Source organism: Sorex araneus, chromosome 3 (assembly GCF_027595985.1).
Source record: "Sorex araneus isolate mSorAra2 chromosome 3, mSorAra2.pri, whole genome shotgun sequence".
NCBI lineage: Eukaryota > Metazoa > Chordata > Mammalia > Eulipotyphla > Soricidae > Sorex > Sorex araneus.
Genome location: NC_073304.1, coordinates 219,358,108 through 219,464,690, shown reverse-complemented (window position 1 = coordinate 219,464,690; position 106,583 = coordinate 219,358,108). Strand labels below are relative to the sequence as shown.

The window sequence follows — 106,583 nt, the reverse complement described above, 5'->3', positions numbered from 1 at the left end:
TGCTACATAACCCTTCTGCTTTCCATTTCTATTCCTAGAGAATAGGGTTTGTTCCTCAAATATTTATTGGCTGTCTGCTCTGGGCTGGGCATAGTGCCAGGGGGTACTTGAAGGTGAATGGGCTGTTGGGGGTAAAGGAATCTAGTAAACAAGAAATTGTTCTTCTACACTATTTTTGTTTGTGAGTTGGGGCCACATTGGGCGATGCTCAGGGCTTATTCCTGGCTCTGTACTCAGGTATTACTCCTGGTGGTGCTCTGGGGACCTTATGGGATGTTGGGGATTGAACCCAGGTCAGTTGCATGCAAAGCAAGTACTATTTCTCTGGCCACTGTTCTTCAGTACTTTTGAGAGGTACCTGAACTATGTGTGGTGGAAAATGAGGAGGGTGAGGTTTGGGCTGCCTACGGGGCTGGAGAGATAGCACAGCAAGGAAGATGTTTGCATCCCAAATGGTCCCTCAAGCACCATCAGGGGTAATCGTAAGTGCAGGACCATTCCTGTCAGAGAGTAACACGGTCACAGAAAACACGGCCTGTGCAAGCATCCACTCTCAGAAACAGTAATTGTCCAGGAGGTGCACATGCTCAGGGCTCATGCTCCGGGTCTGCTTCCTGCTCCAGCCTGTCCTCCTGCTCTGACCTCTGAGGCCCTCTGCACTTGTGCTGTGCACAGCACTGTGCCAGGTGTTGGCCCAGAGTATGGAATCCAAACTGTGACCTGGGTTGAGGAGGACTTTGTGATCAGTTTCCAGATATCAAGATTTTTGTAGTAGTCGCTATTCAGGGAGTGAAGGGGAGGAGAAAAAGCTGCTGGAGAGATCGCCTAAGGAAGGGGTTCAGGAAGAAACCTTAAAGATCTTGGTCCTCTCTTTGTTTTGTTTTCGGGTCACACCCAGCGATGCTCAGGGGTTAATCCTGGCTTGGTACTCAGGAATTAATCTGGTTGTGCTCAGGGACCATACAGGATGGTGGGATGGAACCCGGGTGGGCTTCGAACAAGGCAACCTCTACCCACTGTTCCGGCCCCTTGGTCCTCTGTGGGCAGAATAATTTTCAGAGTGGTGGGAGGGGACGTTTGTGTGTGTGTGAAATGCTCTCCCCATTTCGTGACATAGGGACCCCCCCCAAACCCCTTTTCCCCAGCATCCTAGGGGGTGATTCTATAATGATGCTTCCTTTTCTGGGATTGCGAGGTCAGTCGCTCCGAAACTGTGACTGGCGGGAGGCAGTGGGACTCCCGACGGCGGCGGGGCGGGGTGGGGGGGAATAAAATGCGGCCCGGACGAAGGTCCACTCCCGTGGCCACCATTCCGGCCTCCAGACTGTCGGGCTAGGAGGTGGCCAGAGCCTGGCCGGAGAGCCTTCGGGGGAGCAAGTCCGAGATAATAATTGACGGCGCGGCGGCGGACTCTGGACCCCGGCCTGGGAGGGACAGACGCCCGCACGAGGGCCTCGGCCCGGGGGCAGGGAGGTGGGCGGGCCGCCGAGGGGGCCAATCACCACGGTCGCCCCGGCGCGCCCGAGCCCCGCTAGTGGTGGTCTCCCGACCCAAACAAAGCAGCACGTGCTCCCGGCAGGGACGCTCGTCGGGGGGCGGGGGGCAGGCGCGGCCCCGCGGGGTCGCCTCGGCCCACAGCGCCGCGGCGCACAGCCCGCTCCCCGGTGGGCGCACGCGCGGGGCCCCGGATCCCGGCGGGGCGTGCGTGGGGCCCGGGCCGAGCGCGCGGGGCGGAACCAGGAAGCGGCGCGCCGGCGCGGGGGCGCGCCCCGGGGGCTGCGGGCGGCGCGCGCGACCGAGACTGTGCGCGCGAGCAGCGCGCGCGCCCCCGCGGGCCCCGGCGGCGGGAGGAGAGAGTCGGCGGCCGCCCGAGCCGGCACCCCGGGCGGGGACCCAGCGCAGGCGACGACGCGCCGCGGCCCGGCTGAGCGAGCGAGCGAGCGAGCGAGCAAGGGGCGGCCGGGAGCGGCGGGCGCCGCGCAGGGCCGGGCGAGGTAGGCGCGCGGGCGGCGGGGCCGCGGAGTCCGTCCGGGCTGGGCGCGCCCGCCGAGCAGGGCCGGGCCGCCGCCGCCGCCATCGCTCCCGGGCCGGGCGGCCGCGCCGGGGGGCGCCTTGCGGGGGCGGCGGCGGCGGCGGGCCGCGGGGCGGGGCGTGCGCCGAGCGAGCGTGCGCGGGGGGCGGCGGCGAGCGACCCCCGCGCCCGAGCCGACCGCGCAGGGGGGCCGCCGCTGGCTAGTCGTCTCCACCGCCGGCTGCCGGCTCCTGCTGTCGTCCCCCACCCCGCCGCGGAGAGGTATCTGCGGCGTGCGGGGGGTCGGGGGTGCGGCGACTGCGAGGCGCAGGGCAGTGTCGGGGAGGGGGGCAGCCAAGCTTCCAGGCGCGGGGCCTTATAAGGAGCCTAGACGGCGAATGGGAGCCGTAAGGGACCGAGCGGGGGTGGGGGTGCGGGACGCCCCATCGGGACCCCTCACCCTGCCCCCCAGTCTGCAGGCCCGGACTGCTGCGTGCGGTGGTGAGCTGCGGCGTAGGGGGCGGGGGGAGGGGTGCAAAAGTGTCCCCGCGATGGGGTGGGAGGGCAGTTGTGTGTCTCCCAGAGCTGGCCCGAGCCGACGGGAGTCCGGCTCCAGGGTGCATCCGGGTCCGCGGGGAGAGAAGTTGCGGGGCGCCGCGGACACTTGTGGCCGCCGTGATGGAAGATGGGGCTGGCGTTGAGAGCCCACGGCGTCCGGAGCCGGCGCGGACGGCTGACCCCGCGGCCCCCCGCCCCGCGCCGCGCCCGCCTGTGCCCGCGTCCGGCCCCGGGCCCCCGGGAGCCCGTCGTGCCGTGGTCACCCATCAGTCTTGGGCAGCGTGGCGTTCGCGCTGGGAAAAGGCCTCCCAGATGGGGATGGAACAGCCTTGAGTACAAGCGGGGAAAGTGAGGCCCGGATAGGTGGAGTCTGTGGCCTGCTCGGTTCGGTCCAGATATGTGCTCCCTACCCAGCGCTGTCAAGTTTTATTGGCCCAAATATCGTTTGGGCCTCAGGGAAGGCCCCTTGAAAGGCCCACTGTGTCGCCAAATAATTAAACTAAGCTTATGTCGTGTGTGACACCCCCCCTCCCCCATCTGCAAATGGTGTTTATCATCTGCTTGTATCTTAGGTTTTCAAAGCGGTTGGGCAGGCGCCTGGACCATAAGCAGTTTTCTTTCAGCTGTTCAGTATATTATCTCAAATAATCTTGATATTGTTCAATTAAGATAACAGACTTTACATCTTTCCTCAACGTTCTTGTGTTATTGTTTGGTTGTTTATAGTCAAAGACTAAAGACTTAACTTTCATCACTAACACCCCCCCCCAACACACACACATATCAAGAGGATGTATTTAATTTAGTGTGCCTTTCAGGTTTTCTAACTTCATTTTGTAATTAGAAATTAGACAGGGTCTCATCATTTCAAATGGAGGAATCCTGTTGATGGACATGGAGACTTGCCTTTCTGTTCTCTTGTTTTGGGAGCAATTTCTGTCTGAAGGAAGATCATTGTTAGAATTGAGAATATAAATGAGACATGCGACTCCTGATCCTAGGGAAAATTCGCTGACCTTAAGACAATTTATAATGCCTATCATTTGATTAATACAGGACCACACCTCTGCTTAGCTATGCATTGCTTAGTACAGACCTTCTCAACCTTTTCCTGACTGGGGCCCTGTTTCGACCTCGTTTCCTTCCTTTGCCCTTTCTGTCCCATTCATGGACTCCCTTGTCTCCTGCTGTGGCCCCCCCCTTTTGAGTGATTTTACCTGTGCCTCCTACAGGAATATCCTGGGGACCCACAGCAGGCAGTGTGGCCCCTTTTCAAGAAATGTTAGTTTAATAGATGAATGGTTTCCCGTAGACCCTGGATGGTGAAAATTTCAAGCCCCTGGTTGAGACACAGGGAAGGAATTATCTTTTTTAAAAAAGCATAACATGAGAGGAAAGTAGATTTTTATCACCAGCAGTTTGGTTATTGCCTAATTCAGAGCAAGTTGTGCAAAATCTTCGTTGTACACCCAGTGCAATGCTTGATCCCACAACTCACTACCCTTCTCTCCAGTATTTAAGGTTTTTGCTAATAGGATATTAACATGTATGGTTTTAAGAGATTTAAGGTGGTAACGTTTCTTAAAAATAGTGCATGATATATATCCTGGAAGGTGAAAAACACAGTCAGTGTGGAGTGTTACAACATAAATATTTTGGTCTACACTTCCTATACTGTGCGTGCCCCAACTTCTCATTTCATCTTTGTTTTCTTACTCTCAGTTGATTGTTAAAAAATTTACTTAGAACTGAAACTTAATGATGAACAACTTTGTAACTGTGTATCTCACAATAATTCAATTAAGAATTTTTAAAATGTGGGTTAAATATGACTGAGTTAAGTTTTAATATTTGACTTAAATATTAAATATTATAAATATTATAATATTTAATAATATTAAATTATGTCGTGTGTGACACCCCCCCATCTGCAAATGGTGTTTATCATCTGCTTGTATCTTAGGTTTTCAAAGCAGTTGGGCAGGCGCCTGGACCTTAAGCAGTTTTCTTTTAGCTGGTTCTCAATTAAACTAATTAATAGTTCATAATTAATTATGAACTCATTTTTACCTCTCAAAAACACTATCAAATCTAGTTACAAGTTATAATTTAATGCTCTAGATAGTCAAATTTCTGAATTTTGTTAGGGCTACATTCAAATGGATCCGAGTGACTTGAATATATCAATGTGCTAGTGATGGCTTCCTTGATCTGTTTGTGGGGAGGGAGACTCTGCAGGTCACTTATCTTATAGAAGGAAGATGTTATAAGTGGATAAGAAACATGCTGGAGATTAGATTGCAGATGGAAGGTAGAATCAAAGGGATCCTAACTAGTGTAATGCCCTGTCAACATAAATCCCAAAGGCAGCCTCCTGTTTCTGGAAATTCTAACAGTAACACTTTTTCCCTCCTCTTCTTTAGAGTGTAGATTGCTACATTATTCCTACAGAAAGAAAGCAAACGTTTAATTTGTTTTGAGCATTTGGAAATTCTTTACTGAGCTCTTCAAAAGCATATTCTTTCAGGTAGAATAGCACTTAGCTACACTTTAACTCTGGAACTTCTTTTTTTGGGGGGAGGGGGCTCACACCCAGCGATGCACAGGGGTTACTCCTGGCTCTGCACTCAGGAATTACTCCTGGAGGTGCTGGGGTGGCCATATGGGATGCCAGGGATAGAACCCAGGTCGGCCGGGTGCAAGGCAAACGCCCTACCCGCTGTACTATTGCTCTGGCCCCTCTGGAACTTCTTAATAGAAATGTTGTTTGAAAGTTAGCTCTTAATGATATCATTGTCCCCAAATTTGTGTGGTTTTTAAGGGGAAAAAAAACCCAATTCTTTAAATCTGAGCTTTGTTGATAGAACAGTTCTAAAATCAGAAGTATTTTTCCCCTACAATGTTGGAAATACCACCGTCGTAGGCTTATTTCTGGGAATCAGAAAGTCATATTTAACCCATCTAGTTTCCATTAGACAGTTTTTGGTATGTTTAAATCGAATCACAATGATGGAGGGTTTTTTGGGGGGAGGGGTGTATTAAAAATTGCATTTTCTCTGAATTATTGTATGCGTATGTTAAGTGGAATGGATTTAATAACTATATGTTTTCTACTGCTGGAAACCCTAACCGGGTGTGGAGAGTTCACCTGAGTTTACACGTTTTTTTCCTTATCAAAAGGGCCTAGTGCTCTACAGGTGTTGGGTTTGAGTTGGGTGAGACCCTCAGGTTTGGTGGTTTCTGGTTTTAGATAACGTTTCATTACTTTTGTTAGTTTTGGTCACACCCATGACTTCCTTGCAGGGTGCCTTTGAGGTTTAGTTTCCTTTTTTTTTTAATGGTAATATTGGGGTGGGGGGTGCTTCCTGTTTGTATTGTCAAAATTAGGTCCACATGCATGTTAACCACCTTGTGTCACATTTCTCCCCAAATACTGAAGCCGAGTATCAGGCCCCATGTGGTTTGTCTTTTGCCCAGTATACGACTCGGGTCAGCTGACCCCAACTAATTCCCCAGTGTCCAGTTAAGATGTTCTGTATCTCCTCCCAGTCTCGTCATGGTTTTGCAGTCTGGGAAGGAATCCTTAAAGCAGCAACAACGAAGGCACAATTAACAGAGAAGCCTGGTGTTCCCGGGAGGAACCAGGAACCAGAATTCATCTGATTTCTCCCAGGAACCTAGAAACTATCCAGCACTAGGAGGTGAAACTTCCACAGAGCCTCCCCTGTCAGAGATTGCCACAGGCCCATCAGATTGAGAACTCAGTTGCCAGAGGCAGTCGCCACAGGCCCATCAGATTGAGAACCTGCTACAGTGGTGACCTTACCTACGCACTCTGCACAAGTGGTGGTGGCGTTAAGCGAGAGCAAGGAGAAAGTTGGGCTGTGGAACTCCAAACTCTGGAGGAATCCTCCTCCTTAGCCAGAAAACCCTTTCTTGACACCCCCCCCAGACCCCCCCCAACAACTTTTGCCTGGGAGGTCACTTTTACCGTAATTGATCCCGCCCCCAAGGCAGAGCCTGGCAGGATACCTATGGCGTACTCAATATGCCAAAAACAGTAACAGGTCTCACAATGAAGACGTTACTGGTGCTCGCTTGAGAAAAAAATCAATGAACAACTGGATGACAGTGCTACAGTGCTACAGTTTTGCTTTTGGGGTCACACCCAGTGATGCTCAGGGTTACTCCTGTACTCTGGAATTATGCATGGTAGTGCTCGGGGGACATTATGGGGTGCCAGGAATTGAACCCGGGTCAGCTGTGTGCAAGGCTGTACTATCGCTTTGGCCCCAATACAGAGCTTTGAGGAGCTGTATACCTCCTTGAAAAATGGAGGCTCGGAGGCTCGGGGCTGGAGCAATAGCACAGTGGGTAGGGTATTTGCCTTGCATGTGGCCCAGGCCGGTTTGATTCCCAGCATTCCAAATGGTCCTCCGAGCACTGCCAGGAATTGTTCCTGAGTGCATGAGCCAGGAGTAACCCCTGTGCAGCATCACTGGGTGTGACCCAAAAAGAAAAAAAAAAAAAAGAGGCTCCATGGGGCCAGAGAGATAGTACAGTGGTTAGATCAATTTCCTTGCACTTGGCTCTATCCCCTGCTGGTTCCCCCAGTATCTCCAGGAATGATTCCTGAGTATAGAGAGCCCCGGGTGACCCCTGAGCATCAACGGGTGTGGCCTGGTAAACAAAAACAAAATGGAGTAAACGCAGTATTGTTTCTGTGGTTGGAACAAGTTGCCTGCTAACTCCAAGTGTAAAGACTAAACAGAGTCCTAATTCAATTAACATTCAAGTAAGTTTCAGTTAAGACTGAGTGAGGGTTTCCCCACTCTGCAGTCTTCTCTGGATCTTGCTTTTCACAGGGTCCTGCGTTGGGTCAGCTTTGTATAGTGCAGGCTATGAAATACCTGGGCTTTGGGAAAGAGAAATTCATATGTCACAAGCTGATTATTTTCTTCTTTGGGTTTATTCATAATATCACATCCTTCTATGTATCATAACACTGTTAAAGAAGAAAAATAACATAAATTGGTCAATAAAGAATTTATCTTTCGGAAACTAACTTGCAGAATCCATTCCAATATGGACTTTCCGTTTAGTCTTTTCTTAAAGATACCTATTCTGAAGAGAAAAATCTCCAAGCTGAGCAAAGAGTGAAAAAGAGAGAATCTTCTATGCACTGCTAGTCTTTTGAGGTCCTTGTGCTGACTCATTTTTAAAATTATACTAAGATAGAGAGTATGGTTTGAGAGCAGTAATGAGATTCTCAGAAAATAAGAAAACTTTCCTTTCTGACTACTTAGAGAAAGGTTGGGGAAGACATGGGGAAATACAGCAGTGAGCCAATAAATTATTGCTATTTGTTAGGATTAATTCAGTGACTAATATTTTCAGTGCCCACCAGGCTAGTAAAAGTGAATTGGACTTTACTCTGGAATGATACCATGACATACCCAAGTGTTTTCTATCGTGCTTGCTTCTCCCCCCAGCCTCTGGCCCACTCCCCCAACCTCTTAGAGGAATTTTTATTTTATTTTTTTTGCATATGGGAAATTAAGTCAAACTTAACCAGTAACAACCACATCTGTAATTTGTATTTAAAACAACTACTGACCACGCTGGACTATTGCCTGCTTACCGTGGGCTCATCTGGGAACACCTAATTATTATGCCAAATTTCAGAAAATGACTAGAAAATTCATGTAAAAGTACTTCAGATGATGTCCGCAGCCTAAGAATAGAAAGATAATGAAAATATTCCCTGGCGCTGTTGGCTTGCAGCTCGCCTAGCAGACCTTGGTAGAAGTTCTAGCCCTGTTTCAACTCATGCTCCTCTGAGAGGGGTGTTATTCTCATACAAAAAGGGGCAGAAATGGCCATGGAGATACTGGGTTAAAGTACCCAAGCTCACATCACTGGAGATGGCCTGTTTGGAACCTGACCCCCACCCAGCCAGTTCCCTAACTGTGTGTTTCTCCCCACCACTATAGCTGCAGCTTAGCGACAAGAACTTTGATTTCAACAAGGCTTTTCTCCTTTTTCATTTTTGGGCCACACCCAGTGATGCTCAGGGGTTACTCCTGGCTCTGTACTCAGGAGTTAATCCTGGAGGTACCGGTGCTGGGGGTGGGGGTTGGGGAGACCGTGTAGGATGCCAGGGATCCAACCAGATCGGTCTGCTGAGTGCCAGGCAGATACCCCACACACTGAACTATCACTATCGTCTTAGGCTTTTTTTTTTTCTTTCTTTGGGGTCTAAAAGGGGCTCCTGCTTTTTTAATTTTTCCCCCATGAGACCCTTTTACAGACTTAGGAAGGTAAGTCTTTTTCCAGGTAACATTTTCTGGTGGAAATGACATTCCGCTGAGAAAGCCACGCATAGCGGCCTCCTGGGCCTCTGTTTACAAATGAAAGGGCCATCACCCTTCCCCAGCTGGCCTGTCACTTACTCTGGGGTGTGCTGACTGTGAATAAAAATGTCCGGCTCATTTTATTTACTATTTTATTTTGAAGGATCCTATGCTTGTTTTATTGATGCTGTTTTACAGTCACTCGTTGATTTCTGAGTTAGAGAAGAATTTTCATATGGGGAACAATTTTATTAGTGTTTAGTTGTCTTTGAGAAAGGATACTTTTTTTTTTTTTTGCCTTTTGGGTCACACCCGGCTATGCTCAGGGGTTACTCCTGGCTCTGCACTCAGGAATTACTCCTGGCGGTGCTTGGGGGACCATATGGAATGCTGGGAATTGAATCCTGGTCGGCCACGTGCAAGGCAAACACCCTACCCCACTGCTATCACTCCAGCCCCAAGGAGGGATACGTTTTTAAAGAAAGCTGAACTGATTGTTCTGGACCAGTAGCTCTTGCACCTGTGCGGGCCACGCTCTCCCCTGGAGGTGGAGTGTGAGGTTAAACCCTGGAGACCCGAGTCTTCACAGTCCTGAAGCAGAGCAACTTGAATTTGAGAGATCAAGTCAGGGAAACGAAAACTTGAATTCCCCTGAGCAGGCAGTGGGGACTTGTTCAAATAAACAGAGGATGTTAGCTTCCAGGATTGTCAAACTGTCACCTTTGACCGGGGTTGAATTTTCTTTGACTGTTGACAGAAGTTACAGTGTCAGTGGAAAAAACTTCATGTGAAGTATCTATAACTCAGAATTTCCTTGTGTTTGTGTCAGTGAGATCCTACAATTAAAACTGGTCTGCTATGTGAGTGTGTGCGCGTGTTGTTTTTAAGTTGAAAAAGTCTTCAGTGGGGTTTTCCAGCCTACAGATGAGAATAAATTACAAAGTTTGTAAAAAAAAAAAAAAACACCTCGTTTCTGATGTCTGAAATTGTCCTATAACAACTGGTGGCAAATCACTCAGTTTTTGTAAAGAATGAAATTTTAGATTTAGCTTGTAGGGCAATCTTTCTATATTTTATTCTTGGGGGAGGGGATATTTTAAATAAGCTATATGTACAAATGCCACTGAAGCTCATATAAAAAGAAAACTTGAGTATTTAATTTGTTAAATACTAAAATTTGGAATTTATTAACTTTACAATGTAGCAGTCTATACGATACTCTATTCATAGTTTTAAAACATGGAATTTATTAGCTTTACAATATAGCTGTCTACAAGATAGTCTGTTCATAGCTTTAAATAGGTAAGCTATTATCCCAGAAATAATGGCAACTCTGTTCTGTTTTTTCATTGGTGTCTGTGTGTTTCTAAAAGTATTTTGGGGGACGGGAGCGATAGCACAGTGGGTAGGGCGTTTGCCTTGCACGTTTGCCTTGCACCCGGGTTCTAATCCCAGCATCCCATATGGTCCCCTGAGCACCGCCAGGAGTAATTCCTGAGTGCAGAGCCAGGAGTAACCCCTGTGCATCGCCGGGTGTGACCCAAGAACAACAACAACAACAAAAACCTATTAAAAGTATTTTGGTCAACTTTTGGTTGGTCATCTTTTAAATCTGAGAAAAGCAGCAAACTGGAGTGCTACATAAATACACAACTCTTTGTAAAGCAGTCCAGTCCCTTCTCTCTATGGGTTCATGGCTAGGATTTGTGATGGGTGGAAAGAAAGGCAGAAGCAGACAATAGAACATTGCAAGTAAACCTTTTGCCTGAGGCTTGGAAGGTTTAATTTCTAGCACCACATTGCAAGATTTCCCTTTTTTGTTGTCAGTGTTTCAATTATGTGACTGTTTCAATGATATGAAACCCCAAGTGTAGCCTATTTTAAAGGTGAGTTTATATTGCAGTGAGTTTAAGTATCAAGTAAGAATAGTAACTTCATACAGTGTGTATAGAGGTCAACTTTATCTCTGAATTTTTTTGTTTGGGGGCCACAGTGATGATGCTCAGGGGTTACCCCTGGCTTTGCGTTCAGAGATCATTACTGGCAGTGCTGGGGGGGGGGGACCATTTGGGATGCGGGGAATCAAACCCTGGTCAGCCACATGCAAGGCAGACTGACTCCCTGCTCTCTCTGCTATACTATTTCTTTGGCCCCAATATTCTTTTTTTTTTTTTTTTGCTTTTTGGGTCACACCCAGTGATGCTCAGGGGTTATTCCTGGCTTTGCACTCAGGAATTACTCCTGGCAGTGCTTGGGGGACCATATGGGATGCCAGGGATTGAACCCGGGTTGGCCTCGTGCAAGGCAAACGCCCTACCTGCTGTGCTATCACTCCGGCCCCAGTCTGGCCCCAGTATTCTTAGATAAAAAAATATGTGTGCCAGGAAATAGCTCAATGAACTGAGCATGCTTGCATATGGGAGGCCCTAATAAGATCCCCAGCATCTCACCTGGTCCCCCAGCATGGCAGAACCATTCTCCAGCACAGAGCTAGGAGACACCCCTGTGCACCCCCCCCCCCACAGCAGAGGTCTGGATCCCGGCCCATGTGGCCCCAAGACAGAAACAAACAAAACAATGACATCTTTTTTTTTTTTTTTTTAGTTAAAATATTGAGCAAATGAAAACAGTGCTGCTTAGGAATTCTGGTGCCACTTGCCACTTTCCTGCTTGTTGACTGAAATGTCATTGGCACCTTTTTCTGAAGACCTGTTTGATGTATTGATAGTCTTAAAAGTGTGCATATTCTTTGTCCTGACAGTTTCATTTAAGTGATCTGAAATCAGTTAAAATAAATATATATTTTTTCTTCTACATTAAAAAAACCCGCATGGCAGAGCCTGGCAAGCTACCCGTAGTGTATTCAATATGCCAAAAACAGTAACAACAGGTCTCACAATGGAGAGAGACGTTACTGGTGCCCGCTTGAGCAAATCAATGAGCAACGTGATGACAGTGATACATTAAAAACACTTATTTTCTGCTTTTTGGGTCACACCTGGCAGTGCTCAGGGTTACTCCTGGCTCTGCACTCAGAAATCACTCCTGGAGGTGCTTGGGGAACTATATGGGATGCTGGGATTTGAACCCAGGGTGTCTGCAAGGCAAATGACCAGCCTGCTCTACTATCACTCTGGCCCTAATTAAAATATTTTTATACAAGGTAGTTTCTATAGTATTGTTTAAATCACAGTGACTTAGAAACACCTTCAGTTTATAATAATACTTTGGAGCATAATTGAATATTACATATAGTTATTAGAGAACTGTCGGTATTGTGAAAAACTAGTCAGCCATTTCAAATCATATTATGATACAGTACTTGATGACTTCAGTAAAGGTAACCATGTATCACTAAATGAAAAGCAAATCATGAAACAATCCCAAAGTTGTCCTTGTAAAGAGAGAATGAAGCATTGAAAAACATTTTTTTCTGAGTTAGGAGATTCTAGGTATGTGTACATATAGCTTCTGAACTGGATCGATAGCACAGTGGGTAGGGCATTTGCCTTACACGTGGCCGACCTGGGTTCGATTCCTTCGTCCCTCTCAGAGAGCCTGGCAAGCTACCGAGAGTATCCCGCCTGCATGGCAGAGCCTGTCAAGTGTGTGTATTCGATATACCAAAAAGAGTAACAAGTCTCACAGTGGAGACATTACTGGTGCCTGCTTGAGCAAATCAGTGAACAACAGGATGACAGTGCTACAGTGTTACAGTGTACATATAGCTTCTAGTATTTTTGCTGTTCTTCTGGGATAATAATGAGCAGAGAATACTTTTATAATCATGATAAAACATTTCTAACAAATGGATAAAGAAAGTGAAATACAGAACTGGGGGGAGATGACAAAGGGCTGGAGTGTGTGCATTGCATGCGCAAGCCTTGGGTTCAGCTCCTAGCATTGTGTAGTGTCCCGCACCCCCCCACCCCAGTGCATCATGGTCTCCCCCCCCATAATCTTAGTTCTGTAAGACTAGTTCTATTGCCTTTGGCTATTCCCTACTATGCTTTTTATATCCCTATAGATAAAAATATATTCCTATACCCTTTTATATTGCCATAGAGAAATCATTATATCTGTCTCTCGGCTTTTGATTTCACTCAACATGTTACTCTCCAGATCCATCCACATAGCAGCAGATTGCATGATTTCAGGCTTTCTTAGAGCTGAGTAGCATTCTGTTGTGTAGATGAACCATAGCATCTTTTCCCAGTAATCTGTTATTGGATCTTGGCTATTGTGAATGGTGCTACAGTGAACATCGGACTGCAAGTTTCCTCCTAAATAGAATTTTGGGGTCTTTAGGGCAGAAGGCCAAGAAGTGGAATTGCTGGATCATATGATCTTAGTTCTGAGATCTTAGTTCTGAGATGTGTCCACATTGTTTTCCCAAAAGGTTGAACCAGTTGCTGTTCCCACCAGCAGTGGATGATGGTCCCTGTTTCCCCCAAGTGTAAGCCAGCAGTGATGGGTCTTTATTCTTTTGTTGTGTCCCAATCTCACTGGCTTGAAGGGACATCCCATTGTTGTTTTGATTTGCATTTCCCTGATAATAAGGGATGAAGAACATTTTTTCATATGCCTGTTAGGCATCTGTATGTCTTCTTTGAAGAAGTTTCTGTTTATCTATTCTCCCCATTTTTTGATAGTTGTTTTCTTTTTTTCTTGTTGTTTTACAAGTGCTTTCTATATCTTGCATATTAACCCTTGTCAGATGAGTAGTGGGCAAATATTTTCTTCTAATTTGTGCGGAGTCTTTTTCTTGTGTTTCTTTTGCAGTGCAGAAGCTTCTTAATTTTTTTTTTTTTTTTTGCTTTTTGGGTCACACCTGGCGATGCTCAGGGGTTACTCCTGGCTTTGCACTCAGGAATTACTCCTGGCAGTGCTTGCGGGACCATATGGGATGCCGGGGATCGAACCCGGGTCGACCACGTGCAAAGCAAACGCCCTACCCGCTGTGCTATCGCTCCGGCCCCAGAAGCTTCTTAATTTAATGTAGACCCATTCATCCATGCTTCCATTTATATGGCCAAAGGGATTATTTTAAAATGAATTTTGTGTGTGTTATTTTAAATGAACAAATCTGTTTTTGTTTATTTTGGGGGCTTTGGGCCTCACAGGTAGTGTTCAAGGGCTACTACTAGCTTTTGTGCCCAGGGGTCACCCCTGAAGGTATTCAGAGGACTCTGTGGTTCTGGAGATACAATCTGAAACGCCTGAAGATGCAAAGCATAGGCTTCAGCCCATTGAGCTCTCTGACCCTGTAAAACCTGTTTCTGTTTTCGATCTTAGTAGTACAAAAACATAATTTGGAGTAGTTTATGATATTTAAAATATTTGGCATGGCATACTTATTGGGTAGGTTATATAGCATCTTTTGTTGATAAACTATACTAAAAAGCATTCTACTTATATTTCGCTTTTTAGAGTTAAAGGCGTTGTAATTTAAAGACTGAGTTATTTCCCATACTTGGTGGGGTGCTCAATATCTTCTTATATTAGCTAATGGAGAACTGCGTTGTTTTTGTCAATATAATTAAGAAGCTTGAGGGGCTGGAGTGATAGTGTAAGGTGCTTGTCTTGCATGTGGCTGACCCAGGTTTAATCCCCAGCTCTGCTAGGAGTGACCCCTGAGCACCAGTGGATGTGGCCCCAAAACCAAGAGGGTCTGAGTGGTAGTACAATAGGTAGGGCATTTACCTTGCTCGCACTGACCCGGGTTCGATTTCAGGCATCCCATATGCCACCCTGCCACCCCCTACCAGCCCACCAGGAGTGAATTTAGGAGTAAGCCTTGAGCATGGGTGTGTGTGTGAGAAGAATCAATTGTTTTACTTGTGTTTGTGCTCTTTATAAGTTACCATTCTTTCTGTATTAAAAATAGTTGTTTTTCAATTACTAGGTCTAATGGATTGTATTATTTCAGTATGTTTTGTGCATTTGCTTTTGTACTGCTTTTTCTCATCCATGATGATACTTACAAAGGCTGCTAGTTAATAGTATTTTTTTTTTAGTTTTTATCTGTTTTGGGGGGCCACACCCAGTTTGGTTGGGGGTCACTCCTGTTGAGACATTCCTAGCTCAGGGGGAACATAGAGGCTGCCGAGATCAAACCCCGTCTTCCTCTCAAACCCCGTCTGCTTTGTGCATGACAGGCACCTCACCTGCTGGACTGTCTTTCCAGTTCCAAGATTGAAGTATTTCTTTTTTCTTTTAATTCCATTAGTTATACTTAACGACTTCTCTAGATATTTATTATGGTATTCATTTGGGAGTATTGCTAAAGAAACTCTCTAGTGAAGGTACTTCCTCTTGGGTATTCATTGTTGCTAGTATCAGTGGTTTATTTTTTGTCTTAAATTCACATTAGTTTCTCTAACAGATTTAGTGTTTAAAAGTAACATCTTGGGACTGGAGCAATAGCACAGCGGGTAGGGCATTTGCCTTGCATGCGGCCGACCCGGGTTCGAATCCCAGCATCCCATATGGTCCCCTGAGCATGGCCAGGGGTAATTCCTGAGTGCAAAGCCAGGAGTAACCCCTGTTCATCGCCAGGTGTGACCCAAAAAGCAAAAAATAAAATCAGATAAAAAAAATAAAATAAAAGTAACATCTTAAGGAATTTTAAGGGGAAAAAAAGTTTAAAGTAATTTGCTGGTAGGATTAGCAGAGCTAGAGTAAGCCCTGAGCACAGCTGGGTGTGGCCTAAGCCTTCCCACCTCCCCCCATCCCAATCACCCAACCTGACTGCCAAAGGAAAATAAAAGTAAGGAAATCTGGGGCCAGAGCGATAGTACAGCGGGTAGGGCTTTTGCCTTGCACGCAGCCAATCTGAGTTCAATCCCTGGCATCCCATATGGTCTCCTGAGCCACTACCAGGGGTAATTCCTGAGTGTAAAACCAGGATTAACCCACGAGCATCACTGGGTGTTATCCAAAAAGCCACCCCCCAAAAAAAAAGAAAAGAAAAGAAATTTATTCCAAAATTTTATGGCAGTTGGTTTGTTAATCAAGGCAAGACTTAGTAAGTACTAAGTCCGTACTGTCCAGCAAGCAAATGAGTGGCATAATCATGTAATACTTTTTAAGGCAAAGTTAATTGACAGTTTTACCTATGACACTGCATAGTGCTTCTTAACCTTCGAGGTCTAAGGGCAATTAGCCTTTGGAGACTGTCACCAAATGATTGACTGTCTTCTCAGTGAAATACACATATCCTGTATCACTGTCATCCCGTTGCTCATTGATTTGCTCAAGCGGGCACCAGTAACGTCTCCATTGTGAGACTTGTTACTGTTTTTGACATATCAAATACAGGACGGGTAGCTTGCCAGGCTCTGCCCTGTGGGCGGGATACTCTCAGTAGCTTGCCTGGCTCTGTGAGAGGGATGGAGGAATCGAACCAGCGTCTGCCATGTGCAAGGCAAACACCCTACCCACTGTGCTATCACTCTACCTGAAATATATACAAAAGTTAAGTCGACTGTTTCCATTTCAAGAGGTTATGAACTCAGATGACAAACTCCCCAAGTACAGGGCCATGGCAGCAAAAGGACATGGGCTACAGGACAGAAGAGAGGTGACAGATGGACTGTGAAGAGAAGTAAAGTGGAAACAAACCTCTTACCTGTCTTGTTATCTGGGGGTCCCTGGAGTTTGATAAATACAACGGTCCGTGTGGATTGCTGTGAGGGACTATATCCCATTGTCGGGAGCACCCTGCTATAATCTCATCATTAGGCTATTACAGGATGCTCCAGTAGTTTCATTAACAGCCCAGATTCACAGGCTGAGGAGTATTTCATATTATCGGGCCATGTCCTGAATGGAAGTTCTCAAAGTGGAGTTGCTGAGTCATTGGCAGAGATAATGCCAAACTGCCATCCAGTACTCTCCTGGCCCGAGGTGCCCACCAGACAGCAGGGAGCAGGCAAGGCATGGCCCTTCCCCACATGTCAGGAGCTTGAGCGCTGACTGCCATTGCGCGGCTAGTCCCATGTTCTCGGGATCCGGCAAGAGTGGACCTTGTTTCCCATGTCTAGCGACCTGTTTTGATTCTTTGTGACTAGTCTTTTCATGTAACTTAGCCAGTTTTCCTACTATTTGTGTTTGAGGTTTCCCAAGGATGTTTTTTGTCTTATACTGTTAGGAATAATCTCCAGTTTCTCCCCACCATGGGTGGGGTATAGCTTTTGACTTTATGTAATACGTTTTGTGCACACAACTGCTGTGTTCACATGCCGTCTAACCATTCTCTCTGATCTGCCTATCAAGACATGCTTCAAAAAGCCATTCTGGGGCTGGAACGATAGCACAGCGGGGAGGGCGTTTGCCTTGCACGCGGCTGACCCAGGTTTGGTTCCCAGCATCTCATATGGTCTCCCGAGCACTGCCAGGAGTAATTCCTGAGTGCATGATACAGGAGTAACCTATGTGCATCGCCAGATGTGACCCAAAAAAGCCCCCCCTCCAAAAAGAATCACCATTCTTACCCAAAGATTGTAAAATTTTTATTCATACTTTTCTTAATAATATTTTATGTTGGGGAGCTGGAGTGATAGCACAGCAGGTAGGGCATTTGCCTTGCACGCAGCCGACCCAGGTTCGATTCCCAGCATCCCATATAGTCCCCTAGCACCGCCAGGAGTAATTCCTGAGTGCAGAGCCAGGAGTAACCCCTGTGCAATGCTCGGTGTGACCCAAAAAGCAAAGATATATATATATCTGATTTTGTTAAGTTGGGGGGTCACACCCGACAGTTCGTTCCTGGCTCTGTTCTCAGGATCACTCCTTGAAATGCTGGGCGGTCATCCAGGAGCAGACCTGGGGAGGCCCTTTCTGGGCAGCTGCCTTGACCGGCTTTCGAGGGTCTTGGTCTCTCAGGCCTCAACCAAGTGGAGGATGCAGGCAAAGAAAATGTAAAGAATAAAATGATTGCTGTTTTGTTTTGGGGCCCCACCTGGCAGTGTTCAAGGTTGCCTCAGGCTCTGCACTCAGGAATCACTCCTGACAGTGCTTGAGGGAACCTTCTGGCATCCGGGGAGCAAGCTGGGGTTGGCTACTTGCGAAGCTGTTCTGCCTCTCCAGCCTGCCTGCTCCTGCCCCCAAAATGTAAACATTTTTTAAAATTCTAAAAGTGAGGTGAAAATATAGTTTTGTTTTTCAGAAAATAGCATTCTTTATTTGTTACCCACTTCTTGCTCTTTATTTACCCACTTGTATGCCAGGCACTGGGCTAAATGTTTTGCTCTGGGCTTGCTTCTGGCTCTGTGCTCAGGGCTCACTCCTAGCAGGATGTTGGCGGGGGAGTGCCAGAAATCCAACCCAGGTTGGTTGCGTGCAAAGCAAGTGCCTTGCCTGCTGTGCTATTGCTCTGGCTGGTAAAACAGGTTTAATATATTTTCTTTTAACTCATTATACCCAAAGTATTTTCATTTCAGCATTAGTCACTATACCTTGGGGGTCTGGAGAGACAGTACAGAAATTAAGGCATTTTTGTTTTGCATTTGGCTGATTCCAGTTCAACCCTGACATTGCATATTGTCCCTTGAGCACCCCCAGGAGTGACCCTTGAGCACAAAGCTAGGAGTAGCCCCTGAGCACCACCAGCTATTGCCCAAAACCAAACAAAAAATTATTAAAGAGATAGCTGCATTGTGTTTGTGAGTGTGTCTGCGTGTGTGTGTTTGCACACACGCTAAGTTTTGACTTTGGTATCTTTTAAATCATACCTATTTAGATGAAAACCCATGACACTCTTGGTTGACTAGGTCGATTCACATACCCAAGGTGTTTCGAAGTGACTTAAAAGCCTTCCAGGGGATTAGGGGTAGCCCAGTGGCACCTGCTGGCCAGTGAAAGACCGAGAGTCGCACTGGTACTGCCCTGTACCAGAACTTCGTCCCAGCCCCTGTGCTCTCTGGCGTCCCTCAGCCCTGCAGCCCCACACATGATCTCTAGCGTGCCACAGCTACAGCTGAAGAACGTGCGACCCTCAGCGAGCAACTACAGCCGGAATGTTTCCCAGCATCTCAGCTTCAGACCCCAGCTGCTGCCGCGAAAGGCTCAGCGGCCAAGTGCGTGAGCACTGCAGCAAGATGTGTGACCCTCGCCTGCGGCAGCAGCCGCAACAAGAGAGGAAGGCCGGGGGCAAGATGAAGCGCCATTTGGTTTTTAAGTTTACATCGAAGTTAACCAAGTGAGGGACTTCAGTTCCTCAGTCACACTCGTGCCCAACTATCGGTTGCCCTGGTGTGCGGTATTGTTCAGGCCGTCCAGGCAAATAGGACAGCTCCTGTTTCGAAGATGTAACTACGAACGATGCAAATGCGCAAATGGAAATCAGGTGTCCTGCCCACTGGGCAGTGAAGCCACAGTTTTGTTTCTTGGGTGGTGGTGTTTTTTGTGTGTGGCGGGGAAGCTTTGGGCCACCTCTAGTGGTGCTCGGGTATTGTTGCAGGCAGGGACTGCTCCCCAGAAGGCTCGGGGGATTGTGATTGTTTAGTGCTGGGAGTAGAACCTAGGATTGCCCTCTGCAAAGCTGTCTTTGAGCTCTCTCACCAGCCCCCAAGCCACTGTTCCAGAGGGAGCAGAGATTGCAGAGGGTGGTCCTCTGAAGCTTCCCATCAGCAACTGGAGCAGTAGCACAGAGAGTGGGGCATTTGCTTTGCACGCAGCCGACCTGGATTTGACCCCCAGTACCCCATATGGTCCCCTGAGCCTAGCCAGAAGTGATCCCTGAGCACCACCAGGAGTGGCCCAAACCCTCTTCCTCCACAAACGCTCCCTAAACTTCCCATCAACCCCAGCCCAGACATACAAAGTTGAGCTTGCATACCCCCTTTTTGGAAAACTGCTGCCCTGAAGTGTGCTTGCAGCCTTGACCCCACATATGTGGAGCTCCTGCTCCCCAAGAGTAGAACATGGGCCAGGCAGACGCCCACCCAGGGGATTGTTGGTTCCTGCGGTATCTGCGTGAACACTCCCCAGAAAAATGATAAAAAGCTTTGTAGGATTGTTGACTAAATTTTGGGACTCACCTAGGGAATTTCCATCTCTTTACAGCTTTGTTTCTCTGGGGAAATGTTCTCTATTCCAGAAATGCACAATACATTTTGGAGTATTGTTTTGTTTATAAGGTGATCAGGAAGGGATACGGGCAAGAGTTCAGGGGTTGCCTGTTGTTTTAACTAACAGAAGGTGCAGGGTCCTAGTATTTATGCATCAGCTTAAAATGTGTCTTATCACCTCCATGGTCATGAATGAAAACAACCCTTCCTATGTTATGTTTAGCTCATCTTGCAAATCACTTTTAGACAGGAGTTTTAATTTTGTTTTGCCTTGGAATGTGTGTGTGGGGGGTGTGTGTGGTGTGTGGTGTGTGTGTGTGTGTGTGTGTGTGTGTGTGTGTGTGTAGGGTAGAGTTTGAAAGTTAATTTGTCTAGAATAGAATCATAGTCATCTTTTGGTTTTAGCTACTATTCATATTTATCGTATTCTTATTTTTGGTGGCACTTGGAGAAGAAAATTATACCTACTGGTGCTCAGAGCTTATTCCTAGTTGTCTCACGAGTCACTCCTAGTGGTGCTTGAGGGACCATATGCAGTGCTCAAGATTGAGCCAGGGTTGCCTGTATACAAGGCAGGTGCTTTCACCCATTATCTCTCTGACCATATGGGATGCTTAAAGTTAATGCATGAAACTAGAATCTTTTAGTTTACTCTCAGATGAATTTTTCCTTTTTTTTTTTTTTTTTTGCATGTTTGTTTTTGGGCCACACCTAGAGGTGCTCAGGAATTACTCCTGGCAATGCTCAGGGGACTAGATATGATTTTAGGGATAGAACTTGGGCAAATGTGTGCAAGGCCAGCATCTTAACTGATGTATAATATGTCTGATGTTCTACATACCATTTTGTTTGCTTGTATATAGCTTATACTTAGCTGTGCTTAGGGATCACTCCTGGCTCTGTACTCGGGGATCGTTTCTGTCAGGGCTCTGGGGAACATAAGGGGTTTTGGGGAACTGTGTCAGCCGCATTTGAGACAAGTGTCTTGCCTGCTATACTATATCACGGACTAGATAGATTCTGGACCCTGGCCATGGCCTTAAGCTCCTCTCCCCTTCAGTCTTCAACCTGTCTGCTTAGTTTATCATTAAACTTAGTTTATCATTTTTTTTGGCAAGGAGCGGGGAGGTGTTGGCAAATCCAGAACTGCTCGGGGCTTATTCATGACTCTGTGCTCAGGGATCACTTCTGGAGGGGTTCAGGTGACTGTGTGGGTCTGCTGGAGATCCAGGTTGGCCACTGGCAAAGCAAGCACCTCACTGTGGTTTCTGCTCAATCAGATTTAAGAAGGAACTTTCGGTGCCAGGGAGACAGCTCAAAGAGCTGGAGCACTTACTTTGCATGTGGGAGCCCTGGGTTTGCTCTCCAGCACCATGTGGTCCTCAAAAGAATAAAACACCAAGTATGATGTCAAAATACACAGAATCTAAAAAGAAGGAACCTTTAAAGAAACAGAATTTCTCTGTTAGGTCTATGTAATGATAGATTGTGACCTCTAAGCCGAATTAGTTGACTTTTTATTACTAAAACACTCAGTAGCTTATACTACTACATGCACTTTTAAACCCTTAATTTTAATACGGTGCTAAAAAAAAAAGAGGCTAATCCAACATGTACAGATCATGCTTGTACAGTTTATCGAATGTAAATTATTACTCAATAAGTTTCCTTTATGGAAAAATTCCTTTTTCTCTCTCTATGATAGAGCAGTTTATCTTAGAATATTTAAACTATTTAAAGGTGAAAGTACACAAGAGAAGTTGTTATGCTCCAAGGAATTGTGTACCCTTTCTTTTGAAGGTGAGGCACACCTGTCAGTGCTCAGGTTTTATTCCTGGCTCTGCAGTCAGGAGTTACTTCTGGTGGGACTCAGGGGACCAGATAGAGTGCCAGGGATTGAACTCGGCTGGCTGCAAGCATACCCTGCCTGCTGTACTATCACTTTAGTCCCAGAAATCTGATACTTTTAAAAGTCATGACATTGATTTTATAAAAGATGGTTTTGTTGAATTGAGAAACAGGTGGGGCATCTTCAAGTATTCAGATATAGTTTTTGTTATACTTAGGTTTTCATTCTGATTGTATTTGTTGCTTTAATATAATTCAGCCTGTATTTTATTCTATTGGAGAAAGAACCTAAGGATTCTCTCACTCCCTACCTTAAAATCGTCGTGCATTGGTTTGTAGAAGGGTTTAGTCCCATGTGAATTCTTGACCCCAGACTATTTTTAAGAGCCTCCAGACTGTGTGGATCCTGAATCTGTAAATCATCTTTAAAAGGTCAGGTTTGATTTGTTGTGGCAAGCATGAAATTTGTCCTCCAAATAAAACTGTATTTTAGAGAAAAGCTGAACTAATACATACAGAAAGAATCTTTAACAGAATCCTTGATTAGAACTCACTGGCTTTGCATGCACTACAGCTTAATGAAGATGATCCGCTTTCAACAGGGAGAACAGCTGTCCTGGTTTATCTTAAACCGCTTCCACTTTGCCGGGCCTGTCACAGAAGTCATTCATCACGCTCAGGAGTCTGATTATGTTGAAATGCTTTTTATTATTTTGGATGCAACATACTGCTCTGCTGTTTACCTGTGAGAACCTGTACTAGTCAGGGGATCCTCTAACAGAAATAAAAAGGAAATGAACAAGAAGAAGCACTGGTTGAATAAGCTAAGCTGCATGCAAGGTTCACACCTTACCTGCTGTATTCTCTCCAGCTCCTAAACTCTTAAGTACCAGAACCTAAATTTCAATGTTTTTTTTTAATTAAGGTTTTTGGTGTCACATCCAGCGATGCTTAGGGGTTACTTCTGGCTCTGCACTCAGGAATCACTCCTGGAAGTGCTCGGGGGACCATATGGATATCAGGGATTGAACCTGGCTCAGCCACGTGCAAGGCCAACGCCTTTCCTGCTGTACTATCACTCTGGCCTCCCGAACCTAAATTTCATAAAGGACATCTGTTTTGTTTCCTAGTTATATTCTCAGTGCCTGGAACAGCACCTGCATGCAATGGATGTTCAATGAATATTTAATAAAAACCATTGTCTCTAAGAGCGGGTTGATTCCTTGATATTTATCGTAGCCCAATAATCTCTGACAGTCACCATCAGATATTGTTGAAGATGGTTATTCCTTTTTATCCCCTTACATCTCAGTATACAGAGGAGTACCCAGAGACTGCGTCAGTCCTTGGAGGGGCCAAAAGTATTCGTTTCATGGCAGAAGAAGAAAGGGAAAAAGGAGGGAAAAGCAAATTTCCTTTGTTTCTTGGGATTTCAGAGTTAAAGATAGAAGAAATGTGAGCTCACTAGGCAAAAAGTAGCTTTTTTCCCAGTTAAAAAAAAATGAGGGGACTGGCTCAATAGCACAGTGGGTAGAGAGCATTTGCTTTGCACACGGCTGACCCGGCTTCAGTTCTCGGCATTCCATATGGTCCCCCAAGCACTGCCAGGAGTGATTCCTGAGTGCAGAGCCAGGAGTAACCCCTGAGCATCATCGGGTGTGACCCAAAAAGAAAAACAAATCAAAACAACAAAAAAGTTTCTTTCCCTTTAGGCTTGAGAGAAAACTGAAAGGAGCTAAAACACATGCTTTGCCTGTGGGTGGTAAGGCTCAGGTCTCAGAACTACATGGTACGGCCCTAAAACCAAAAAGGTCTTTGTGTATGTGTGTGTGTGTGCGCGCGCGTGTGCGTGCATACACGTGTCTGCATCTGTGTGTGTATATGGTGTGTTTGTGATGTGTATGTGTATAAAACTTTTTCATTTCAGCTATGTTTAAGTATCAGGTTGAATACCACCGTGTGCTTTGACATTGTCGTGGGTACCCCATCATCCATCTGTGAACCTTTTGGTCATCTCTCATAGAAGCTGCCCATTGGACACTGACACCCCTTCCCCCCTCCACTGCCCACAGCAGCCATCCCACCATTCTCGCACCTCATAGAGTCAGAATTTTTGTCTCTGTATAGGTTTCTTCTTCTAAGATTTAATATGGTCGCTTTGCTTGGAGGATTCCTCCTCTAAAATTTTTTTTTCTTAGCTTTGAGGGGCCAAGGATTTAGCTCAAAGGGCTGGGGCACAAGCCCCAGGGCAAGGCCCTGGTCAGATCCCCAGCATGGCATGGCCTCACACCCCTGAGTGTAGTACCACTTGGGGAGCTCCCCCCACGCACTACAAAAACAAACAAAAAAGCAACCTAAGAAACAAAAGAAGAAAAAATGTTTCATCACACCCGGCAGTGCTCAGGGCTTCCTTTTGGCTTTGCATTCAGGGGTCATTTCTGATGACTTTTTTTTTTTGGGGGGGGCCGCATCTGAGGTGCAAGGAATCAAACCTGGTTTGGCCAGGTGGGAAGCAAGCGAGCGCCCTACCTGCTGTATTGTTTCTCCAGTCCCGGGAGTGAAATTAAAAAAAACAAAAGTTGCTGTGCCTTGGCAATGCTGCTTAATAAACATTCAAAGACAGACCAACCCAGCAGAGCCCTTTACAGCATGCCACAGGAGGTTATTAAGGCCTGGACAATGAGATTCCTGATCTCTATGTCTGTCAGCTTGTTTCCTCCAGGCCTCGCTGATAAACCTGCACTGGCACTAATAGCAGAGATTAGACTTTTTCCACGTTTCACCAGGCAAATTGTTCTCCTTCTAGCCTGATTATAAAGAGAATGATCAGTGCAGCGCTGTGGTTGCATACACAGGCATTAGGACAGACTGCATACAGGCCAGTGACAAGAGGCTGTGGATAGCAGCTTCATTAAGAAATTTTCTGCTGATCTTTGTTTCTTTTCCTATTTCTTCTTTATTTCATCCTTTCTTCCTCCTTTTCTTCCCTCCCTCGTTTCCTCCCCATATTTTCCTTTCTTCCTCCTCCCTTTTTCTAGTGGGTTTTACAGACAGTCTGATCCTAGTGCTCCTAACAGAGGCTGACCCCAGCAGTGTATTGGCAGGAGATGGGGGAAGAGAGGAAGCATGCTTTTCATTAGACAAAAATGGACTTGTTGAGGAAAGACATATAGCATGACTGCTAAAGAAACAGAAACTGCGGGGCTGGAGAGATAGCACAGCGGGTAGGGCATTTGCCTTGCATGAGGCCTACCTGGGTTCAATTCCCAGCATCACATATGGTCCCCCAAGCACCGCCAGGAGTAATTCCTGAGTGCAGAGCCAGAAGTAACCCCTGAGCATCGCCGGGTGTGACCCAAAAAGGAAAAAAAAAAAAGGAAAAGAAACAGAAAGAGAGCCTTTGAGTAATTCTTTTTCTTTGAAAAAGAAAACCCGTGGAATTCAGATTTCCAGCAGGATCTTAGTCTGTGGGCAGTTTTGGTTTGGGGTCACATCCTGCAGTGCTCAGCCACGCTATTCCTGGGTCTGTGCTCAGGGTCACGTCTGGACATGATGCCGGGACCATGTGGTGCCAGAGACCAAACCTGGGCCTCCTATATACAAAGCATGAGCTCAGGTGAACAAGAACATTGGGCATAAGCTCATCAGGTGAGTTCCTCCCCACCCACATACTCAGGTAGGTCTTGTCCACTCTGTCTCCTTTTCTTTCCTATAGAATGGGGGATGGTCACCAGTTAGATTGAGAACCCCAGGTGGTTTAGGCCAAGGCTATGGAATACATGAAAGGTGTATTTGCAGTTTACTAGTTATGGTGTCTGCCAAAGCAGGGAGGTTGTATACCACAGACAGAATTACTAACGATGAACAGCGACCCCAAACCAGGATCAACTCCAATTTGAAAGGGGAACTGGGCCTGGTAGAATTCAATAATTCCAGCGACTTGGGAGTTCTTTGATTTTTAAGTACATTAGGGAGATGCTTTCTTTCCTTCCTGTTGGAATACGAATAGACGTATCTTGCCATTATTGCCTTGTCCCTGCTTGTCCCCAATTAAGATCGTCGGTGTTTATAAAGCTTGCTTGTCCCAAACTGAAGCTTGCGTTTTTCTAGTCCCATCACTGGACCCTCCCTCAGTTCAATATGCTTTCATTGGCACCAGCTCTAGGTTTTCTTTACAGGAGCAGCTGCTGATTAGTGACAGCTTCTGTGCAAGCAGCCTGTCATTTTTGGCAGGGGAAGGGGACATCCATAGCAAGGCAAGACTGTATTTTCATTTGCTGAATTTACTTTGCCTCATGGAAATATGTCTCGGATGAAAACCAGTCTGCAGTCAAAGGCGGTGGGGTTCACAGAGCTGTCTTCCCAAGCTGGCTTTCCAGCTTGTAGCTGGAGAACTCTCAGCAGATGAACCCAAACCAGACAGATTTGGTGTCTGTCAGGCGGCTGTCAGGCGGTTGCCAGGAGGCGAGCATCATCCTGACGTCCTGTGCTTTCTGCATCCTCTTGTCTTGGCACCGGATAGTCAGCCTTGCTCTGTTGCATTTGGGAGTAATGAAATTCTGGGGGTTTGGTTATTTTTTTGGGTTTGGGGCCATCCTTGATGGTGCTCAGGGGTCACACCTGGCAGTGCTCTGGGGCCCATATGCAGAGTCAGGTTTTGAACCAGGGCTTCATGCCAGGCGAGCGCCTTAACCTTTGTACGATCTCTCTCCAGCCCCAGAAGGGGATTGTTGATGAATGCTTTTCTTTCGTATTCAACTTCCTTGAGATGTGATTAAAGGAAAGAAAACATAGTGTGCATAAAGAAAAGGTCCTTTCTCTTTAGAATCCCAGCTTGCCTTACGCCGCCTCATTTCACGCGCTTCTCGATGAAATCGCAGCAGCGGGTATTCAAGCACTTACAACACCTGGCATGATGTTTACGGAATAGTACAGCTTTGCAATTATATTTCCTTTGATTAGCACCCGTGATGAGTCAAAAACCTCCGTCACCATATCTCTATGATTCAGGCTCATTATTCCTGTACTGAGGATTCAAGTTAATGATCTCCACAGTGTCAAAAATAACATCTTGAAGGAAATGACTGACCTCCCATCCATTTCCCTTTACAAAAAAGGATCTTTGGGTAACATGAAGGTCTTATCAAGTTGTATTTATTTATTTTTTTTTTAACCCAGAATCTTTACTGCATGAGCAGCTGTTGATATCCTTAGATTAGATGTTGTGGAGGCAGAGAGGTGGTCCGGGGGTAAAGGTGCACGCCTTGTATGTGTCTCGCTCTGGCACCATATGCCCCCCCCCCACGCCCCTCACCAGACACCGAGGTGCAGTCCTGGGGCCCGAGGAGAGCCACACCTCCCGCCCCTTGAACCATCCATCCAGCAGTTCGGCTAAAAATCTTGTAAGGGGCTCCCAGATCTCCTGAGCACCATGTGGGTGCCCCTTCCCCTAAAAAGTGGAGGCTGTATCAGTCGCCACCTGGGGTTCAGGTGGGCTCCCTCCCCCCAGGAATCCATGGTGAGCTCGCCGTGTTCAACTTGGAGGGGCCTCGTTGGGCTGGTTCCGGTGGTGCTTTGTGGTGAGCCGCGGACCTCCAGTTACTTCTCCTGCGCTGGGCCAGCTGTCTGCCCTGACACAGGTGGGCCTCAGCAGGCCGCGCCCGGCACCAGCTCCCCGTGTTCGTTCCGTGCAGATGTTTCCCAAGCAGTGATGCTCCGCTCCTCTCGTTTCTGAGTCGTGTTGCAGTGGGACTTGCTCAACTCCACAGTGCGCTGAAGCTTTCAAAATGAGTGTGAGCCGGTTGCGGCCCTTTGATAGCTTACTTTTTGGTGGTTGAGCAACAGAGAAAACTCAGTGTTGTCCTTGTTCGTTTTTCTAAAGAGGTCAAACATCCCATGTGTTAAAGCATATATCCACTTCAGATGGGATGATCAAAGCGGTAAGAGACATAAGATACAAATATTGTGCTCATACTTTTTTTGTCTTCCTCATAGAGTAACTATTTTAATTACATTTTTTGAGGGGGTTGGGGGGGCACATCAGGTGGTCTCCTCCTGGCTCTGTGCTCAGGGATCAGTCCTGACGGGGCTCTGGGGACCAGAGGAGGACTGGGGATCCCTGTCTGTCCAGCCCCAGGGAAACTACTCCTTAGTGTCAGGACAGGGTGAACCAGATGACCTAGCTGATGTGAAATGAAACTGCGCATAGTTGCATAGTGTCATCTGTCATGATTGTGCTTGTCATTTCTCATGGTTATTTATTGTTTACACCTTACCCCTCACTTTATGTGGCCACCAGCCTTAGGAAAGCTGGTTTTTCATCTTGGTATAATGTAAACGGTTTTCCAGGGACTGACTGAAGCCTCCTTTACTGTCCACATCTTGTCCCCTGGAATCTTTCACTAGTCGTCTTCTCACGGGAGTTGTCCCTTCTGTGAGAGACGATGTTTCTGCAGGAACCCTGAGGGATTTGGAAGCGGCTGTCAGCCGGGGAAGCGCCCTGCTGCCTCTTATAGGAAATGTCTCAGTGCGCATTCTGACCGCCGTGGTCAGGACCAGGCCCTGGCCTTGTTGGAAGGTTGCCCACCCTCAGAGCAGTTCTCGTCATTCTCCTCCCATTCTCTTTTACGATCCGCAGCTGTTTGCTGATTTCTGATTGATTTAGAGCAGCGAAGAGGAACCGCCAAACCTCAGAGATGGCTTCCTCAGCTTGTGTGCACGTTTGTCGTCATGGTGGTGTTGCTGCTGGTCTCTGACCCCGTCGGGAGCTGTGTCCCATTTAAAGCGGTTTGGGATTTTCAAACGCGTGTTTTCCTGTATCTCTGAGCCAGCGTTGGTGTTAGTTCACTGGAAGCTTTGACCACCGAGCAGCCTACTTTTCCTCCCCTCCCCTCCCTACAGCTGCTGCTGTTGTGACTTCTGGGGGGTCGCACTGTGGGGCTCCCACTCCTGACCACAGTCGCCGTGCTTCGCCACCCGCCGAGCTCCCAAGGGGGCCCAGCACCCTGTGCTCAGGCAGTACCAAGGGTCGAACTCGTAGCCTCCCACTTGCAAAGAAGCCGCGGCCCTCCCGGGGCAGGCCTGACCCACGAGTATCATGGTCAGGAACGACCCGGTTAACTAAGGGGTTCCAGGAAGGAAATGCTGGGCACGAGGAAGGTGAAGGTAGCCGCGCAGGGCTGACAGGGCTGTTCTCAGCTTCCTCTCCTCGCTGCGGGGCTCTGGGAGCTTCCTAGTTCTGAAGCCCATTTGCCCCCTCGAGCAGGGCTGTTCCAGCGTCTGCCGTTCCTGACCCTTTCCACCAGAGGCGTGCAGCCACACCGCACCCTGGGCACGGCTGGTTTTGAATTCATCTTCAGCTGTTGCCAGTGTTTCACCGTCCCCGCGCTCAGCTGTGGCTGGAGAGCGCGGGGCTGGGTTTCTCCCTCCCGGCCTCTCCCTTGCCATCCTTGCAAGGGCTTGAGGTGCGTCCGTGAGCCCTGCGGATGTTTCTTAGCACCTTCGTTCCTGTCACCCTCCCCACGCCCGCGTCCACTCTTTCTTCTCCTCCCCCAGGCTGGTCCTTGCTGGTCTTGAAGCTTTCATGATTCAGAGTCGGAAAGGCTGCGCTATCTAGTAGCGTGTTTTATTTCCGACACGAAACAGTTGCCAGTGCGGGTAGCAGAAGCTGATTAGCATATTTAACAAAGTGGCACGATTTCCCCTCCACCCCAGACTATCTGCCTTTCACACAAGGCTGCTCCCCCCACACTCGGGGTTGCACACTCCCTGTCATCAAAGCCAGAAGTTTTTGACGATGGGAGTGTGTGAGAGTGAGCGAGAGCTTGTCTCTCTCGGAGCCCTGTCTCTGGCCGCCACACCCTGAAAAGGAGGAGAAGCCGCACGCACGGGGCCTCCAGAGACTTCCCAAAGGCCCCGCCTCGCCTTGTCTCGGCTGTGTGTCAGTCAGAAGGCGATGGGGTTAAGAGAGCAAGTCTTCATTCTCCTCCTCCTCCTCCTCCTCTTCCTCCTCCTGCCCCTCCCCCCAAGACTGTGTGGACACTTAGTTTAAAGGAGCGCTGTGTGCCAGTGCTCTGTTTCCATGCCAGAGCTGCAAAGGGTGACTCCCTGCACGAGGTTTGAAAGGATGGTTTCTCTCCTTTTTCCTTTCTTCTTGTTTGTAGTAGTCTTTTCTGCACGTCTCACCTAGGAAGTGAGCTCCCGGAGCCTAGGTGGACACCTGCCTTGCAGGTGTAGGGCCGGCCCGGGTTTGATTCCCCAGCACTCCTGTGGTCCCCCGAGCACTGCCAGGAGTGATCTCTGAGCACCACTGAGTGTGCTCCCCCACAGGAAAAAAAAATGTACATATAAGAAATTAGCTCCGTGACGTATGTTCTTTGATAGTACTGTCAGCCGTGAACCTTTCTAGTGCCTTTGCATGTTGGAAAACTGATTTGACTTTGATTGGAGAAGAGAAAAGCTTGTATGTTTTCACACTTACTGTAGCCAAAATGCCATTTTCTTTTCAGGTGGAGACTTTGGAACATTTGAAGTCTCGGATGGTTCTAGTCTTGTCCTTTCCCTCATATCGAGGGCCCCAGTAAGTCCAGTGGTCCTCAAAAAACAGTTGCCCTCCCGTGCGCCTGTTGTCTTAAACCCAGCCAAGTGAGACGCCGCCAGTGCCGCTTCTGCTGCGTCGGCTCTGAGTCTCACAGTCACTTTGTTTTTCTTTGGAGCTTTTACTGGAAACCAGGCGCTGTTGCGCATTAGCGGCTGAGGCAGGAGGGGAAGTTGGCAGACCCGGGCTGCTCTCTGTTTGGTCTGTCTGAAACAGCTGACCTTTTGGAAGGAAATCGCTGCTCTCGGCTTCTTCCTGTAACATGCAGCCTGTGAGTGAGCACACGCACGCGCACACACACGCTCGCACACACACACACACACACACACACACACACACATGCATGAGAATGGACGGCGCTGCCACGCTCCTGCTGAGGAGTCGGGGGGCAGATGCGTTGTTAAGAGGCGAACGTCTTTCAGTGCATCTGCCGCATGCTGCAGGAACAAACCCTCAAGTTGATGCTGTGTGTGGATGTCCCAGAGGGTAGATGGCGAGAGAGACTCTGTTTCTAGGAAAAGTTATTTGTGCAGACAGAAAGTCCTGGTATTTTATTGCAAAGCTCCGCCGTTAATGCGGCAGTAAAAAAGGAGACCTGGGCCATGACCTCGCCCGCAGTGCTGCTTCATCCTAATTGGAGCATTCTGTTGTCTTGCTGCTGCTGCTTTCTCTTTGCCACCTACCCCCGGGGGTGCTCAGGACTTACTGCACCTGATGCTCAGGGTGCTCAGGGATCGCTCAAGGCGGGACCTGAGTACCATCTGTGGTGCCAGGGATTGAGTCAGGTAAGCCTCGTGCAAAGCGAGCACCTCACCTTCTGTACCATGGCCCGGGCCCAGGATCAGCCTCTTGACCCCGCTGCTGCCTCATGGTGGACTTGCCATTTCTGTAAGACCTGTGTACTCAAATCTAAGGAGTCTTAGACAGTTGGCATCATCCTCAGAAAGTGGCAGTCAGTTGGGCATCGCAGATGCAGCGTCGGCCTGTAAGCAGGCTGAAGAACTGGGAGCAGAGGCTTCTCCCTCAGAACAGAGATTTCACTTTTCCATTTTAGATTGCCTTTTGAAAGGATCCAATTTAAGTAAACTCATCTATGCACAGAAATGAATTTGGTTATTGGCAAATGCAGAGGATGCAGCTGCCTGCAAAGAGGGGGTTAAATTCCATTATCTTCTGAGTTTATTTTACTTTGGGGCCACAACCAGTGGTGTACAGGGCATACCCCCGGCTCTGTGCTCAGGGATCACTCCTGGCAATGCACAGGGGACACTACACAGTGCTGGGGTTAGAACTTGGGTCAGTGGTGTGCAAGGCCTTGCTGAACTATCTCTCTGACCCCTAGTCTTTTGCATTTAGTTTGGCTTCAGTAGCTCGGAAGACACTTTCTATGTATTGTTGGTCTCTTTCCTGGATTTTATAGGTATTATATTTCACTGTGTAATAATCACAATTGTGTTTTTTAAAAAGTAATACTGGTACAAAATCTTTTAGCACTTCACAAAATGGTCACATCACTTTTTTTTTGCCCCCCCCCCAAAAAAAAATAACTGATAAAACCTGAAGATTATATAGTAAAATATGGTAGTAGAGATGGTTGTAGTTATTCTGGGGTAATTGTCAACAGGCTTCCTGATAAACAAGATCACCTGCATTGCTGAATTTCTGTCTTGGAAACTGGTCAGGTCTGTTCAGCCATTTTGCCATAGTAGAACATTCAAGAGATAAGACGGATCTAACTGTGGGTACATTTTCTTCTCATGAAACAAGTTGCTATCAATAAAACAGAAGTTTTCTTCTCAGTTCTGTTGTCCTTTGGATAGGCACTAAGTTTGGGACCCTAGTAAAGCATTCTGAACTATTCAGCCTTAAATGGTTGCCCTGGGACTAACCATCTAGGGCCTTTATACCTGCTGGGCACAGGTGTGTTCCTGGGGCTGAGAAGAGTTTCTAAAAACTCCAGTTTCTTATAGTTTTTTTTTTTTTCAATTCTTGCACATCAGTATTTTTCTGTGTATTCATCCGTTTTAACAATTGGTACAAGGAGGCTGGAGAGATAGTACAGCCGGGAGAGCATTTTCATTGCATACCACTGACCCAGGTTTGATCCCTGATATCCCATATGATCCTCTGAGAACCACCAGGAGTAATTCCTGAGTGCAGAGCCCTGAGCATCATCGGGTGTGGCCCCAAAGCCAAAAAACAAATTGGTGCAAGGAGAGTATAGTTCCTGAAAACTACATTTTTGTGTAGTTTGTGAATTCTTGCACATCTGCGAATATTTTTCTGTGTATTTCATTCTTTCCTAATAATTGGGACAAGTTTTTGTGGACAGTTGCTTATTCCTATAAAGGATGAAGAAAGAGACAAACATGAACCTAATTATATTTCTCATGTTGAAATACGAGCTTTCCACATATTTTTTCCCTTTCTTATTTTCCACACTCCTTTCCGAAATCACAATAAAACCATAATTCAAACTCCACTACCTCTGAGATCACTAATCTCTGACCTGATTGAAGTACCAGTTTCTCTTTTTATTATTTTCTCTTTTGGTGTGAACATTTTCAAGCATATGTAGATTAAGAAATGATGGGGGAGGGGAGTAAATGATAGTGCGTAATGAGTTGTCATGGATCCATCACTGAGGTTAAAAGTTTCATTTATCTTGGGGCTGGGGCGATCATACAACAGGTAGGTCATTTGCATGCAGCTGACTCGGATTCGATCCACAGCATCACCAGGAGTAATTCCTGAGTGCAGAGCCAGGAGTAAGTCCTGAGCATTGTTGGGCATGGGCCAAAAACCAAAATCATCATCATCGTCTTTTTCCATCTAGTCTTCACATGCACACTTTGTTTCTGCTGGACTTCAAAAAATACTTGGAAAATATTTTTTGTGCTATGTGTACTACATTTATTTATTTGGGGGTCACCCACACCTGATAGTGTTTTGGGCTTACTCCTGGTTCTGTGCTCTGGGATCACTCCGGGTGGTACCTGAGGGAACTATATGGTGTGGGGGGGGTTGAACTCCAGTTGGCTGTGTGCAAGGCAAGTGTCATACCCACTGTACTATCTGGCTCTATAATACTTTTAAAAGTGTATTAAACAGAATAAAATTAAGGGTTATTTTAAAGCATTTTTAGGATTTGTTTTCTTAGATTCTTCCAAATGGTGCTTGGGGGATCCTCCGGGCAGCTCCTGGAGGTGGTCAGCCAGGTCAGCAGTTCAGTGTGAGGCCATAACTGGCAATGCTTGGGGGCCTGCAGGGCCCCACCCAGTGGAGGTGGGGAGTGCCTGGTGGGGCCAGGCTGAAGCCAAGGCCGGGTGCATGCAAGGCATGAGCCCTAATGCTTGTACTACCTCCCTGGGCCCTGTTTTAAGGCATATTAAAGAACTCACTTAAAATATTATATAAATGGGGCTAGAGCGATAGTACAGTGGGTAGGGCATTTGCCTTGCATGCGGCCGACCCGGGTTCAATTCCCAGCATCCCATATGGTCCCCCAAGCACTGCCAGGAGTAATCTAGGCATTGCCGGGTGTGACCCAAAAAGCAATACATATATACATATATATATATGTATACGTATGTATGTATACACTGTCGTCCCAGTGTTCATTGATTTGTTCGAGTAGGCACCAGTAACGTCTCCATTGTGAGACTTGTTACTGTTTTTGGCATATCAAATATACCACGTGTAGCTTGCCAGGCTCTGCTGTGTGGGCAGGATATTCTCAGTAACTTACTGGGCTCTCCAAAAGGGACAGAGGAATCAAACCCAGGTCAAGGCAAATGCTCTACAGGAGATAAATGCTTACCTTGGATGTGGCTGACCCGGGTTTAGTCCCTGAGAATCCCAGTGTAGCCAGAAAAAAACAAGAAACAATATTACAAATTAATTTAGCTCTTACTAGCCTTGAACTTCTACTTAAGACACATTACATAGCTATATATTTGAAAGTGATAGACTTTCTGTTTCTTGTTATTTTTTTAATTATTATTTAATCTGGAGCTACATTAGACAGTGCTCCAGCCCCCAGGAATTGCATTTATTTATTTATTTATTTTTAAGAATTGCATTAAAAAAAAAATCTTGTCCCGAGGCTGGAGCAATAATACAGTAGATAGCGTGCTTGCCTTAATTGCAGCTGGCCTGGGTTCAATCCCTGGCACTCCATATGGTCTCCCTAAGACTACCAGAAGTAATTCCTGAGCACAGAACCAGGCATAAGTCCTGCATACCACACCAGGTATGGCCCACAAACAAAATTCTCCATCGTGTCGGAGAGATAGTGTAGTGGGTAGGGTCCTTGCCTTGCACACATCTGATCCACATTCAGTCCAGCACCCCATAAGGTGCACGGAACCACCAGGAGTGATCCCTGAGTGCGGAGCCAGGAGCAAGCCCTGAGTACAGCTGACTGTGGCCCTCAAACAAAAGTATCTTCTTATTTTATTCGTTCTCTCCTTTTCTCTGTGTTGTTGAGTTTGCCAACATCAGCAAACTTGGTCAGCCGTGCTGACCAAGGTTGGCATAAGTCTGGCAATGGTGCCCTCCTCAGGGGCCACACGCTCCTCAGTCTTTTTTTTTTGTGTGTGTGTGTGTTTTGGGGGCTTTTTTTTCTTTTTTTTGGGTCACACCTGGCTCTGCACAGGGGTTACTCCTGGCTCTGCACTCAGGAATTATCCCTGGCGGTGCTCAGGGGACCATATGGGATGCTGGGAATCGAACCCAGGTTGGCTGCGTGCAAGGCAAACACCCTACCCGCTGTGCTATCACTCCAGCCCCACGCTCCTCAGTCAGGTGATGTGTGTGGCATTCACAGAGGGGCACTGGCAGCGCTCACGCACCTGTTCACCAGGGGTCACAGTTCCTGGCCCTGGGGCCCACACACACCTGGCTGCAGCGCCTCCGGGAAGGCTGGTGTTGTCAGTGATCACGGGCTGCAGAGTCCACTGGGCACATGCGGGACACCAGAGATTACCCTGACCATGTGCTTGCCAGGCAGGTGCTTTCATTCACTTGGGGATTTCTCCAGACCAGAATTGCATTTCTGGGGCCGGAACGATAGCACCACGGGTAGAGTGTTTGCCTTGCACGCAGCCCACCCGGGTTCATTCCCCGGCATCCCATAGGGTACCCACTGCCAGGAGTAATTCCTGAGTGAAGAGTTACAAGTAACCCCTGAGCATTGCTGGGTGAGACCCCCCCCAAAAAAAAACAAAACAAAACAAAACAGAATTCAGAATTGCATTTCTTAGAGAAAGAAAATTCAGAGAAAGAAAATTAATGGGAGATAGAGTGCGGATAAGGGAAGGACTTCTATTAGACCCAGTACTGTGTAGTTGCCTGAGCAGTTCCAAGTATATCCAGCCTTGGAGACCCCAGGGCATCCCCTGCGTGAAGCTGGTGGTCGATGGCACTGCAGGCCCATGCAGTAGCATCTCTGGATGCTCCAACCCCGTTGGTCGAGGATTGCTGGCAGTGGCCCTGAGCCCCTGGGTACTGCGCGGGAGCCCCAGCCTCGATGTATGATTCTGGATTTTACTATTTCATTCCTTTAATCAAGATGACCTAATTTCTAAGAAACTGCTTTAGTCTAGATACAGTTAAATGTATTTAGTCTAAATACATTCGAAAAATTTTTTTTCAGTATTTTGCATATCTTTTTATACTTGATTCCTGTTGGTTAATAAGTAATACCAGTTGTCCATGATTATTAAGTTTTAAAAGTTTTTTGTTAAGTTTATTAAAATTTATTAGTTTATTAGTTATTAGTTTAATTTATTTTAAGTTTATTAAAATTTACATTATAAGAAAGTCCAATTATTTTTTTTAAATTGTACTGAAATGTTTACCTGAATATAACAGCTGCTTATAGTTCTTTGACCTTAGTGTAATAGCAGACACTCGAACATATGTAGTAGATATATTTCTCTGGTTGGGGGACAAATCAAACAGTGCTCAGAACTTAATCCTGGCTCTGTGCTCAGGGATCGTTCCTGGTGGTCCTGGAGAGTCAAACAGGACCAGCTGCATGCAAGGCAAGAGTCTTGTATTCACTCTTGTATTCACTCTCTGAACCTATTGTGGGCACTTTTAATTTCACATTATTTTATTTATGCTTTTACACTCTACATAGCTTGATATTTCAATATAGCCTTATTAAGTCACTAAAGTCAGTACACCATATTCTGTCATATTAAGTATTATATTTAACTGTTCTATCTTGAACATTCTGGTTTTGTTCATTTCTTATTATTGTACATTACGCTGTCTACTTATTTTCTGACTGATTTTGTTTTGTTTTAATTTATTTTTTAATTAGTGAATCACCATGAGGGTACAGTTACAGATTTATACATTTTCGTGCTTGTGTTTCCCTCATACAATGTTCGAGAACCCATCCCTTCACCAGCGCCCATTCTCCACCACCAAGAAACCCAGCATCCCTCCCACCTCCCAATCCCATCTCCCCCCACCCCACCCTGCCTCTATGGCAGGGTATTCCCTTTTGTTCTCTCTCTCCAATTGGGTGTTGTGGTTTGCAATAGGGGTGTTGAGTGGCCATTGTGTTCAGTCTCTAGTCTACTTTCAGCACGCATCACCCTTTCCCCTTCCCCCATGTGGCCTCCAACCACATTTTACTTGGTGTTCCCTTCTCTATATGAGCTGCCTTTTCCCCAGAATGTGAGGCCAGCTTCCAAGCCATGGAGTCAACGTCCTGGTACTTATTTTTACTATTCTTGGGTGTTAGTCTCCTACTCTGTTATTTTATGTTCCACAGATGAGTGCAATCTTTCTATGTCTGTCTCTCTCTTTCTGACTCATTTCACTTAGCATGATACTTTCCATGTTGATCCACTTATATGCAAAGTTCATGACTTCATCTTTTCTAACAGCTGCATAGTATTCCATTGTATAGATGTACCAAAGTTTCTTTAACCAGTCATCTGTTCTAGGGCACTCAGGTTTTTTCCAGATTCTGGCTATTGTAAACAGTGCTTCGAAGAACATATAAGTGCAGATGTGATTGACTTTTTTTTTAATTGAGGCATCCTATTATACTATTTAATGGTTGCCCCTCAGAGCAGACCTAGTACAAGGTGCCCTCCAAAGCAGATTTTGTTTTCTTTTTATTATATGTGTATTTTGCAGTGCTAGCAGTTGAACCATGGCCTCACACAGGCGAAGCAAGTGCACTGTCACTGAGCTTCCTCTCTCCAAAGCAGTAATTCTCAGTGGAAAGAGGGAGGCAGTGCACTTTCATAGTGGAAATATTGGGAACATATAATTTTGTTGGTGGTGGTGATGGCTCTAGGATCATGCCAGCAATACTCAGGGCTTGCTCCTAGCTCTGTGCTCAGGAATCAATCCTGGTGGTGCTTGGGGGACCTTATGCAGCTCCCAGAAGCAAACCTACAGGTACATTATGGAAAGTAAGGAATGACTTGTAGCTTTAGGTTAAGACCTAGAATTTTTTTTTTCCTTTTTAGATTACACCCAGTGATGTTCAAGGGTTACTTGTAGCTCTGCACTCAGAACTCAGGAGGCAGAGCTTTGGGGACCATATGGGATGCTGGAGATCAAACCCAGGTCCACTGCATGCAAGACAAGCTCCCTATCTACTATACTCCAGCCTCAAGTTGAAAACTGAATTGGCCGGGTCAGCTACTCACCCTACACTGTATGTCAGCACACATGCACAGCAGGACTGGAGGTGTGAAAGAGTAGGACAGAAATAGACACACTTTGCCTAGATTCACTGATTACTAACAGTTGTTATCTTTGCTTGGGACTCTCCCATCACCACCTCCCGCTCTGTCTTTTGGGAAGTTAAGTTGGGGATGCCATGACCTTTTATCCTTAAATACATACTGAGTTTGATCTACCAAGAACAAAGGTGTTCTCCTATATAACCTCAGGGCCGTTATCCCTCTCAAGAAATTACTTTGATACTTTAATACCCAATATGAAGGCCATATGTAAATTTCAATTTCATTAATGTTTTTAATTGTCCCAGTGATAGCCTCGTTGTGTGTGGGTTTTTTTAATTAATATATATGTGTGTCTCTGTTGTCTCCTTTAACCTAGAGCTTTGCTTATTAAGTGTGAGTCACAGTTCTATCCACCATTGCATCACTGAATGTGGGGGGTTATGAAGATTTCTTTCTTTTTTTTTTTTGCTTTTTGGGTCACACCCGGCAATGCCTAGGAGTTACTCCTGGCTCTGCCCCTGGCGGTGCTCAGGGGACCATATGGGATACTGGGAATTGAACCTGGGTTGGCCGAGTGCAAGGCAAACGCCCTACCCGCTGTGATATTGCTCCAGCCCCTTAAATCAGATTTATGATTGATTATCAGTAAACAGTTTGATATAAGACCTGCTTTGTATCCTTATATTGTGTGAGATTTCCCTGGTGAATGGGGGACCAAGAGTGGAGAGGGTTGAAGCAACGCGCTCTGTTGCAGTCCCTGTGGGCCTGTCCTCATAAGAGTCACGCTTTGGATTTGTCTGTTTCTTCCTAGAGGTTAGAAGGGAAAAAAAAAAAAACCAACATTCCATTGGTGTAGTAGCTTTACTGCATCCTGGGTGTCCTTTGGGAAGCATTTAATGTCTGACCTGTGATTGGGGGATTTTTTGCCCCTTGGTTGAGGTGTCCACCGACAATGCACTTCTCGCCCCATGTGAATAAGCAGTGATATGTCAGAAATGCTTCTGAGACTGGCGATCTAGTCCCCCCACAACTATCACAGAAAGATGTAAGTAGCTGTGCTGATTTTGTCTGAGTCTACCCTTGAGTTCTGAGCTTGGATGAAAACATTGCTTTTCCACCCAAGACTTAAATACATGGAAAGGGCAAGGGAGCTGGCTTAGCGATAGAGCTGGCTTGCATGTGTGAGGCCTTGGGTTCAGTTCACGGCACAGTACACACACACACACACACACACACACACACACACACACACAGTACGTACACACAGTCTGCACTGAAATAGTTCTCCTCTACTTTCTCCTCCCCCTCCTGTCCCTCCCCCACTGTTCCTAAAGTAATATGCTGTGATTTGGCCTTGACATCAAGATTTGTAACTGATTGTCTTCCTAGAATATTATCTCTGTGTTGCCTAGACACAATTTTCCTTGTTTGTTTCTTTGTGAGCCAGATACTTTTACTCTCTCTGTTCCCTTCCCATCTGTTTAATAATCTGATTTTGGTAGAGAATTACCTTCCTACTTGCTTATAAAGTCATCTTTAGAAGTTTTTTTTTTTTACCCCCAAGAGCAGAAGACTCTGCTATTGGCCCACTTCTAGATGGGACAGTTTTACTCTTACTTGATGTCACACAGTTTACTAAGGACAAAGTTTTAGTCCTTTATTACTATATTTAATATTTGTCTATTCCTCCAAGCCCTGCTACTAAGCAGCACTGCGTACTTGATGATGTTGGTGTTGACAGTGAAACAGGGAACCCAACCAGGGCACTTGCCCCTTCGAGTCTGCCGGAAGTCCTTCAGTCATCCCATGGTGCCCAGAGGGCTGACCGTTTGGAATCCCTTGCTTTAGACTTTCCACATCAGAAGCAGTGTTCTTGCCCTACGCGTTTCATCTGTCGACTGCCTCAAATAAGAGCCTCTCAATATTAAGGTTCTTACTCCGATCCCTCCCCCTTAAGGTATTTTGGCATATAACATACAGAGAAGTACAAGAAATAAGGAGCCACGACAGAGTCCTGGGGGCTGAGGCATCAGGGTGAGCTGGGAAGAGACGCCAGCCTCTAGCCCGAGGGGCCGCCTGGGTTGGCCCACTGGGGCCCCCAGCAGAGAGGGCCTGGGGCTAGCGTTTCGAGTGGAGAAGCTGGGCCCCACCCCCAGCAAGCCAGCTCCCGAGCTCCGGCAGCTGCCAGTCGGCTTTGTCTCCGGGGGTTTGCCAGTGCAGCACAGTTCCTCCCAGGGCCATTAAGGGTACCGGCTCCTCCCAGTACCCTTTATGTCTGGCAGCTTTTGCTCGGCATAATGATTCCATAATGGTTCGCCGAGTAGCGTGTATTCAGCACCCAATTCCTGTTTGTGTCAGAATAATGTTTTGTTTATCCAGTCATGTCTGTATTTATCCATTTTTCTGTTGAAAGACATTTGGGTTGTTTCCACGCTGGCTTTTGTGCATAATTTTGCTATAAACGTTTGTGTACACATTTTTGTGGATACTAAATGTTTTTAGTTCTTTGATATATACGAGGAATGGATAATTGACGGGATCATGTAGTAATTTTATGTTTAATCTTTTGAAGATCTGCCAGTTTGCTTTCCAAAGTTGTTGTGTTTTTTTTTTTTTAATCCTATTTAATCTTGCTAAGCCTCAATTTCCTCATCTATAAAGTGGGGATAAATAGTAACTACCTCCTAGGGTTTTTGTGATGGTTAAGTGAGTAGATTCATGAATGATGAATGCACTTTTATAGATAATAAGTACATTAAATGATAGTGAATGATAATGATAAAATAACTAATGTTTCCATTCATTTCTCAATCTTCTGAAAATTCATTCTTATTAGTTGAACCAAACTGTTGCTAATACTCCACTTGTCCTTCAGTAGATGTCAGACATGTACTTGGAAGAAAACACTTCTATTAAGTTTAAGGTTGATGGGCTGGAGAGATAATGCAGAATACAGGAGGGAGATAAGGCACTTGCCTTGCAGGTGACTGTAGCACGGGTGACGCTGTGTGGTGGCTGGAGGTTCAGATCTCTGCCACCACATAGAATTCCCTGAGCACTGCCAGGTATGACCCAAAACCTCAATAATAATAATAATAAGGTTCAAGACCAAGAACGGTAATGAGCACTTACCAAGAGCCAGTTGCTGGCTTCAGCATTCACACTCATTATTATAAAAATGTTTTACAGATGAAGAAACAGAGGCACCAAGAGGTGTGAGTCTTTTATAGTACCTCCCAGCAGTGGTCTGGCTTTAAAACTCTTAACTTCACTTTAGAGATGTTGGCCTTAGGATGGGGTTGGATGGCGAGGCCGTGGTGGGAATGGAGACCAGGAATCATAAAATGCTTTTAATTGTGCAGGTGAATCCAGCAGAGCGGATCTCGGCCCACGGGGAGCCGAGTTCCTTTGCCCGGCAGGCGGGTGCGTGGGGAGACTGCTGCCCTGTGCTCTGTTCCTCTCTTGCCCACAGTTTGGACCTGGCATGTGGCCACTGTTCTACAAGACTTGAGAGTGACTTTCTCCTTATGAAGGTTTAGATTTATTTATTTTATTTTTGGGCCATACCTGATGGTGCTCAGGGTTGACTCCTGGCTCTGTGCTTGTGCCTTACCCATGGTCCTGTTTTTTTTTTGTTTTTTTTTTTAAAGGAAAGCATCTTTTAACAAACGAGAGCCTGCAGGCTGAGCACATGCTTTACACACACATGTGCACCACCAACAACTGCAAAATAACAAAAAGCAATTATTGTTGAAACAAAATCACACCTTAGTACAATTGGCTTGTATCGTTCATTCACATTTCTTTTGTTTGTTTGAGTTTTGTTTTTATTTTGGGGCCACTCTCAGAAGTACTTAGGGCTCTCCACTCAGGGATCACTTCTGGTGGTCTCTGAGGACCATATGGGGTGCTAAGGATTCAGTCCGGTCAGCAAATGCCCTATCTGCTGTACTGTCTGTCCAGCCCCAGAGAACATTTTTTTTTTCTTTTTGGGTCACACCCAGCATTGCACAGGGGTTACTCCTGGCTCTGCACTCAGGAATTACTCCTGGCAGTGCTCAGGGGACCATATGGGATGCTGGGAATCGAACCCGGGTCGGCCGCGTGCAAGGCAAACGCCCTCCCCGCTGTGCTATCACTCCGGCCCCAAACATTATTATATTTTTAAAATTGGGGGCCATACTTGCCAGTGCCTGGGGACTGTGCCCCGTGCAGTGCTCAGCCGTGCTGAGGGACCTCGCAGGGCTGGCTTGACCCAGGATCTTCTGCACGCAGACAGACCTTGTGCGCTCCAGTCGTGCGCCATCTCGGAGACCTTTTAGACATGCAACCTGAGGGTGCACCTTCTTTGGGACTCCTAGAATCTATCCAGATATTTAAGGTCGCTGTGGCCACCTTGTGCTTTCGGAGGAGCAGATGCTGTTCACCTGAGGCCGCGTCAGGTTGTCTGCAGCACCCGGGCGAAGCTGGGCAGAGCTCAACGTTCCGCGCTCTGAGCTCAGAGATGGTGCGTCCATCTGCTCTCCCGTGTCTTCCAGTAAGCTCTCCGGTGATCCTGGCCTGAATACCGAGAAACCCGAAATGAAGTTGCACACCACCCGAATGTGTTACAGTATTGCACAAGTCGAAAATAGCTAACTGGCACCTACCCCGCACCTCCCCGCTGGCTAACTGACATAGTCCATAAATAGCTCCGTGTCACCTGACCAGGCAACTACAGCTAACAGAAAAGTGATTTTGGTTTCCTCACACGTGGTGGTTTTTGGTCTTCAGCAAATTTGAGTTCTGATTCACTGAGCCCTAACAGTAACCCGGCTCTTAGGAGAGGCGTGCGAGGCAGGGACCAGGGGGTTCTAGGTGGGCTTCGGGAGCACCCCGCCACACCCCACCTTGGGGAGGAGTGTCGGAGCCGGCGTCCATGCTGGGCCCTGTGTACGGGAGCGCAGTGCTGATTACGCTGCTGTCACACTCGTGTTAGTCTGAGACTTTCTGCCGAGTTCAGATGTCTCAGGTGTGTCTAAGAAGGCATCAGGGTTGTTTCATGGAACCGTGTTCCTGAAACAAGCCAAACAACCAGAACCATTATTGGAATCCAACAGTTCTCATTTCTAACACTTCGGTGGAATTTATTATTATTATTATTATTATTATTATTATTATTATTATTGCTTTTTGGGTCACACCTGGCGACGCACAGGGGTTACTCCTGGCAGTGCTCAGGGGATCATATGAGATGCTGGGATTCGAACCCGGGTTGGCCGCATGCAAGGCAAACACCGTACCTGCTGTGCTATCGCTCCAGCCCCGGAATTTATTTTTCATCTTAAAAAAAATTTTTTTTGGAAATATTCTTAAATGTGACAGGAAATCTTTTTTTTTTTTCTTTTTGGGTCACACCCGGCATACACTCAGGAATTACTCCTGGCAGTGCTCAGGGGAACATATGGGATGATGGGAATCGAACCCTGGTTGGCCGCATGCAAGGCAAACGCCCTACCCGCTGTGCTATATTGCTCCAGCCCCGTGACGGGAAATCTTTAATAAATTTCTCAGCAGTCACTCAGAAGATGGACCTTGGGATATTTTCCAACCAAATCTGTGCTTTCGTGTGCAGAGCTTTGCTGCTTAGGTCACTGGTGATAAATACATTACTTTGAACCCAAGCGTCAGATGTTTTTATTTTTCTTCTGGGCCATCTTTTTTTGGGTTTTGTTTTGAGCCACAACTAGTGGCAATGGTCAGGGCTTACTCCTGGCTCTGCACTCAGGAGTCACTCCTGGCAATGCGTAGGGGACTTTTGGGGGTGCCAGGGATCAAACCCAGGTCAGCCATGTGCAAGGCAATCACCCTACCCGCTGTACTGTAGCTCTGGCTCTGTTTGTTGTTGTTGTTCTTTTTTTAAAGATTAGTAGGACCCAAGGCTAAAAAGGGCTTTTGCCTTGCACTCAGCTGACCCAGGTTCCGCAACTGGGATCCATATGGTCCCCTGAACTCTGCCATGAATGATCCCTGAGCTCAAAGCAGGGAGCCAGCCCTGAGCACAGCTGGGTGTGGCCCCAAAACAAAAAAACAAAGGCAAAAAAATATCAATCTGCCTGCCAAAAATGATGTAAAAACAGTTTCTCTCTAGTTTGAGTGACAGTGTGGTACTTACTGTAGGGACTCTGAGAGGGGCCGGGGAGAGCCCCACCAAAGCTCTGACTGTTGTTGCACAGACCGTGGACCATGGCCATGTGGATCCAGACGCAGCAGCTGACGGGCGATGCGCTCCTCCAGATGCAGGCGCTCTACGGCCAGCACTTCCCCATCGAGGTGCGCCACTACTTATCCCAGTGGATCGAGAGCCAGGCATGGTAAGTGAGCATTTCTCTGCAGCCTCTTCTGGAAAGCACAAAAACACCGAGACGTGGTTGGAAAGATGCCATGATAGCCCTTAAAAAGTTGTGTGCTGGGAAAAGTGACATGGCCCAGAACGATCATTACACCCATCTCTCAGGTTTTAGGAAGGTGAGGTGGGATAAACACTTGAGATAGTTCAGAATAAGATCTGTTCCCTTGAATAGTTAATTCTAGCTAAAAGCACTCAAGTGTTCCTGCTACTAAAAAACAGGGCCGGAGAGATAGAACAGCAGGCAGGGTGCTTGCCTTGCACACTGCCAACCCAGGTTTGATCCCTGGCACCCCGTATAGTCCCCGAGCCTGCCAGGAGGGTTCCCTGAGTACAGACCGATTAAACTCTAAGCAACTACTCGGTGTGACTCAAAAACAAAGCAAGCAAAAAGACATTGTGAGTGCCTGTGGGGTGCCTAAGCTGGCACAGAAGTTGTGGGATTCATATGGAAAATTACAGTGCTTCTTCCCAAAGAATCCCATGGGACGGATATGGCCTGCTTGAACAGTGGGAACGCTGGTGGTCTTTAATTTCTGTGTATTTTATATACACACACCTAAACAACAAAAGTGTACCAACCCACCGGATATTAACAATGATTATGACTTGGCAGCAGAGTTAACGAGCATGTTTACATCTCTTATTTTCCAGATGCCCGTGTATATACTTGGGGGGGGTGCGGGGAACCATGTTTCAACTTATTTTAGTCCACATGCAGCGCTGCAGACTGGTAGCAAAGCTTTGTAATCAACAGTTGAATGCCCGGGAGGGGCAGGCTGCAGGCTGGCCTGCGAGTGCTCTGGGTGGTTGGCCGCTCACTCAGGGAGGGGGGTCTCCCGCTCAACACCCCTCATACACACACCCTCCCCCACAAGCCATGCCGCCCTGGGATAATTGAGCCATGTGTTAGCAGATTTCTGTGGGGAAATCAGAGAGCACCAAAAGGCAGGCAATTTTCTAGGCAATTAAAAAAAAAATCTCAAGTCGCGTATAATTAAGGGAAGGAGAAAATAAAAAGCTAAATAAGACCCCATTCAGCTGTACCTCGGAGCCTTTTCATTTCTTTCTCATTTTCTTTTCTGCCGTAGTGATTGGGAGCCTCAGAAAAACATGCGTAGGATGCGTCTGCTGATTTCAGATTCCAATTAGATTTCTCGTGTTATTCTCCTGAACAAGTGTTTTAAAGACTGTGGTATTAAGGAAGACCTGGATTTTGTTTTGATTTTGAGAATAGAAAGAGCTTAATAAAAGCCCCCAGCCCCCCTGTCTAGGCTAAGAAAACGGGGGGGGGGGGGAGAAGGGGGAGGAACATTGGGTTTGTTTATTTGATTTAGCAGAGAATTAAGTTTTCAGCACAAGAGCTGGTTCTTGATTTGCATCTGTTTTGCTCAGAGATCCTGTCAAAGCAGTCTGCAGAGCTGCCTGCATGTCTCTGGGCTTTCATGTAGCACAGATTTTGTTTACTACAGAGCAGAGCACACATAAATTTAAAATTTGGCTTTCTCGGCTGTCCTCTCAGCTTTAAGCGTCTGACTAAAGTGTGCCGTCAGGGTTTTGGTCCACCTGTTTGTAGCTCTGAAAATAGTTGCTCCCGGACTTCCAGGGCCCGCAGCTGACCCAGCCCTCTGAGCTCCCACCCCATCTCTCACTTAGCTGAATTCAGGCTGGGGCAGCAGTGATCGATTGTTACTTCCACGGGACAGCTGTTTGGTGTCCCCGGGGAGCAGAGTCAAGTGCCTTCCTAGCGCCCAAGCAGCAGTTGTCACCGAGTTGCCTAAGGAAAAAAGAGTCAGGGAAGAGGGCAGAGAGCGGAGGGAGGGAGGGAAAGAGGGAAGAACGGGAGGAGGGAGAGCAGATAGGAGACTGGCCCATTCCTGACACCAGCTCTGTGGCTCTGAATTAATAGCAGGCCTGCCACGTGGTTGCTCTGATTCATAGGACAAACCGCAGCTGTGTGTTATGAGTGTCTGGTTTATGTAAATACTCTTGTTTCCAGAGCTGCTTAGAGCTAGCAGTAGAAGGGGCCGGAGCGATTGTACAGCAGGTAGGGCACTTGCCTTGCTCGTGGCCAGCCCAGATTTGATCTCCAACACTCCAGGTGCTTGGTCCTCCAGGCTCAGCCAGGAGTCATTCCTGAGCACCGAACCAGGAGTAACCCGAGCACCGCCAGGTGTGCCCCAAAACTGAACAAGAAGTAGCAATGAAGGTGTTCTCATGAGTTTGAGAAATACTCAGTGCAGGGACCAGGGGGTGCATAGCTCAGTGTTGGAACGTTTACCTTTGCATGTGTGAGGCCCTGGGTTCAATTTCCAACACCTCCAAAACACAAACAAAAACCAAAGCTCTGGGGCCGGAGCGATAGCACAGCGGGTAGGGCGTTTGCCTTGCATGCGACAGACCTGGGTTCGATCCCCGGCATCCCATATGGTCCCCCAAGCACTGCCAGGAGCAATTCCTGAGTGCAAAGCCAGGAGTAACCCCTGAGCATTGCCGGGTGTGACCCAAAAAGCAAAAAAATAAAAAAATTAAAAAAAAAAAAAAGCTCTGTGAAATAAGTAAAATAAGCAACACAGGGAACTTGTTGGGGCTGGAAGGTACAGGTAGAACATTGTTGTTGTTGTTTTGTCCTTCATTTTTGCTTTTATTTTGGGGTCACACTCAGTAATGCTCAGGGCTTACTCCTGGCTCTGCACTCAGGAATCACTCCTGGCGGGCTCCATCCCTGTCGTACCCTCCTTGTTGTACCATTGCTCTGGCCACACTTTTTATTGCCACATTTTTTAGTCTTTTTTTTTTTAACTCTTTAAGGGGTTGCCCCCAACTGCAGTGAATGTCAGGGGGCTCTGTGGGCACAGCGGGCACCCCAACCCTGCCAGCCGCCCTGCCAACCGTGTGGAACACTCTTGACCTTGTGCCCCCCGACAGTCCCATGTGGCTGTGAGCAGGAAGCTGTCCGGGTGCCTACTTCCTTCAGCGCACAAAGCACTTTCCCTTCTTTCCTAGAAACAGCAGGGGCTCCGAGCAAGTCGGCAGGAGGAAAGAGAGAGGGAAGTACACGGGGCAGAGGCATTCAAGTGAACAAATGCCTTGTGTAAGGGTGCGTAATAGGAAGGTGGATAGCTCATAGGTTTGTGGTGTGGCGTCCAGTTAGTGCAGTGTTTGGATTAGGGCTGGACCCCCGCAGGCAGAGTCCACGGAAACTGGACAGTTCCCTAAAGTTCGCAGGGAGCATGTCCAGGAAACCGCCATAGCCGAGGAGAGGCGTGCTGTGTTGAGGCTGCATTTGTACAGGCTCATGTGCATGTATGTATACATATGTTATGTAATTTTTTTCCCCTAGGGACTCAATAGATCTTGATAATCCACAGGAGAACATTAAGGCCACCCAGCTCCTGGAGGGCCTGGTGCAGGAGCTGCAGAAGAAGGCGGAGCATCAGGTGGGGGAAGATGGGTTCCTGCTGAAGATCAAGCTGGGCCACTATGCCACGCAGATGCAGGTGGGTGGGGGCTGGGGTGGGCGGGGGTGTCCTTCCCTGGGAAGGGGCGGTGCTCTGCCGTCCGGTGCTTCCTGCAGAGCTGTTCTCTCACACACCGTTGGCTGATGTGTATGAAGTTCACACCGTTTGCATGTGTGGCTCTCACCTTCTTCTGTCACCATTTTAGTTACAAAGAATTTCACACACACACACACACACACACACACACACACAATTGCACGACTCCCCACAGAGGCCCGGACCCTGCATCTCTCTGAGGCAGGCGAGGGCACAGAGTCTCCTCCTGGGCTCATTTCCCACCGCCCCTGAGGACACTGTGCCCTGCATGCCTTTGTCCCCGCCGGGCGCTGCAGAGAGCGTTTCCTACGACCGCGAACTCTCCAGTGTCCTCTCAGCAAGTCCAGTCAGATGGGACCCACATCCCCAGAGACATTTTCCCTTTAGTCCGGGGTCACGCACTGTCATCACTCTATATAATCTCACTCTGGAGCCATTTCTCGGCCAAGGGGTTAAGGTGCTGGCCTCGCACACCGCCAGCTCCAGCTTGAATTCTGGGACTCAGTAGTAGACTGAAGAATTAGGGGCCTTGAGCACTGCCAGGACCGAGCCCGGACACATCCCGGTATGGCCCAGACAGCCCTTTGTCAACCTTTGTCTTCCAGTAGGATTAATAATTTAAAATACTCCCTCCAAATCAAACAGGAAAACTTGAGTGCCGCATTTTTTTGTTGTGGTTTTATTTTGGGGGGCATGGGGGTGAGTTTTGAACCATGCCTGGTGGTGTTTCAGGGCTCTCCCACTCTGCCTGGGACCCCCGACGGTGCGGGGGACAGGACCCCAGCCTCCTGCATACAGAGCAGGCACTGAGCCCAGCAAGCTCTTGCTCTGGCCCAGCTCGTGTTATTTTATTTTTTAATCTTTATTATCTGTATTCTTACTTGGGGTTTGGGGCCACACTCGTTGGTGCTCAGGACTTAACTCCTGACTCTGTGCTCAGGCATCACTCCTGGCAGTGCTTGGGGGACCACGTGGTGCTAGAAATAGAACCAGAGTCAGCCACACAAAAGCAAGCACCTTAACCCCTGTACTGTGGCGGCACCGGACTCATTATTTTAAGAGATGAGTTTTACCTCATTTGGGGTTTGCATGAGGTTTCCTTAGAAGCAGGTTGGGGGGGGTGGCTGGAGTGATAGCACAGCGGGTAGGGCATTTGCCTTGCACGTGGCTGACCCAGGTTCGATTTCCAACATCCCATATGGTCCCCTGAGCACGGCCAGGGGTAATTCCTGAGTGCAGAGCCAGGAGTGACCCCTGAGCATTGCTGGGTGTGACCCAAAAAGCAAAAAAAAAAAAAAAAAGAAGAAGCAGGTTGAGGATATACATCTTTGGATTCGGCAGGGGGTTATGGGGGAGGCTTTTTTTGGTAGCGCTGGGAATTGAACCCTAGGCCCACACATAACATATTCAAGGCCAGAGCTCCACTGCTGAGCCTCATCCGTGGCCCTTGAATGTCTCTGATAAGTCTAAAGAGGAAGTGTTCTGTCCCCAGGATATCACGCCTGAGGATGTGCCTGGTCTTTCTGGTCTTTCTGTTTCTTGCCTCCTCGTGGCAGCAGTGACTGGTGGCCAGTCAGGGTGGGGTTCTGTTTCTTGGAGGATGTGGTCTTACTCCTTTTTTTATGACTGATGCTATAGTACTGTGTACATGTTGATGTTCAAAAGATTCAGTACCGGGGCTGGAGCGATAGCACAGCGGGTAGGGCATTTGCCTTGCACGCGGCCAACCTGGGTTCGATTCCAAGCATCCCATATGGTCCCCCAGGCACAGCCAGGAGTAATTCCTGAGTGCAAAGCCAGGAGTAACCCCTGTGCATTGCTGGACGTGACCCAAAAAGCATTGTAGCTCTGTCATCCCGTTGTTCATTGATTTGCTCGAGCAGGCAACAGTAACGTCTCCATTGTGAGACTTATTACTGTTTTTGGCATATTGAATACGCCACCAGTAGCTTGCCAGGCTCTGCCGTGCAGGCAGATGGTCTCGGTAGCTTGCCGGGCTCTCCGAGAGGGATGGAGGAATCGAACCCGGATCAGCCATGTGCAAGGCAAATGCCCTACCCGCTGTGCTATTGCTCCAGTCCACCCCCCAAAAAAAAAAAAAGATGATGCAGGCCTTCTGCCTCTGCTGCCTGTGGGCATTCTGCAGTGTGCTTCCCTTGTCCCCAGTGGCAGTGGAGAATGTCTCCTGTTATGCCCCGTACCCACAGGAGTCACCTCCATCAAAATATCTTGTCCATGATCGTGCTTGTTTGTAAGATGTATTTTTTTAAAAACAAAACATAGTATGAGAATAATACCCAAAAACAGTACAGATGAAGGCCAGGAAGACCAGGATATGGTAGGAAGCTTACCACAAGTTGTGGGGGAGGGCAGTTAGGACAGAGAAGGGACCACTATGACAAAGAGAGTTGGAAAAAATGATCACTCTGGACAAGGACTGCGTGCTGAAAGGAGCTAAATGATAGACACAATGCACTTTCAGAAACAGTACTGCAAACCATAGTGCCTTAAAGGAGACAGAAGCAGAGAGAACAAAAGTGTTGACCATAGAGGCTGGCTGGCGTGGCGACTGGGGTGAGAGGGAAACGGGACATTGGTGGCGGGAAACATACACCGGAGAAGGAACAAGTTTTGGAACATTATATGACTGGAACCCAGTCATTTACAACTTTGAAACTGTATGTCATCGTGATTCGATAATATATGTGTGTGTGTATTTGTGTATGTGTGTGAATTTTTCCGCCCCCCTGAGGTGGAAGAGACAGCACATTAGGTTCCATCCCCAGCATCCCATATGGTCCCCTGAACACCACCAGGTGTGGCCCAACAAAACCAAACAATCTGGTCCCCTGTGTTGGTGGAGCCAGGTCACCCAACGTGGAGGGAAGCAGAGTGACTGATCGCTGCTCTTGGATTCTTCCAGAACACATACGACCGCTGCCCCATGGAGCTGGTGCGCTGCATCCGCCACATCCTCTACAATGAGCAGAGGCTCATCCGAGAAGCCAACAATGTGAGTGTCCACGGTGCGGGCGCGGGAGGGGGACACCGGTTCCTGGCTGCCTCTCCTTGTGACTCGGTGCACCCAGAGCAGCCACAGTTTCCCAGACACGGGCCACATGCCGCAGGGTATTCCAGGGAAGGTACAGATGAAAATCATTGTACACGTGGGGTGGGGGGGCTAGGCATGAGAGTAGGGGACCAGCTGATAGGAGGGCGGGGAGGTCACAGGAAGGAAACAGGATTTAAAGGAGCCACAGTAGGGAAGTGTTGAGAAACACTACAGAACAATGCCAAAAAGAAATTGCCAGAGGTGCCAAAAAGAAATAGGAAGCTGGTCACATCTTACATGATTTATAGTCATAAGATTGCGACCATGAGACAGCAAGAGCCAATGCAAGTAATTGATTCTCACTGATCTTCCCGACTCCCTGGTGCCGAAGGAAAGGCCAGACTCAGGCAGGCCTCGGCGGTGCCTCCCTGGCACTGCCCATTGGTGTCCCCGACACCACCTGTGAGAGGGGTCCCTTCTTCCTGTGGTCACAAAAGCATCCAGAGCACGGACACGGATGACATGGGTTCACGTGCCCTCGTCCCCCTGCATCCCAGCATCTCCGTGACCTTGGGTGGGAGAATGGCGGTGAAATGGGGAAGGGAAGTCATAAGCAAGAAAGCCAGGGGTGTCCGGGCCACGGGCGGAGGCAGTTTCAGCAGAGCACACGGGGATGGGCCTGTCTGGGAGACGCCGTGGACTGGAAGTTCCTACCATGCCGGGTGAAGTGCCCGCCTGCCCCTGCCTGTTCCCCGTCTGCTGATTCTCACCAGAGGTGCTCTCGGTCCCCCGACCCTGAGTGAGAGTGAGCACCGGGAGCCGCTCAACAGGCTGGGGCACAAACTGTGCACACGGGAGCCCTGGGCTCCATCCCTGGCATCACATGGTGCCCCGAGCACCGTGCCCCAAGCACTGCTAGGGGCAGTCCCTGAGCACCGCCGGGTGTGGCCACAAAAGAAACAGAGAATATGTTTGCATCCCTCTGACCGGAAACGCAGCTCTGGGGAGGTCCTCGGCCCCGGCCCCGTGCCCGAGTTGGCCTTTCCTCGGGAGGAGGGCCTGCGTACCCCCGTCCTCACTGCCCTGCCCCTGCCTGCAGGGCACCTCGCCAGCCAGCAGCCTCGCCGATGCCATGTCCCAGAAACACCTGCAGATCAACCAGACGTTCGAGGAGCTGCGGCTGGTGACGCAGGACACGGAGAATGAGCTGAAGAAGCTGCAGCAGACGCAGGAGTATTTCATCATCCAGTACCAGGAGAGCCTGAGGGTCCAGGGTGAGCCCGGGGGGTCCTGCGGTTGGGATTGAGGACTAGAAAGGCGCTCAGGTCAGGTGGGGAAAGAACCGTCTTTCCATTCAGACACTCCCACCTTTCACCCAGTGGCAGGAATCCATTGGCTTGGAACACGGTGCTGGGCGGATGGGCTAAGCGAGGGAGAAGACAGGCGTGGCTTTCGGGGAATGTGGGGTGCTTAGGTTCTCCATCCCCAGGGGGCACCTGCTTCCCCTGAGGACGTGCTCATGGTCAAAGGTGACGGACAGAGCTCCATCGTCCAGTCATCAGTTGGCTCTGTTGCATATGGAACTTTCTAAGCAGTGACTGTTGGGGCCAGGGGGCAGAGATTGTGGTGGACCTTTGGGCTGTGTGTGGTTGTTCAGACCACCTCCCTGCGGGGGAACACCAAGCGACGACACAAAGGCTCCCCTTCCACCTGTTGTCTGCCAGCTCTTGGGGACAGAGAACAAGACAGTGTCTGTCTTGAGGTCAGCAGCGCCCCCTATCGGCCGTGCAGGACTCTGGCGATGTGACTGAACTGCAGGACCCTGTCCCCAGAGCCGCTGCTCGGGTCCTGCGCCCCACCGACAGCAGCCCATGTCCTCCACACCAGGCTCAGGGCTTGTTTGTAGAGTTGCGCTTATGTTACTCAGGGACTGTCACTCCACGCGGGGAGGAAGTGCCTGCAGGGGCCTGTGTCCTTGATCTCCGCCCTCCATTGCCCACAGGCTGCCTGAGCAGCTGAATGGTCGGGTGGGAGGATGGCGTGTGTCAGCGCCCTGGACGGGCCTGGGAAGGTGGGCCCAGGCCTGAAGCTGACATATTGTGGCCCCTGTGGTCCCCTGAGCACAGAGCCAAGAGTAGCTCATGAGTATGGCCCCAAACAAAACAAAAAAACTTGTTTTAATGTAACATGGAGCAGTGTTAAATTGTCTCTAACCTTCCACTGCCACCACTGACTTCCTGCGGTCGGCTGACTGGTCGGGAGGGAAGACGGCGCTTGTCGGCTCCCTCGGGCCCACCCTGGGTGGGCCGGGGAAAGGTGGCCCCTGTTTGGTGAGGGGGCAGGAGTGTCCAGTCTGTCAGTGCTGTCATGGCCTCTGGTTGGCCGGAGTGATGACCCCCGTCTTGGGTTTTCTGTTTCCGGTGTCCGGGTTGGGGTCCATGAGGTGGGCACCCACACATCCTGAGAGCGTGGCTGACGCTCACCCCTCGAGAACACCCTGCGGGGGGCTGTTTGTGAGGGGCCTGAGGGGCCAGGAGGTCACAGTGCGGGGTGCTGTGGTGCCTCCTCAGCTCAGAGAGCCCAGCCGGGGCCGCTGAACCCGCAGGAGCGCCTGAGCCGGGACACGGCGCTGCAGCAGAAGCAGGTGTCCCTGGAGGCCTGGCTGCAGCGCGAGGCGCAGACGCTGCAGCAGTACCGCGTGGTGAGTGGCCGGGCCGGGGGCCGCCTTCTGAGGGCCGCCCTGCGGTGTTCTGGGGGTCATCGGGGCCGCTCTCCCCGCCGCAGGAGCTGGCCGAGAAGCACCAGAAAACGCTGCAGCTGCTGCGCAAGCAACAGACCATCATCCTGGACGACGAGCTGATCCAGTGGAAGCGGCGGCAGCAGCTGGCGGGGAACGGGGGGCCCCCCGAGGGCAGCCTGGACGTGCTGCAGTCCTGGTCAGTGGGCACCGAGGGGCGGGCGGGCCTCGGGGTGGACTGAGGGAGCACAGGCTTCTGGGTGAGGTGGAGCCAGGTGCTGGGTTCTCAACGGGTGGGGACCCCGCACCCGGGGCCGGGGAGGGCGAGGCCGTGACCCGGGGCCTGGGGGCTCTCGCAGGTGTGAGAAGCTGGCGGAGATCATCTGGCAGAACCGGCAGCAGATCCGCAGGGCCGAGCACCTGTGCCAGCAGCTGCCCATCGCGGGGCCGGTGGAGGAGATGCTGGCAGAGGTCAACGCCACCATCACGGACATCATCTCGGCCCTGGTCACCAGGTGAGGCCACCCCCGGGCGCCTGGCGTGGGGACGGCTCAGCTCACACTGGGTCTCTCTCTGCCCGTCCCTTCGGCCCTCCTGTCCCCGCCTCTGACTGCCTGGGCTGTCCTTGTCCCCCGTATCTGCTGGCTGCTCCCCCCTACCCCCGTGCTCCCTCGGGGCATTGGGTCCGTGCCGGGCGGCCTCTGCCCCCGGGCCCGGGAGCCCCATCCGTGGCAGCATCATGGCAGCGCCCGCGGCGCCCCGTGTCCCCGCAGCACCTTCATCATCGAGAAGCAGCCCCCGCAGGTGCTGAAGACCCAGACCAAGTTTGCGGCCACCGTGCGGCTGCTGGTGGGTGGGAAGCTGAACGTGCACATGAACCCGCCCCAGGTCAAGGCCACCATCATCAGCGAGCAGCAGGCCAAGGCGCTGCTCAAGAACGAGAACACCCGCAAGTACGTGCCCGCCCACCCGCCCGCCGCCAGGGCCTCGGCTCTCTCCATTCTGCCCCTTCCCTCCTGCCCGCCTGCTTGGGCGCTGCAGCCTCTCCACTCTGCCCCTTTGCGCACCCTCGCCGGCAAGGCACGGGACCCTCTGGGAAAGGTCGGGACTCAGCTGCGGGAGCACAGCCTCCTTCTGGGGCCCGCTGACGCCGCTGGCCTTCTCGGTACTCGGAAAACAAGGCCTGGGCCATTCTTCTATTAAACAGGGTGTTCCCGTTTACTAGAGGCCTGTGAAAATGTCTTGTCTGCTTTATGCAGTTCACGTTTCTTTTAGGCAACATAAGCCCTTAAGAGCCTCCCCTGTTACCCTCCCGCCTGGCTGTATTTCCTGCCATGCGTTCGAGGCTGGCTGGCCTCAGAGTGCGTCTGTGATTGCAGTGACTACAGCGGGGAGATCTTGAACAACTGCTGCGTGATGGAGTACCACCAGGCCACCGGCACCCTCAGCGCCCACTTCCGCAACATGGTGAGGGGCCCACCCCGGGAAGGTCTCATTTTCCGAGTTCCCCAAGGGCTGGCTCAGACATGTTGTTGTTCCCTGGGCCACCCCTACTGGTGCTCAGGGGCCCTGCAGTGCTGAGGGTCACACCCAGGCCTTCCCACGTGCAGAGCAGGCACTGAAGCCTCCACCCTGGAGCTCCCTTTCAGCACCTTGATCATTTTCTCCTTCTCAGTCCCTGAAACGCATTAAGAGGTCTGACCGCCGTGGCGCAGAATCAGTGACAGAAGAGAAGTTTACGATCCTCTTTGAATCTCAGTTCAGCGTTGGTGGCAATGAGCTGGTCTTTCAAGTCAAGGTGCAGTTCCCCCTGAGTGTGTGTGTGTGTGTGTGTGTGTGTGTGTGTGTGTGTGTGTGTGTGTGTGTGTGTGTGTGTGTCAGGTTGGGTGTTTGCTTTGCCTATGGCCAACCCAAGTTTGATCTTGGATGTCCCATATGTCTTCTCAGCCCCACCCTGATCAGGAGTGATCTCTGATCAGCCATGAGTAACCCCTGAGCGCAATTGGTGTGACCACACACACATACACACACGTGTGCCGGCACCCCGAGTACACAGTTCAGTGAGCCCCACAGCCACATTCCTGAACACCAGGCGCCAGCACGACACCTGTGATGGGGAGAGGGGGAGGGAACGTGGCTATAAAGAATCATTTCTGAAAACTCAAACTAAATTCATAATAACAGAGAAATTCTGAATGAATTTAGAACCTCTGCGATGATGCCGGCATGAAAAGTCCTGCTGCTCCCGGCGTCATTCAGGATCTGTGTGTGGGGGTGGCGCTGACTGGACCCTGGGAGCGGGCGAGTGAACGGGCGGAGTAGCGGGGCAGAGCAGGGCCAGGGCGGGGCTGCCCCGGTGCTCAGCCCTGTCCTGGGCCTTTCAGACCCTGTCTCTCCCCGTGGTGGTGATCGTGCACGGCAGCCAGGACAACAACGCCACAGCCACTGTTCTCTGGGACAACGCATTTGCAGAGCCGGTGAGTGGAGCCCGGGTGAGGGTCACATCCGTGAACCCCTTTTACTGTCAGCCCCTCCCAGGAAGCAGGACGGTGAGTGGGGAGCCGGGAGAGACCCTGGCAGGCCCAGGTGCAGGCCCAGCCCCACCACATTCTTTTTTTTTTTTTTGCTTTTTGGGTCACACCCAGCGATGCACAGGGGTTACTCCTGGCTTTACACTCAGGAATTACTCCCGGTGGTGCTCAGGGGACCATATGGGATGCTGGGAATCGAACCCGGGTCGGCCGCGTGCAAGGCAAATGCCCTACCCGCTGTGCTATTGCTCCAGCCCCCCCACCACATTCTTTCCCCTCCCACCAGTGGCCTTGGTGAACCACTTTATTTATTTATTTATTTATTTTTAACCTCCCTGGACTCAGGCCTCTGTTGAGCGGAGCCTCCTCCAGAGAAGGTGTTAGGGGCCTGCAAGGCCTCTGTGCGCTCTGCTGCATCGGGGATGGAATCCTTGGGGGAGTCTGAGGGGAGCCTGGGACCCCCTTGTGCACAGGGCTCAACCCTGCAGTGTCAGCGCTGGTCCCAGGGCCTCCCTAGGGCGCATGCTCCATCCACCTCTTGAGCCTGTCCAGGGTCCTCAGGAGGTCACTTCAGTTGAGCAGTTGTGTCCTGTCTACCTCCTTCCGGGCAGGGAGACTGACAGGTAATGCTGTTGGCTTGTTTTGTTTCGTTCTGGGGCCACACTCTGGTGCTTAGGGCTTACTTCCGGCTCTGCACTTGGGGATCACTCCTGGCAGAGCTTGGGGGACCATAGGGATGCCAGGGATTGAACCCAGGTCAAACTCATTCGAGGCAAATGACCTGCCTGCCATACTGTCTCTCCAGCCCTGACAGTGTCTTTTTCAAACCTTAGACTCTAGGATCCATTCCAGGCCTCTCAGGGGGAATCAGATGTCTAATGTATCAGGAATCAGATACTTCCTCTGAAGTATCAGTCTGCCTCTCTGGGGCTGGAACTATGGAACAGCCATAGCGGGTAGGGCATTGGGTGCCAGGCAGACCTGGGTTCAATCCCTGGCATCCCATCTGGTCCCCCAAACCCTGCCAGGAGTGATCCCTGAACAGAACCATCAATGCAGTACTATGATTCAATGGAATGAAAAGCAGTTTGTTAGAAATTTCTGTTGTCAGGACTGGAGAGGGAGCACTGAGGTTAGGTGCTTGCTGCATGCGGCCAACCCGGGCTCAATCCCAGCACCACAGGGTGTCCTCTCAGCCCTGCCAGGGTGGCCCAGGTAATCCCCGTGGGGCCCCTGCATTGTTCGGAGTGTGACTCTAGCCCCACGTGTAGAGCGCCCGACTCCAGCATGCAGGGAAGGTGCTGGGAGCCTCTGCCGCTCACAGCACTGCCCCCCCCCAGGACTGAGCGCGTCCTTGTGCCGGGCCAGAATCTGGCACTCCTCTGCCCTCAGGACTAAGTCCCGTGTCTGCTCCCTGCTAAAGCCTCTGACTTCTCTTTCCTCTCAGGGCAGGGTACCCTTCGCCGTGCCCGACAAAGTGCTGTGGCCGCAGCTCTGCGAGGCGCTCAACATGAAGTTCAAGGCCGAGGTACAGAGCAACCGGGGCCTGACCAGCGAGAACCTGGTATTCCTGGCACAGAAACTCTTCAACAGCAGCAGCGGCCACCTGGAGGACTACAGCGGCATGTCCGTGTCCTGGTCCCAGTTCAACAGGGTGAGGGGGTTGCCTCCAGCTGCTGTGAAACCCCTCCCCCCACTCCAGTGCCTCCCGGGCCTTGTCTCACCTTCCTGAGGGAATGTCCAAGTAGGAGGAAGGTCCCGTATGGACACGCAGAGACCACAGACTTCTGTGGCGGAAATCTCCCCTGGCAGACTTAAGCATGTTGGGCTGTGTGTGTGGTCTCTTATATGGAAACTGAGCAAAGCAAAAGTTAACGTGACTCAAGGGAAGCAAAGCTTTTGTGATGGTCTGAGCTCTGTGGCTCTAGGCCTCTGTCTCCCTCCTGCCCCGGCTCCCCGGGGCTTGTGGAGTGAGTCTGGGTCTCCTGGGACCCTCACCCACAAAGAAGACCTTTCCTTCCAGCACTGTGTTCCCCAGGTGGGTGCTGATGCACCCTGGGGGGGCTTGGAACGGTGTTGGGGTGGGTGGGGGAGCTCCGTAGTAGCCTCTGGTGCCTTTGGTTGGCCCTTCCTGTTTGCATGAAGCTGGGGGGCAGTAATTTTTTCTGGAAAGGCAGTGGTAGGCTAGATGAATTTCAGAACCTCTAACATCTGGGAATTCACACGTCCCCTAGAGTATCTTTGACTTGAGCTTTTAACTTCTGTTTCTTTGCTTATACCCCACCACCTCCATCCCAAGTACTTTTTTTTTTGGCGGGAGCAGGGGGCACATGCCAGTACTCAGAGGTTACTCCTGGCTCAGGAATTACTCCTGGTGGTGCTTGGGGGCCTTATGGGGGTGCCAGGAATCAAACCTGGGTCAGCCGCATGCAAAGCAAGCGCCCTACCTGCTGTCTTATCTTCCCACCGCCTCCACCCCCCAGTACTTCACATACCCTAACCCCGAAGACTCATCCGTCCTGGAGTCTTTGGTGTTTACTCAGAGCCCGGTAGCTGGTTGGTAAAGAGGTTTCCTAGGGCAAAGGTTCTCAACTTCCCTTCTTACTTGCATCACCTAGAGAGCTTTGAAAATGCCTGGTGTGGGGCTGGAGAGGTAGTGCAGCAGGGATAGTACTTGCCTTACGCGCGTGGATGACCCGGATATCAGTCCCCTGAGCACTGCCAAGAGTTATTTAATTCCTGAGTGCAGAGCCAGGAGCCAGAAGTAGACCCCTGAGCATTGCCGGGTGTGGCCTAAAAACCAGAAAAAATAGAAAATTCCTAATATCTTCGTAATCCTCCTCATCACTTGCTGGCGAGCCACCAGCCCATGACCAGGACCATGACAGACTAAGCTTCCGAGAGGACTGGGGAGATAGTCCAAGGGTCAGGCGGCTTTCCTTGCATTCAGCCGATCTGGATTGGACCCCTGGCACCGCATATGAGCACTGTCAGGAGTGAGCTCTGAGCACTGCCAGGTGTGGCCCCAAAACAAAAGAGTAAGCTCCAAGGAGGTCCCCGGCACTGCTGGGCCTCTTCATAAGCGCCATTGCACAGTCAGCTTGGAGAAGCTGTGTCTCCGGGCTGGGGAGTGTCGTGGTGAAGCCTGCTGTTCACACAGCCCAAGAACCCGGTCCCTGCAAGTCACTGGGAACACCCAGGGGTGTGCCTGGGTTCCAGTCCCCTAGCCCAGAGTCCACTCAGATCCCCCGGGCACACCTTGTACAGGCTCAGAACACTTGCGTCGCTGGAATGTCCCTGGGTGGTTCTGGGCGGTCAGAGACGACACATCAAAAATGCCGAAGGAGGGGCTGGAGGAATAGGACCGAAGGCTGAACCAGGTTAAATCCCTGACATTCCTTGTGGTCTCCTGAACTCACCAGGAGTGATTCCTGAGTGCCAGGCCAGGAGTGACCCTGAGCATCACTGGGCATGGCCCCCAAAAAAACAAAACAAAGTTTAAAATGCCAAAGGAGTGGTCAGCTCAGCTGCATGTGAAGTGCTGAGCGGAGGTCCTGACCACTGGCGGTTTCTCTCCCTGCTTTCCTCCCGGTTTCCTCAGTCCCTGTCCATTCTGTTCCTCAGTTGTAGGGCCATGTGGTAAAACTCAGCTCTGTACATGTGTGTGATTCTGCCAGGACAGATCACATTTTCCAGTTATGGTATGGACAGGTAATATTCCAAGCGTTAACTCTGGCCTTCTTGTGTTCACTGGGTTTTGGTTTTGTTCGTTTCGGTTCTGGTTTTGTTCGGGGGTTACCCCTGCCAGTGCTCAAGGAACGTTGTGATGCCCAAGCTTGAATCAGGCCTTCCTGCATGCAGAGCATACTCTCGGGGCCGAAGGGACAGTACAGCAGGTAGGGCATTTGCCTTGTACACAGCTGACCCGGGTTCAGTTCCTGGCACCCATATGGTCACCCAAGCACCACCAAGGAGTAATTTCTGAGTACAGAGCTAGGAGTAACCCCTGAGTGTGGTTGGATGTGACCCAAAAAAGCAAAAGTAAGTGAACCTGCTCTCAGCCTGTTGAGCTCACTCTGGCCCTTGTGTTCATTGCTGTATGTTCTCCAATCAGGAGAACTTACCCGGACGGAATTACACTTTCTGGCAGTGGTTTGATGGCGTGATGGAAGTGTTGAAAAAGCATCTCAAGCCTCATTGGAATGACGGGTGAGAATCCTTATTTTTTGAGTCAGCAGAAGAGAGTAACAGTCTGGGCATGAAAAGTTCACACTCCCGCTTCTCTGCCTTTGTGACCAGAGCTATTTTGGGCTTTGTGAACAAGCAGCAGGCCCACGACCTGCTCATCAACAAGCCCGACGGCACCTTCCTGCTGCGCTTCAGCGACTCGGAGATCGGCGGCATCACCATCGCCTGGAAGTTCGACTCCCGTGAGTGCTTGTCTCTGTATCTTGGCCTAACAGCTCTTATTGCAGAATTACACTAGCAGCAGATTGAGCTCTTTCGTAACTGGAGCCGGTGCTACGAGAAGCACGAGTGTGTCGCCAAGATCCAGCCTCCAGTGTCAAACCGCATTCTGAGAGACTCAGTTCTGTCCACCCTGGCCGGCCTGCTGTCGGACAGTGCCCTGTGGAGAATCTCTGGTGCTGGGCCAGAGGGAGCCGGACAGGCTGAGTGTGTGCTTTGTAGCAGGAGGCCGGGGTTCCACCCCCAGCACCGTGGGGTCCCCCCAGGCAATGCTGAGAGAAGTCTCACAAGTGACATCAGGTGTGGCACAAAAAAGCAAGTGAAAAACCTCCGATGCTTCCCTTTTAAAGCATTTGTTGGGGCTGAAGCAATAGCACAACGGGGAGGGCATTTGCCTTGCACACGGCTGACTCAGGTTCGATCCCCAGCATCCCATATGGTACCCCGAGCACCACCAGGAGTAATTTCTGAGTGCAGACCCAGGAGTAACCCCTGTGAATTGCCAGGTATGACCCAAAAAGCAAAAAAAAAAATAATGATAATTTAAAAAAACAAATCGTTTGTCGACCAAGAGCATATTCCAGTGAAGAATGACTTTACTCAGTAGAGATAATACGCAATCTTAATTATTTATTTTCCCTAACATAAGGGGTTTTTTTTGGTCCATTATCTACTTTCTTTTTTTTTAATATGTTAATAGCTTTTTAAAAAAAATTTTTTTTAAGAATTTTATTTTATTGAATCACCATGTGGAAAATTACAATGCTTTCAGGCGTAAGTCTCAGTTATACAATGCTGAAACAACCATCCCTTCACTAGTGCCCATATCCCATCACCCCAAAAAAAAAAAACAACACAGTACACCTCCCATCCCGCCCCCCGCATCCCTCCCACCTTGTAACTGATAAATTTCACTTCACTTTCTATTTACTTTGGTTACATTCAATATTTCAACACAAACCTCACTATTATTGCCCTAACATAAGGTTAATGATGCTTTCCACCCAAGAATGGTAGTTAATTCTTCTCATCTTCAGTGTAATATAAAAGTAGTTCAAGAGTCTGTTTCTGTGACTTGGAGGCTTTAAAGGTACTGGAGAGAGTACAGCCGGTGAGGGAGGCTCTTACCTTGCTCTGGTCAACCCAGGTGTGATCCCCTGACCTGCCAGGAGTAATTCCTGAGCACTGCCGGGGTGGGCCTCAAGCCAGAGTAGCTAAACAGAGATTGTAGGACCAAACGCTGGCTTAGAGGACTGAACACGTGGTTTGCCAGCAGGGTGCTCAGGCCCAGCGCCTGGACCCACACGGGTCCCCGAGCACTGACCAAGTCAGGAGCAGCCCTGAGCACAGGTGGAGATGGCCACAGTTTTATTTATTTTGGGGTGGGGGATTGGGCTACAGCAGGCAGCACTCAAAGCTTAGTCCTGGCACCGGACTTGGGACCAGGAGGGGTGCTGGGGATTGAGCCTAGGACAGCTGCCTACAAGGCAAGTGCTTAGCCCTCTGTACTATCTTTCAGGCCCCCCCAGTTTATTTCCTTATTGTTTAGATTTAGGGCCAGAAGATAATATAGAAGATAGACACTTGCCTTGCATGCTTCTGATGGGTGTGGCCCCAAAACAAAAATAAAACTTTTTTGTTGTTTTCAGTAGCTCTCACACATCCTCTGGCCTTGGGACCTTTTTCCTCTGTCTTGTATATTTTTATATAGGAGGTCAAGTGTTACATGACCAGTGTGAACAGTTTCTCTGGAGGGTGGGGGGAAATACCCTTTTGTTGTTGCCATTTTGTGTTATTAAAGCCCATCATTAGGACTGGAGTAATAGCACAGCGGGTAGGGCATTTGCCTTGCACTCGGCCAACCCGGGTTGAGTCCCCGGCATCCCATATGGTCCCCTGACCAATACCAGGAGTGATTCCTGAGTGCAGAGCCAGGAGTACCCCTGAGCCCAGGTGTGACTCAAAAAGCCAAAAAAAAAAAAAAAAAGAAAGAAAGAAAGAAAGAAAAGAAAGAAAATCCATAATTAAATGGATGCGATTTTCTGCATCTGGTTTTTGGGCCACATCTAGTGTACTCTGGGGCTCACACCTGACGGTACTCAGGGATTCCTTCTAGACTCAGTGGCCCATATGTGGTCTCAATCATGGGTCACTGACATGCAAGGTGACATGACACCCTTATCCTGTGCTATCTCTTCAGCCTTGGAGAGGCCACTTTAGTGGGGCATGTTGGCGTGTAGGATGTTTGGTTCTCTGATTTCCTGTTCAGCAGTCATGTCTAGAACATTGGTCATTCTGTTTCTTGATCTAGAGGAAAGGATGTTTTGGAATCTGATGCCGTTCACCACCAGAGACTTCTCCATCCGGTCCCTGGCCGATCGCCTGGGAGACCTGAATTATCTCATCTACGTGTTTCCGGATCGGCCGAAGGATGAAGTGTACTCCAAGTACTACACGCCAGTTCCGCGTGAGCCTCCCACTGGTAACAATGTTCGCATTCTGATTTGCTTCGTTGTGATTTTGATTTTGAGTTTTGGTGATGTATGTGTGTCTGAGCATGCATTTGTCTGTCTTGCATGGAAACCTGAGAACAACTTAGCATTTAGTTATCACTGTTTTAGCTTTTCTTTTTGCTTTTCCTTTTTGGGTCACACCCAGCGATGCTCAGGGGTCGTCACTCCTGGCTCTGTATTCAGGAATTACTCCTGGCATTGTTCGGGGCACCATGTGAGATTCCAAGGATCAAACCTGGGTCTGCCCATTTTGCCAAGAATGAGTTACTAGCCTCCGAATACAAAGATGAAATGTTTGGCATGTAACAATTGATCAATATGTGTGAACTACGACTGCTAACACAGTGCTATGCTAACAGAGGACCTTGAGGCTGAAAAATAAACGCGTAGAAACACTGAGAAGAAAAAAAAAACAAACCTAGGTCTGCCACTTGCAAGGGAAACACCCTACCCACTGTACATCCTACACATTAAATCGCCCGGCCCCGCTGTTTTAACTTTATCCAGCACAGATGTAAATCTGCGGCTGTCTCATTGGGGGGCCCCACAGCTCGCCGTGCTTTGGTACATGAGGTGTCCCAACACACAGCACATACTCCAGCCCTCCATGCTGCCTCCCTGCCTCTGGGCTTTGTTCTTCAGACCTGCTGTAGTAAACATATTTGTACAAACCCCGGGTAGCAAACTGAAAGAATAAATTGCTTTGAGTGCAAACTTTAGATCAAACAAAACTAGGAAGGTAAGAATTCAGAACATCCCTGTCTTCTTTTTCTGTTTCTGTTTTGTGCTGGGCCCACATCCGGGAGTGCTCTTTCAGGGGCTCTTTCTGCTCTGATCAGGAGATGCCAGGGACTTGGGCTGGGGTTGGACACGTGCATGGCATGCAGCTTGCTCCTGTACTAGCTCTCCTGACTCATTTTTTATTTCTGAGCATAAAAGTACCATGTAGGGCCCAAAGAGATAGTCCAGTGGGTAAGGTGATGGCCATGCAGTTGGCTGACCCAGTTTCAATTCCTGGCACCACATATGTTACCCTGAGCACCATTAGGAATGATCCCTAAGCACTGACCCAGGAGTAAGTTTGAGCACTGCCGGGTGTGGCCCCAAACAAAAAGGTTTCCCTAGTGGGGTCTAGGGAGCTAGCAGCTGAAAGGTAGGCTTTTATTTGCTTAGTGTTTGGGTGACATCCAGTGGTGCTCAGGACTTGTTCTGACTCTGCTAAGGGATCACTCCTAGAGGGGTTGGGGGATCAGATCGTCTGGGGTGCCAGAACTCACACCCGGGTTGGCCACGTGGAAGATTAGTGTACACTGTGCTGTTGCCCTGGCCCCTGAGTAGTAAACTTCGAGTTCTATCCCTGGAACCACAAATACAGATATATTATCCAGTACACACACGTGTATGCATGTGTGTATATCTATATATAGACATAGATATAGATATATACATATATATGCATGTATACAAATAATTTTCTGAGATTCTATGTATACTATATATTATATACGTATCTAATCTCAGAAAGTTATATTAAAAAGACAGTAGAGATAACACATCTTTGTTCTTGAAATAAAGCACTGTAAGCCATTTTGTGAATCACTGTGCAGACCCAAGTCCTTCCTTCTTCATTTCATCACCAGGTGCCTGTTGCATGCTCTTTGCAGGGAGGTCTCAGGCTTGGAGCAGGAGGACAATAATATATGTCTTCAGTGGTGGATTCTGTGAAGACAGATAAGGAAAAGGGACAGACCAGGAGGACGATAGGATGACATTTCACTAGAGGGAAGGAAGGGTTCTTCAAGAGGTCACAGCAGAATAAGATGGTCCCCCGAGCCCACCAGGAGAGATCCCTGAATGCAGAGCCAGGAGTAAGCCTGAGTACAGTTAAGTGAGACCCAAAAACACAAAACAAAGTCTTCAGGGCTGGGCTGTAATAGTGATAAAGTGCTCTGGGCTTGATTCCTGGCTTCCCCCCTCCCCTCCAAAAATAAAATCTGGGCATGGTTACAGGTCACTGAATAATATATACACCACACTTAATGATTGCACACTTAATGATTTCATTATATGTTGATTCTATGTTGGTTATTTAAGGTACTTAGAATTTGTTGTTCATTTTCTTGTTACAGTTAATATAGCCAAAGTGTGGGGCTGGAGATATAGCACAGTGGGTAGGGCATTTGCCTGGCATGCGGCCAACCCAGGTTCGATTCCCAGCATCCCATATGGTCCTCTGATGCACCCCTGTGCATCACCGGATGTGACCCAAAAAGAAAAAAAAATGTGTGTGTATACATATATATAGACATATATGTATATATATATGCAAAATGTTGTGCATTCATCTCATTCCATTATTTCCTTAGGATAAATTTTTTAAGTATAATTTATTTCAGAAGGTACATACTTCTTACAGGGGGGAGTAATGTTAAGTTTTGGCCACACCACTGGTACCCATAGGATCACTCCTGGCAGGGCCTTGGGGGTCTTTGTGCAGGATTGAAGTCAGGTCAGCTCGTAAACATCCAGAGCCTTACCCCTTGTTCTGTTTCTCTGACCCAATAAGGTATGCTTTTTTGATTTTTAGTTTCGGGGCCACACCCGGTGATACTCAGGGGTCACTCCTGCTCCTACTCAGGAATTACTCCTGGCAGTGCTTGGGGCTCCGTGTGGGGTGCCAGGGATCAAACCCGTATTAGCGCCGTGCAGGGCAAGCACCTTACTTGCTGCACTGGTGACTCTCGCCCCTCACATTCAGATTCATCCCCTAGAAACTTTCCAGCAGGGGGGCCCATTGGTCCCTGCAGACCTCCAGGAGATCCCAAGGGGGCCTCAGGTGAAAATCGTGGGAACAGAGGGTCAGGTCGTGAGACTCGCAAGCTAACCGGTAGAGCACGGGGGTGTGCACCAGAAGAGAACTAGATCGGAAGGGACCCGCTGTCAGGAAGAGGTTGAGCATCACTGCCTGAACCCTGAGCCCTGGCACTCCTGGGGGGTGCCATGGGAGTGAGCGCAGCTCTCGCCAGCCCCTCCCTGAAGGTTCCTGCCTCTCAGGGACAGGTGTGTGTGTGTGTGGTGACCCCTCGCGCTCCCGGTCAGCGGAGGCACCTTCCACCTACACACTCCCCCCTCTGCCCCGACTGGCCCCTGATTCCCCCCGCGCAGATGCCAGACAGAGCTGCACCTCTGCTGCGTCTCCGAATCTCAGCCATGGAGAATTATTTTTTTTCTTTTTCGCAGTCAGTACGCAATTAATGCTGGACTCTGCCTGGCTCTGAAGTGATCATTTGTCTGTGGTTCAGGGACATTGCTGGCATGTCCAAGCCCACAAGCTGGCTCTGTCTCACACATTAGAGCAGGAGGTGTTTGTGTCGCAGCCTGCGGTGAACTTGGGTGGTTGCCAGCCAGCACCCCTAAGACAGGACAAGGGAGGGTCAGAGGATGGCACAGTGGGGAGGCCTTTGCCTTGCCTGCGGCCCACCCAGGTGTGATCCCGGCATGCCCATAAGGTCCCCCAGCCCTGCCAAGAGTGACCCTGAGCACAGAGCCAGGATGATGTGGCCCCAAAACATAAACAAAAAAAAAGAGAGAGAGAATATGTTAGGTCTGGAGCGATAGCACAGCAGGTAGGGCGTTTGCCTTCCACAAGGCTGACCCGGGTTCGATTCCCAGCATCCCATATGGTCCCCTGAGCACCATCACTCACAAATCCCTGAGTTCATGAGCCAGGAGTAACCCCTGTGCATCGCTGGGTGTGACCCAAAAAGCAAAAAAAAGAGAGAGAGAGAGAATGTGTTGCCTGCGGGAGGTTGCCCGTTTATTCTCACGAGAACTGGAGTGCCCACCCACCACCCACCCCTTCTCCCCCTGCAGCCAAAGCCGTGGACGGATATGTGAAGCCGCAGATCAAGCAGGTGGTCCCTGAGTAAGTCACCCCGGCCTGCTCTGCTCCTTTCCCTGCCCCCACCCAGCCCGCCTCAGCCTGGGGAGGGGCCGGAGCGTGGCCCCACTCCTGCAGCCAGGGGGACACTGTCCTCCCCGACTGGGGCCTGACGTGCCCGGGCCGCTCCCTGAGGCTCCCATGTTTCCTTTGCAGGTTCGTGAGCGCATCTGCGGACACTGCAGGGAGCAGCGCCACCTACATGGACCAGGCCCCCTCCCCCGTCGTGTGTTCCCAGACCCACTATAACATGTATCCGCAGAAGTAGGTTGCGTTCTCGGGCGTGGGGGGCAGGACAGGGTGTTGACTGCTGGGCCAGGCCCCCAGAGCTGCTCCAGACGGAGCACAGGCCCAGCTGGGAGGGAGAGATTCTGGGGTTTACTGTGGGTTCCCATTCACAGGATGGGAAAGGCTTGGCCATGTTCAAGGACCAGCGGGGGGCTTAGAGTGTGCCGGCCAGCCAGCTGGGAGCACTGTTTAGCTTGAATTTTCCCACCAGACTGGCTCCCAAGGACCCTGTCTTCGGGGGTTCCCGTCCCTCGGAAGCCTTGGCCGAGCGCTCGAGCTTGGGGAGGTCACTGGCCTCTGACCTTCTTTCCCTCCCCAGCCCCGACCCTGTCCTGGACACCGACGGCGACTTTGATCTGGATGACACGATGGACGTGGCGCGGCGCGTGGAGGAACTGTTGGGGCGGCCGATGGACAGCCAGTGGATCCCCCACGCGCAGTCGTGACCCCCCCCTGCTCCCCGCCGTCAGCTTCTGCGTCCTCGCCAAAGGAGGTCACTCGTGGCTGCCCGCGCTCCACGGGCCGCTTCTCTTTGGAAACAATACTCATAATGTGAAGTGTTCATACTCGTCGTGACTTTCGTGTCTGTGCGTGGTGGCCCCGTGGAGGGAGCGTGCGTGTGTGCGTGCGTGGCCGTCTGCGCCTTGCGTTTCTCCCCTTTGCCACCGCTGGAGTCCCACCACGAGCAGCAGCTGCTGCGGCTGTTTGAACCTTGAGCAGGAGGGGCTGTTTCGTCCCAGCCCCCCCGCCCCGCCCCAGTCCCAGCCCGGCCTTTCACCCGCGGTGGGAAGAAAAGCAAAGGGAGGAGAAAGTGGCTCCCCCGGCGCTGCCCGGTCGCTCATCTGTAACCGTCATCGTCTCCGCTTTTCTCGTGATGTGTAGAAACTGCCTCTGACGGAGAAAGTCGGTCCTCCCCCGCCCCCGTTTTCCTGGGGAGCGCCCCGAGTCTGTCTGGTGGGGTCAGGAAGGTCCAGCGTTTCTGTCCGAAGGGTAGTTAGTGCCTTTTGAAGTGACGCTCTCGCCTCAGCTGCTCTCCCTCCTCCCCCTGCCCCTCCCCCGCCCCATGGAGCAACCCCCGTGGATCCTGTGTGCAGACGCCGTGGGTGGACTGCAGGGACATAGAGGCCAGCTCGAGCCAGGCCCCCTCGTTGATGTCCTTTGTCTGTGGACCGAGCGAGCAGCGGAGACTACTCAGCACGGAGCATGTTTGCCCGTTGCCCGGGTGCACAGGGCGGCAGTGCCCGTCACTCGCCCTCCCCGAAGGCTCGCAAAGGCTCCCGCCTGGGCTGGACGGTGTCGGTGTCATGTCTCGCTGCTAAATCAGGACTCGGGTTGGCCCTTCCCACCAACATCAGGATTCTTTCTCCCCGCACCAGGGCCCGTGCACTCACTCCCAGGCCACGTCCTCTCTCTCTCGCTGGCCGCGCGGAGGTCTGGGGGAGAGGGTGGCGGTTTGATGTCCCTCAAGGGTGGGGTAGCCAGGGAAAAGGCCCGCCGTGTGCCTGGGAGTCGGGTACTGGCAGGAGCAGATCTGAACGTCCCGGACCACGGCTCCCACTGAAGGAAGGACAGGCCAGGCCGGCAGGTGAGGGGGGCAGAGAGCTTTCAGCGTCGGCCCTTGGGGTCACCCCAGTCCCCCTCTCAAAGGAAGGGCGTGACGACACCCTAGAGAAAGTGGCCCTTTAAAAAAAAAAGCCCTTATTTTTATACACGCGTGAGTAAACGGCTATTTTTTTTACAAAAATAACTTCTGAATTTATCAGTGTTTGGATGTTAAAGGAAATACTCCTCTGTAGTAAATTATTGATTGGAAAATGACTTTTTTCAAAGCTGCTGTTTGCCCTGCTCTGTTTCTTACTCGGATCTATTTTTCTATGCCAGGCGGTAGATTCTCACTGCCTCCGAGGAGTAGGGGGTCCCCGCCCAGGCACCAGCACAGAGGTGGGATGCTGCTATGCCCCTTCCTGCCCCTCCAAAGCCAATGGATGTTGCAGCCATGAGGCGGCTGGGCCTGGAGCACTTGGGGAAGGGGTGAGGAAGGAGGAGCCCCAGCCCCGCCCCCTCCTGCTGGCCTGTGCGGGGGAGGGAGGGGGTGCCAAGCTTGTCGCCCAGGCTCTGGTTTCCCTGCTTGTCCCGCTGCTGCCTGAGCATCCTCAGGTGCCTGCCCCCGGCGGGGAGAGAAGGTGCTGGAAAGCGCGCTCGCTCCCTGCGTTACATTTCCTCTCTCTTCCCTGCCCTGCAAACGCCACCAGTGGCCGTGGCAGGTCTTGACCTCCAGACACGTACCTAAAAGCCATCCGCGTGTTTCTGCGCCCTGTGTGGGGGTGTGGGGTGTGGGTCGGGGAGACGAACGTGACTATAACTTAAAATGGAAGTATACTTTTATAATTTTTCTTTTTAAAACTTTGTGAAATTATTCAGATACATATTTTAGTGTCCAGATGGATTAGTATATAGCCACCAAAAAAAAAAAAGTATTGTGTACGATTTGGGGCAGTCACAAAATTGTGTATTTTATGTTACAATAAAGCCTCTAAAAGGACAAGAGTCCTGTTTTTATTTTTTCCAAGGAGCTGGTTTGAAAGGGGAAAAGTTTGGGGTTCTTTTTTGGTATGGTGGGATTGGGGACCACAGCTGGCCATGTTGGGGGGCTGCTGTATTAGGGGGATCATTCCTGGTGGAGCTCAGGGCACTGAGGCATGGGGGTCTCCAGGGCACAACAGTAGTTCAGTTTTGTTTTATTTTGCCACACCTGCAGACCTCAGGGGCTGCTCCTGCCACTGTGCTCAGGCGACCATATCTACCAAGGATCAAACCAGAGCCAGCCACATGCTAGGAAAGCGCCTTAACATCTGGACCATCTCTCAGCCCCCAAGAGGGGCGAGTTTGGCTGAGGGACAGCCCCGGTTCATGCCAGGAGCGACCCAGAGCCTGGAGGAGGCCCGGAGCAGCACAGGGTGCAGCTCCAAACAACAATAAAGGGGGAAGATTAAAAAAAAAAAAAAAAAAAGGGGGGGGCCGGAGCGATAGCATAGCGGGTAGGGCGTTTGCCTTGCATGCGGCTGACCCGGGTTCGATCCCCGGCATCCCATATGGTCCCCCAAGCACTGCCAGGAGTATTCCTGAGTGCAAAGCCAGGAGTAACCCCTAAGCATCGCTGGGTGTGACCCAAAAAGCAAAAAAAAAAAAAAAAAAAAAGGGGGAAGATTTGAAAATACCAGTCTGGGAGGAGATGGACTATAAAATAAAATGTTTTTAATTTATAGATGCCATGATCTTTTATGTAAAGGCTGCTGGAGAGAGAGTACAGGGGGCTAAGCTAAGGCTGACCCCAGTTTGATCCCTGGTGTATCAAACCCAGCATGTAGTTTCTTTTTTTTTATTATTATTTTCTTATTTTATTTATTTATTTATTTTTTGCTGTTTGGGTCACACCCAGCAATGCTCAGGGGTTACTCCTGGCTTTGCACTCAGAAATTACTCCTGGCAGTGCTTGGGGGACCATATGGGATGCCGGGGATCGAACCTGGGTCGGCCGCATGCAAGGCAAACGCCCTACCCGTTGTGCTATCGCTCCGGCCCCCCAGCATGTAGTTTCAAGCCCCAAGAGAAGTGATCCCTAAGTGCAGAACCAGGAGTACCCAGAAATAAACACAGCTGTCAGGTGTGGCCGCAAATTTCCACCCTCAAAAAAAAAAAATTCCTTTTTTTTGGGGGGGGTCACACCCAGCGATGCACAGGGTTACTCCTGGCTCTGCACTCAGGAATTAACTCCTGGTGGTGCTCAAAGGAACCTTATGGGATACTGGGAATCGAACCTGGGTTGGCCACGTGCAAGGCGAACGCCCTACCTGCTGTGCTATTGCTCCAACCCCCAAAAATCCATTTTATTATTATTTTTATTTTTTGCTTTTTGGGTCACACCCAGCAAGGCACAGGGGTTACTCCTGGCTCTGCACTCAGGAATTACCCCTGCCGGTGCTCAGGGGACCATATGGGATGCTGGGAATCGAACCCGGGTTGGCCACGTGCAAGGCAAATGCCCTACCCGCTATGCTATCGCTCCAGGCCCCAAAAATCCATTTTTTAAAAACTAATAGGACCGGAGAGAGCACATGCGTGCCACACCTGTAACCCTCAGCCCAGCTTCACAGCAAATCTTGGAAGAAATGCAAGCAGAGCCAATGAAACACACAGGTACACTGGTCTTCGGGCTGAAAACTCCGGGTTCCCCACTTGGAATTCGGGTGCGCTGTGGAAGGATTGTCCCAGTTCTACAGGTCCTGGAGCTCTAAACTCCACAGTAAGCTCAGGAGCACAGCAGATGAGACGGGAAAGGAGCACAGAGGCCCACTAAGCGCAATAACAACCAGCTGAAGGCTCCGTAGCAGCTGGCAGCTCAGAGGGCCTCAATGACCTTGATCACCCCGTTGTGAGATGTAACAATTTTCACAAATTTTCTTTTACTGAACTTTTTTTTTTTTGTAATTCTATTTGCCATTTTGTTGTACCAAGAAATATGAAGCAAATTGTTCTGTGCCTGCCCAGGAGGCTATCGGGGGTGGGCCTTGGGAAGAATGGGGAGTGGGTGGGAAACTGGGGACAAGGGTAGAAGGAAGGTCACATGGTTGGTTGTAAGGTCCAGCCAAGAGCCAATGAGAGATGAATAGAATTCAGTAAAGTTTATAACATCCAAGAATAGTAGAAACAAGTACCAGGAGGTTGGTTCCATGGCTTGGAAGCTGGCCTCACATGCTGGGGGAAAAGGCAACTCAGATAGAGAAGGTAACACCAAGTAAAATGTGGATGGAGATCCCGCTCGGGAAGGGAGATGCGTGCTGAAAGTAGACTAGAGACTGAACACGATGGCCACTCAATACCCCTAGTGCAAACCACAACGCCCAAAAGGAGAGAGAGAATAAAAGGGAATACCCTGCCACAGAGGGGGGGGGGGGGGGGGACGGGATTGGGGGGTGGGAGGGATACTTGGTTCATTGGTGGTGGAGAATGGGCACTGGTGGAGGGATGGGTTCTCGAACATTGTATGAGGGAAACACAAGCACAAAAATGTGTAAATGTGTAAATGTGTAACTGTACCCTCACAGTGACTCACTGATTAAAAAATAAATTTTAAAAAATAAAAATAAAAAAATAATTCAATAAAGTTTATTAAGAACTCTGGGCATAGTACAGAAGGGAGGGCATTTGCCTTGCATGCAACCCACCCAGGTTTAATCCCCATCTGGTCCCCGAGCCCTGCCAGATGTAATTCCCGAGTACAGAGCCAGGTGTAACTCCTGAACATCACTAGGTGTGCCCCCCCTTTTTTTTTAATTTTGAGCTCCTGGGCGAGGTTTAAGTCTCACAGCACATGTAAGATGTATAGGGTTGAAATAAAAACAGGGACGTGGGAGTGGGCACTGCTCCGTTGTTTTCCTAGGTGTTGATGGTTATCAGATCCTGTTTTACTGGATACACTGCACCGCACCCACTGTGACAATTCCAGAAACTTGGCCCCCAGTGAAGGTTTTACCAGATATGCTTCACCGATTGTGACAATTCCAGAAACTCAGCCCCTGTGAAGTTTTCCAGCAGTTACAAGGTTGTGGTTGTGCCACCTCACTGCCTCAGCCCCCTGTATAGTGTGGTAAGATTGGAGCTGGCACATAGAATGCCTGAAACAACTATTATGGGCAAGTTTGGACACCTGGTGTTTGAATAAAGTTTAAAAACAAAAAACAAAAAAATGACCTGAGAGGCTGGAGTGATAGCACAGCGGGTAGGGTGTTTGCCTTGCACGCGACCGACCCGGGTTTGAATCCCAGCATCCCATATGGTCCCCTGAGCACCGCCAGGGATAATTCCTGAGTGCAAAGCCAGGAGTAACCCCTGTGCAGAGCCAGGTGTGACCCAAAAAGCAAAAAAAAAAAAAAAACCGACCTGAGGGATAGTTCCGTGGGCTGAGGACATGCTTTGCAAGCAAGAGGCCTGAGTTTGCACATGGTCCCCCAAAGACCCTCCAGAAAGGCCTGCTGAGCAGTCTGCTCAGGCATAGCCCCCCACCCAGCACTGCCTGCTATGCCCGCCCCCCAATTGATAGAAGTAATGAGCAACTAGAAACCACCGTTATTAAGTTGACTCAGTAATAAGCAGAGGTGCCAGGGCAGGGGTGAGGATACCTGCCTGGCACCGCAGGAAGTGACCCAAGCTCAGAGCTGGAAATAACAGCCCCTGAGTACTGGTAAGTGTGGTGGCACGCATGCACACACATTCTTTCTTTGCCTGGACTCCCTTTGCATGGAGTCCATTACACACACACACACACACACACACACACACACACCTCTGTCCAAGTGTGGCACGCATGCACACATTCTTTCTTTGCCTGGACTCCCTTTGCATGGAGTCCATTACACACACACACACACACACACACACACACACACACACACACACACACACACACACACCTGTCCTTAGCGTCTCTCCACTTTTGCCAGTCTCCTTCTTCACCTGCACAGTTAGTTGGGGAGCCGCCATTTGGGTCCTAACTTCCCCCGTGCCCCTGGCCGGCTCGAACTTGCCTGAGGCCTGGAACAACCTGTCCCTTTAAGAGCGCCTCCCCACCCCCTGCTGGTCCCTCCCCAGCGCCAGCGCCAGCGGCCGGATTTCCGTCTAGACCCGCCCTCCAAAGTCAGGGCTTCACTTTCTAACCGGAGCAGCAGCGCCCCAGGCTGGGCTACACCCCATGTGACAGGTGCCTGCCCCCAGGGAACCGCTGCCCCAGGGCTTATGGGGGCTGCAGAGCTGGAACAGGGTGGACCTGGGGACAGCAGAGGCACTGGAGAGTGGCCATGACATGTCCCTGGATAAGCCCCACTGCGTGCAGGACCCTGAGATAAGACCTTCCTCTACCCTGGGGGGGGGCGCGGGGGAGTCACCGTGTGCTCTTACAGGTCAGGGTCCCCGCTGGAGGCCGCTGGCCCAGTCACCCAGGGCACGGGATCCAAACTCAGGTCAGTGCGACCCCAAAGTCCGGCCTCTCTCCGGCCTCCTGGCTGCTTCCCAGCTGCCCTTCCTGTTGGCCTTCCTGGGCACAGCCGAGGGGGGAGAGGGATACGTCGTCCCCTCCTCGCCCCAATACCCGCCCTGGGGTCTCTCCCTCCCCAGACACTGCTTGAAGATGCTGTCCCCGCTGCTGTCCCCGCTGCTGCTGGCCCTGCTGTTGCTGGTTCTGCTGCTGCTGCCCCTGGCCATGCTCAGCTCGCTGTGGCCCGAGGGTGCCCGGCCGTCCTGGCTTGCTGGCCTCCAGTACTGGGGGGCCCGGGGGGCCCTGGGCCGGGCAGCCGCGTGGCAGCAGCAGAAACTAGAGCAGAGCACGCGGCTCGCCAGCCAGAGCCAGCAGCGGGCCCTGGAGTGGTGCCTGCAGGGAGCCTCGGGGTCCCGAGGGTCCCTCCCGGAGAGCACAGGTGTGTTTCCCAAGGGTTGCAGGGGGTGAGGGGGGCTTGGCCCACAGAGAAGAGCCCCCTCCCCCCCTGCCCAGGACAGTCAGGTGCTCTCCCCCGACTCAGGTCTGACCCGGAGACCCTGTCCTGCTCTGACGGGCTGGAGATGAGATTCCGCAGCCTGGGCCCAGAGCCTCCCAGTCACCCCAGCGATGCCCTGGGGCCCTTCCTCAGGGGTCCCCATAGCCTGGCCCTAAACTCTCGGGACACACTGTGGCTTCCTGAGAAGTCTACGGTGTCTTTGTGGCCACAGACTTGAACACCTTCCGGAAGCGTCTCCCTCTGAGCCAGCCCTGCCAGGCCCAAACGGACGAAAGCGAGGGGCAGCACCTCCCCCCAAGCTCTGAGCAGCGGCCTGGGGAGGCGTCTTTGCAGGTAAAGGGAGAAGGCAGGGCCCGGCTCCCACCCCCGCCCCCCCTACACACACACCCCCACTTCAGCCTGCAGCCAGCCCCTGTCTCTGTCCCTGCAGGCCACCTTGCTGGGTCTGGCCGCCCTCCACAAGGCCTTCCCGGAAGTGCTGGCTCCAGGAAGCAGGGCCCAGGTGACCCCCTCGTCCCCCTGGCTGCACCCCCTTCCCTGGCCTTGTCAGGTTCTAGCCCCCCGCAGGGCCAGGGACCCCCAAGTCCTGCTCCTGGAGGCCCTGAGGTGCCCAGGACTGCGGGCCCTGGAAGCGGGGACGGCTACGGAACTCCTGGACGTCTTCTCAGGCCTAGAGGCTGATGGGGACGCGCTGGCTGAGGCACTGGCCACGGGGATGGCGGGCACACCCCTCCCTGGCCGGGCGGCCGAGCTGCGGGCCGCCCTGGAGCACGGGCCCCGGGGACTGGCCCTGCGGCTCTGGCCGCAGCTGCAGGTGGTGGTGACGCTGGACGCAGGCGGCCAGGCCGAGGCTGCGTCTGCCCTGGAGGCGCTGTGGTGCCAGGGGCTGGCCTTCTTCTCTCCGGCCTACGCTGCTGCCGGAGGTGAGCTCCAGAGAGACCCCCACCCACGGCCCTGCGTCTCTCTCCTCCCCCGGCTCGCGTCCTCCCCAACACCAGCAGCTCCATTTTAAACAAGAACCCAGGGGGGGCCGGGAGACAGCTGCCACGGGCTGGAACACAGGCGCCGAGTGCATAAGCCCGGGTTTGCTCCCTGACGCTGTGTGACACCCCCCTTCCCCAGCCCCGGCCCTTCCAATGTAGCCCCTGGCACCAGGTGGCCCTGAACGAGGGCTTTTCAGCATGGACTCAGCCCGGCAGCCCAGCTGCGGGAGGCTTAGGCCTCCCTATCTCCTGTAGGGCCTTCCGGGACGAGGGCCGGGTTGCGGGGGGGCGCCGGGTGAGTGCGGTGGGGAGGCGGGACTGTGGGCTGGAAACTCAGAGGCTGAGCCCCCCCACCCCCGTGAGGGGCAAAGGCCCTGCCAGACCAGACATCGTGGCTCCCTGCAGGGGTGCTGGGCCTGAACTTGTGGCCGGAGCAGCCCCGCGGGCTGTACCTTCTGCTCCCCGGAGCCCCCGTCATTGAGCTGCTCCCCGTCCAGAAAGGCGCCCAGGACGAGACCACCGCCCCTGTCCTGCTGGCCGAGGCCCAGGAGGGCTGCGAGTATGAGCTGGTGCTGACTGACCGCGCCAGCCTCACCAGGTGGCCGCCTCCCCTCAGGGCCCCTCGGGGACACCCCGGAGGAGCAAAGGGGCCTTGGGCATGACAAGCCCCCTCTGCCCCCAGGTGCCGCCTGGGTGATGTGGTCCTCGTGACCGGTGCTTATAACCAGTGTCCTATTGTCCGGTTCCTGGGCAGGTAGGTGACCCCCTGGGGTGCCGAGGGGTGGCCGTTACACCCTGGGGCCTCTGCCCGCCTCCCTCTCCTCCCCAGGCTGGGCCAGGCCCTGAGCGTTCGAGGAGAGGACGTCAGTGAGGACACGTTCTCTGCGGCCCTGGGCCAGGCGGTGAAGCAGTGGCCGGGGGCCAAGCTACTGGACCACGGCTGTGTGGAGAGCAGCATCCTGGGTGAGCATCCGCCACAGGGTCCTGCCTCTCGCACCCGCGCCGGGACACCCCCAGGACGCCAGGGGAGGCCACGTCCCGCCCACAGCTGCCTCCACCCCCTCTCCGGCTTAGCTCTGGCCCCCTCTCATGGACCCCCACTTCCTGCCAGGAAATTCCTTTCCTGCCTTGACCCTCAGAGCGGGGATGATCGCGTTTGGGGATCACACCGGCATTGTCTGTCTGTCTGTCTGTCTGTCTCCAGATTCCTCCCAGGGCTCCGCGCCTCACTACGAGGTCTTTGTAGAGCTGAGGGGGCTGAGGAACCTGTCAGAGGAAAATCGAGACAAGGTAAAAAGACCGGGACAGGAAATAACGGTACAGCCCAGTGCCTGGGGGCTGGGGGAGGGAAGGGGGAGGGGAGGAGCGGCACAGCACAGCCCCCCCCCTCCCCACCCTGCCCACTGCCCCAGCCTCACTTGGGCCTCTGTTCCAGCTCGACCACTGCCTCCAGGAAGCCTGGCCTCGCTACAAGTCCCTGCGTGCCCGGGGCAGCGTGGGCCCAGCCAGGGTACACCTGGTGGGGCCTGGGGCCTTTGGGGCCCTTCGGGAAGCCCTGACCGCCTGCCCCGAGGCCCCCTTTCCTCCCGAGATGCCCCGGGTCCTGCGGCTCCCGGGCCTGGCCGAGGTCCTGCAGAGGAGGGTGGTGTCCTGAGTGGAGCTACTGGGCCTGATGTGGTGAGGTCCCTGCCCACCCCCCCAGGACGCTCTAGAGCACCCCCAATCTGCAGGCCGCTGGGCCTCCGCGCAGTGCCCCGGGCAGCCTGGCCCCGCCCCTGGGCTGAGGAGCAAGTGGGCCAGCACGGGACTCAGCATCGCATCACGGCGGTGCTGGTCGGGGTGAGCTGAGGTGCTCTGGGCCCACAAGCTGCACACAGCAGTGACCCCCGCATTTACCTTACTGACCTCGGGGCTGGAGAACTATATGGGGACAAGGTGTTACCCTTGCATGTGGCCAACCCGTGTGACCCCCCAGCACTGCATATGGTCCCCTGGGGACTGCCAGTGAGCCCCCACAGAAAACTCCACCCATCCTGGGCGTTCCGGGACCATCTCCCAAATGAATAAACAGCTTGAACAGATTCTTGACTCTGGTCTGCTTTGGGGACGTTGTAACTGTCCCGTCTGATCTACTCCTGCCAGTCTGGTTCCCCCTTTCTAGCTTGGGGCCCAGGGCCCCACCCCACATTCTTCACACTGGGCTGAGCTAGAGGCGTGTGCACTTGGGAATCCCCATGTCTCGGTCAGCCCAGAAGACAGAGCCCCCCTCTTCGCCTCTCTCCACCAGAGCTTGACCTAAAAGTTGAGGGGCAGCTCTCCAGCCCTCCTTCCCTGCCCCGACACCCACAAATTGCTTCCTTGGCTGGGGGTGGTGGGCACTGTCCTGCAAATTTCTCTGCAGCAGGAAGCAATCCCCAATCCATCTAGGCTAACTGTCCACACTACAGAGGGGAAACTGAGGCTGGCACCCACGGCCCTGCATGTCTGTGACCAAGGAGAATGACACTTGTGTGGAGCAGCTGCCAAGTGTTTGGTTCTGCCTTGAAATTACCCCAATTCCTGCCCCTGACTGTCTCCTGTGCCTCCCTACTCCCCTGTCCCCCACATCCGTCTAGTTCCCCATCGCCCACAGAATGGAGAGCAGCAGCGTAGCCAAAGACCCATTGAACCCCATTTCCTCCAGCCACCTTTTATGAGGGAAGCCCCAACTCTGAGGACTACCCCCACTTGGCAGGACAACCCCCTCCCTGAGCACAAATGCCTCCAGGCCACTCTCAAACTGTCACTTCCCCCTTCCCTGATGAACACACTTTTCAAGCAGGGCCTTTTGGTGTCCTTTCTCTCAGGGTGACAGTCACACTGGGTCACCTCCCATCCATGATCCTTGAGAACCAGCCAATGTCCCAGTTTACGGCACAGGGTGGCACAGAGCAGGGGCGCCCGGGGAGCCACATACATTAGAGCTGGGGCCAAGAGCCCCATGGTGGGGGGGGCAGTGGAGGGAGAGAGTAGGGACCCCCCATTGCAGCTGCCCAGGTCTTTGAGATCTTTCCTCCTGTGACTGGGGGAAGAGACAGAGGGAAGACGACTGGGCAGAGTTTGCTTTTTTTTTTTTTTTTTGGCTTTTTGGGTCACACCCGGCAATGCTCAGGGGTTACTTCTGGCTCGCACACTCAGGAATTACTCCTGGCAGTGCTCAGGGGACCATATGGGATGCTGGGAATCGAACCCGGGTCAGCCTCATGCAAGGCAAATGCCCTACCTGCTGTGCTATCGCTCCAGCCCCCAGAGTTTGCTTTTGAGGTGCAGCCAGACCCTGGAGCCCAAGGACCTGAGGGATACTGAAAGCATGGGAGACAGCCGCCACCCCCCCACGCCCTCCCCACCCATACCCCTTGGGACTGGGGCTCCTAGCCGCCTTCCCTCCTGCCCCTAATTAACCGCCAGCCCCCTCCCACAGTGTCCAGCACCCCAGCCCAGGCATCCTTTGTGTTTGCAGATTCCTGGGTGCCAGGTGGCCTCATTAGTGCTCGGAGACCGCCCCATCTCCAGGGAGCGGGCAGACAGACAAGGGGGGGACCAGGGGTGCCATGAGCTAACTCCAGCCTCCGAGCGCCTGGGCGGCCATTCCTTGGGTCCAGCCTGGCGACGCTCCCCCTGGGGGAAGCTAATCTTAGACCTGCCTTTGTCTGCTGCGGGGGGCCTGGCTGTTGCCCCTCTCTCCCCCCGGCCACCTCAGAGCACTATAAACCGGGGGAGCCTGGGTACCAGCCTCAATCCACACCTCCAGGCTCCTTGGAAGTCTGCTGCCACCCAGCTCCTGGCCACCCATCCCAACTCCGGGCACTATGGACCTCTCCTCCACAAAGGTAAAGACCAGGAAACCAAGGGGGAATCCCAGCGCAAGGGGACGGGGCGGGGGGTGCTGGAAGGAGGGCAGAGGGGTCTCCAAGCTGGGCACATTCCTGTCTTCGGACGCAGAGCAGGTGGAGCCTCCACAATTGGCTCGCTGGGAAACTGGTGTTAATTGAACACTTTCTATAGGTCAGGTGCCAGGTTGATCCTTTCGTTTCCTGCAGCCCTGCATGTGGGGGGATCATATAATTCCCAGTTTACAGGTGAGAAAATTGTAGTCCTCCTCCCGACCCCCCCATCCACCCAACCCAGTCTCCAAATCCAGGGAGGAGCAGATAAGATGATTTAGATTCCTGCCAGTCTGGGTGCGTGGCTGTTTGCCTGAGGGGAAGGAGAACCGGATCGCTGGTCCCCTGGGGTCCGGGCTCCTGGAGCAGGCGGACTCAGACTCGCCTCTCTTCTTGGAAGTGGCCAGCGACGCCACGGGGGGCATAAGGGGCATAAGCTACACAGAACGGAGAGGGGCTCGCGCTGTCCTGCGTGGGGAGGAAGGGGGCGTCTCAAAGGGCTTCCCGTGGGCTGCACTGGGAAAAAGCAGCGAGAGCCACACTGCTCCCACAGGGCCTGGGCGGGGGGTGGGCATGGGCACCCATGCGGCGGCCCCCTGCCTCCCCAGGTCTCCTGGGCCGCCGTGACGCTGCTGCTGCTGCTGCTGCTGCTGCCGCCCGCGCTGCTGTCGCCCGGGGTGGCCGCGCAGCCTCTGCCCGACTGCTGTCGCCAGAAGACGTGCTCCTGCCGCCTCTATGAGCTGCTGCACGGCGCGGGCAACCACGCGGCCGGCATCCTGACCCTGGGCAAGCGGCGGCCGGGTCCCGCGGGCCTCCAGGGCCGCCTGCAGCGCCTCCTGCAGGCCAGCGGCAACCACGCGGCCGGCATCCTGACCATGGGCCGCCGCGCAGGCGCAGAGCCAGCGCCGCGCCCCTGCCTGGGCCGCCGCTGTCCGGCTGGGGCCGCCCCGTCCAGCGCGCCGGGGGCAGCGGCTGGGATCTAAATCCTGCCTTGGGTGCCTCTCTGGGCCCTCTCCCCTCAGCCCGTCCGCGGTGATCCCCCACATAAGCGGCAATAAAGACAAGCCTCCCCCTGTCGTGTGGCTGGCTACTTTCTTTTCTCCGCCGGGCCCCCTTCCACCCTCCAGTGCCCTTTGGAAGTGTCACCACGTTTCTAGAGCAGTGGTCTGTAACCTCGCCTCGCCCACCCCAGAGTAAAAGCAGCAGTAGAAAGGCTGAGAACTGGGGGGCGGTGAGATGGTACAGTGAGTAGGGTGTTTGCCTTGCACGTGGCCAACCAGTGTTCTACCCCAGAAATTTCAAATGGTCTCCGCAGATCACCAGTAGTGATCCCTGAGCATCTCCGGGTGTGCCCCCACCCACACACAAATAGAAAAATAAAAATTTAAATTAAAGACTAAAAAAATAGGTGGACTGGAGCCATAGCACAGCAGGTAGGGCGTTTGCCTTGCACGCGGCTGACCCAGGTTCCATTCCTTGGTCCTTCTCGGAGAGCCCGGCAAGCTACCGAGAGTATCCTGCCCGAACGGCAAAGCCTGGCAAGCAAGTCTCACAATGGAGACGTTACTGGTGCCTGCTCGAGCAAATAGATGAACAACAAGATGACAGTGCTACAACAAAGTAGGTAAAGGGATATATATATATATATATATATATATATATATATATATCTGATAACCTTTCAGTATCTTGATAACCTTTCAGTATCTATATTGTGAACCATAATGCCCAAAAGGAGAGAGAGAGAGAGAGTGAGAGAGAGAGAGTGCGCCTGGCATAGAGGCAAGGAGTGGGGTGGAGGGAAAGGGAAACTGGGAACATGGGGAATATTGGTGATGGGAAAGGTCCGCTGGTGATGGGGCAAGGTGTTAAGGTGTTTGAATATTATATGACTGAAACCCAACCATGAACAACTTTGTAAATCTGTATTTCACTGTGAAATTAAAAGAAAGAAAGAAAGACTAAAGGCCCGGGAGATAGCATAGTGGATAAGGTGCTTGTCTTGCACACGGCTCACTGGGGTTCAATCCCCAGCATCCCATATGGTCCCCCCACCCAAGCCTCACTAGGAGTAACCCCCGGCCTGAAGACAAAGCAAAGAAAGGCCTAGGACCCTCAAGTAACATTGGATCTGACGCTCCAAGGCAGGAACCCACAGAACAGAGCGGGTGTGGAGGGAGAACCTCAGGCGGGGAGGGGTGGATGAAGACAGTCCCATCCTTGCTGGCCCCACTAGCCACTCTCACTGGGGCCTTCCAGGGGAAGGCCGGAGGGTAAACTCGGAAAAGGAGGGAGCTGAGCTCCCCAGAAAGGTGGGGAATTCAAGAGTCTGAAGCTGCAGTGTAAGGCAGAGGGTGAGGCTAGCAGTGAGAACCCAGAAGGGACCCAGCATGGGAAGGCTCCTCCAGCCTTGCAGATGACAGACACTCGCCAGCTGTTCCATGAAGACATGGGGCACGATTTTCGTGCTCCTCTAGCCAGAAACAGCTGTCACCACTTGAGCTGCCTTCTGCCCCGCCCTTCCAGCTCTTCTAAATGTGGCCTTGTTGGGAAATGGGGCGGTGACAGAGGTAGTGAGTTCTGTGTGATGAGGTGGCAGGACACAGGGCGTCTGACATGAACAGTGTCCTTGCCCAAAGGATGGGTGAGTATAGATGCACCTAGGGAGAGCCCACGTGAACCTGGAGCGTGTTCACTTGGAGAGTTCAAGGAACATCAACACACTCTCCGAAAGGGGCCGGAGACATGGACATCAGGTGAGGTCACTCACCTGGCATAGAGATGGCCCAGGTCCAATCCCTGCACCACATCTGGTCTCTAGAGCCCCACCAGGAGTGACACAGGAGTAAATCTGGAGCACTGCCAGGTGTGGCCCCCAAAATCAAAAAACAAATAAAATAAAAAATATTTTTTTTTATAGTTTGAGCCAGCAGTTTGTGGTACTATGCAATAGCGTCCTAGGAACCTAAATGTAGTGCCCAAAAGGAGAGACAGAAAGATGTGGCGCTTTTCAGCAGTCAGCACCTCAGACAATGCTGTAGTCGGAGCCTGGGAGTGAGGGTCAGGGCACTGGTTTGTCCCCTCGGCACGTCTTCCTGCCCCCAACCCCCCATCACTGCCTTGAGCTTTCCCTGATCCAGGAAGCAATCACCCTGAGCCACTATACGCAGCTGCCCAAGCAACTTATTGCTTCCTGAATGGTCTGTATCCAGGCTTTTGCTGGCCAGCCTGGTTCCGTCTCGGAGAAGGTGGAATCAAAGCCAAGCCAGGCCTTTGGATATTGCAAACTCTCTTTGCTTACCTGGAAACAACCTTCCTCCGCTGCAGACTTACCTCCAGCCTCCCTTCTACTTGCATCGCAGCAGAGAAGATCGGAATCAAGGCTGTAAGAAGAGGGAGCAGGGGGGCTGGAGCGATAGCACAGCAGGTAGGGCATTTGTCTTGCATGCAGCCGACCCAGGTTTGATTCCCAGCATCCCATATGGTCCCCTGAGCACCGGCAGGGGTAGTTCCTGAGTGCAGAGCCAGGAGTAATCCCTGTGCATTGCCAGGTGTGACCCAAAAAGAAAAAAAAAAAAGAGGGAGCAGGAGAGAGGAAGACAACCTCCCCTCCCCAGGTACTTATTTGTCAACTTATAACAGAAGGAGGTAAAACCTATTAGCTCCATTTCACAGATGAGCAAAGTAAGGCTCCAAGAGGTGAAATGGCAGAACTGGGAAACCCCCTAAGGGACTGGAGCCATAGTACAATGGGTAGGACATTTACCTTGCACGAGGGTTTGATTCCTAAGCATTCCAGGAGTAATTCCTGAGAGCAGAGGTAGGAGTAACCCTAGCCCCAAACCCAAGTAATAATAATTGTAATAATAATAGCTATTATTATTATTGTTATTATTATTATTCAAGTTCCCAGCCTTCCAGTAGATCCTGGAGCAGAACAAATCTCTTTAACTCGGGGGCTGGAGTGATAGCACAGCGGGTAGGGCGTTTGCCTTGCGCCCGGCCGACCCGGGTTCGAATCCCAGCATCCCATATGGTTCCCCGAGCACCGCCAGGAGTAATTCCTGAGTGCATGAGCCAGGAGTGACCCCTGTGCATCGCTGGGTGTGACCCAAAAAAGCAAAAAAAAAAAAAATCTCTTTAACTCTTTTGTTGTTGTTGTTGTTGTTGTTGTTGTTAATCTGTTTGTTTGGGGGCTACACCCGGCCTTACTCAGGGATCACTCATGAAGGGGCTCTGGGGAACACATGGGGTGGTGGGGATTGAACCGACACGGGATGTCCCGTTGACTCTTGCCATCAGAGATCTAGGGGTGCTGCGAAATACTTCAGCTCCCGGCAGGCGGCACTCTGAACTCGCAAGGTTCCCGGCGTGGGCGGCGCGGGGAAACCCGTGGGGCGGGGCCTGCAGGAGCCTCCCGGGAACCACGCGTGGGGGCGTGGCCACCCGGCGGAGGGCGTGCCCGCCCCTCGGGCCCCGCCCCGTATCTTCAGACTCGGGCTCCAGGTGGGCGTGTCCCCAATTCTCTCCAGGAGAGACACGCGTGGGCCGCTCCCCCATCCCCCCCGCTCCCCTAAGGGAGGAGGCACTTCGAGAGGGGTGCGGGTGTCGCTGGCGGCCCCTCCCCGTGTGGGGCCACGTGGCGGGCGCGGGCCAAGCCCTGGGGAAAGAACCTGGCCCGTGGGGAGGTGGGGGGGCGGGGGGGACCGAGGCGGCACCGCGCAGAGCTGCAGGTTCCCAGCAGAGAGACGGCGGCGGCGGCGGCGGCAGAAGGGAGGGGAGGAGGCAGGCGGGCGCATGGGGCGCCCCGGCCCCGCCGGCAGCGCGCCCCCTCCGGCCCGGCCGGGCTGAACGACCCCCCGCCCCCTGCGCTGAGCCTCGAACCTGCTCTCCGAGGCCATGCCGGTCATGAAGGGGTTGCTGGCCCCGCAAAACACCTTCCTGGACACCATCGCCACCCGCTTCGACGGCACGCGTAAGTGGGGCGGAGGCTGGGGGCGGAAGTGGGGTGGGGGTCGGACTGGGGCCCGTCTCCTTCCGTGAGGGCTAGGGTCTCCTGGATGAGCTGGGGGGACCCCCAGTGGGGAGAGCAGGGAGATGATCGTCTAGGAAGTGCCTAAGCTGCGCTCAAGGAATCGGGCTGAACGACCTCCAGGGGAGGCGGGGAAAGGGTCAGGGGGTGGGGGTGGGGGTGGGGGGTGGGGGTGGGGGTGGGGGGCTTAGGTTGCGGGGAGGGTGACTGGACTGCAACACGGGAGAGCGGTCTGGGGAGCCGCCGACCCCTGGGCAGAGCTCTGCGGGGCGCCTGTAAGGAGGCATCAGGCGCTTGGAGGTGGGACGGTCGCTCAGGGGCTGCTTCCGATCCGTTCCAGCATCCCGCTGTCCCAGAAAATAAAAGAAGGAGGGGAGAAAAGATCAGACTCAGGCTAGCTTTGGCGAGCATGGGGTCCCTCGCTGATGGTGTGTTTCTGCCTGCGGGGGGCCAGCACCGGGTGCCGGTGTGAGGGGGGATGTCCCAGCCCGCCGGCCCCCCTGCGCGCGGGTTCCAGATTCAGCACCTTGGACAGCCGCAGTCCTTCTTCCTCTCCTTGTCTCCTGTGCTTCCCTTCTCCTTGGGAGCCCCGGGATCTCCCCCTGTCCCCTGGCCACCCTGGCCAGGTCCTGGAGGGTGGAGGGGAGAGGTGCCTAGGGCGGAAACCTGCCGCTGAGGCCCTCACCGCGCCTCCCCACCCCCAACACACACCTCCCTTGTTTCCATAGCGCCCATCACCAGGGTAACGGGCCCTGGGATGGGAGGAGGCTGCTGCCCAGGGCCCAGCACTTCTCAGGCACCCTCCGTGTCCCCGTTAGCCTCCCCACCCCACAAACCCTCACCTCCTCTCTCCCAGGGGCTGGCTGTGAGTCAGGTCCCCTCCTTCGGCTGAGATGTCCCTGAATGACCTACAGGAGTCCCCCTGGGGCCTCCCCCAACTCCTCCCCCATTGCAGCTGGAGGGGGGGCAGCTTAGGTTCCGCCCTTGGGGTTGCCAGTGTTCCCACTGCACTGCCCCCTCCTGTCAGAACCGAGCCCGGGGCATTTGCTCTGGTGTGTGTGGGGGTGGGGGGTGGGGGAGACGCTAGACAGAGCTCTTTCCTGGAAGTCAGGGAATCCGGACTCCCAGCCTGATCTCTACCCACCCAGGAGAGTTTGGATCTTCTCTTCCTTTTGGGCCCCCATCAGTGAGCTGGGTGTGATAGCAGTAGAATCTTTTCTGTCCCCTTCCCTGGCCGGCTGACAGCAAGGCTGCTCTGGGGGTGCTTGGAAAGAAACTGGGTGCATTCTCTCTCTGTGCTCAGAGTTGTTCTCCCCAAGTAACTCCTGGAGCTGTCACAACTCCCCTGTGAGGGAGCTTTAGCATCCCCCACTTTGCAGAGTAGCAACTGAGGCCCAGAGACTTTGTCCCACTTGCCCAAGGTCACACAGCCAGGAAAGGGTGGGGGGTGTGCGTGCTGGAATCTGTGCTCTTACTCACCAGCAGCCTCCTACAGTCCTCGCGCAGCAGCTCCAAGACAAGAGGATGGGCCACATGACTTCTGGGGGTTCCTGCTCTGAACCTCCAGTAATATCTCTGTCCTCCTTCCTGTCCAGTCCTGAGTCCCTGGGGCTCTGCGCCATCTCTGTGGTTCTCGTTTTGGCATAAAGGGGATCCAGGACTGGAAGGAAATTTCGGTGACTTCTGTTCTGGCGTCTCAGAGGAAGCAGGGGCAGGGGGTAGGCACTGCCCACCCGGAAGCGCAGCCTTGGCTTGACCTTGACCTCTGGACTTGACCTTGACCTCTTCTCCTCACAGACAGCAACTTCCTGCTGGCCAACGCACAGGGTCCCCGGGGCTTTCCCATCGTCTACTGCTCTGACGGCTTCTGCGAGCTCACCGGCTACGGGCGCACGGAGGTCATGCAGAAAACCTGCAGCTGCCGTTTCCTCTATGGCCCCGAGACCAGCGAGCCGGCCCTGCAGAGGCTCCACAAGGCCCTGGAGGGCCACCAGGAGCACCGAGCTGAGATCTGCTTCTACCGCAAGGATGGTGAGGGGCTGCTGGCCCACCTCACAGCCCTGCTCAGACCCCAGGCTGCCCTCCAAGTTCACATGGCATTGTGGGGACCAGTGTGTGGGTTCCCAACTTGCAAGCATCTGTGTATCCCTAATGCTCTCTGGGTTGCCGACATGACCCCTGGGGTCCTCTCCTGCCCTACCTGTTTTTACAAAGGGCCAGAGAGAAACCTCAATAACCAAGCACCTGCTTTGCACACGGGAGTCCCCTGATTCTATCCTTGGTCCCGTAACAACCCCCAGTCACTGCTGGGAAAAACTCCTAGCATCACCAGGTGTGCCCCCCAAAACAAACCAAAAATAATATTTTATTTATTTATTTTGGGGTTTGGGGCCACAACCCAGTGGCGGTGGTCAGGACTTGCTCCTGGCTCTATGCTCAGGACTCACTCCTGGTGGAACTCGGAGGACCATAAGTGGTAGCAGGGATTGAACCCGGGCTGGCCACAGGGTCCAAGGCAAGCATCCTACCTGCTGGACTATCATTCCAAGATGGCAAATTAATCTTTGCTGAACCCTTTGACTCTGCCCGGGACACAGGGGCAGTGGGGGGCCAGGTGCTGTTCCCACCCACCTCAGCATCCCTCTTCCCCACAGGCTCAGCCTTCTGGTGCCTCCTGGACATGATGCCCATCAAGAACGAGATGGGGGAGGTTGTGCTTTTCCTCTTTTCCTTCAAGGACATCACTCAGAGTGGGGGCCCCGGACTGGGCCCCCCAGGGCTCCACGGGGACAGTAATCATGGTAACTTCAAGCCGGGGGTGGGAGGGAAAGGCATGAGTGGCCAGAGGTTCTTCCTCCAGACCACCAAGACTTGCCCCTGCCAGGCCTCCAGTGGTGTGACCCCACTTGACTCTGTCTCTCTCCCCACAGAAAACTCCCTCGGCAGGAGGGGAGCGAACTCAAGGCTTCGCTCCGCCAGAAGGCACAGCCGAACCGTCCTACACCGGCTGACCGGCCACTTTGGCCGCCGGGGCCAGGGGGGCATGAAAACCAACGTGAGTCTCCTCTGCACCCCACCCCTGTCCCCCCACTTCTTCCTGTCTCCCGTTTCATCTCTCGGTGCCTGCCTCTGCCCACCCGATTTCGTGTATTGTACCACTCTGCCCGAACCCAGCCTGCTGCCCCCTCTTCTCCTCCCACCCCCACTTCCTGTGCTGCCCTATGATTGGCTTTGCTCTGACCATGCCATAAGGGCAGGGCTCTAGCGACAGTGACATCATCTACCCCCTTGATGGGGTGACCTCATGGCGGGTCCTGGGGGAAGCCCCCTCTGGGGGCCTGGAATCTTGCGATCATTCCAGTGTCATTCCTCAGACCCCAGTGAAGCCAGAGGACTGAGTTTCTGACCCTTTGTAATAGTCTTTTAGGTCTCCTGGGAATAGGGTGGGTTTGCCAGCCTTTCCCAGGGATACACCCACTCCCCACGGGGCACCCAGAACCCAAAAAGAACTTGAGCAAAGACTTGATGACATTAGGACTGGAGCAGGCAGAGAACTTGACTGACAGATGGCCAACCAACCCGGGTTTGATTCCCCGACACCCATATAGTCCCCCAAGTCTGCCAGGAATGGTCCCTAAGGACAGACAGGATTAAAAAGCCCTTGAACACCACCAAGTTTAGTCCAAAAGCAAAAGAAAAAAAAAAGACTTAGTGACAGTCCCAGGAGGGAATATCTCTGACTTGTTATACTCTCCTTGGGCCTCTGAGTACGCGCCCTGGAGTATGACTGACGCCAAAGGGGCCCGAGCAGCACTTGGCAGTGGACGGGTCAGCACCTGTCTGGGAAGTGCTCTCCTATCCCCTGCTCCTGTCTCCGCCTCCCCTGGTCTCCCTGCCGCCCCCACCCCAGCCCCTCGGTCTTCCTTCCCACCACATGTCCCTAGCTGCCTCTCTCTCCCTGTAGAACGTCTTTGAGCCGAAGCCGTCAGTGCCTGAGTACAAGGTGGCCTCCGTGGGGGGCGCCCGCTGCCTCCTGCTCCACTACAGTGTCCCCAAGGCCGTCTGGGATGGCCTCATCCTCCTCGCCACCTTCTACGTTGCGGTGACCGTCCCCTACAATGTCTGCTTCTCCGGAGACGATGACACGCCCCTCGCGTCAAGGCACACACTCGTCAGTGACATCGTGGTGGAGATGCTCTTCATCCTGGGTCAGACCCTCTGCTGGGGCGGGGGGACCCCCATACAGGCCTGTAGAGCCCACCCATTGCTGGGCCTTCAGTGCAAAAGGCTGGGGCACTCTGACTCGTACCTCACCCCCAGCACCTTCGGTCTTTCCTTCACCAGAGCCCCCCTGATCCTGCCTCCCCCTCTTCTCGAGGCCAGCTTGAGCAGCCTTCCCAGGCTCTGGTCCCGACTCACAGCCTCCTGCGCTTCTGTCCCCCAGATATCATCTTGAACTTCCGCACCACCTACGTGTCCCAGTCTGGCCAGGTGGTGTCCGCACCTCGTTCCATTGGCCTCCACTACATGGCCACCTGGTTCTTCGTCGACCTTATTGCTGCTCTGCCTTTCGACCTGCTCTATGTCTTCAACATCACCGTGGTGAGTGACTCCCAAGCAGGGGGGGGATGGAGGGGTCCAGGCTCCCTCCTTTGCCGCAGCCTCTCCCGGCAGGGAAGGCAGAGCCCCAACACAGCCTGTCCCACCAGCCCTTCTGCAAATGCACGGGCACCTGTGCATGGCCCAGAAGCCCTGGGAAGGTCTGCACTCCTGGAGAGCTCAGTGCTCCATCTCCGAGGGAAGTGGGGGGGGGACAAATGAAAAGCTAACTAGGGCTACCAGGGCGGTGCTGGTCGGCTGCCAGATGAGTGGTAACTTTTCACATTTTTAATTAACAAACAACCGTTGAGCACTTAGCTGCCTGCAGAGCAGAGTGGCGCCGGGTCACTGTGGGAAAAGGGACAGAGATCCAATGTCCCAGCAGCTAAGCTGGTGCGGAGGTGGGACAGCAGGAAGGGAGGGTGGGACAGAAGAGGTGAATGCAGAGGAAGCTGGGGCGGCGGGGGTGGTGGTGAGGAGGGTCGGTGACAGGCAGGGTAGCTATGTGGGGAGGAGAACCCTGGACCTTGCTGACCTTGGAATTCCAGACTAGAATCTGGGCTGGAACCGTCATCAACATGCAGAGAAATGATGGGAAACCTGGCCGGCACCTAGGAGGTGTCAAGGAGGGAAGTCTGGAGCTCTTTGATGGGGGGGACTTGGGGGGTCTGGCAGGAGATGAGGAGAGAGCATTTGGGGGGAGCACAGTAAGCCCAGACAAGGAGAGAGATACTCAGGGCTGGGTTTGGAGGCTGGATGCCAGGGGCAAGGCGTTTCCGGCTCTCAGGGGCCTCAGGGCTGCCTGAAGGTGCCCTGAGGCTCAGCTACACCCCCACCCCTCTGCACCCGGTGGCAGAATCTTTCCAGGTCCAGGGTGAGGGAGCCCCACCCCGTGTCCCCAGACCCCCTTGGCTGCTGGGTGGGGAGGTGGAGAGCAGCTTCCCCGTGTGCGCCTCTCTGCCACACTTAGCTATAGCAGGAAACCACCTACACGCAGCCCGATTTAACTAGCCGCCAACGGGCTGTGGGCCTCTTCTCCTGGCTGTGTACACGTGTGTGCAGGCTCCCACACACGTGCATGCGTGTGTGTGTCTGCCCTGTCCAAGCAGCACCCCCCCCCAAGAGTGCAGCCCTCCACCCCCAAAGCCAAGCTGTGTCAGCAGACAGCTGTCGCTAGGGAGAGCGAGTGCCTCAGAGCGCCCCCTGGCCCTCCTCCCAGGCATTGGTTACCCCTGGGATTCTTTTTTTGGGGGGAGGGGCACATCCAGCAGTGCTCAGGGATTACTCTTGGCTCAGTGCTCAAGGATCCCTCCTAGAGGGGCTTGGGGAACCACATGGGCTGCGGGAGAGCAAAGCCAGTCAGCCATGTGCAAGGCAAGTGCCCCACCTGCCCTGCTATTGCTCCGGCCCCATCTCCCCGAGATTCTTTACGGGTCCCTTGGCTCTGAAGCAGGCTTGATCACATAGAAACCTCAGAGGAACCCTTCAGGCCAGCTTCGTTTTCCTTCTTAATTTTTAACTTTTTTATTAGGAGAGAGCTGGGGGGACATCTGATGGTACTCCAAGTCTTTTCCTGATTTCATGCTCAGGGGTAGTTTCTGGAAGACCACGTGGTGCTGGGGATGGAACAAGGTCCGGCCATGTGCAAGGCAAGTGCCTTAGCACCGGGACTACCTCTCCAGCCTCCTCCTCTCTTTTCTAGAGGCGCCTGCGGAGGCTCAGAGAGGTTAAGTAACTTGATGAAAGTCACATAGCTCACAGTAGCAGGCAGATTTAAACCAGGGCTCCAGTATCCTTTCCAACATATCACCCTATTTTCCAGGGAGCTAAGACATCTATTTGAGTGGACGGTCTGGCTGGAGGGTGGGAGACACGCTGGGGCTGGCAGAAGGCAGGGCCAAGGGGAAAGGGAAAGCAGGTAGCGGTGGAACCAAAGGCCGGAAAGAACCAGGCTGGAACATTCCATTCCAAGGAGGGGAGGAGGGCCCCAAGGAAGAGGGTCCCAGGGGCAGGGGACTGGGAGAAGCCCTGAAGGATTCAAGTTTGGAGGTGAGCTGTGCATTCAGGACCCCACTTCTAATTCCTTCACCTACAGTCGGGGCTTAGAGACTGACAGGGGGTGCTGTTGGGAGACCTGCCCACCAGTTCTCCAGGGGCCGCCCAGAGGCCCCACTTAGAGGACTGATTCTGGTGAGGAGCCAAACCTGCTTCTCATCTCCAAGAAGAGCCACGGCGACAAGGCAGTGACCCTGGTTGCTGATACCTGAAGGTCTTTGCCAGGTGCACGCCCTGCTCCGGGAGCCCTCGCCAAGGGCTGACGCTCACACCCAGCTCTTTGGCTTCCCTCCACATCTCAGCATCAGCCTGTCCCCGGCAGCTGGTCTAGGAAGGAGAGGTGGCAGCCCTTCCCCAGGCCCATCCTGTCAGCCTCGGGTTCTCTGAGTCTGGAGCAGCCCCTGGTGCCTGGTGCCTGAGACCCCTGGGGCGGGGCGAGGGACACTCCTGTGCCTCTGTTGCCTCGGACCAGGACTTGCTCTTACCTGCACCTGGTCAGGAGGCTGCACAGCACAGAAGGAGCTGCCATCGGCTCTGTGACCTTGAGCAAGTCATTCATCTCTCTGACCGTAGTCTACTTATCTGCAATTTTGCCTTCTGGCAAATTTGGGGTATGAGGATGGGTCATTGGCCAGAAGGCAAATTGTTGTAAAAGGAAACAGCTTTCCTTTCCAAAAAAAAAAGAGGACTAAGGGCTGGAGAGATAGTACAACAGGCAGGGCGCTTGCCTCCCACGTGGCTGACTGGATTTGATCCCTCAGCACTGCCAGAAGTGACCTCTGAGCACAGATCAGGATTAAGCCCTGAGCACTACTGGGTGTGGCTCGAAACAGGATGACACATGCCTGGCCCAGAGGCTGGCACCTAGAGTAAGCCCTGGGTGACGTTCGCTGGGGTTGGTTTCAGTATCATTTTCTTTTCTTGCACTTGGGGGTCAGCCTCTTCACAGCAGGGATGTTTTTCCTGCTGTGCCCGGACACACACACACACACACACACACACACACACACACACACACACACAGAGCTGCAGGGCTGGGCTAGGTGGGTGCACTGGGAGGCGTGTGCTGCTGACACCCCGCTGCACCCCCGCGCACCCGCAGACCTCGCTAGTGCACCTGCTGAAGACCGTGCGGCTGCTGCGGCTCCTGCGGCTGCTGCAGAAGCTGGAGCGGTACTCACAGTGCAGCGCCGTGGTGCTCACGCTGCTCATGTCCGTCTTCGCGCTCCTCGCCCACTGGATGGCCTGCATCTGGTACGTCATCGGGCGCCGGGAGATGGAGGCCAACGACCCGCTGCTCTGGGACATCGGTGAGCTGCCAGACATGCCCCAAAGCTGGTGCCTCCAGCTGTCTTCACACCTGCACACCCCGTGGCCATCCTTCCACCAACACACACACACACACACACACACACACACACACGCACGCACGCACGCACGCCGTTCCTTCCCCATCAGCTGTGGGGATACTTACTGAGGATCAGGGCTCTCCTTAGGGAGTTAGGGGAGAACCTCACGGGCCTTGAAGGTATAGCAGGAGACCCAAGTCAGTGATGGATAATCAACACAGAGTATAGGATAACAACTGGATGGTGTAGACAGAGCAGCGCCCCAACCCGTGGCTCCCCAGTGCTATCTTCATGCAGTACATCCTTGCCCAAACCCTCTGCGCCTGTAGCTCTCTCTGCCCCTGTTCCTCAGGACCCTCTCCTGCACAACCAAAAGTGAGGGCGGCTGTGGTAGAGCAAATGTCTTACATGCATGAGGCCTTGAGTTCGATCCCCGACACCAAGGATGCACTGCTTCCTGACTCTGGTCATGTTTTCCCTCTAGAAGTCCCTCCCTGTCTTCCTTCTCTTCCCCATTGAGAGGACCATCCCCTTTTTCTTTCCTTTTTCTTTCTGCCACACCCAGAACTGCTCTGACCTCAGGCATCACTCCTGGTAGGGCTCAGGGTACCATACGGGATACCAGGGATTGAACCTGGGTCAACCACATACAAGGCGAGACATATAACCCACTGTGCTATCTTTCAGCCCCTTATCCCTTTAGGTTGTGTTTGTGAATTTTTTTGTGGGGGGAGGGGCATCTGGCATTGCTCAGAGATAACTCCTAGCTCTGCACCCTGGAATCACTCCTGAATGGTTCTCAGGGGACTATGTGGGATGCCAAGGACCAAGCCCAGGTCAGCAGTGTGCAAGGAAAGCACCCTACCCACCATACTATCTCTCCGGCTCCTGTTCCCTGAAGTCTTAACACAAATGCTCTGCCCTAAGAGCGTCCAAACACTGCCCTGAGTCTTCATGGGTCCTTGGACACTCTAGTCCCTTTCGGTGGCTCACCTCCTACCTGTAATGACCGATGTCACGTCTCTGTCCCTTCAGCGCTCTAAGTGGCCAGGGAGAGTCTCTGGTGGAGTGTCCTATTTGGAGGGGGCTCAACAGACTAGAGAGTGAGAGAGGCGCGGAACAGTCAGTCGTGGAACCAGGGCCTTCAGCTGTCCCCCACTTCCTGGTGGGGAAGCCCAGGTCACTCCCTGCACTGCACGAACTGAGTCAGCGGGTACAAACCTCCCCTCCCTCTGTCAATACTTGCCCAAGGCAAGCACGGAAAGTCCAGGGAAATGTGGTCCTCCCGGCAGCCCTGGCTCCTTCCGTCCTTCTCCCTCCCAGGCTGGCTGCACGAGCTGGGCAAGCGGCTGGAGGTGCCCTACGTGAACGGCTCCGCTGGCGGCCCGTCCCGGCGCAGCGCCTACATCGCGGCGCTGTACTTCACTCTCAGCAGCCTCACCAGCGTGGGCTTCGGCAACGTGTGCGCCAACACGGACGCCGAGAAAATCTTCTCCATCTGCACCATGCTCATCGGCGGTGAGGCTGGGGCCCTCGCTCAGCCCGGCTTGCACGGTGGGGCGGGGGCGGGGTGGGGGGAAACTGAGGCCCGGACAGGACAAGGAGCCCCCTTCCCCCGCTTCAGACTCACTGATGCTTCCTTAACACCCAGCACAGGCTGGCCCTGGGATCCCACCAAGTCCTAATTAGGGGGAGGGGTCGGAGAACACTCCCCGCTTCCCCAGACACGAGCAGGGTGGGGTCCGCGCATGGAGGGCCAGCGCCCCTGACCGCTGGCGGCTGGCTCGCTGCAGCACTGATGCACGCCGTGGTGTTCGGCAACGTGACGGCCATCATCCAGCGCATGTACTCGCGCCGCTCGCTCTACCACAGCCGCATGAAGGACCTCAAGGACTTCATCCGCGTGCACCGCCTGCCGCGGCCGCTCAAGCAGCGCATGCTCGAGTACTTCCAGACCACGTGGGCCGTCAACAGCGGCATCGACGCCAACGAGGTAGGACCTGCTGCTCCGCCGCCCGGCCGCTGGTCGGCGCTGTCGCGGGCGTGGGGCGTGGTGGGAGCCTGCCTCCCCGGCAATGCTCAGGGATCCCTCCTGCGATGGGACTCGGGGGACCCATCTGGGGATGCTGGGGATTGAACCTGGGTCAGCCACATGCAAGGCAAGAGCCCTCCCCGCTCCAGCCCCTGCTGCGCCCAGTTTGATGGGAGGTGGAGGGGGAGCAGGGAGGTGGAGCGCTATTCACGGGGCCACGCATCCACCCAACTCGCTTTTCCGTGGCACTAGCATACGGGAGCTGAAAGGGAGCTAGCTCCAGCCTCAGTGCATGCCCAAGTTCACTTCGGTCTGTTTCCTGAACAGCAGCATTGGGCTAGCTCTGGTGTTGGGCCCTGAGCCCCATAATGATTGCAGGCCCTCAGGCCTGTAGGGAGGCAGGCGGGCGTGGAGCTTAACTGCAAGGACATGGATGAGGCCTCCTGGCTGTGTCTGGGTGCAGAGGAGAGGGAGAAGGTGGCCCAAAGGGCAGATATCGTGAAGGACAAGAAGGAACTGCCAGAGGGCCCGTCCAGGTGAAAGGAGCAAAGAACGCAGGCAGGAATGTGGGAAATTGGGTGAACCTTGCCTTGGTCCTGACAGAGAGGGGTGAGGGGGCAGGGAGAGCCTGAACAGGCGGGGCAGAGTAGGCCCAGCTCAGGGCTGCCCTTGAATTTAGGTTTGGGGTGTTTGTTTGGAGGCCACACCTGGCAGTGCTTAGGGTTTACTCCCAGCTCTGTGCTTGGATCACTCCTGGTGGTGCCCAGGGAAGCATAAGTGGTGCCTAGGATTGACCCAGGGTTGGTCATGTGCAAAGTAAGCACGACCCCCCCCCCCCAGACACACACACACCATCTCTCTGGCCCTTGAATTTAGATTTTTATGAAGCAAACTTTTATTTGTTTTTTTTTTCTTTTTGGGTCACACCTGGCGATGCACAGGGGTTATTCCTGGCTCATGCACTCAAGAATTACCCCTGGTGGTGCTCAGGGGACCATATGGGATGCTGGGAATCGAACCGGGGTCGGCCACGTGCAAGGCAAATGCCCTATCTGCTGTGCTATCTCTCCAGCCCCTGAAGCAAAGTTTTAGAGACAGGACAGGGTGAAGGTGCTTTCTTGGCATGTGGTTGGTGCCTCAGTTTGATCCCTGGCACCACATGCGCCAATGAGCACAGAGCCAGAAGGTACTGAGCACTGTCGTGTGTGACCCCAATTTTATTTTATTTTTATTTATTTTTGACTTTTGGGGCCACATCCGACGATGCTCAGGGGTTACTCCTGGCTCTGCACTCAGAAATTACTCCTGGGGATGCTGGGGATCAAACCCGAGTCGGCCACATGCATGGCGAACACCCTCCCTGCTCTGCTAGTGTTCCGGCCCTGTGACCCCAATTTTAGGCTGGAGAGTGACTTGAGTAGAAGGAAGCTCCCGTGAGAGCAGAGAACACGGGACGTAGTGACCAGCTAGTTGCAGGAGGAGCTGAGCGGCTCCCAAGGGTCTGACTCGGGCCAAGGGGTGGGATGACGATGTCACAGTTGAAAGGCTGGACACTTCTGGGGGTGAAAATGAGCAGCCCTGGGTGGACTGTGATGGTCCCGAGGCCGGCTCTGGGTTCAGCGGCCTGGTGGGCTCAGGAGCTGTTGCCGTGTTGCAGGGAGAATGTGGAAATGGAGAAGAGAACCAAGGGAGTGGGCAGAGAAGGAGGAGGTGGCACCAGGGGAGAAATTGGGGAAGGAGCGATTGCAGAGGTGGGAGAGGAGGCAGTGGAGGGTGAGGGGGGGACTCACCCACAAGCCGGAAGCTTCTATAAGATGAGGATTGTGGAGGAGGAAGCTGGGAGATAATATAGTGGTTAGGGCTCATACCTTGTATGCATTTGACCTGGGTTCAACTCCTGGCACAACATAATCTACCCAGGTGTAGCCAGATGTGGCCCTGGAAGCCCCTGTGCCTCTCTGGGGTGGCCCGGGTACCCCGGCATCACAGGGCCTGGCAGTGCCATGTTCTCAGGCCCTTTCATTGAACCACTGGCTGGTGTCTCCCCCGCCTCAAAAAAAAAAAAAAAAAAAGGAAAAAAGAAAAAGAAAAAGAAAGAAAAAGAAAAGCAAATAAAAGAAAAAGAAAAAAATGAGTCTTAAATATGGCCCTAGGTCTAGTGTAACTCTGAGTTTCACAGGTGGGGACACTGAGGCCCAGAGAGAGGACACGGATCATTCAAGCCCCATAGGCAGGGATGTAGCTCAGAGCTGAGTTCTGGTCTCCAGGCTCCTGGGTGGGTCTTGTGTATGTGTCTGGTGGGGGCAAGGGGGCTTGTGGGGGGCTTCAGAGCCAGGCCTGTGTGTGTGTGGCCTGTATGTGTGGTCCTGGGCAGTGGGTTCAGAGGGACACACACCAGCCACCAGGTTGAAGTGAGACACACAGAACTCCTGAACGTCAGAACCGAGCCCCCTGGCGTCCCAAGGCACACTGGAACTGTCTTTGGAGATAGCCCAGCTCCTCTGCAGAGCTCTGGCGGCAGCTTCCAGCAAGGTGGGGGGGATGGCCAGAATGACCTCTGCCCCCTGTGCAGTTACTGCGTGACTTCCCCGACGAGCTGAGAGCCGACATTGCCATGCACCTGAATCGGGAGATTCTGCAGCTGCCGCTGTTCGGAGCCGCGAGCAGGGGCTGCCTGCGGGCGCTCTCCCTCCACGTCAAGGCCTCCTTTTGCGCCCCGGGCGAGTACCTGCTGCGCCGTGGGGACGCGCTACAGGCCCACTACTACGTCTGCTCCGGCTCGCTCGAGGTGCTTCGAGACGACATGGTGCTGGCCATTCTGGGTGAGCAGTTCCCCTCCACCACGCCTGCCCAGCTGCCCCAGGGCTCTTGGGAGTGGCCCTGGGTCCAGGGACATGCAGATCTCTGGTGGATTCCTGAAATTCTTGGTCCCTTCACCTTACTGTCACCCTCTTGGCCACTGTCCTCTAATCCTCCCTTCATTCTACCAGACATCTCAGTTCAACTCTTCCCCAGTAACCGAGCCCCAGTTTAATGGATTATCTCCCAACTCTGTTAACACTTCCCCATTGTCCCTAAATTCTTTCGCCCTTTAAGTGACCCCACTGGCTGTTTTTATTGATCATCCAATTTCCACCAGTCATTCTCCAGGGCCCCTGATTGACCATTCCATTGACTGTTTCCCAAATCGACCTGCCACAGGGCCAGAGTGGTAGCACGTTGGGTAGGGTGTTTGCCTTATATACAGCCGACCTGAGTTTGATCCCTGGCAACCCACATAGTCCACTGAGTACCGCCAGGAGTAATTCCTGAGCACAGAGCCAGGAGTAGTAACCCTGAGCATTGCCGGGTGTGACAGTTCCCCCCTCCAATGGAAAAAGAACCAACTTTATCTGTGCTTCCCAGATAACTTTACCCAGAGGTGTTTTTTTGTTTGTTTGTTTCGTTTTGTCTTTTGCTTTTCGGATCACACCCGGCAGTGCTCAGGGGTTACTCCTGGCTCTGCGCTCAGGAATCACTCCTGTCAGTGCTCAGGGGACCATATGGGATGCTGGGAATTGAACTCGGGTTGGTCGCATGCAAGGCAAATGCCCTACCCACTGTGCTATCGCTTCAGCTCCATACGCAGAGTTTTTGAGTATTTCCATGGTCCCGTTGGACGACCTATCTGCCACCATCCTTCCAACACACCGCTTCCTTGTCCCTCTGTCCCAGCTGCTATCCCATCTCTTGCTCACAGGGAAAGGGGACCTGATTGGGGCAGATATCCCTGAACCGGGACAGGAGCCTGCATCAGGCGCCGGGGCCAGCTGCGTGCTGAAGACCAGCGCGGATGTGAAGGCGCTGACCTACTGCGGCCTGCAGCAGCTGAGCGGCCGCGGGCTGGCCGAGGTCCTCAGGCTCTACCCAGAGTACGCGGCTGCCTTCCGGGCTGGCCTGCTCCGGGACCTCACCTTCAACCTGCGCCAGGGTTCCGACGCCAATGTATGTGCCCCCTCTCACAGCAGCCTCCCCAGCTCCAGAGGGACTCGGGCGCCTCCTTCACCCAGAAACGCCCCGCTTCCAACCGCAGGCAACCCCTTCCATTGCTCCTTCCCTGCCCCGTGTCTTCCTGTCCCAGGGGCTTTGTCCCTGGCACCTCCTGTCCCTTCTCTTCCTGTTCCACTAGCCCATGTCCCCAGACACCCCGACCCTCCCTCCTTCCTCCCTCCCTCCTTCTCAGGGACCCTTGGGTGGGCTGGAGAGGGGGCTGCGGTGACAGGAGAGTGGGGAGGTCTGAGTCTTCTCGAACCCCCCCCCCCCCCCGTGTCCCCACAGGGTCTCAGTCGCTTTCCCCGATCCCCTCGTCTCTCACAGGTAACACCCCTTCCTGGGGGGTGCATGGGGGAGCGTCCTGGGGTGGGGGCACCTGCCTTTGGGATTAGGGGGTGGCCAGGGTGGGTGTGTCTGCCCCGGGTGCCACCAGCTGTCCCCCTCCGCCCGCAGCCTCGCTCCGAAAGCCTGGGCTCCTGCTCTGACAAGACGCTGCCGTCCATCACGGAGACCGAGGCGGGGGCAGAGGCGGGGGGCGTCCCCAAGCCCCGGCGGCCCCTCCTGCTGCCCAACCTCAGCCCAGCGCGGCCTCGGGGCTCCCTGGTCAGCCTTTTGGGCGATGAGCTGCCCCCCTTCTCTGCCCTGGTCTCCTCGCCTTCCCTGTCCCCCACCCCTTCTCCCGCCCCGGCTGGCCAGGGCCACGGCCCCTCTCCCCATGGTCCCCCCAGGGGCTCTGCCGCCTGGAAGCCCCCCCAGCTTCTCATTCCCCCACTGGGAACCTTCGGACCTCTGGACCTCAGTCCCCGGTGAGATGCCAGCCTCCCCTGTCTCCCCATACCCCTGCTGGCTTCCAGAACCTTCTTTGGGCTCAGTCATCAGCATCCCAGCCAGTGCTCCTCCCTGTCTCTGCCCCTACGTCCCCCCTCCCCCCCCGACCCTTCCTGACCTGCCACGGCTTGCACCCCCACTCCCCTCTGATGGCTGCTCCTCCCCAGCTCCCCAGCACCCATGTCTGCTCTGCTCCACGTCCCCCTCTCCCCGAGGGCTGATGACACCCCCCACCCCCCGTCCCAGGATAGTGGACGGCATTGAGGACTCGGGCAGCACTGCAGAGGCGCCCACCTTCCGGTTCAGCAGGAGGCCAGAGCACCATCGGCCCCGCGCCCCGGACCCTCCCACAGGTAGGAGCCAGCTGTGGGCTTGACTCACGGTGGACTCACTTGCCTTTCCCGTCCATTCTGTGCTGTCGGAAGGGCCAACCTGGCCCCCAAGCCAGCTTCCAAGTCAGCGATGGAGACATGTGGGGACCCAGAGAGATGATTCCAGGAAGGGAGAGGGGGGCCAAGACAGGAGGGCAGTGAGTTAGGAGAGGGGGGAGAAGAAGGGAGCCTCTGACTCCTACCCCCCAAGAGCAGGGGACCTTTGGGTGGATTTCAGAGGGTGGGCAGAGGGCTGGGGAAAGGTACCGAGCACTGGACCACATGCTTTCATGGAGGAGCCCTGGGTCTGATCCCTGGCACCGCATGGTCCCCAAGAACCACCAGAAGCAGCCCCCGAGCACAGAGCTGGGGTGTGGTCTCTCCACACCACGTAAAGATGAACAGAATGAACAGCAAACCAAGGGTGGGCGGGGCCCGGAGGACCGACGTGGAGGCCTGCCAGGGACAGAGTGTCCTCCTCTGATGTGGGGCCACTGGACATCAAAGGCTGGTCACCAGCCCAGGAATCCGGGCCTCCCCCTCCAGCCTCCAGCGCCTGCTCCTGCGACAGGAGGGGCCCAGTCTGTGCTCTCACACTCACCCTGTGTCCCCTCATCCCACCCTTCCCGCAGGAACCAGGCCCAGTCAGGAACTGGCCGCCGAGGCCGAGGAGGTCAAGGACAAGGTCTGCCGGCTGAACCAGGAGGTGGGTTGGGGCAGTATCAGCTTGGGGTCCAACATGCACCAGGCACGAGGGCATGGCAGCGTTGGGCACCAGAGGCTGGATTCACATGTGCATATGAGCCGGGTGACCGTGGGCAAGTCCAGAACCCTCTGGACTCCTCCTGGGGAAGGCAGTGACCACATTCTCGGCGGTGCCAGGCTGAGATGCCAGCACAGGCCAGCCCAGGTACTGTGGCTGCTTCTCCTCCCGGCTGGCCCAGGTTGTCCCACCGACCCACCCCCTATCCCCCATGGCCACCACCCTGGACTCTGCCCTGCAGGGCCCCTCCCTCAGCCCTGGGATAGGAGGGCTCGGCGGATGTGCACAGGCCACAGAACCTGGGTCCTTTGTGCCCTGAAGCTGCCTCCGCCTCCTCCTGGGGGAGCCCAGTGCTGTCGCCAGGCCGGGCCCTGGGGAGTCACCTCTCCTGCTTCTGATAAACATCAAGTGTCCCAGGAGGACAGCACCGTGCTGGGGGCGGAGTCAGGCCCACTCCCGCTCCGCCTCAGCCCCGCCCCCAGTGCTGGGCTAGTGGCCCCATAGAGAAAACTGCTGGGCTCCCCCACCCCCGCCCCACCGTCCAACAAGTTTCTCAGCTGCTGCTGGGCTCACACTTGCAACGTGGGGCACCCAGGCCCGTGCTTGTGTGGGGCTGGCTAAGGTGCTCACTGGCTGGCACGGTCCCCGCCTGGACGGGGTGGACGGTCAGGGAGAGAAGATCTCGGTCTGGGCCTTTCTGGAAGGCGCTTCCTCCTGAGCCAGGAGCAGAGCCAGGAGGCCAGCTGCAGAGAGGGGTGCGCTGGCTGCCTGCTGTGGCACCTGGGAAATAGTTCTGCTGTGTTTTCCATAGGGGCTGGAGCGATAGCCCAGCGGGTAGGGTGTTCGCCTTGCACTCGGCCAACCCAGGTTTGATTCCTCCGCCCCTCTCGGAGAGTCCGGCAAGTTACAGAGAGTATCCTGCCCGCAGGGCAGAGCCTGGCAAGCTACCCGTGGCATATTCGATATGCCAAAAACAGTAACAAGTCTCACAATGGAGATGTTACTGGTTCCTGCTCGAGCAAGTTCGACAGTGATACAGTGATAAAGTGTTTTTGTTTTTTTTTTTTTGCTTTTTTTGGTCACACCCAGCTCAGGGATTATTCCTGGTTCTGCACTCAGGAATTACTCCTGGAGGTGCTTGGGGGACCATATGGGATGCCGGGAATCAAACCCGGGAACCCATGTCGGCCAGCAAGGCAAACGCCTTGTCCTCTGTTACTATCTCTCCGGCCCTCAGATCTCCCGTCTGAACCACGAGGTGTCTCAGCTGAGCCGGGAGCTGCGACATATGATGGACCTCCTGCAGGCCCGGCTGGGCCCCCCGGCCCCATCGGCAGCCTCGGCCTGGCCCCCAGACCCGACCTGCTCCCAGCTGAGGCCGCCAGGCATCCCTCCCTTTCGTTCCCCACCAGCGCCCGGCCCCCAGGACACCACACTGGCCGAAGTCCACTGCCCCGCTGGGGTGGGGCCAGCAGCGATGGCGGCGGCCCCCACGGACCTAAGACCCTCCATGCTGTCCCCCTACCCCTCAGACCCTGACCCACTGGCACCCTCCCCTGTGCCAGAGGCCTCTCCGTCCACCCCGAGTCTCATGAGGCACAGCTTCCGGTCCAGATCGGACACGTTCCATTGACCCCGGCGCCGGGCCCAGGCCTGTCTGGGGGGGTGCACGGCCGACTGCCATCCGGGGAGGCCTCAGGTTAGCAGCCACCAGCTGGTCTGGTTGGCTCTGGATTCTCTGGATTTTTCTCACAAGGCCCGGCCACTCCTCCCTCTGTCCCTTCTCCAAACCTTCCCTGTCCTCCTCTGTGAGGAGGGCCACCTGAGGCCACCTGAGGCTCGCTGGCACGAGACGGACCCCTGTGCCCAGTGGGCAGGACAGATGGCACATCCTGCTCTCTCCCCAGGACCCCAGGCAGGTAAGAATGGGGGAGCAGAGGGAGAGGGAGGGGCCCAGATCCAGCTTGGGAGTGAAGGTGGAGGCAAGGACAGACATGGGACTCCGTGTCCCCATGTCCCCTGAGGGGTCAGCTGGCAGCCCCACTGTGGAGCAGAAAGTTTATCTGCTCCAGGAGCGCCTCAGGTCCATCCCTGGGCCTCTGGTGCCTAAATGCCGTGTCCTCTTTGGAAGGGTGAGTCTGAGGGCCTGACTGGCGTTTATAATTCTTTTTTTTTTTTTGCTTTTTGGGTCACACCCAGCAATGCACAGGGGTTACTCCTGGCTCTGCACTCAGGAATCACCCCTGGCGGTGCTCAGAGGACCATATGGGATGCTGGGAATTGAACCCGGGTTGGCCGCGTGCAAGGCAAACACCCTACCCTCTGTGCTATTGCTCCAGCCCCTGGTGTTTATAATTATTGGTTGATTTTGTTTTGGAGTCACACCCAACTGAGCTCAAGGCTTATCTTTTTCTTTTTTTTTTTGCTTTTTGGGTCACACCCAGCTATGCACAGGGGTTACTCCTGGCTCTGCACTCAGGAATTATTCCTGGCGGTGCTCGAGGGACCATATGGGATGCTGGGAATCAAACCCAGGTTGGCTGTGTGCAAGACAAATGCCCTTACCCGTTGTGCTATCGCTCCAGCCCAAGGCTTATCCATTTTTTTTTAATTAATGAATCACTGTGAGATACAGTTACAGATTTATAAACTTTTGTGATTATGTTTCAGTCATAAAATGATCGAGTACCCATCCCTCCACCAGTGCCCATTCTCCATCACCAATGTTCCCAGTATCCCTCGACTTGCCCCCCCACCCCCGCCTCTGTGGCAGGCATATTCCCTTTTACTCTCTCTCTCTCTCCTTTGGGGTGTTATGGTTCGAAATATGGGTACTAAGTGGCCATCATGTTTGGTCCATAGTCTACTTTCAGCACATATCTTCCCATCCTGAGCGAACCCTCCATGCATCATTTACTTAGTGGTGCCTTCTTTATCTCAGCTGTCAAAGCTTATCCTGACTCTGTGCTCAGGAATTACTCCTGGTGCTCAGGAGACCACAAGTGCTGGGGATTGAACCCAGGTCAGCCACATGCAAGGCCAGTGCATTCCCTGCTGTGTTATCTCTCCCATTTAGCATTGAGAGTAATCCAAGATTTTTTTTTTGGTTTTTTTTTTTTTTTGGGTCACACCTGGCGATGCACAGCGGTTATTCCTGGCTCTGCACTCAGGAATTACTCCTGGCGGTGCTCAGGGGACCATATGGGATGCTGGGATTCGAACCCGGGTCGGCCGCGTGCAAGGCAAACGCCATACCCGCTGTGCTATCACTCCAGCCCCAATCCAAGATTTTTTAGGCTTCAACCCATTGTCAACCCAGGCGGAGGGCTCACCCCACCCCAACTCATACAGGAAACCATCTGATGCACCCAGATATCTCCTTGGTTCTCTTTAGCAAAAAAATCCCTATTTTATGCAAATAGAGATTGGAATGACAACATTAACCACCACAGAGAGTGCACAGAAAAACTGAGATATCACTGGGCTGGGAAAATATGCAGGAGCCTCAGGTTTGATCCCTGGGAGCACTGCATGGGCCACTAAGCATCGCCTGGAGTAACCTATGAGCTTCAGGTTAGGTGCAGTTCCTGAACACTGCCAGGTGTGGCTACAAAACAAAACAAACCAAAATCTAGATCTTCCAGGTAGCCCTGAGCACCACTGGGTTTCCAAAGCAAAGCAAACAAACAGAAAACCAGGGAGATCTGGCAAACCGTGGAGTGGGGAGTTGCAATTTCTTGATCATTTCCGGCCCTCGGGATCACACAGATTTGGATTCTTTGGTCTCTGGGCATTGCAGCCCGAAGTTACTTCCTTGGTGGGAGCTCCCAGCTCCCTGAGCTCTCTAGGCACCTTTTGGGGGCCCAGGCACACGTATTTCTCTCCCTAGCCCGGGTCTGCTAGCCTCTGTCTGTCTCTCTGCAGGCTGTCACGGAAGGTGGTCTCTGGCCGCCAGCAACTTGAAGAAGCCCCAGCAGTGTCTCCTGTCGCTTCTGTGCCCCAGGACCTCAGCCTGTCCTCCCCACTCCCGGAAATGGTCTAACTCAGGGCCCTGACTCCTCACACACTCCCCTGGTGGACAGCCCTCCACTACCCAGCCGCACTTGGACTCAACTTTTGGATAGGAAATAAACTTTATTTTTGCAGTTGTTGGCTGTGGCTGTTGGTTGTTGGTTCCTGGGGTTTGGTCTCCCCAGGGCTTTGGAGGAACTTGCAGTCACACCCCCCACCATACCTCAGGGCCCTGTTGCTGTCCCTCAGAAGGGCTGAGGCGCCAACTAATCCACTTGGCACCGTAAGCACACCACCAGCAGCCCCAGGGAGGAGGTGGAGAGCTTAATGGGTCCCTTGGGGCCCCTTTACTGCCCTGTCTTCCCTCCCCTCCCCCCCGTCAAAACCACATGTTCAGACAGAGGGAGAGGCCAGCTTTAGATCCACCTCCAGCCAGAAACCTAGCCCCTAGGTCTCTCTGACAGACCCTGGCCACTAATGTCCTTCCTGTTGCAGGTCATGAACATGTTACAGGGCCCAGGGGAAGAAGTTGTCACTGGCTAGCAACCTCCTAAGGACCCTCTGGACTCAACTTTTGGATAGGAAATAAACTTTATTTTTGCAGTTGTTGGCTGTGGCTGTTGGTTGTTGGTTCCTGGGGTTTGGTCTCCCCAGGGCTTTGGAGGAACTTGCAGTCACACCCCCCACCATACCTCAGGGCCCTGTTGCTGGGTTCCCCAAGTTTTCCCTCTTCTGATGACCACTGTGGGGTGTGTGTGTGTGTTGGCTCTGGGGGGTGGCCATGATGTTGTGAGAAGACCCCCCCCCCCAGTGCCCAAATGGAAGTGGGTGTGGCTGGGTTTGTGTCCGGGATTCCAGACAAGTCACTTTGGGCACTGCTGGGTCATATCAGTGTTGGCTGGTGCCATAGGAACAGCCCACAGCGGTCTCTGGGGTGAGCTCTGATTTGCAGAGTGTCTCAGGGGGCCTGATACAGAAGCCAGGGAGAAACGGGGCTTTGTATTGTGAGGTAGCAGGTGGGTGGACACAGGAACCGTCTAAAACCTTACAGAAAACAGTTATACCCCAGATCAGACTTGTTCTGTGTGGATAGTGCCAACAGCAGGGGCTCTAATCTGTATTGATGACAGACAGAAAGTGGCAGAGTCCGTCTGGCTCTGTATTTGGCAGCAGAGACAAGAGCTGGTTCTGACCTAGGAGGCAGGTGGGAGAGGAAGAGGAGGTGCATTTTTCGGTGGAGCCAAAAGAGGGGGCATCTTCCTGCCAGACAGGAGAGGCTTTTCCTTGGATCTCACCCAAAGCCTCCAGAGAGCTGACTCGCACCGCTTTTCCTTTCCAGTGTCCCCAATAGTCAGTCACCCGGTCCCAGAGTGTGGACCAGAGAGCAAGACGGTCTCTAATGCACCTTGGTTCATACCACGTTTTC

The 106,583-nt window shown here is 52.6% G+C and overlaps 4 protein-coding genes across 6 annotated transcripts; all 4 read left to right on the top strand.

The window, feature by feature from the left end:
* Positions 1–1,827: 1,827 nt before the first annotated feature.
* On the top strand, positions 1,828–70,179 carry STAT5B (signal transducer and activator of transcription 5B). 2 transcript variants are annotated; one of them, XM_055130979.1, is made up of 19 exons: positions 1,828–1,994; positions 44,375–44,512; positions 47,891–48,047; positions 51,028–51,117; positions 52,256–52,430; positions 53,727–53,857; positions 53,941–54,092; positions 54,253–54,408; positions 54,667–54,846; positions 55,273–55,360; positions 55,569–55,691; positions 56,278–56,370; positions 57,872–58,078; positions 60,539–60,633; positions 60,724–60,854; positions 63,203–63,373; positions 67,278–67,329; positions 67,501–67,608; positions 67,952–70,179. In XM_055130979.1, exons 2-19 carry the CDS (start codon positions 44,385–44,387, stop codon positions 68,076–68,078), a joined length of 2,364 nt encoding a protein of 787 aa, XP_054986954.1. In that variant the 5' UTR covers positions 1,828–1,994; positions 44,375–44,384; the 3' UTR covers positions 68,079–70,179. The 2 variants fall into 2 exon arrangements, with proteins under 2 accessions (XP_054986954.1, XP_054986955.1); XM_055130980.1 differs by lacking the exon at positions 1,828–1,994 and adding an exon at positions 2,147–2,293.
* Positions 70,180–74,284: 4,105 nt separating this feature from the next.
* Positions 74,285–78,234, top strand: GHDC (GH3 domain containing). 2 transcript variants are annotated; one of them, XM_055131826.1, is made up of 10 exons: positions 74,314–74,389; positions 74,589–74,648; positions 74,803–75,101; positions 75,391–75,512; positions 75,610–76,102; positions 76,568–76,760; positions 76,845–76,916; positions 76,992–77,125; positions 77,367–77,452; positions 77,598–78,234. In XM_055131826.1, the coding sequence occupies exons 3-10, from the start codon at positions 74,816–74,818 to the stop codon at positions 77,814–77,816; spliced, it is 1,605 nt and encodes a 534-aa protein (XP_054987801.1). In that variant the 5' UTR covers positions 74,314–74,389; positions 74,589–74,648; positions 74,803–74,815; the 3' UTR covers positions 77,817–78,234. The 2 variants fall into 2 exon arrangements, with proteins under 2 accessions (XP_004609025.3, XP_054987801.1); XM_004608968.3 differs by lacking the exon at positions 74,589–74,648 and having other exon boundaries at positions 74,285–74,389.
* Positions 78,235–79,709: 1,475 nt separating this feature from the next.
* HCRT (hypocretin neuropeptide precursor) lies at positions 79,710–81,111 on the top strand. The gene is made up of 2 exons (XM_004608781.2): positions 79,710–80,031; positions 80,694–81,111. Exons 1-2 carry the CDS (start codon positions 80,011–80,013, stop codon positions 81,066–81,068), a joined length of 396 nt encoding a protein of 131 aa, XP_004608838.1. The 5' UTR covers positions 79,710–80,010; the 3' UTR covers positions 81,069–81,111.
* Positions 81,112–84,676: 3,565 nt separating this feature from the next.
* KCNH4 (potassium voltage-gated channel subfamily H member 4) lies at positions 84,677–105,291 on the top strand. The gene is made up of 17 exons (XM_004608780.2): positions 84,677–85,060; positions 86,915–87,148; positions 87,772–87,918; positions 88,048–88,172; positions 89,082–89,325; positions 89,562–89,719; positions 92,874–93,081; positions 94,444–94,638; positions 94,914–95,113; positions 97,725–97,974; positions 98,892–99,136; positions 99,470–99,508; positions 99,638–99,990; positions 100,259–100,365; positions 101,016–101,089; positions 102,384–103,065; positions 105,071–105,291. Exons 1-16 carry the CDS (start codon positions 84,985–84,987, stop codon positions 102,777–102,779), a joined length of 3,051 nt encoding a protein of 1,016 aa, XP_004608837.1. The 5' UTR covers positions 84,677–84,984; the 3' UTR covers positions 102,780–103,065; positions 105,071–105,291.
* The last annotated feature ends 1,292 nt before the right edge of the window (positions 105,292–106,583 follow it).

Coding starts and splice junctions, on each gene's coding strand:
- KCNH4 (XM_004608780.2), top strand. CDS start 84,985: ATGCCGGTCATGAAGGGGTTGCTGGCCCCGCAAAACACCTTCCTGGAC. Junction 99,509..99,637: donor GATCCCCTCGTCTCTCACAG/GTAACACCCCTT, acceptor CTCCGCCCGCAG/CCTCGCTCCGAAAGCCTGGG. Junction 99,991..100,258: donor CCTCTGGACCTCAGTCCCCG/GTGAGATGCCAG, acceptor CCCCCGTCCCAG/GATAGTGGACGGCATTGAGG.
- STAT5B (XM_055130979.1), top strand. CDS start 44,385: ATGGCCATGTGGATCCAGACGCAGCAGCTGACGGGCGATGCGCTCCTC. Junction 67,330..67,500: donor ATCAAGCAGGTGGTCCCTGA/GTAAGTCACCCC, acceptor TTTCCTTTGCAG/GTTCGTGAGCGCATCTGCGG. Junction 67,609..67,951: donor TATAACATGTATCCGCAGAA/GTAGGTTGCGTT, acceptor TTCCCTCCCCAG/CCCCGACCCTGTCCTGGACA.
- HCRT (XM_004608781.2), top strand. CDS start 80,011: ATGGACCTCTCCTCCACAAAG. Junction 80,032..80,693: donor TGGACCTCTCCTCCACAAAG/GTAAAGACCAGG, acceptor CTGCCTCCCCAG/GTCTCCTGGGCCGCCGTGAC.
- GHDC (XM_004608968.3), top strand. CDS start 74,816: ATGCTGTCCCCGCTGCTGTCCCCGCTGCTGCTGGCCCTGCTGTTGCTG. Junction 75,102..75,390: donor GTCCCTCCCGGAGAGCACAG/GTGTGTTTCCCA, acceptor TTGTGGCCACAG/ACTTGAACACCTTCCGGAAG. Junction 76,103..76,567: donor GGCCTACGCTGCTGCCGGAG/GTGAGCTCCAGA, acceptor GGCTCCCTGCAG/GGGTGCTGGGCCTGAACTTG.